Raw genomic sequence first — 133,077 nt, 5'->3', positions numbered from 1 at the left:
GGTGCTGCTGTCAATGAGCTGAGTTCAACGGCACACTGTAATGACATAACCATCTTTATCACCCCAGTCATCCTCCCTCCCTATCTGTAGACTTTATTCTACATTAAACAGATTTAACCAGGGCTTCAGTTGTGTAGAAAATGTTTGGATGATTCCATTGTTCTAAAACCCTCACTATCAGAATAACTGTATTTTATCTCATGTGTTGCAGAATATGATGATGAAAGTCATAAAACAACATTTACACAGCACAAGCTTCATTGGTCTTTTGCACTACACCTTCAAGCAGTATGCACATTTTATGAGCTGCATTACAAAGTTTGTGCTAACACACACATAAACAGGCAATAAAACAGGGGATATCATCCTTGGGGCAAACCTGGCTATTGGATTCCTGCTCTCCTCACGATGGACACATGCTTATTGAGCTAAACAACCCCCCCGCTCCTGTAACAACTACACGTTTCAGCATTTTTTCCCCTACTGCCTTTGGGAGGTGCGAGTGTGAGTGTGCAGGGAGGTGGTCTACATTTACCCCCACCTGTAGTTTTCATTTCACTCATGACGTGGGGTCAAGGAGGCGAGGTCTGCTGGGGTCTTTTAGGGTAGGTGCACAACTAGTGTCAGTGAAATGAGATGTAATATGCGGCCGAGTGGCATTTATCAAACCATGTGTCCTGGAGACGGACAGTGAGCAGGCAGCAGTGACAGGCAGGGAAATGAAGCTTTAGGCAGCCGCTGAGATGGAACAGTAGATGTCTCTATCAGATAGCTAGCAGCATGCTAAAAGCAGAGGTTCCTGCAGACACTGTCAGTGTAGCCCAATTCTAAGACAGGCACATTTGCAACATGCAAGCTTTACAATAAAGCAACTAAAGGCTTATATAGGTGGAGGTAGGCTGAAATTTTATCAGTGTAATCCAATTTAATAAGATTAAAGCACAATGAGTATATATATTTACATTGCTTGACCAGTGTCCTCACCTGCAGAGGACAAAGCTGTCACAATCTCATCTCCAATATACATCCCTTACCGTGTGGAATTATAATGGGACAGAGCCACTACAAGGGCAGAGCCAAACACTAACATGATTATGGTAATGACTGCCAACAGCTACTCCTCCAAGCAGTGGGGACGTGTGCTCTGAAAAGGCAATTCCTCATAATTAATCAAAGCACATAAATAGATATAATGTCATTGACTTTCACTTCTGGCAGACAAGCAATTGGTGAATGTTGTTGATACCTCTAAAGCTCTTCAATCACTGTGATGCATGGGGAGGGAGGCGGGGGGGGGGGGGGGGGGGGGGGGGTTTGGCAGACTACGATACATCATGCCAACATTTAGTTTACACTTTGTCAGCAAATGTAATTAGCCAGAAGCACGGTTTTATATGCGAGAGACCTGTAGAAGATATTTCTGACATCCATCTGTGTAATTGGGCCACAAAAAATTTGTGAAGTGGCAGTTTCATTACAGATTAAAAAGTCCCAAAGGTTTCCCATTGTGATGTCAAACCACATGGATTAAAACATATTGTTTCCCCCTGGCATGATGCAAAAAAAAAGTCGAAAGTAGAATTTTCAATTATATAATGTAGCACTAAGAATTGCATTAAAGAAGTCTGGCAGCCTGACAATAGTACATGGGCAGAGCTGTTTGTTGAGCTAAATGCAAATGTATGAACGCTAAACTTCTAGCAATGACTGTAGCCGTACCAAAATTAGAGGCTGTCTCCTCTGAAGGATGACTAATACGTCCCTATAATGCGACAAGGCTGTCTTTGTTTGGAGACGCTTTTGAATGAAGCAGAAAAATGTGTGCTTGTTGTGCAACTTATCCAGAGCTTCATTGCAGTTGGGGATATGAAACAACAAATTCAAACAAGATGGCCCAAGTAACTAAGGAATACAGGTTTAGTTTTGGTTTCAACTCAACTCCAGGTTTTCTTCACAGACACGTTACACAACATAGTTATGTTGGCTGGTGAGCCAGCTAGCTACCTATTGCTACTTCACGGGAACAGCGCTTTGTGACGCAAAGGGCGGGATCAGCTGGTGGCGCAAACAGGAAATCCTCCGGACTGACTCATTTCAGTTTGGTCTATGCGGCCGACGAGAAATGTTCCCTTCAATCCCTACACCCTTTGAAAGATGCAACCTCTGAATTGGGAAATCATGTTCCAAATTCCTAGTGGTTCCTTCTCCTAAGAAATGCTGTTGGGGAGGTGCAAAAACCTACAGTACCTTGAGTGTCCACTTGAGGCTGGCTGCATTAGTCAAGGAATCTTCATTGGGTCCCATGTTAAAGTGCCACATTTTACAACAAAATAAAGATGTTTGAAGTCTGGTTCAAAAACGACTTGGGGTATGTAGCTCATTCATTTATTCCTACACCAAGTTACTATCATGTCCACCATGTATCTCAGAACTAAATACACATGAAGTCATTGGACAACTGAAACTTTATCCCTCTGGTTTCTCTACTAATTTTTGTATATTTGTTAAATCCAAGAAATATGAATATGAAGGTGTCAAACTGAGTGACAAACTTAAATTGACACCTTCATATTCATGCTATTAATGTAGTGAAATCAAAAGTCAGTCTAGATGATATTCTGTCTCTCTAGCACCATAATGATAGTGAAAAATATTGACAACATACTCTTTTATCTTTGTATGTGGTTAGACTTTTACAGTATGAATGCGTTCCTTATATAAAGACAGTTGTATTGTAATCAGACCATAGTGGATGGATTGTAATTATATGATATGAATAGCGAGTGTGGTGTTTATAAGGGTTTTCTAACAATGCTCTATCTCTTTGACATCCTCCAGATTGGATCTTCTCCCTCTGAGGGAAACAGCAGTCGCCCAGACAAGGTGTTAATCCCAGCAGCTCCTGTGAGCCCCCAGCCTTTCACAAAACATCCCATCTCAGCGCACACGCCTGGTGATCCACTGTATGCATAATGAGTCAAGCATGTACTTAAATGCCAGAGTTTAACACCACTTGTCCACAGAGACAGATGGTTACCCCTACCTTCTCAATACCACCTTCAAAAATACACGTTCTACAGACTAGCGCTTTCCTCTTTTCCACTTTTCTTCTTCTAATTGATGCAGTTTTCTCCCTCACACATTTTCCTTTAACTGAGGAGGTGCTGCTTCTTTGTGAGGTTGGAATAGAGCTGTAGCTGTAGGCTTTGAATCAGGAGATAAAGCCAATCTTGTGTTAATCCACCTGAGGCTGGACCAACAGGAAGGACTGACTTCCCACCTGAGAGGCCTTTATACATGTTTCATATGAACTACCCCGGAAATCTTGTTTATGTTCCTGGTTTCAGGCAGTGTGAAGTTTTCAAAAGTACATTAAAACGCTGATCTTTTCCACTTTTTATCTCATTTATGTCTTTATTGCCTTGCCTATAGCATGTGGTGGGATTTTTCTAGTATCACCAAGGGAAGAATTTAGCCGAGACAAATATACAGCTCTTATCAAACTGGAGCTCAAGGGTGCCTGTATTTCAGCAGCGGCCTGCACTTACAGATATACCCTTTCATTATCACGTTATGAAAAATACTGCGTTGGAACACCTGCATTTATTTGATTTCTTAACATTTATCAGTGTGTTGTTCTTCTCATATGGTAGCAAAGGATGCATTAAACCCTTGACTGGAGTGAATTCAAGGTAGTTATATGGAGCAGATCATATCTGCGGGCGAGGAATCAAAAGATGGAAATATGTCTGGAGAGATTGGGAAAAACACAAGATGGGCAACTGTGATAAACACCCAAAGTAGATGAATCGCTTTCTTCCTGCTCAAATCCTTATCCTCTGGGTTCCAGTGTGTGTTGGATTTGGTTTGTCTGTGAACATCCTAAAGTGCTGAAAGTTGTGTGTTCTTATTAGCAGCAAGAGGACAGCTTAGCCTTAATTGAGTTGTATTGATTCTCCATCAATGCCTCCACATGCTTAATCCTCAACTTGACAACTGTGATTGAACCCTTCACAGACACTGCCCTGCGGGTTGTTCTTGGAGACGTACAAATTGTCAGTGATGTCTCTGATTTCAAAATAAAGACGCAATTTCCTCCCAAAATCCTACTTGCATGATTTGAACACATGACTGCCATGTGTTTCAGAAAGACAAGTTCAGAATTATAATATCTCTTAATCAAGTTCAGACACGCATAGTCGTGTGCACTGCAGCACAGATGCATCACGGTTAAAAAGATAGACAAGCTTGGTGCCAGAGCGATGAGCAACATTTTCTAATGGGTATTCTAGACTTAGAGATTTCCTTTTTAGCTTCTGCTGCCTTCAGATAGTGAAAATGGTGGATTTCCAAAGTTCAGTCTGAAATTGAATTGCCATCTTCTTAGGTAAAATACTTTCGTATATATATATATATATATATATATATATATATATAGCTTGATACTAATGATAATCATTCGCCTCCTGCTGTGCCAAAAGATTACTTTTTACCTTCTATTCTAGAAAGAGCAAAGTTGATCATCTGGAGAACTAAAATGCGTGAAATACAAATAGATGCTCCAACAAACCTGCCGTAGGCTGTTTACTAAGTGTTTGCTACATCACTGCAGTTGTCTGGTAAAAAGCTGCTAATTCTGTTCTACATACCTGTTTCCACACACAGGTTGTCATGGCAATGAGGAGAACACCTGGTCGGAGACTTTTACAGTCTTTGACTCATTATGCATGACATGGAATAGTGTTTGAAGGGTGCACATTACAATGCATGGACATATGTACAAAAAAAAATCTATTTGTATGTCTCATTGTCTAGTTTTTCTTGTAAGAGAAAAAATAATAATTTTTCTGATTCCTGTAAGAGCTTCGCTTTTTCTGCTTCTTTCCATTCCAAGAGGCAAATAACTGTAAAACCGACTTTGCACCTCAATAAAAAGTTTTCCAGCCCCCAGTGGTGGAAGATTTCAAGGTCTTCATATATAATCAAGCATTCTGGTGACTTTGTGCCAACAGTTATGATCACGAGCAGAATCATTATCTACTCCTACAGAGGGATATAAACTTAATGACTCAGCATAATCTCATTACCTACTTCATTATTAATCTGTTCCTCGGCAGCTGTTATGAGGAGGGAAAATCTGTTCAAAATGAATGGTTTTTATCATGTTTGCTTCAGTCACTGCAAGCTGTTCATTCTCCCTCTCAAGTCAATACTCAACAGACGTAGGAATGATTGCTATCATGAAAATGATATCTCTATCAGAAAACTAAAGAAAGGAATCTGTACTTTAATTTCAGATCTGTACCTTGGGTCTTATGATTAAAGACACAAAAATCCTAGAGGCGACACTCCAGGTTATAGTTTTAATAAGTTGGGTTGAGCGGTTTCTATCCCACATGCGCAGAAGTCAATATATCATCTGAGTGCAGCAGAATGGCAGAGTTTTGACTCGATGAGACGTCTGAAACTATCTCCCTTGACTCCGAATATTTGTCCTTACACAACCCCTGACCTCGAAAGCAGTGCAGGTTATGACTGCAGAGGGAGGCAAGCTGTTTTTGGCAAAGCTGCAAATCCCCACCAGATGAGGTGTAATGAGGGAGTGCTGGACTGTGATCCATGCAGGCTTAATGTACCTGCCCCCACACTGACCTAGCCGTCTGCTGCCAACACATCCAGGATTTACTCTCTTTGTTATCCTGGCAGAGCATTTAATTTCACAGGCATTTGTTTGGGTCAGTGGTACAATCAGGTGGATGTCAGGACTTGCAATCACTCAGGGTGATGCTGGGAGGCAGTAACATATGATGGAGACATCACTTCAGGTAAAGGGTAGAGAGTTCGAACAATTTAGTTAGGGTAATCCTTTGTTTGGTATGATAAGAACACATCTGGACTGAGTTTAGAAAGAAAAGGTGTTAAATATGAATGTGCGTGTGTGTGTGTGTGTGTGTGTGTGTGTGTGTTTCTCTGTGTTTCTGTGTGTAGTCGGTCATGTGATGCCATTAGTCCAGTGAGTGGCCCACAGGAGCTGATAAACACCACTTGGCCACCATCTTAATAAATAAGTTAGCACCTAAATTGTTTTTAATCAAGATCTCATTTTAGTTGTGCTCTAATGAATTAATTATGGTGGGTTGGGGAAAACACTGAGCTCAGTGCTGGCTGGCAAATTGCTTTCATCCACACAAGAGGATTCACTGTTATATCATCAAACAAAGCTAAATACGTAACAATGTAAGTATGAATGATATTTTTTGATGATTTAAGAATATCCAATTTTCTCCTCCTGATTTTAACCGGATATGTAAGTTTTCTTCATTTTTCATAGTTTTGACCATCTTCTGTAGTTATGACAACGCTGCTAGACAGAGAGCAACATATCTCAACAAAAACTGGTTCGGATAAACATTCAGACAGCTTTTTACAAACTGAGTGTGTTGAAAACAATGGAGCTGTTGTGCAGAGCTCTCATTCTGAGCCAGTCATGGTCAAAGCTGTGTATATTATCTCTTTCATTTTTCCTGTACATGTGAATGCAGTGTTTTCTGACAGAAATCTCATCTTGCTCTCTTCTAATTGGCAAATCTTTCCCTCACTGAGGCACTTTGCAGTGAAAACTCTAATTAAATGCAGTCGTCCACAGTGTGTTGTAAATCACCTTATTTGACACTGACCAGCTGGAAGTGGTGATGTTAAAGGGGACATATCACGCTTTTTTCATCAATATATATTGGTATAAGAGGTCCCCAAAACATGTCTTTAAAGTTTATGCTCAAAAAAACACTTTGAAATCAGATTTTGGCATGCCTGAAAAGTCCTCTTCTTCATTCCTCATCAGAACACTCTGTTTTCTCTCTGACCACGCCCCCTCCGGAAGTGGATGTGCCTCGGCTCTCCAGCACGTTGATCTAATGTTTACATGTTGGCTGAATATACACGGCTGCTCAGAGATCGCGTTACTTCAACCCTCTGAAGCTGATCCTGACGGAGAGGCGCCTGTAGCAGGACCTTTCTGAACGATTGGTCATAGATTTAGTGTTTCTTGTTGTTTTATTTATCAGTATGTAGACGTGTGTCTTGGTACACAGCTACAGCTACAGCTATGAACATGTAGCTATGTGGCTATGCTAATTAGCGCTAGCACTTATCCATGACAAAGATAAATCATCCACTAGATCTTCAAATCTGCAGACGTGGGGAGTAAAACCGACCTTTGTGTTTATTAAGACAGCCTACAACTAGCATGCCTCCCTCCTAAGCTCCTTGTTAGCACACATTTGTGCAGGTAATGAAAAACGGGGGAGGGATTCAGTATTATTTTATACAGTCTATGGGCTGAACAAGCTCCGAGCTCTGACTCCGTGACAGACCGGATATTGTTGTTACGTAACAAAAACACGGAAGTCTGAAACGGCTCGTTTCACACACATTTACAGAAAGGTGGAGAAATCAAAACAGGGGCAGAATGGATTTTTTTCATTCTCGGGGGGTTTGTAGACATGCCAGGGACACATATTTCAGGTAAAGAACCATTAAAAAGTCAATTTTGCATGATATGTCACCTTTAAGGGTGCTTTCACTCTTGGATTGTTAGGCGGGGGCGTTTCCCTTTTTGGCCCTGATCGTTTGTACACAGAAATCGCACTCTGATGCAAAACAATACAAGTGAGCCAAGATTGACTAAAAGAGGTTGTCTTGTCACTCTTCTAATCAATTCCTGGAGCAGTTCGCTTGCAGTCAACACAGCACCCGGAACAAATTACTGCTTCACTTCAGAAAGTGGTGAAATAGCAACTGTAGTAGTTGTAGTGATAGTAGTAGTATTAATAGCAGGCTAGTCGTAAGAGATGCGGTAATACAGCTTCTGGGCAGTTTTGATTACAACTGATAGTTGGCATGAAAATAGCGTTTGGTAAACATTATTCATCGTCTCCACTCAACATCAGCAGAGGAGCTGGTGCTAGGTATAGTAACATCTAACAGTTCAACAACAGGTTTGGCTCCTAAAATCTTGCCCTGCTTGTTGAATCAGGGCAATTTGTCATGCACTACTGAAACTTTCACTTTTGCTAAGCTAGTCTCATACATTTGCATATCGTTGTCGGAGTTTATTGGTCTTCATGCAAAGCACAACTTGCTCATGTGCTGATTCATGAGTTTGTAAAATATATATTGTATAATTTTGATGGTAGGCTAACATTATTTGGGGTCTTGGAGTGTGAAGCACCCTTAAATTACTTTATGTCAATCTTCCTCCTGATGACATTGTTTGCTTTTAGAGGTCATATAGAGGCTTTAGTGAGGATTTCTTTTTGTTTCATAACCAGCTAAAAACTTCCCACAGCGGCTTTAAATGAACAGGTTAAAACACCTGAAAGTCCCTAGTTCGTAGCAACCAGTAGATAAACAACTTTTAAATGTCTCATCCATTAGACAGGGATCAAAGTTAGTGTTGGTTTTATGTGTAGTTGTGTTTGCCTGTTCCAAGTTCAATATGTACAGTCCTTTTGGCTCTATTTTAGTCTCCTCCAGTTCCTATGAAATACATCTGGCTTTGCAGATAAATGCTTCACTGTCTTGATTTCCAAGTTAAAGCTGACAGGCCTTTTTGCCAGTAAATGAGAACTTTACCTGAAAACAGCTGAGGGATTCATAAGAGCTGCTACAATGAGCTGACAGATGCTAAAAGCAGCTGATGTGAGATTCCAGCTCTAATTCGAACTTTGTTGATAACATCTGCTTTTTAAAGTTGTTTACTCATCTCAGAGTTTAACTTGACAGGTCCTTTGCCTCCTTGTGTCTTTGATCACTTTGGACTGCTGTTTGGTGAAATCTCCACATTCTCACATCACCACAATAAACTTGGTGTAAACACTGCAATAATTATAATACACATTCTATTAATATTTTTTGTGTGAGAAATTATACAGGCTTAAGTGTCTCCTCTAGCCAGAGATGTTAACAAGCAAACCGTCACATCATAATGTGATTATGTTTATTTAATGTGGTGATAAAATGGTGATAAAATTCATGGATTAAATCATGACTCTTTACAATGCAGGCTGCACAGAGATAGGGCCACCATAAATATTAAAATAGAAGAAGAAAACACAAATGAATAATCTTATGATTCATTAATATGTGATGTGTCACCATGAGTAATACTCTGCATATTTTTCCTGCAGCTAACAACCTCTGCAGTATGATTATGGCCTGCCATTTTGTATAAAGAGAAGAAGATTTTCTTTTTCTCTTTTCATTATGTGAGATAGTCCATCTTTAAAAGCATTATGAATTCATATAAAAGTGACTCATTGTTTCAGTTTATGTTTGATCTGAATTTGGCTGAGCAGGAGAGAGCTACAATATTTCAAGGCTAAAACACACATATTACCACAAATTAAGTTGTTTTGACAGAAGATCATGTTTTCTTGTAGGTGTCACTTTTACAATGCAGATCTCACAGGCTATTTCCCTCCGAGGGCTGCGTGCTGCCAGGTGCAACGCTGTTTATTACTGTGGAGAGGAACAGTAAAAGATTTTGAGATATCTTGTCTCCTTGACTGTTTCATTAAAATCTTACTTGTAAACATCTGAGTCCGCTGACAATGGAGATGAAGTGTTGGTTGCTGGTGGTATCTGCAGTCCTATCACTGGTTCAGAGCCCTCCAGCCTCTCTCCTCAGTCATGGTCTCAGTGCAGAGGAAGGATATACCCCACTTCCTAAAGCTCCACCCTGCCCCCTGCTCTGCAGAGGAAAGAGGAGAACATAAAATGCAGGGCTCAGGGACCCCCACAGGGGTTAAACCTTGGGGTGGGAACAGCACTGACAGCTTCTCTATCATAGAGCATTGCTGTTTTTATGGTTTGAGAGAGTGTTGCACTTGTAGTGCAGTATACTAAGTGAGTTCTGATTTGATTTAGTTGCCTTTGATTAGTGGATTGAATGGATTTCATTAGGTTCAGGAAAGGGTGCTGTAAGTCAGTCATCAGTCAGATCGTAATAATTACCTCTGCCTGTTGTGTACTCGTTATACTTTCTGTATTACAAATAAGAATGACACGGGAGACCAGAGAGAGTAATACCAGAACATGTATTGTCTTTTGGCGCCATCATAACACTACACTCAGTGACACATCACATAAACACACAGGAGGGCCGGGAGGGACAAATTAAGATGTCAATACACAACATATCCCTTCCTCCTTACTTTTGACACTCCCTTAACAAAAAATTTAAATACTTCACAGTGTCCTTAGTCCTTAAAGTCTCTGTTTCAGATAATAATAAAATAAGCTTTTTCTTATGTCACAGCCCATAAGTAGTGAACATACTCAACAACAACTCTTCTCACAGTTAACATGTACAATATAAACATTCAGAACTTTTACCTGAACTAGGAAATAAGGGTAGACTGCCTCATTTTCCAGACGTAACCTTGGGGATTATTCTGCCCCAATGATGAGGGTTAGTCTCTAGGCTACAATGACAGTCTATCAGGGGGTCATCTGTCTCTTCTTGGGTAAATGCGACCTTTAGGAAAGTCAGTCACTTGGTCTCTTGGGGAGGACTGTGTAAGTCCTGACCCAGGAGATGAGATGTCAGGGGTAGGTACCTGAACAGGTCGGAGTGTCTCTGGAATAGGGTCCATTCCTGAAGGTTGTTTCCGAGGAGTTTCTGGTGTTGGATACTCTTCCTGGTTGGTCTCCAGCTCAGGAACAAAGAATGGTAGCTGGGGTGAATCATCACAGGAACCAGAAGCGTGAAGCAGTTGATCAATGAGTCTTCTCCAAATGAGGTGATCACTGGTTTCAACTGTATAGGACACAGGACCTGTTTTTGCAACCACTGTTGCAGGCACCCACTTTGAACCTTTGTGGCTAGAACACTATCTCCAGCAGTGAAGCTTCGAAACCTTGCCCTTGCTCGTCTCTCCACTTGAGCTCTTTGTTGATGGTGTACAATCTCTTTTGTCTTTTAAGGTCAAGTCGAATGCGGAGCTGTCTTTTGAACATAGCTGACGCTGGAGACACTTTGGTTGTGGCATGAGGCGTGTTTCGATAGGACAAGAGAAAAGTACTGAGACACCTGTTGAGAGACTGGGAACTATCAGATGATACTAGAGCTTGCCTCATGGTCTGAACAAATCTTTCAGCGAGCCCATTAGTCCCTGGGTGGTAGGGCGCAGACTTGATGTGTTGAATGCCATTCTCTTCCATGAACGTCTCAAACTCTTGGGACACCAGTTGTGGGCCATTATCACTTACAAGCTGCTGTAGCAGACCAAAGCGGCTGAAGATACACCTCAGCTCCTAGATGGTTCTCTCTGAGGAGATGCTCTTCATAACGACAACCTCAGGCCATTTACTGTGAGCATCCACTACAACTAGAAACATGCAGTTCTCTAGTGGGCAAGCAAAATCAATTTGGATTATTTTCCAGGGTTCCTCCGGCCAGTCCCATGTTTGTAGTGGAGCCATCTGTGGGAGATTTCTCAGTTTCTGACAGGCAGAACATGACTTTGCTTTTTCCTCTATGGTGGCTAGACCTTGCCACCAGAAGTAACTGTGTGCGATTTTTTCACTCACACAACACCACAATGTCCAGAGTGTAGCTCATTGAGCACTTTCTCTCTCCATGGAGGTGGAATAATGACACAATAGCCCCACAGTATAGGCATCCAGACTGGACTGAGAGCTTGTTTCTTCTCATGTGGTAAGGTTTTAAACTTTGTGTCATTTCCCCTCCCCTCCCACACGTGACAACGACCAAAACCTCAGACAGAACTGAGTCAGTGCGTCTGTTTTCTCACATGGGTCGAGGTTACTGGAGCAGCAATCACTTCCTTGAAGTAGAAGATCTCAGCTTGTAGCGGCTCGGCATGAGTGATGGGCAATGAGAGCCTCGAGAGTCCGTCAGCATTCCCGTGTTGTTCAGACTTCCTATACTTGATTTCATACTGGTGGGCAGACAACAGCAGAGCCCATTGTTGCATGCAACTAGCTGCAAGTGACTGGATACCAGTATGAGGACCAAAGATGGAGGTAAGAGGTCGATGATCAGTCAGTAGTGTGAATTTTCTGCCAAAAAGATACTGGTGGAATTTCTTCACTCCAAACACTATGGACAAGGCTTCACGCTCAATCTGTGCATAATTACATTCAGCTTTACTCAGCGTTCGTGATGCAAAGGCGATTGGCCTCTCTTCCCCTGACAGCACGGTGTACCATACCACTGCACCCACACCATAGGGTGAGGCATCACATGCCAGCTGCAGCGGCAATATGGGGTCAAAGTGTGTGAGAGCCTCAGACAGAGAGAGGGCTGTCTTCACTTCTTTGAAAGCTGCCTCACATTTTTCAGTCCATTTACATGTATTAGTTTTGCTAAGAAGCTCATGTAGCGGCTTCAGCTTGTTTGAGAAGTTAGGCACAAACCTTGCGCAGTATGTCAGCAAGCCCAGGAATGATCTCAACTGGCTCACATTCTTTGGAGATGGAGCCTCCACAATAGCCTTCACCTTTGATGGTGCTTTTTGGAGTCCAGAGCTGTCAATTATATGCCCCAAGTATTTAACAGACGGTCTGAAAAACTCACACTTGTCTTCTCTCCTTTCAGGGTTAGACAAGATCCCTCCGTTTCGCGTCAGGGTCTTACTCGTTCTGTCTGGATTCTTTTTTGCATAACCACCTGTTCACTATACACTATCCTGTTCTTATTAACAGCATTTTTATTGCATCAGACAACAAGCTCAATTGCTACATCCCAAAAAACTCTAATGTAAAGCATAAAATATGCTCAGGGATGATCAGGGAGTGTGTGCACAGAAACAGATGTGACCTCTGACATTTTCATTATAGCTAAATAATACACTGCTGTGACAGAAAAAAAAATTGAAACACTTTATTGAGTTTGGGAGCAATGCACACATATAAAAGGACATAAAATTTTAACCAGTGAACCACGCCTGAGTATCACAGAAAATAAGGAAAACACAAGCTGTAATCTTTGAAAAGCAGCTAGCTTTTGTAATGTACAATTCAAACCAGAGCATGATGGTCCAGTGGTTTGCACAACAAGATTGTTGCTGGTGTAAATCTTCCTTCCACAGTCTAAAGACACACTCATTAGGTCATATAAAGGCTTAAAGTTCTCAGTCGGTTTGACTTTGTGTCTGTATGTTTGTGTATGGCTGTTTGTTTCCATGCGTTAGCCCTGTGTACCTGGATGTAGCCTCTCAACAGATGTGCTGAAATGAGCTAAGCCGCCACCCCTGCAACTCTTAATTGGATAATTGTTTCAGAAAATGGATGGATTGATGGGTGACTCTAGAGACTTCCTACACCCATCAGTTTATGTAAATATGGGCACAAATAAAGAGGCTAGCAAAAAAATCTGAAGTAATGTTCTACTTTGTCACATTAAAATTTACTGTTTCAATTGATGGACAGGTATAGTGATATTGAATTTTGATGAATATTGAACTTTTTCTACAACGAGGAAGCCTGACTCATCTGATGTCACTGGATAAAACATTAAAAGAATAGATTTTGGGGAAAAGAAGCATCCTTTTCATATTTTCCTTCTCTGCCTGGTTCTGCATCCTGCTTTGAAGGAAAACCTAAACCTTGAAGTACTCTCCAGTATGTTCACTTCTGTGAGGAAATTCTTTGGTGACTGCTGACTGGCTGCGGGTTGTCCCCACAATGCACGGTATCTCCTTTTAACAAGAAATGGACAATGGTGATGAAGGAACAGAAGGAACGGCTGAGCAGGAAGCATGTTGAAGAGGACAGGAAATAGGAAGCACAAGCAGGAATAAACTCTGTTGAAATGGCTGGAGGGAAATTTCAGTTTCACTGTCTTAAGATTCTTCTGCTAGCATTCCTCTGCTGCTGTGTTGTCCTTGAAAGACATAGCGATCCAGCCACGAACAAAGACTGAGGATCTGAAAGAAGGAGTTATGTAAACCATAAATAAAAACTTTACACTGAAATGATTCAGAAGAATGATTGCCTTGTGACACTTTACCAACGTAGTCTCAGCGGCAATACTAAAAAACAAACATTTTTCAGACCTAAACTATGAACTCTTGTCTGTGCTCAGGTTTGTACTTGTGATGTTTGAGCCAGCTGGCATAAAGACTAAACAGGTGGATAACTGAACTAAACTGACTCCATCAAATAAAATAAAATGATCCATCTGAATTCATTTAAAAGCTCTCAGTTTTAACACTATTTATTTATTATTTGACATGATGATTGGAACAGAGGTACAAAAGAAACCATCAAGAAAGAGGACATCAAAAATGTCTAGATTTTTGTATAGAATATGATAGAAACTGAGATCCTGTTTTCTTTTAAGTCTTTTTACTGTATGCATTGTGGTTCAGATTTGGCATGTTGCTTGCACCCATATCTATCTCTCATTCTTCATACACCTGGAAACTATCATCAACTTGATTTGCAGTTTCATTTTGATCACTAGAATAACTTGCCATGTGTGTTTTTACAACATTTAATAAACAATCTTAATAGCACAAGTTTGACGTTAATTTTAGACAAGGCTGGCGTAATGTGTTTTGACTTGTAAACATCTGTAATTTTACAGTATAAAATAAACAATCAGGTGTTTACTTTGGTTTCAACTGGGATGATATGTTTTGGACAGACTTCAAAGTCAAATTTATATCATCTCAAAAGTTAAATTGTACGATGTTTTTTAAAGACTAAAAATGTATCAATGTAAAATTTGTGGTAAGGTTTAGTCAGGCATTAAACTTTGAGATACTCAATTAAATAAAGTGTCTGCATGTAATAGCCTAACGCAACAATTTTATCAATATCATCTGTTGTTTAACAGATTTTAGTCAAACCCTTAAGATGTGCCTGTATCTTAGCAATAACACTTTGTAACCAAACAGCGGGAAAAAACTATGTGGAGTAAGATTCTGGCAGATCTCCACCCCTCCAGGCAGGAAGCTCTGAGCACAAATCGTCTGTGGGGCTCTGCCCATCTGAAACAGGAAGAACAAAGTGCAAACCAGCAATGACACCACACCCCTCACACTAGGAAGATGAATTGTATTCCTGGACACCTCTGTGATGTACAACCTCATGTATCAGATCTGGTCCTGCATACCTCTTTACATTGGGACAGATAACACTGGTGGCATTCGAAGTGGGAACATAGCATCTGCTAAAGGGACCATGACACTCCTCTCTTCAAGGACAATGCATGTGCAGCAGAAAAAGGAATGTGAAAAAAAATGTACTTTTACAGATTTTAATCTTCACAAAGGAAAACAAAGCAACACAATGCTAGATTTTTGTCCAGTGCAAATGGTTGTTTTGACATAAAAAAAAAATCCAGTTAGATTGAATCCCAAAAGAGGCCAATACAAAACAAAAGCCCACAGCCCTGAACCATCAAACACAGAATAAATGCATTTTCACAATAAACAGAATCTATTCTATGGAGCTTCTTTGCAATAGCAAAATGAATGCACTCCAGGCAATTTCAGTTAAAGGTAAACACATCCATCACACACTAAATAATTTAATAAATACCTCATCTGCTACACATATCCTGTGCATATTTCCTGCTTTGATACAAAATGTGAACTTAGGGTTGTGTTTTACCTGATAATCTCTTCAGACAGACTTGAGCATCATTTTAATGCACAACTTCAGTATATAATATTATAATGTAGAAGATAACACACAAGGCTGCACAAGCACACACACACACATACACTGAGTTCATATAGCAAGACAACTGTGTTCTGTTGAGTGTATATGGAGAGTCTAATTACATTGTGAACAGTGGCAATAAATCACTGAGTCTTAATCAAAGCAATACGACAGAGAGAGTCATCAATCACTTATTACAGCACAACACAACATGGGCCTGTATAGCGTCTCCCTGTCTTCTGCTTGGCAGCTCTTCTCCTTGCCTAACATGGGACATATCGCTGTGACACATTATCATTAGCACAATCAACACCACTTTGGATGTCCTGACGGGGAGCCATCATGTGGCAAATGGATATGGAGATGTATGAGGCCATAAAGCTGACAAACCCTTATTCCCCTTGTCAATGCTGAAGAAGAGACATGCAGAGAAAACAGCATCCTCTTCTCTGTTTTCTGTTGAAGCAGAGAGTAAATATAAGCTGTTTCTCTGAGGTTTTGCTCCCTGGCAGGGTGTCACATACCTGCCTGCTATGATCAAGTATTTCAAGCAGTGGTCATTTCAGCTCAGGAATCTTCAATCTCTGAGTAGACACCTTAAGTGTAGTTGGCTGTGATGGATGGCTGAGAGCCAGGTCACCTCAAAGGCACGGTAGTGACATTCAGAATGTGGCTGCTTCAGGTGGAGAAATGACAGATGGTATTTCAATAGAATCTATAAAAACGTGTCACCACCCGAAGATGTTTTGACTTCTCGTCCTCTGCTGCCCTACTTTAGATCCAGTGTGCATTCAACATAACCCAGTGCTTAAAAGACCTTTAATACAATACTGGATGCAAAACCAATAGAGGAGACAAGGCTTTAAACCATATCCATTTAAATTATTGTCCAATACCCCCAGGGCAATGGTTCTCATTAATGACATCACCGTAAGTGTCTCGAGGGCCACCACTTTCTATATTTTATTTCTTTTCACCACATTTCCCTGCTGTTTAACATGAGAGCTCCACTGAGGTGAAATTAAAGAAGACAAGAGAGACAGAATAAATATAAAGAGGGAAAGGGAGAGGGAGAGGAGGGCTGGCATAGCGGGCAGTCAGCTATGAAGGACATGGCCGCAGCAATTATTCTAAGTTATCAGTTTTCAGAGGCTGTCAATCGGAACATCTCATTAGAAGTCAGAAAAAAAAAGTCTTGATGCTCCATCAAACCATTAAGATCACCACAGGACAGGACAGTCTGTCCATGCATTCTCCCTTCTCTTTCTCTCTCACACACATATCCCAAAAGTGTCCAATAATTTCTGTTTTTTGAGCTATCAGCACATACATTAGGTAGATCTTTGGTGACCTTGGCAAAACATATCTCCACCATATTTCCTGTGATATAAGAGGAGTGTCAGACAGGTGGATTAATTATGTTCATGTGCCCACAAGCATGTCTCTTAAAATGCAAAGAAGCCCGCCCTTAGGTTTATTAATCATTCTATAATGAGAGATTAAACACCAAGATTCATTATTACAATGTGGACACAGTAAATCAAATACTTGAGGGAGACATCCTCACCAGTCAAGTCATTAAACTTAATTACATGATCTCAGTTTTATGTCTTATTCATGGTAAGTGCCTCTTATAGTTATTGACAATGAGAGCAGCCATAAGCTATACATCTGTAATGTAATTTTTTAAGGTGTTAAAGCAGTAGTTTTTCCAAGTTTTTATTACAGGTAAGGACACTATTATAACTGTAGCACTGGAAAAATACAGTAAATAAGCTTGGAGATCCAGTTATTGAACCAATCATATTTTAATACAGCCAAAGAATATTTTCATCAATAATTGGTCTTGAAGTGTTTCTCTTAAGATGCACTTTCCCTTTGTTTTGTCCCTCATTGACTGTTGACTGGTTTGTATAGATAATTGCAAAAGTTTTAGGGCTAACCACAGACCAAAGCAATTATCAGGTAATTACTTGTGGAGTCAATTCAACTCACTTTGCCGTTGTTAAATTGTCTGCCCCAATATCTTGCATTTATTTTTAGAAAATCCAAACACAACTTGCAATAGAATTACAAACATTTGGATATCAGCGCTAAATACTCTCCTGGACAATTAAAACTGGGCCAGTCTTTTATATTAGAAGTAACCTGGTTACAAAAAGTTAAACATATTTACACGATGGAACATATGACTGCCCAGCTACGGCTGACACTGCCTGTGTTTCAAAGAAGATGGAGAACAGTTACTGATTTTTTTAATAAGGACATTTATAATTTATTATTCGGATGTCCATCTCTATAAATCTTTCTAGATGGGTTTTATTAAGGTCAATCTTCATGTGTGCATGTTAAGCCAGGTATATGGATGTATATGTGTATGTCTGTATGTATGTATTATTATGTGTCTTGTGAATGGTAGGTCTACCTGTGTGTACCTGTACATGTAAATGAAGATGATTGTGAGTGGCAATGTATGGCTGATGTGTGCATGTTCCACCCTGTGTGGGACTGCTTAGCTAATATCTTTCTGAGTCGGAAGGGGCCCGATCTCAAGGTGAAACTGTTTTTGTGTATTTGTAAATTGCCTGTTGTTTTGAAACTGTGGCAATAAAGTAAAAAAAAAAAAAAAAAAGAAGTAACCTGCACGGATATTTCTGTAGTGGCCATTTGTCATAAAAATCTCAAGAAAATCAAAATATTAAACTCAAACTTGAAATAAACTTAATCAAAGGGTTACTGATGCACCGTGGGGATGTGATGTACGCAGGCAAAAGAAGACCAATGTCCATGCAAAAGTTCAGCGGTTTCCAATGGTTTATTTTGATGGCAAGCAATCAAGCAAGCAAAAGGAACAAAGAAAATCACTGCTTCTGCTGCCTCTCTTGCGCTGGTAAAAAACCATAGGCCCACCAAGGTGCATGCTGGCCTTCTCTCACCTACCTACCTAAATAACCTCAGGTGCCCACAGTTCCTAATTACCAAACAAACAAAAACAAACAAAAGAAATACTAAATATACAATGAATCTAAATATACTGAACAAATGACTAGCAAAAAATATAACCCCAAACTACTTCAACATGTTTAAAAAAGAAAAGTTTAGATAATTCTAACAACTAATACTACTTATTATTTCTAAACTAAATAAAACAATTTAATACAAAAAACCCCAACAACAAATAGCTCCGACATTTTCAGTGCAGGGTGTTATTGAAGTTAATTAAAAATAAAGATAAAATGCTGCCATCTTTTGGATATATGGTGTACTTGCACATATTAAATGGCCTATTCACAATGCTGCGTTCAAGACTATTGGAAATACTTTAATTCAACTAAGCTAACCCGCTAACTATTATTTACCTTCTATAACTTAAGTCTTACTCAGACCTTATCTGGGAAAAAATAAAGCTTTATTGATATTGATTAAACAGCGCCTTAATATCCCCTAGTTCTTTGGCGCTTTTACTATTATTGTCTGGGACAGCTCACATTTACTACAGCCCACGTCGTCATTTAAAGGTGCATTAGTATCTAAACATGGCGGACGCGGATGAGCCGTAAGTAGCTGCCGAAGGAACAAGCAAGAAACAGTCATTATCTGCCGGAAAGATGCTTTCAAATCTCATTAATCTGAGAAAGCACAGCATGAATGAACCTTCTTTTATTCTCTCTTTTTAGGGGGAAGAAAAGAAGGAGAGTAGTGGAGCTGACTGAGAAGTTAGTGATGAATTGCTAGAATTGACGGAAGGTTTGAGGTTACAGGAGAGGAAGGTTAATGTTAGCTAACCTGTAGTGGCTATAAACTGCACAGAGAGAAGCTAGGGACACAAATCCTTGTAGTTATACGTGAGTGAGCACCAAGCCTGTTCACCAAATACCAAGCGGTGTCTTTAATGTCTTTGAGATCTTCATTAACTATACTTTTTCACGGTGAACATGCTAGCTGTCACTTAGCCTAGCCACCAGGTGCTATCCAGGCAAGAGAGAAAGGGTAGAGTAAAGCCTCGGGTCAGTAACGCCCACCTGTCAGAAATATGTAGATATACCATGTTGTCAAGGTATGATTAAACTACTAAGAGATAAAACATGTTGGGTTACACGTTGTTACAGTATGTAGAGCAGGACAGACATACAAATACCAATACATGTTTCATTCATAATATCTATGAAACTATTGCATGATCTGCTGCAAACTATGAATAGCATCTTCACGATGTTACAGTTAATCTATATAATTAAGATAATATGTTGTATATATATATATATTGTTGTTGTTGTTATGATTTCTGCAGATTTGCAAGGTTTTTTTGTGTTTTATCGAATTATTAAGTGGTGTGTGTGTGTGTGTGCCCTGAATACTTCAAGATGATCAGAGATGTTACTACTGACGCATTCTAAATGGACGTATTGTTGTCTTCAGGATGGTGGTTGATGGATGCAATGGACGAAGCTGTGAGTGGGAGGGACGATGGAACCATATCAAAAAGTTTCTGGAAAGGTCGGGGCCGTTCACACCTCCGGATTTTGAACCCAGCACAGAGGTAATAATAATAGTATAATAGTACATTGTATTTAAAAGCGCCTTTCTCAACACTCAAGGTCACTTTACAGAAAGATTAAAACACAATAAATAAAACAACAAGCAGAAAAAAACAAGCTAAAATGAAGCAGAGGAAATAGAAAGGGAATGCAGTTTGAAACAGATGGGTTTTGAGTTTTGATTTGAACAGGGGTAGTGAGTCAGAGTTTCAGATGTCAGGTGGGAGTGAGTTCCAGGGGTGGAGGAGCAGAGCGACTGAAAGCTCAGCTCCCCACGGTGCTGAGATGGGCAGGGGGCACAGAGAGGTGGAGGGAGGAGGAAGACCTGAGGGAGCGAAAGGGGGTGGCAGTGTGGAGGAGATCAGACAGATACAGGGGGGTGAGGTTGTGAATGGCCTTAAATGTATACAGGAGGATTTTGAAGGTGATTTTTAGTTTGACCGGGAGCCAGTGAAGCTACTGGAGAACGGGGGTGATGTGGTGAAAGGAGGGGGTTCTGGTAATGATGCGGGCTGCAGAGTTCTGGACCAGTTGAAGCTTATGGAGGGATTTGTGAGGGACACCGAAGAGGAGTGAGTTACAATAGTCGATGCGGGAGGTGACGAGGCTGTGGACCAGGATAGCAGTGGTGTGAGGGGTGAGAGAGGGGCGGAGATGGTTGATGTTGCAGAGATGGAACCGGGTTATGTTAATGATGTGAGAGTAGAAGGAAAGTGAGCTGTCGAGGATGACACTCAGACGCTTTACCTGAGGGGAGGGGGATACTGTTGAACTGTCTATGGTGAGAAACTGTCGGCTTTGGATAGGCCTTGGTAGGCGAAGTGAGTTTCACTGTTACAGCCCTTGGCAAATGATGAGGCGTAGAGTTTGACAGGTTTGTACTGCAGAAAAATACATTGCACATGTCGAACTCTACGCCTCATTATTTGCCAAGGGCTGTAACAGAATGATTCAAACCTTTATTTGTCATTCAATCTGTCATCTTCCTTTTCTCAAGTATAACACTACTCTTTCATCTGTTACCATAGTCAATGCAGTTCATGTTGGAAACCTGCAGGATTCTAGTCATTGGTGCTGGTGGTCTGGGGTGTGAGCTGCTGAAAGACCTGGTATGATCACTATTTCTCAGAATATTTGGAAGATATCATTTTGGCTTTACTAAATAACCCAAACTTGTGTGTTTTTTAACATTACCTTTATCAGGCTTTATCAGGCTTCCGAAACATTCATGTTGTAGACATGGATACTATTGATGTTTCAAACCTGAATCGTCAGTTCCTCTTCAGGTCAGTTGGATCAATACATTCTAAGTAAATTCAGACCTCTTTGATGATCAGTAAATGTAATGCTTAAGGCAAGCAAATGTTTTCCCTTGATGCATGTATGATGTTCAACAGGCCAAAAGATGTAGGTCGACCCAAGGCGGATGTTGCAGCTGATTTCATCAACAAGCGCATACCTGGATGCTGTGTTGTTCCGTATCCTTTTGAAGCAAACGGTTCTCATAGTTTTGGATGCACAAATGCTAAAATGAAAATGCTGAAACCACAGTAAACAGGATTCATAAATGCTGCAATCACTTTCCCAGAGCCCAGGTTGTGAAAACAAGTGAACATCGTGCTCAGACAGAATTTGTCCTTAATGGTTTGTACAGACATTTCAAGAAAATCCAAGACTTAGATGAAACATTCTACAGGCGTAAGTGTGGTTGGGACTGTTTATTTACAACTTTTTTGATGTCTGGTTGGAAAAGGTTGAGGATTTAGTCAGCTTAAGATCCAATTTGGTACACAGTAGGGTGCTTTTCAATGAAAATAAGCCTTACAAGCTTTACTTTAAAGTCAGTAATGTATTTTAAATTACATTGTGCTCCATTTTGCTGCTCTGTAATGCAAACAGTTATGTTTTTGCATGGTGGCATTTTTATAAACTCCTGCTGTTCTGATTGAATTGATTAATCTTTATGTGTTCTTCTAGAATTTCATATAATTGTCTGTGGACTGGACTCTGTAGTTGCCAGGAGGTGGATGAATGGCATGCTGGTAAGTTATCTTCACTGCAATCTTTGTTACTGTTGTTTTTTCTCCTTGACTCATTGCCTAATACTTGCATCAAAAAGTGGTGAAGTTGCAAGATGCTGTGGTAAAATGAAAATATTTCAGTCAGTCAAATGCAATCCTTGTGTCTTTCTGCGCAGCTGTCTTTGCTGGTGTACGAGGACGGTGTCTTGGACCCAGGTTCCATTATTCCTCTGATTGATGGTGGGACAGAGGGCTTTAAAGGCAACGCCAGAGTCATTCTTCCTGGCATGTCTGCCTGCATTGACTGTACCCTTGAGCTTTACCCTCCTCAGGTGAGGTGGCAAAGAAAATATTAAAACTTATGACTTGGTACTATCACAGAATCAGTCTTTGTTGTATGTTTAATGCTAAAATAAACCTGCCTTTGTAGGTCAACTTCCCCATGTGTACGATAGCTTCCATGCCCCGTTTGCCGGAACATTGCGTTGAGTATGCTCGAATGCTGCTATGGCCCAAAGAGAAACCATTTGGGGGTAAGCAGTCTCACTGAAGTTGTTATTAGTTGAATCATGTTTTTTAATGTTGTGATTTTTTATTTAACTTAATGGACCATCTTTAAAATACAACCTTAATTATTCCTTGTGTTTTTATTTGTATGGATCAGATGGTGTGGTCCTGGATGGGGATGACCCAGAACACATCCAGTGGGTGTATCAAAGATCTCTGGAGAGGGCTGCAGAGTTCAACATTACAGGAGTGACATACAGACTCACACAGGGTGAGCACACATAGCACACCTATCTGTCATCAAAACAACACAGCCTCTTTATTTGAGCTCAGCTGGGAGATGAGCCAGAGTACATAAGGCCGAGTGAACTTTTTCTATGCAAATCAACTCTTTTATTTTTTTTTAAGTTTAACACCCTAGACTGTGGCCTATATTTAGTTGTCCTAAGATTGCAAACACATATAGAATAGAAAAGAAAGTACTTTATTAATCCCTAAGGTATATTCAGTGTCAATGTCAATGTCTCACTAGTTGCCTTTAGCAGATTTACGATAGCATTTATTTCTGTGGCTGTCCATTTGTATAAGTAACAATCAACTACATTTGGAATGTTCTATTTATATGTTGCAGGTGTTGTTAAGAGAATAATTCCAGCTGTTGCATCGACAAATGCTGTCATAGCTGGTAAGTATCATAAACTGTAGAAAACTGAAGCTTCTCCTGTAACTACTTGTGGAACTGATGCCTTTTATGAGTGCTATTACGACCTGCCATAAAAGGTTTAATCATGTACCGACAGTACTGAGGATGTTAACTTCATGTAAACAGAGACGTCTTCCCGGATGTAACACTTTTTTCTGATTTATTTTACCAAGCTGCTTGTGCCACAGAGGTTTTCAAAATAGCATCAAGGTTAGTTTGCATGTTCTGCCACTAAGAACTAAGATAAGATCTTAGTCACACATGCCCCTGACTGTTTCCTTTCATGTAATCATTTACACTTGCAGTGCCTATATACCCCTAAATAACTACATGGTCTTCAACGATGTTGACGGCTTGTACACCTACACTTTTGAAGCAGAACGGAAGGTTTGGTTCCAAGCTTAATTTTCAAGTACATGTTTGCGACATTCATAAATTTGCTGTTTTGGTTTAAAAAAAGTATCTGTCTTTTGATCTGTGCTGCAGGAAAACTGTTCAGCCTGCAGCCAAGTACCCATGGACTTGAGCTTTTCTCCATCTTCCAAACTCCAAGAGGTTTTGGACTTCTTGACTGAGAGTGCCTCGCTGTATGTGTGTCTACATGTTTAGAATCTATTACCAGCAATTACACTGCACCAGCCTTTTTAAGGTCATATTCTCTTCATGTACTGTCTTTAACAACCAAATATGTATCTGTATTTTTTCTAGACAAATGAAATCCCCTGCTGTAACTGCAACAGTGGAAGGAAAGAACAAAACGTTATATTTACAGGTAAAATACCTCTGTGGTAACAATGTTTTTGATGACATATGGCAATCATGCAACTTTTGGTTTGAGCTGACTTCATCTGGTATTCTACAGTCTGTCGCTTCAATTGAACAGAGAACGCGGCCAAATCTGTCCAAAACCTTAAAAGGTGAGGTGCTTTATTTACTGTTATGCCTGCTTGAAATGGCAACACCTACACTCTGGATTTGTAGGATGAAAACATTTTGTGTTTTTCAATGTGCTTATTCACTTTTGGTATGATTCATGAACATCCTTTTTTTTCCAGAGCTCGGCCTGTCTGATGGACAAGAGCTAGCTGTTGCTGATGTCACCACACCTCAGACCATGTTGTTCAGACTATGCTTCACCTCATAGGATAAACTCAAGCACTCCCATAAACAGCTGATGTCATTGTGTTACTTGGCAAACTATGACTTGGTGCAGGATTTATAACAGCCTCATAAGTAGAACGTTTACAGTGTACCAGATCACAGTGTAAATGGATTTAGCTTTTTTGTTTGTTTTAATGTACTCATTGACTCAAATTAACTTAATGCACTGAAAAGCCAAATCATAGTTCATATTCTGCCATGTTTTGGTGATACGTTTTCTGTAAATGTTGCAGATTTCTGCATTAATGTTTATCTGCACTACATCCAAAGGTGTACTCTGGGCAAACAAGAAGACAAGTGTTTGTAACTTTGGAAAAAAAGGTTCTGTACTTGTTTTGGTTTTGGATATCTTGAATATTTATTTATTCTAACAGTTGTTTAGTTGCAGTAACCACTGAAGTGGTACCTCACAGACATCGATAATGTTTTGTGAACTGGAATAAAATGTTTTTCTTACATTTTTTTCTGTTTTCTTGATGTTCCTACATGTATTTGTGTGAGTGAGGTTATAATCACTCCAAGTTTAGAATTAAGGGTGAGGAGGATAGATATTTTAATCAGTTCAAACTGATCAGTGAATTTTCGGGGCTGTGTCTTCTGTGATTAAAATAAACAGGCTCAAATAAAAATGTTCGAGTAAATTAACTTCCGGTTTTTCAATCACTTTCAAATACATTAACTTCATTTGCCGGAATATAAATATAAAATGTAGGCCAGTGGAGGACTTCACACTGCTGACTGGGCTGTCCCAGGTCCCACTCACTCAGGTCCCACTCATAGGTCCCACTGCATTTCAGGCCCAGTCAGACCGGATCATGACGTCACGGTGCTACGTGGAAAGGAAGTAGCGAGCTGGCTAGTGCTAGCTGCTACAAGTTGAGAGCGACCAAAACAAACGATGACGGCCGAGCCGATGAGCCCAAAAAGCTTGGATTGACCATGGGAAATTGATTTGCTTGCAAACGCTAGATGCGGTATTGGATATACCCGTATTTCTACATGACTGACTTGTAGAAATGTTGAGGTTTTAAGTGCCAACTGGGAAGGTTTTCGAGCTGGAACTGTATCCAGGATTGATCCTGTAATTTACAGCCTTGTTAGACTGTAGCTAGCTATTAATAAGGAGCTTTTCTGGACTAAACATCTTTCTGAATTCACGGAATACAGTTTGCACCAGGGGACGTTAACGACGGAAAATGTAACGACAGTTAAATTGACTGTTTCATGTGGATACGCCGAGTTGCCTCTGAGATCCCTGTAACATTTTCCAGGACTTGGTGATAACTAGCTAGCTAGCTAGCTAGCTTGACAGGCAAAATGAGTTGGTTCAACACATCTCATTTGTCCAGTTTCGCTAAACAAGCTCTGACTTCAGCTCAGAAGTCAATCGACCGGGTTCTGGATATCAAAGAAGAGGACCAATGGGGTGACACGGTTGTTATGCCTTATGACGGTGAGTAAGGAAACACAATGTCAACATGTATTTTCTTCCTGTGTTGGATAACTTCTATAAGTGGTACAATCTCTTTCTTTCCAGATGTTACACTAACTGAGAAGTTGTCTTTAAGTGGAGGTTGGGGAATAACGCAATGGGAAGCACCACCTGAAGAAAAGACCACCACCCCTCCTCCCTCCTCTGAGGCCATCACTACTCCTGTAACCCGCACAGTTGTGGACGAATCTGAGAACTTTTTTAGTGCCTTTTTGCCACCAGGAGAAGGTCAAGGTGTCACTAATATCCAAGTAGTCTCTGTACCCCCTACCAAATCCCAAAGGCGGCTTCAGGAGAAGGAAAACAAAATTAACAAGACCGTGGTCCAAACAGACGTGGAGACTGAAGAGTCAGCATCTGCTGATGAGAGTAATGAAAATCTGGAAGCTGCCGAGAGCCTGCCAGATGAGCCGGACTCCTTACTGGCAGCACCTTACACAGACGCTATCCCCCCAGAACATGCTTCCCCTGCGTACTCTTCCAGTGATCTTTCTAGTAAAACTGACATAGATATGATCAATGTAGAAACAGATGCTAGTCCAGCAGTTCCTGAAGATTCAGAAACACAGCCCTCACAGACTCCCTCTGATCACAAGATTGAGCAGGATACCACAGATTCCTCTGAACCCTCTTCTGACTCCTCTGGGTCCAAAAGCTCTACTCCCTCTGAACAGTCACCCTCTCCTTCCTCTAAAGAAGTATCCATTGAGCTTAAAGACTCAAAGGTGGAGGATCGGCAAAGCGATACCCCCTCTCCTCCTGTCAGTGCTTTTTCTTCAGGAACATCCACCACTAGTGACATTGAAGTGCTTGATCATGAGTCTGTGCTGAGTGAAAGCTCGGCCAGCTCCAGACAAGAAACAGGTGAAGGCAAAGCTGGTCTTCACTTGATGCAGGGCTCCTTCCAGCTTCTCACTGCCTCTACCTGTGGAGACTTCCCCCGGTTGGAGGACTATTCCAAACTCACAGAGAGCTGCGGCTCCTCCTCTGATGCATTTGAGCGCATAGATTCATTCAGTGTGCAGTCACTGGATAGCCGGAGTGTCAGTGAGGTTAACTCAGATGATGAGATCCCTGGCAGTCGAACATTAGCATCTGTCACCGCAGGCCCTGCTCCTCTAACAGTGTCATCAGCTGTATGTGAAAAGCAAGAAGATGGAGTGGAAGAGAAGGCAGAAGAGGAGCAAGATGAGGAGGAGGAAGAGGAAGGCTTCACCGAATCAATGAGGGAGCAGTCCCTGGATGAGATGGAGGAGAGTGGACGGAGTGCGACGCCTGTTAACAGTGAGCAGCCTGAAGAGTTACCAGATCAGGAGTCTGAGGCTCAGGTCACACTTTCTGATGCTATGTGCACAGCTGAAGATAAGGTCACCCCACCAATCACAGAGGAAATGAAAGGCTTCTCAACAGTCCAGATTTTGGAGTTCCAAAAGGTAGCAACTTGTATTTTATACCTATTCAACTGTTCCTATCATAAGATTATTAATGCTAATTTGGTGCATTAGATGAAGTCTACAAATTCCATATAAGTGTGTGGATCACTCCAGCATTGAAGGGTGTTGCTGTCTATGCCACCCCACGTTGACAGGCAGATGTGAGCAGCACTTGTTAAAAATGTTTTGAGAACAATGTAGTGAAAAAGAGATGTCTATTTTTGCACAGTTAACACAACAATAGGTTATTAATCTCTACCTTACAATTAAGTAAAACGCCTACATTGAAAATAAACACTTTAACCTCTGCAATACGGAAGCCCTAAAAGGACATGATAAATACATTATATATTCTCTGATTTAATTTCCCTTGTTTTCTTGAGATCTTGACTTATTTTTCATTTGAAGATAACAAGCGTTGTTTTCTCGAGATAACAAGAAAAATATTTTGAGATCCCGAGAAACTGAGAAAATATAATTTTACTTAATCATGTCCTTTTAGGGCTTCCGTACTAAATATAAAAGGAACACATTTATACACATGGTAACCAAGTAACTTCAGATAATAAGAAAGGCCTGTTATCACTTTATTTAATTTTAATTTCAAATTTAAATTTTTTTTTACAAATATTGTTTAGTAAATTTAGCCTCAGTAGAGAATAAATAAATGTTTTTCATCTTTCGAGTTCTGGATAAAAGGAGATAAATTATCCCATTATCAAGAGAAAAATAAGTCGAGATCTTGAGATAACAAAGCTTGTTATCTTTTGAGAAAAGGAGAAAAATTTTTTTTTTATAATGTCCTTTTAGGGCCGTTGTACTTCAGTACTTTGCATAGCGTTCTCTAGATTGCAAATGTTGTACTGGGATGTCATGAGAGTAACATCCATGTGACCCATATCTGTGTTTTCATTTCATTTAAAAAACTTCTTCAAGCATGATGCATATAGCAACACTGGGCGTATGTCCTCTCAGTTTTAATTACAGCCTTGCAATGTGCTTGAAGATCATTGGGCACAAGTGTATAGAAAATATAATATAACGTTGTTTTTTGATTGTTTTCTTCCAAAACATTTAGTCAGATGTCAGTCTTTCCTTCCAAAGTCCCTCCAGTTGTTACACCAGATAGCAACTATACAACCTTAACATTATATATCTGCACAGCACCACATTTCTTCCCTGATGAGTTTTTCTTCAGTCCTTCTACATTTGTTAACACAGAATAATCCTGTGGACATTTTGTAGGTCATTGACGAGCTGTCGGGATGCCTTGAGAAGAGAGAATCTCAGCTTCTGGCAGTCAGCAAAGACAAGGCCAGGCTGGAGGAGGAGTGTGACAATCTCAAAGAGTGAGTTTATGGTTCACGGCATCGTTTGTTGTTTATTTATAAATAGAAATGCCTTACAAACATCAAACTCTGGATGAAGCTGCATTAATATACCTCAAAGTACTTCTAGACATGCTGCTGGAATGTCTAGCTGGTATTCATTAAGTCAGTAGTTGACGTGTAAAATAAGCTTCTTGTGCTGTCTTGGCCTCAAGACTGAAAAGATTTTGTCTTTGAGTTCTTCAACTAATGAGTCTGTTCTTCCTCCAGTGAAGTGGTGACCCTGAAGGAGGAGAGCTCCACTGTGCAGTCCTTAAAGGATGAGTTCACCCAGCGCATAGCAGATGCAGAGAGGAAGGCTCAGCTGGCCTGCAAAGAAAGAGACATAGCTAAGAAGGTAACTAGCGTGTTACTCATCCATGGTTACACTTGAAATAATATGTAAAAGTAACTCAGATGCATCTACTATGTAATCAAACAGCATCTTAAGTACCAGTGTTCAAAATTACGCTTTTCTTTGTCACAGGAAATCAAGGGCTTGCGAGAAGAGCTCTCTACGAGACTCAACCCTAGTGACACAATGGAGATAATCCGAGAAAAAGAAGAACAGATCAGAGGCCTGCTTGAAGAAGGTAGAACTTATTTATGTCCCAAAATGTTACTCTTCCCTACCAACAAACCTACTGATTTTGCACTAGACTGGCTGCACAGTCCAGAAACTTATGGCATGAAGCCAGATGTTGGCTAAGCCTTGCATCATAGTACAGGTGATGTAACACTTTCAGTCCCACACAAAGTTGATCAACTACTAAAATAATATTAAGTACATAAGGAATTATTCATTAGGTCACTAGAATTGTGTCTTGCTTCAGTGTTGAATAAGCCGTTTGTGGAGGATTTAAATTGCAGCAACCAACCATATACCTACATCTATGAAATAATGGATGTTCTCATTAAACTGTTGTTTTTTTATCAAATGCAAAAACCAAAAAGCATGATATCGACAATATATATCAGCCATTGGTCAACCTGATCTCTAATTATTGGCATCGGCCATTGAAAAATCCATATCAGTCGACCACTATTATTGACTTTATTGAAGTATGCTGAGGTGTTTATGCATTTATCATATGTAGGTGAAAAGCTGTCCAAGCAGCAGCTGCAGCACAGCAACATCATCAAGAAACTGCGTGTGAAGGAGAAGGACAGCGACTCAAGGATCATCAAGCAACAGAAAAAAATAAAGGAGCTGGATGAGGAGCTCAAGACGCTGCAGCAGGTGAGACTTTGTGCTGAACATGGTCAAAATGTAAGTTCAACAATAGGGATCATTTCTCCCTTGCAGTTTCCATCAACTGTGAGTCGCAGGTACTTTTCTCTGACTGAATTTACTAGTGTAAATGAGGTTTGATGTTAAGTTCTCATTTAAAAAGAATCAAATGTTGATGTTCAAACTATGATGAATTACGTTTGATCAAGGCATAGTTAATATTTGTTTAGGAGGTTAAAGGTGTTGGCCTAGCGGTATGGCCCTTTTCCACCGGCCCGTCTTAAGCCTACTCTGCTCGACTTCACTCGACTCTACTCGGTTTGTGTTCCGTTTCCACGGGCGCGGTACTTCGTGCAGATACCAGCTTTTTGTACCTGCTCTGCTCTGGTTCCAAGCGAGCTGAGCCGATACTAAAAGTTGACGTCGACGGACTGCCGGCCACTGATTGGTCAGAGAATGTCGTCACCAAAGAGTCATGAGTGCGGCGCCCAACACAGGGTTCAAACCCAAACCGCCATTTTTAAAAAACGGCATCAGTACTCTTTTGCTCTTCTTTTGCTTCCTCTCTCACTCAGCCTGCGACAAAAAAGCCACAGGCCGAGCAGCAAGTACACCGTTGCCTCTATGTCTTCCATTGTTTGTGATTGTTGTGTTTGTGTAGGGTTCAAAATGACGTGAACGCGGTTTCGCGCAGCTGTGTTATGACGACCCCGCCCACCGTGAGACGACACTCGGGCTGGTAGAGGAGGTACCCAAACCGAGTAGAGTAGAGTCGAGTCGAGTTGAGTCAAGTAGGGCTGGAACTGTATGGCCCTTTTCCACTATAAGCGCTATAAGCACTATAATGCTAGCACTATAAGCGCCCCACATACAGAGGCTGCAGTCCTTGTCGCAGGGGTCTCCGGTTCGATTCCCGGCTGGTCGACCATTTCCTGCACGCCTTCCCCCGCTCTCTACTCCCCACATTTCCTGTCTCTCTTCAGCTGTCCTATAAAAAAATAAAGGCAAAAAATATAACTTAAAAAAAAAAGAGGTTAAAGGTGGAGCTAACCAGTTGCATTTTAAAGGAAGAGTTATCAATGTATTACATTTGCAATGGCTAGCAGCATTTGTGTTTTGAAATCTTTTTTGTCAGGAGCAAAAGTTTTGTTGGATTCCAATAAATCTCTATACTCTTTAAAATGGCACTCTGTTCACTAGAAAAGTGGAAAATGTTATAACCAGACGGGAATGGATTTAAAAATGACTATAACCCTGACAAATGTTTTCACACTAGGTAAAATTTCCACCCACACCATCCTGTCTGGAATAATTGACCCACCTGTGCCATGCTCATGAGTCCTGGTAAAGGAACTCCAAGCACACCTTTGAACCATGATGCCTGTGTTGCTTATAGTCTTAAGGATTACAGTACACATGTGGGTTTGAGATGGTGATTGATGGAGTAGGCGGGGCCATGTCAAAGCAGTGTTGTGATTGTTATTGTTAAAGTGCAGAAGGCCTTGAGTGTGTCTGACTAAGTGTGTCACATAACATGACTCAACCTATAAATAGCATTTCTCAGGAATACCTTGCTAAAGCTAGGCAACATGTCCATGCAGTGACCTACATTTTCAAAGTTAATATAAGAATTTACGGTCTTTAAATGTTTGTGTCAGTGTATTTATGCTGTTTTGTCTTCCCATCATTTTTATTTTGATCTTATTTTCCAGCATTTAAGCTATTTCAGCATTTTTTTCATGAATCATTTTGTATGATGTTTATATGTTTTACATATGAGGCTACAATTCTGCACATGGTTTATGCTTTAAGGTTCTAGACGGAAAGGAGGAGGTGGAGAAGCAGCACAGGGAAAACATCAAGAAGCTGAATGCTGTGGTGGAGCGTCAGGAGAAGGAGCTGAACAGGGTGCAGGCAGACTCGGAGGAGCTGCAGGAGAAGAACAGAAGTATCCAGGCTGCTCTGGACAGCTCTTATAAGTAAACGACACGCCCTGCCGCCTGTATTAAATAGAAATATAAGGAGAGCTCTTTCTGTAATTCAAACCCTACTCGCACATTTAAAAAAAAAAAAAACATATTTCATATTTTATTAAATAGTGAGAGTTTACAGCTCAGGCTGAGTGTTTGGAGACATATTTGAGTAAAGATTACCCAGTTGATTGGACTTGAGATGGGCAGTCATACTGAGGTTGAAGTTTTGATTGCTACTTTTGTATTATGGTTATTTAAAATTTTAGCATGTCGGTTGAACAGTTAAGGACTCGGTCTCGGGTTAGGGTGTGATGAACTACAGAGCCAACAATTTAAAGTACTTGACCGTTATTGCATGCAGGAATGGCACCGTAATCCTGATGGTCTTTCTCTTGTTTCAGAGAGCTGGCAGAACTTCACAAAGCCAATGCCAGCAAAGCCAGTGAAGCTGAGGAAGCAGCTCTTAGCAGGCAAATTCAGGCAAAGGAGCAGCTGAGTCTGACTCTTGAGAAGGCCCAAGATGAGGCCCGGTTACAACAGGAAGCCCTGGCTGATCAGGTAACACAGGCTTGTGCTGTATTTACACCAAAGAGCAAGTTATTTGCTGTACATGTAATTAAAATGAGCTAACCTTGCATACATTAGTGTATCTGCACTATACTCCGAAGAAGGCTTTAGTGAAGTACCAGAAATCTGTAGCTGGGCTCTTTGCTTCATACATTTTTGCTATAAATTCTCACATACCCCACCAGGCAGGAATGTTTAATGCTCTGCTTTGTTCAGTTGCACTTGCTTTTAATCATCACACATAAATAATGCAGTGTAAACTAAAAGGGCTGTGCAATATTGTGAATGTTTGCAGCAAAAGCTGTTGATAATTTTGTTATAGGTGCTACATGAACCCAGTTGAAATTGTCTGCTAGGAATATCATAAAGCAATAACTATTTTTAAATTTATTTAATTGCACATATAAAAGAACAAAACAAAACATTACTGCACAATAACAAGAGCCAACTAAATAATGTTCAAGCACACTGTATGCACATATGGCTTTTTATTTAATTGTAAGTAAATGGGATCAGTGTTTGGTTTATTTTGCACCCTTATTTTTTTACACAAGACAGTTTGTAAAAAACTTGAACAAAAGATGCATTCTGAAGTCTTTCTAATGTTGTGTGCAGGTGGCTGACCTGAGAGTGGCTCTGCAGCGAGCTGAGCAGCAGCAAGCAAGGAAAGAAGATTATTTAAGGGAAGAGATCAGTGAGCTGCAGCAGGTAATCTAATATGTTGGCCAGAAGGTGTGCCAAGAAGCTGACAAAAAGCATTAAACCCAAAAGTATCACCACAGTGGAGTTTATCTTATGCACACAATTCTTTACCTTGTCCTTTCACAGAGGCTACAGGAGGCAGAGACCAGGAACCAAGAACTCAGTCAGAGTGTAACCTCTGCAACGCGGCCCCTTCTGCGACAGATCGAGAACCTCCAGGCCTCACTGGGCGGGCAGACAGCATCTTGGGAACAACTGGAGCAGAACATCTCTGACAGGCTCGGTGAGAGGCTGACACTTTACTCTTTTGTGTAAACCAAACTCTAAATACAGTACCGTACTAAGTGAGCGCAAAACTTGACATGTTTGTTGACATCTAAACAGTGGATGCCCAGGCACAGCTGGCAGTTGCTGTGCAGAAGGAGCGATCAGCAACAGAGGAGCTGATGTCCATCAAGTCTCAGCTTGCCTCTTTAGAGTCCCAGAATTCCCTGCTCCGCCAGGAGAAGGCAAGAACCCTGGCACAGCTGGATGGAGAGAGGAACAAAAGAGAGAAAATTGAGGATGAGAGCAGCAGGTAAACAGTCCCAACTTCAAACCCAAACTTGCCAGGTGGAGCGAGAAGGTACATCCAGCTGATATATGTCACTCACACAGTCTAGTCTCAGTATATTTAAAAAGCCTTTTAGTTGGATAGCTGATGTTTATGCATTATTAATGTGGTTGGCTTAGTTTGAATGATGACATGTCCTTGTATTGCTAATGGGGTCGCTACTATCACAGCTAGCTACAAATGTGTTGTATAAGAGAAAGAGGAGGAATGGAGTCCTCTTTAAGAAGGCTACGTTTTTTGGTGGTTGCGGTTTGTTACCTCCCTGGAATTTGTAGTGACACAATGCAGTGAATCTTCTGCTGCAATCACTTCTTCCCACTGATTTTTGAACACACGTTTGTCAAATCTCTAAACAGAGTTGTTCTAGCTATAATAAACCTTGTTGAAATATTCAACAAGGTTTGGTCACAGTATCTTCTCGAGTACTGCTTGTGCTTCCTGGAGGGTGCTCAAGTTTTACTACCAGCCCATTTGTGAGTCAGAGTGCAAAGTGTCGGCCGCGGGGGAGGGGATTCCCCCCTGGCGGAAGCAGTGATGCATGTGTGTGGCCTTTGTGCCGCATGTTTATCTTTTGTGAGAAGGCCATAGAGTTTTCAAGGGGCCAGTGGCGCAATGGATAACGCGTCTGACTACGGATCAGAAGATTCTAGGTTCGACTCCTGGCTGGCTCGAATGTTTTTCTCTATGCCTGCAACAGAACGTGTTTGTATATCGTACTGTAATACAGTCACTCTTCAGCCTCTCACCTACACATGGGGAATACTGATAAAACAGCCGTTCAAACTGGTTTGTTTTCAGCTCAAGGCTGTTCAAAAACATGCTGCTTCTTCTTTGGAGTATGCTTGCAGAGAGTTGTCATCATACTTTACACTATTTTACACATTTTACTCACATAATTTAATTGAATGGAAAAACCCATCAGTGTTTGATGTTTGTGACTCACTATTTTCTCTTCATAGGGAGCATGTTGAGCTGGAAAATCTGAGAGGAGAACACAGCCGTATGATGGAAGATGCCAAAAAAGAAAAGGTGCCGTGGTGCTCTCTCCTGCTGGTATTGTTATCCACTGTAAAACAACTGTCTTATTTACATATATTTGCCTCTCCCACCAGCTGCTGCTGACCAATCAACTCGAGATGGAGAAGATGAAAGTGGAGCAAGAGAAGAAGAAGAGCTATTTAGCACAAGAGGCACTCAAGGAAAAGGTTTAGAAGATACATGCACTCAAATGTTACACTCACTCTTCTTTGTTAAAACAACATCTCTCAATCAAGGCGTGTTAAGATGTTATGACTGTCCTGAAATAATTTTGAAATGTTTTTGCACATCAGGAGCGGAAGGCCATGACCCACTCGGTGGAGCCTCCTGCCTCCTCTACACCATCCCTGTCCCGCTCCAGCTCTATCAGTGGGGCAGATCATGCAGGCCTGCACACTTCAGTTCTTTCCCAGGTACTCAAAATGGGAAAATGTCCAAATCTTAAAATCAAAATTGGTTTGTAAATGCTTGTATTTATGCAGTTTGACTAATCCTACATTCTGTTGTATTCTTAACAGGACGACGCTTTGGACCACTCCTTGGGTACCATGACTATGTCGATGTCGATGAGTGGGACCAACCTATACGAGGCTGCCCGGCTGTCTGGAGGCTCCAGCATCATAGAGAACCTCCAGTCTCAGCTCAAACTCAGAGAAGGAGAAATTGCACAGCTGCAGGTAACGACTCAAAGCCACAAAAAGCTACCCAAGATTATTCATATTTTTGATTATTCCACAAGATCTCGACACCAGTCAGCAAAATTCAAGCCTTCTTTCGATTACTGAGAATCGCTCACTACATGTATCAACAGCAAAGTTAACATTTTAAAAGAGCAGTCCTGTGATGCATTAAAAGGCTGATAGGTTACCAATTGGTTTACCCCCTTTCCTCCTGCTGTTACAGCTTGAGATTTCAAGTCTTGAGAGGAGTCGTTCAGTGATGGCTGAAGAGCTGGTCCGACTCACCAATCAAAATGAAGAAATGGATGAGAAGATACAGGAGATCCCTAAGTTTAAAATTCAACTCAAGGTATGAGCTAATGAAGAACACAAATCTGCATGCCATAGAAAAAGCTCTGTCTTGACCGTTCCCTTGAGAGGTATTTGTTTGCTGAGGCTCCTCTAATTTGAATGTCTTTATATTTCAGGATCTTGAGCAGAGACACAACACAATCCTTCAGATGTATGGAGAAAAGGCTGAAGAGGCTGAGGAGCTGAGACTGGACCTTGAAGATGTGAAGAATATGTATAAAACCCAGATTGATGAACTGCTGAAAAACCAGAAATAAACAGTATATACTGTGTTACTTCCGGGATACGTACAAGTAACCTTGTTGACTATCTTAGACAGGAGTGAATTGGGAGGGAGAGATAGGGCAGTGAGTTTGAGTTGAATTAGTGTCAAATGAAAAATAGGTTTCCTCTACCTGATATCTTATTCTAACTCACTATCACATACAACATTTAAGTTGGGATCTAGGGATCTTGGGACTATTCATAGCATACAATGCTTTATTCCAGAATCAGTATGAAGGATAGTTACCATTTGTGATTCAGGTGTTCATTTGAAATCATTGGTACCTAGTACAAACATGCTTTTAGATATGATTTCTCATGGCTGACTCTTTCACATGTCTTTTGGATAGTTAACAAAGGTCAGAGACGGTGAAGGTTTTTTTGCACTATACAAATTTATCATTTTATTTCCTATTGCATTACCAGAATGTTTTAAAAATAATATAATTTTATTGTACAGAAAAAATGTATGTATTGTTCTTAACTCCTTACAAATCACAAAATGTGGCGTAGACCTGAAGAGTAGTCTGTGATTGAAATCCTGAATATTGGGTCTCAAACCTTTTAAATATGTAAATGAATAAACATTTATTTGGGTGGTGAAAGAAACATGATTCTAATTTTGAATTTTGTTGAATAAGACATTAAAGTGACAAAAATATACACTATCTCAATGCTACACAAAGCACTTTGAATAGATGTCCATGGTCTGAGCACAGTTGTGCAATCCATTTTAATCTTAAAACTAATCTTTTTGTAAATAAAAAAATATAATATCAATTAATAAAAGGTAAAGTGCTTGTTGTAAAGGCAAAATAAGGTAATCACACTTTCATAATAGTAAGATAAGATAAGATACTACTTTATTGATCCCCGGGGGGAAATTCAGTTGTTGCAGCAACCCAGACATAAGTACAATCAAGAAAAAGTTCCAATTAGTAAAATGAAATAAGTAAAAAAATAAAAATAGATAGATAAAGATAGAGTACAATTTAAACATACAATGATACAAATGGAATTTAGATAAATACAAATGTTTTTTAGTTTTTTCTAAAGTTATATTTTTGGCCTTTTTGCCTTTTTTTTGATAAGACAGCTGAAGAGAGCCAGGGACGAGGGGGAGGACATGCAGGAAATGGTCGACCGGCCGGGAATCGAACCGACGACCCCTGCGAAGAGGTCTGTAGCCTCTGTATGCGCGGCGCTTGGACCACCAGTGTCCCATACAAATGTTAAAAGTGGATTAAATACCTGCAATTACAGGCAGTATTAAAAATGTTTCAGTACTGGCAGGTTGACATGGTGTGATTATGGTTGGTAATGACAGATTAAGCAATATAATACATAAAATATGGGTGTATAATATGACCGTAAGTTGAAGTAAACAATAATAATGTAATATAACATAATATAATATAGCAACATAATTATTTATTATAACGTAATATGCATTATAATGTCATCAGTAGTAAGAGAGTCCGTACGAGATGAGATTAGGGTGAGCAAATTCTGGAATATTTATTCCAATGTGGCGAAAAACTTTATCTTTAAAATGTTATAAAGGATGATTTAAAAAACTTTTAACCACTGTTACTTTATTATACTCATCATGCTCAACCAAATATTCATAAACAGGTGTCCATACACATCATATTCATATTTTGTACTTTTGAATTCTGTTGATGTAATAACTGTATTTATATTAATTGTTAATTTTGTACATTCTTATGGTACTTTATTTTTAGTATCAACTATTGTCTTTATATCATATTTTTTAATTAATTTTTGATATTAGAACACTATTTGGGGTGGAGGGTTCAAATAAGCTCTCTGAGTTTTCTGCCTCTTCCTGCACAGTATATTCTTTATCTTTGCTCTTTTTTTGTGTGTATTTTCTTTTACTTGTGCAAATAAATAAACATAAAAAGAGGTTAGGTTGGAAAATACAACAAATGTTTTTAAACTTTATGATCAAGAATTTCAATTCAATGTCTGTTCAATGTCGACATTTATTGTAGAACAATGCTGAAACTGTGATCAGTGTATAAAGCGCCTTCACTCCTTGGGCGCGAGGAGAAAACGTGGTGCACATCGCCACCTCGTGTCTGCTCCTGATCATTACAAACCGGTATAAGGTTTCCGGTGTTATGGCGACCACCGGCAACATCTTCACTTCGGTCAGGAGGAGACGAGGCTGTGGTTTCAGGTAAACTCCCTCATCTGTAAACTCGTTCCAGCCGCTTGTAGATGAAACATTAGAGCACATTTCTATCCCACAATCTGTTTTTGTCACAAAACTGTGAAGTATTTTTCCTGTGCGGTTCTTTTGTTGCCACATTAGTGTTGTTTTAAATAACGTGGGTGGGTCTCGTAACGCTAATAAGATGTTAGCAACATAATTATTATTTCGGAAACCAGCCTGCAGTAAGAAGTATCGTCAAGTGGAAAATAATATTTATTCAGTATTGCCTTACAGACGATACTTAGCTCTCAGTCTGGAGCTTTATCTATGAGTGCTATTCTCGGTTTGCTGTGTTAACTGTGTCTCAGAGTGAAGTAGGAGATAGACGCCAGCTCAAAGTTTCAATCATAAATCTTGAAGCTTACTAGCCTGCTAAAGTTAAGTTCGCTTATTCTCTGTGTTTAAGCGTGACAGTAAAATGGGGATGTAATGTAAGAAGGCAATTGACTGAGCTCTTAAAAAACTCAAACGTAATTGGCTTACAGTTGCTCAGCATTAAGAAGGCAAGTACTGATAATGCAATCAAAAAGGCACCGGCAGCTCTCAGCGCAGAGGGTTCACGTGTAACGATTGTTTATACTCAGTGTTGGACAAAGTACACGTCTTCATTACTTAAGTCAAAGTAAAGATACTCCTGGTCAAACATTACTCCAATACAAGTGAAAGTTGTTCAGTCAGATTATTACTTGAGTTAAAGTACTGAAGTACTTACTTTAAAAATACATACGTATTCAAAGCACTTCTTAAAAAATCTCAAAACGTATTTTCACAATACATGAGTGCAGTCAAGAATACATAGGAGTACATTCTGTTACATTATGTTTATCTAGAAACCATTGCTTGAAATCTCTAAAACTACACCTAAAAACAGAAACTAAGTTACTCGTAGCACAGACACCTTAGTTTGAAATGTTCATCTGGAATGAAACAAATGTGATGTAGCTCAACACACTTTCTCAGGTTGGACTGTGAATGTTTGTATGTTTGGGCAGAGTGGGAAACAGGGAGAACATTTCAAATGATACGTATCATTCTTCATTTTAAAAACCTCTAACACGGGCTGAAGATATGGACATGGGTGCTCAGGTGGAGAATTATAGCCATCATTATCACCTCTACATGAATTGCATGATCTGAGTGAAATTTGCTCTGTGTTTGCTCCACGTTCAACCGTAGAGAACACGATATACAGGTATGACTAAACCACTGAGACAAACAGAACTACACAAACACAGTTTACTGACTTAGGGATCAGATTTCGGAAAAGAGAAGGAAATTCATGAACTGACTTTAAAGAAAAAGTAGTGAGTAACTAGAGCATTGATAGAAATGTAGTGGAGTAAAAAGTACAACAACTGTTGTCTAGATGTAGTGGAGTAAAAATAATAAGTATCCCCAAAAAATAATACTCAAGTAAAGTACAGATACTCAAAAAATTTACTTAAGTACAGTACTCAAGTAAATTTACTTTGTCACTGTCCACCACTGTTTATACTGATGTAACAATGTTTCAAATGGAGCTTCAGCTCTGCACAGTGGTTACTTTCAGGCATTGTCCTGCTACGCCCACAGAAAATAGGATTTTCAGTTTAAAAAAAACTCCTTTAGTACCTCTGTAATTAATCTGTAGTGACACACTAACGCCCTATAAGTTATAACACTCCTCTATAACACAATTTTACAATTTAGTTACAGGTCGTATCCATCATCACCCTTCCTTCTCATCATCTTTTTTTAATGGGCAAATAATTTGAACTCATTTTTTAATGGCACAGTGTGGTTAATGCCACATTAATAGAGTTTGATCATTATCTTGGGAGTGAGGACTGTCAGTGGTTATCGCTGTTCAGGCAAATCCATACTTACATTAGGGAAATGTCTCTGTAATGTGTGTGAGTGCTGGTTTGGCCATCTGTACCTTTATAGTACCAGTCTCATGAGTACCAGCCTGCAGGTTTGTGTTCATGTTCAGTTCATGTGCCGCCTTAGCCTCAGCTATGACTGCTTGGACAACAGTCGGAAAAAGGTTCAGCTATACTTCCTGCAACAGGACCTTTCCCTATGAGCTCCTCAGATCCGCCTGGGGCTGCGTTCACACACTTGTGCCCACATGCTTGTCTACTGCGGTGCAAGGATTTCCACTAAGATTACAGAGTGCAAGTCTGATTCTGTGTCTGTGTCTCCCCATCCTCAGGGTGCTGTGAAAAGTAGCAGCTGTCTCACATGTTTGTGTGACTCTGACTATGCTGCTCTTGGTAACGCTGGGCATCGTTTTTTCTTTCACTGTGGTCATCACTGAGAAGACTGAGAACATCAACCACAAACCACCAGCAGCACCGCTGCTCAACTACAGCAGGATCTCCCTACCGCCAGAGCACGTACCCTATTTCCTCTTCAACAACAAGAAGGTCGCCAAGCAATGCCGCCAGGATCCACTCTGCCCTTTTAAAGTAAGATATGCACTTTACAAACTTTGTACTTAGCCTTCTAGTTTTCATTTTGGAGTCATGGCAGATTATTTGTCTGTGTGGAAACACTATAAAAAGGCCATTTGGTACCAGATTGTTTTCAGTTATCATTTAATCAGGACTGATAACAACATTCATCTCCCTGAGTTGTACTATCTTAAAATGTATGTAGTATACTGACATTTTTATTTGTCTTGAATCATTAAGTCAAAGGTTGCTGTCCTCAGACATAGCCTTAAATGATGTGAGTTATCAGCATGGATGTGTGTGTATATGGATACTTGTTCTGTACAGAATGATTTAGAAATCAAATTAATATGTATTTCAACAATACAATGTTTTTTTGTCGCCAGATATTAGCATTTTTCTTCCTTCTTTAACAATTATGAAATTATTAAGTTATTTTTCTATTCTTATTCCCTAAAACTATTTTGTTTTTCATAGACAGGCAGCCTACCTCTTACACACTGGGTTGCCTCTCACACTGAATTACAATTTATCCTCTGTAGATTTTTAAATATTCAAATCCCAATTGTCTTATCCTAAAAAGATGAAATTTGATTTTAAACTTGAGTCACAACACCATGTGACACTTTTCTATGTCACACATTCTCTCTTAACTTAAACATCATGACTTGTTTTTATGACAGGATGCACTGCAGGATCTGTCTGCCTGTTGGGGTTATGAGAAGAAGTGTGATCCAGTAACACGCTTTGGCTATCCAGTCTGCACCAAGGCAGACACAGGATGGTACTGTTCTTCATCTCACATTCTAACACCTTCACACAGATATGAGCTGTTTCCTCAATTTACTTTCATTATGCTCCCAACATACATCTATAATGTATCAGGTGTTTAATAATCATAAGTATAACAAATAATAGTCATCTTTTATTCATGGGTGTTGAATTTACAGAACTGTAGTGTCTATTATTTATCCAAAGTTAAAGTGTGCTCATTTATACCATGCATCATTGATGACCTGATATGGTTTTGGTTTAGCTGAACTGCATAAATCTGTGATCTGTCAGGGCACGTTCACTGCAAGCTGCCGAGGAGCTCTTCTGGAAACAGGCTGACTTTGGCTACGTGAAGGAGCGCCTCTCTGAGCTCAAAACGCTGTGCAAGGCCAGCAAGCCAGTAAGTCCATTCATTTCCTTAGTTCCCACGGGCCTACTGAGTCAACAGGAAGAAACAACAGGTAGAAGCACACACAGTGTTGAACAAGGATTTCACACACAATGGGCTTGGTGGCATTATTTACAGCAGTGTAGACAGAAAAGTGTGAAAACAGTGTTCACAGTCTCAAAGGTTTGGCCTTTTTTTAACATCACTTAAATATTTAATACTTCTGCTATTATCCTTTTCCAGGGGGACTCCTCTTTAAAATGCAGCAGCAACACTCGCTTCTGTAAGGCCACTAACCTTTACCTTGACCTGCGTAAGCCACGCAGAGGTCATGAGAGGTCAGTGTATTTGACAATGTTGTGTTCATGAAGAAAAAGGCGTAACAAAAACAGAGATGAGAGTGTTTTCAAACCTAAACTGTTGCAGATACAAGGAGGACTTCATTCAGAAGGGCGAGATTGGTGGCAGCTGCAGACTGAACAGGCGAGCACTTGCTGCAGAGGGAGAGCACAAGAGCCCCTTACAATCTTGGTGAGTCATGACACGCACACATTTACACGCTCTTTCTGAGCTCATACCAACTAGACAGTCATTGTGGAGAAGAAATGTGCATTAATGGTTAAGAAAAAGAGCCAGTATCAAGTTCCCTGACCAGGGTGAGCTCCAAAACCTAAACACTACACCACTACACCACTATAACTGTGCAAGGTTGCTGGGCTGTACCTGAGTTCCACAGTTGTGGAGCCCAAACTGCAAATGTTTGGTCACATCTTGTTGCCAGTCCAGATTAGGAACCACGAGTACGGCTCTGCTAGAAGACCTCAAGCAGCGGACAGGCTCATAGGAAGTTAGCAGTTCACAGATATGGACTGGAGCGTGGTCATTGAAGGCTTTAGAAACAAGCAGTAAAATCTTAAAATCAGCTCTTAAACTCACAGGTAGCCAGTGAAGGGCAGCTTGGACTGGTGTGAAATAATTGCTCCTCTAAACCTGGCAGCAGCATTCTAAATGAACGAGAGTCTTTAGATGTTGTACTTGCTGGTGCCATAATAAAGTGCAGTAAAATAGTCGGGTCTGGAAGAAATAAATGCATGGATGACTTCTCAAAGTCTGCTGGAGAAAGGAAAGACCTGATTTGAGTTAACTGCCTCATCTGAGCAAAAAAGGACTGAATTACTTTGGTCATGACTTTGGTTACATGGATGTCAGAGGAAAGGTCAGAGTGGAAAATGACTCAGGCTGACAGGGCACCCAGGCTGGAGCACAGATCACTAATGTGACTAAAACTAGGGGCAGAGGTGTTAATAACAATTTGCAGTCATTCATCTGTAGACATTTTCAGACTTTCAATTCTTGATTTCAGTTGGACGCGACAGGCTTTAACGAGGCAGAGACGTTAGTGTTGTCTACATAATAGTGAAAGACCTTCATCTATGATTTACAGAGCATAGATTATTTATCCAATTGTAGTTGATTTGCGAATTGTTTCTCTAAAGGCTTAATTCAGACTATGGTTCTTTGGAAGGTTGGGATACATAGTTCCAAGGTAAAGGACCTTTTGGATGGTATGATTAAGTTGTGATATACAGTATATAATTATAGTGCATGCTCAAAGTAATTGTTTTAAAAAAATAAATGGACTACTTTTAGTTTGTAATAACTTCCATGGCTTGTGCAGTGTAGTTTCAAGAAGTGAAGTGTCATGGTCGAGGCGTGACTTTGGGACTCAGGTCCAGTGTGTTTTTTAAATAGTTCTCGATACCAGGAGATTAAAACAGGAGTTCCCTGACCGGGAATCGAACCCGGGCCGCGGCGGTGAGAGCGCCGAATCCTAACCACTAGACCACCAGGGACATGTTTAGCATTTGACAAGTGGATCACTCAAATCGACAACTGGCAGGATGGGTCTTCTTTACTGTAGCATCACAGGCGGCCACTAGGTGGCGCTTTTATCCTACCCTATCAAACAGTCAGCATAGGGCCCCTTAACTGCACATAACCTTCATATTTTTGCATAGCAAAACAAAGTGGGAGCAGCTAACACCCTACCGTGAGCGTTATTGTGTCACGACCCTAAAGAGAGGACATAAAGGGGGGAATCTGGCAGATGCAAAGCTTGGCAGACAGCTGTTTCTGACACAAAGGCATGCTAAGTGAACCAAAGTAACAACATGCTGTGAACAGAAGAAGCTACCCCCCGTGTCTGCCAGAGTGATTTGACCAAATGATAGAAAGAGAGCGGTGACCTTTTATTTAAGTGTAAGTCTGGGCTAAAGAAGTCGCTCTTCAACGAAGTAGTCTGAAGAAAATAAAAACCGTAGACCACGCCATAGATATTGGATCCCCTCAACTGATTCAGTTAAGTGGAATATTTTTAACCATGCTGCTTCCTCTCAGAGCAGTGTTGAAAGGGAGGGCAGGACAGGCAGGAATGCGAGGGTGGAGTCTGAGTGCCGCATGAATTCCTTTTGTCAGAGCCCCTCGCTGTTTCAAGGGGCCAGTGGCGCAATGGATAACGCGTCTGACTACGGATCAGAAGATTCTAGGTTCGACTCCTGGCTGGCTCGAATGTTTTCCCTTGAGTTGTGAGAGAGTTGTGCCCATGAGCAAGAGTGTATACGGGTATCTTCCACATATTACGGATGATATAGATCATGGTAATCAATTTATCAAACATGAATAGATTTTTTTCAGCTGTCAGCTGAAGACACAGCCCTAGTTTTTGGTACTGTTTGGACAAAGAACTGACATTAGACCTTTGTGAAAAGCGGACATGAGGGCTCTGTTAAATGGATTCCTCGCCCAAATTTTAAACCATCTTTGAATTTGAGTGATACACATTTATTGAAGTACTTAAACCGTTGTGACATGATGAAATACATCAGCCTTTTTGTTTTCAGAGGTGACTGGTGTGACCCAACCCTTCCTTCCTGAACTGTAGCGTTAAAGCAACAACGGGCTCGCCTGTTTAATGATCAGATCTGTCAGTATCAGACTTGATGAATAACCTTATCAAAAATAATTTGCTAACGACTATTCCTTTGCACTGGGCTAGGAGTACAAAGTCTGACTTCAGATCAGCTGGATTAGAGGTCATAGTCTAGGTCTAATGTCTAATCTCTGTAGTTTCTGCAAAGACTAATACATGATTAATAATGAAACATGTTGGTGCAGAATTCTTAGACTTCTTTTTGGTAAACAGCCTTGATGCTCTGCTTTTGAAGGTATGCTGAGCTGCAGACATACACAGAGCTGGGCTTTCAGTCCATAGAGCATGGACAGTGTGACATCATCATAGAGAAACCCACTGTTTTCATGAAACTGGATGCTGGTAAGTGATGAAAATACGAGTGAGTCAGTTTTAAGCCTTCTTAAAAAGTCACTAAAACCTCTCATCTTATTACACTTGGCTTTTTGCCACAATCACATTTGACATATTTAAGGTTAACCTTTGACAAAGATATTCATGCAGTATGAGTAAGGAACCTACCATATTCAAACTTCGCTTTTCAACCTTTTCATTTTCAGTTGTTACATGTTGACAAAAATAAAAATGATGTGTTTTCCTACCAGGAGTGAACATGTACCACCATTTCTGTGACTTTGTCAACCTCTACATCTCCCAGCACATTAACAACTCCTTCAGCTCAGACATCAACATAGTCATGTGGGACACGGTGGGTACCTTGCACTTGTTGAATTTGGCACACTCTATGTAATCATTACACTGTAACAAAAGAATATAATGGGTAAAAAATACTCATAAAACGTCGTTTATCTTTAAAGAGTTTGAAAGCTGAGATGGGATTGAGCACTACAACTTTGCCAGGAAGCCAAGCAGTAGCTTAAATGTATTGTACGACAGTCTTGTCTTTGCTTTTACAAGTCTCTAAAGTTATGTTTCTGGTTAAGACATCAAGGGGAAACACCGGTTGAAAAACAGAGTGCTTTACAGACAACCTCATCCGGCCCATTGTTCCCCTCAACTCTGCACAGAGTTACAGAGGAAAAGGAAAACAGAGAGAGACAAATGGGAGGGAGAGAAAACTGTCTAGGAGAAGAAAAGCAGTGACCTTTCAGCACAAACTGCACACTTCAGTGCAAACAGTGGCAGGCTGTCAGATAATAGTGTGATAATAGATTATGTATAAATCCTAAAATTCAGAAAAAACAGCCAGCAGAGTTTCAGAACAGGTGACTGAGTTCAGCACAGATACAGAGGTTAGCTTGTTTTATTTGTATGGGTTTGTTTTTCATTTCAGTACAACACTAATGAAATTAACACATGTTCACCTCTTTGTCTGTCTCTCCCAGAGCTTTTACAGCTATGGAGATCTGTTCAGTGACACGTGGAGGGCCTTCTCAGAGTATGACATCATCCACCTGAAGACCTATGACTCAAAAAGAGTAGGTGTAAAGTCAGCTCCAAGCGGTCATGGCACACTCTTAACTTCTTTGAACTCGTCACTCACAGGAGTGTTTCCTTGCTAGTTAATTAGGGCCTTCAGGGTGCAAGAGACCCCTTAAATGTGGCTGTTTTTTAACAGGAAAAAATACTTCAGCACAGCAGAAATATTTTGTACTGTATTTGGTATCATTACGAGCAACACAACAGTTAGCCTGCTAGCATGGAAGAGACTCAGCTCACGCTGTTTTAGATCGTGCTATATTTCATCACAGAAGGATTCACTGAATCAACACGTGAGAGGAGATAAGCGCAAGTAGCAAAGACATTTCAACATGGCTTTAAAATCCTTTTTAACTCAAAAAGCTGTGGCAGAGATCGGACAGTGTTTTGGTTTAAACGGCGACCTTGTTTACTGTCGACTTTCAGCCTGATGCATCCCTCATAATCGTCTTTAGACGATCATTAAATATCTGATGAGGATATTGAATCTTAAAACTCCTTCTGTGTTTCAACAGCTGTTTAAACTCCACAAACACTGACACATCAGCTGAAGGTCTCCAGTTTACAGGGTCACTTTTAAAACCGTAACACTGGGAGAGACGTATTCTCGGTGGGCTGAGAGAAGACTACTGTTACAAGCTGCTAAATCAAGGGAATCTAGGCGTCTTGTTTTGAAAAGTACACACACACACACACAAAAGATAGAACAAATGAAAGAAAGAGAAATCAAGTAAATCACACGTGTGGGATGTTATTGTGGACGACGGGCGGAATAAAAACACTGCAGTTAATCTACCAATCAGACACGTTCAACATTACAGGCCCTGCCCCCAAAAGCCTTGGGGCTTTTGAAAAGTACTACCCCCCTAGCAGGGGCTTTTCAGGGGGGGAGATTATCTACCCCTGAACTACTTTTGCGCCCTGGGTCCGTCGGTCGAAATGCACATAGTTCAGGGGTAAAGTCCCTAGTTCCGGGGTAAAGTTCCTCCAGTCGAAATGCCCCTAAACACAATTGGTGTATCCAAATGCAGCAACAGCCATGGTCATGATGAAATATATACATATATGAAAGAAAATACTGTAAAACTAGCACGACCAATCATATCTGAACAGAAGAAATTAGCACCTCCTACTTACACTCAAGTCCAGTGAAATCCAGTGAATAGGATATCCAAGCCCTCCTGGAATCTCTTACAGTAGAAGTTTAGGAATCAGACTTATTTGGCATAAAATCTTTATCTCATGTTTTGCAATTGTTCCTTATAACATGAGTTGTCATTTTGATATTTTTAAAAGCACTTAAAGATGTTTAATAAGTATGCATGTGTGCCAATGCTTCTGAGACACCAAGCTGTATTAAACAATTTGATAACTGTGCCATCCTGTTTGCTTCATTCTTGTTCATAGGTGTGTTTCAAAGATGCCTTCTTCTCCCTGCTCCCACGAATGAGATATGGCCTCTTTTACAACACCCCTCTTGTAAGTTATCCTTTCTGTTCATGTGTGTTATAATGCACTAACCAGATTAACACAATGTGTGTAGATGTTTCTAATTTGAACAAGTTGCAGTTTCTCATACACACAGTCCTGCCTTGCCCTGTCAGCATTTATCCGCCTCTTCTCCCCACAAACACTGTGATATCCGGTTTAGTCATCAACATGCATTACAGGTCAAATATTTATGTGATGCATTCAGATCTCAGCAAGTGCTTGTGTTATTTAAATGATAATTCCAAGGAGATTTCTATAAAGATGATATCATGTAAATATGGGATGTTCTGCCGTTCTAGCCTTGAGGTGTGAAATACTGATAGGTCAGCCTCAAGCTGATGCTGTTGATTGCCCCTGCAGTACATGTCATGTTTATATTCATGTTCTCACATTTACAGCCACAGTGCAGCAGCCATATGAAAGATTTTTAGAGCTCGGAAATGCATAGGCTCATATGATATTCATTCCAAGGACATTAAAAATATGCTTTCAATTGTCAGATTCCCGGTGTGTTACATGTCTTTCATCACAACACAGAGCAGTACACAAGTGTGGCCAGATCCAATAAGCAATCAGTCCTTCTGAACTAGGGGACCAGATATTCTAATACATATATACTGTTCATCCTGTTGCATGACTATAGAGAACCTTTCTTTGTATATGACATTTTGAATCAAATGAATATAAATAGATTGTGCATGTGGGTGAAAGTTTTCCTCTCTGTGCTGTTTTGATGGCAGATCTCAGACTGCTCCAGTGAAGGGATGTTCAGGGCCTTTTCCCAACACGTCCTCCATCGACTGCACATCCTGCAAGAAGGGCCAAAGGTAGGAAGAACTCCTCTTAGTAAACACCTTTCTCAGCTCTTAGTTTATTGAAACTCTTGAAAAATGCAATACATATAACATACATATATAATATACATACCTTGTTGCCGATCTTTCAATCAGCAGCGCTTCCTGTTCAAGGTTTAGCTTCTCATGATATTCCAAAAACACAAAGATGTGGTAGCAGGGAAGCAGCCACTGGTTTTGAGACAGACTGGGAATTAATCTGAGCTATTCCAAGGAGTGCTAAATACTAACCAGAAGAAAACATGGGAGCTTTAGATTATTGTTTGGTATTGTGTCCGTCAATACTAAGTCTGTCTCCTTTATAAATTAAGAGTTTCGAAAGATTGTTAGTAGGATCATATGAAGGCCTTGTCATCTATTTATGGAAGTATAGGACTGTTTGTGAAAATTATACTTTCTTTTGAATTTGAGTAACTGTGTCTTACGGGATAATGTGCAGCAAATAACAAAGGCTGCATTATCATGGTTGTTGTTATATGAACCTTTGCGATACACACATAGCAAAAGATTGCCTTGAAATGCAATGATAAGAAAACATTTAATTGACATTTGCCACACATGATAACCTTTGACCCATCACACCCAGCCCTGGCTGCATGGGTCTTGCACACTCATTATTTCACCCATAAGATGAAGCTGTCAGATAACCTCAGATGACTAAGTGTCTGTTTCAGCTAGCAAAATACCTGAACTAGAGAGGGGTAAGGCAAATGCAATAAATAAAGATCTAGTGGTCTTCTGATATTTGACAGTATTTTGGCTTCAGTAGAGATGGACCAAGGACTGTGTGATAATGTAGATCAGCAATAAGGCAGAGAAAGTGTGACCCTTAAATGCAGACTTTTCCGTTATTTATTGCATGATATTTGTTTCATTGTTCAACAATATTATTCCTTATTACCGATTGGCACAACTGAAAGCTACTTTCTCTACTTGTATGGTAATGCTTTGCTGCTTTCTAAAACTTGAATTTATAAGACATAACTAATGAAGAGTCATTTGTAGTAGAGAATCCAGCCCTGCCATATTTATCATGTCAGTGAAATACTTTCCTTTTTAATTTTCTCATTGGTGCACAAAGTGAAATCAAGAATAGAAAGAAAAAGTGCAAACTGGACTTCTGCATTTCAATTATATCTGAAAGTTTTAGTCAAGTAACTTAAAAAAGAAAACAAAATCACATTTTGAGTTTTCAGAACAGTGATAATGTTCAAACCTGTGTGTTGAAGTAAAAGACCATAATGCACTACAGTTCAAGTGAGGCCTGCTCAATGAATACCAAAGTGAAAGCCAAGGCTTGAATTCATTATTCTTATTATTGGTATTCTCTGAGGGGGAATCAGACCTGGGTCACAAATTCTAACCTCCAGACTGCAAAGGAGTCACTTTAACAGTCACAGAGCCAAAACTATTTACACAGACACAAAGACAATAGGCACTGTGTTATCTGGATCTACTGAGGGGGAACATGAGGATCAGAATCATGAAAGTCTTTAGTGTTCTTTCATTTATGATCTGTTAATATGTCTGTTGAAGGAAATAGCTTTCCTTGTGTGAGGGCTAGGAGGGTAAAATATCCCCTGAATAGCTTTGAATCATTTTCCTGTATATGAATATTTGTACAGTATTTCACAAGGATGTAGCTAGCAACTGTTAATATATCTTTACCGTCCTAAAAATGAACAGCCTCCATCCATAGGTCTTTTATTCACTCATATATAATGACTCCTGCTCTGACTGGTAGAGATTGTTCCTGCGTTTGTTAGGGAGAAGACAGCAGAAGTTGAGTTGAGATTCACAGTGTGCAACAGTAAAATTCAACTTATTGTCTTTGTTTTATTCCTCTTAAGTTTCTGTTGTCCATGTTTTTAGTTTGTGACAGACTTTCCAAGCTTAAAGAACTTCATTTGATAATCATACTTACATTATAACAAAAACACAGGTAATACATTTTATACACATCTAGACAAAAAGGTTCTTTCTCTGGTGTTTGAGAGATGTCCCACTCTTTGACACACGAGCTAAGTATAAACAACATAACTGACATGAACAGCTGATCATGTGATCCGTGCTAGACATTCCACTCCATACATTTGACACAGTTAAAGAATAGGTCCCTGGTGGTCTAGTGGTTAGGATTCGGCGCTCTCACCGCCGCGGCCCGGGTTCGATTCCCGGTCAGGGAACTGATGTTTGGTTGGTAGTCTGGTTTCCAGTCAACTTGGTCCTCACACACAAGTGCCTAAAAAAAGGATTTGTTTCTTTAAGATAATGTCTCTGCTTTCCATCTTTGCCCTTTATGCTTTAGAAATATAACTAAAATACAGATGTTAAATTTTTGTGTCAAGTTAAGGACTCACTTTGGCTGCCAAACTGAAAAATAGTAAAGAAAATCTCCCTGACCTTGTTTTTTTTTAGTGTCTGACCTTTGCAAGGGAAACTGTGAAACTGGGCTCTTTAGGTTTTGCTGTTGTGATTTGCATGTCAGTCCTCTAGATCAGGGGTCCCAAACTTTTCAGCCCAGGACCTCCAAAATAACGGTGCCAGAGACATGGGACCCACGCTGTTACTTAGGTTGGTTAGACATTGCTTAAAGCCATGGGCAAGCACTAATAGGCCAATCCAAAAACAGACATTAAAAAACTGAAAGCCAAAATACCATCATTTTATTTCGTAGTTATTTAAAAAAGGTTGAAAGCAGAATGAAAGTAATCTTCATGTATAGTCTGTAGCAGTGATAGGATATACAGATTCTGATTTGCATTAATTTTAACCAGTATCTTTATTTATATTTTTATAGTAATGGATAAAATATAAAATGTATGTATTCAGAAGAAAAAAAAAAGCTTTTGAAAGAACCACTTTTTTGGATGGGATCTCGTGACCCCCCCATCAGTGCGTGGCGACCCCCTAAGGGGTCCCGACCCCCACTTTGGGAACCCCCTTACCTAGATGATGACCTAGTTTTTTTTTTATGTAATATGGAGCTTTGGGTACTTATATTATTTTCATTTGATAACCTGTAAAACACGATCTGCATATATAAACTAGACAGAATAGGAGACTGTGCTGGACTTCCTTATTCATTGATCAGCCAACATTATGACCAACAGCCTAACAGGCCCCTCTCTCAGATCAGGCCAAAACAATCCTAACCTGATGAGACATGGACTCCACAAGACTTCTGAACTTGTGCCATGGTATGGTACCAAGGGAGGACAGAGATCAGCATGGACAATCTAACTGGTCTGCAAGTATGCAGCCCCACACACAACAAATTGTGCTGCACTGTTTGTCCTGACATCTTCCTAGCAGAACCTGCAGTACCTTTATCAGCAGTTTGAGCTTTAGGAGCTCTTCTGTTGGATCGAATCACTTCCTTCCTTGGACCACTTTTGGTAGGTACTGACCACTGCAGATGAATTTTTGAGATGCTCTGACCTGGTCATCTAGCTATCTCAATTTGGTCCTCGTCAAAGTCCTTCACATCCTTACACTCACACATGTATCAGTCTGTTAGTGTTGATAATGTGATGGCTGATTGGTGCACACATGTCAAGACCTTTACTTGTAACTGTCAGTACAGAGGCTGTTTTGAATCACAACTGTAAATGTGAAGAGATCCCTTTACTTTTATACAGTATACATGTGCATACATTTGTTGTATGTGTCCCTGGTGGTCTAGTGGTTAGGATTCGGCGCTCTCACCGCCGCGGCCCGGGTTCGATTCCCGGTCAGGGAACAGTTGTTTTCTTAGGTTTGAGTGGGGTTGCTTGTTGCCATCCTAGCTCATCCATACAATTAGAAAAAAATGAAAAATGAAGTTATCACATTACCACAAACTATTTCACATAGTAAAAATAATGATATCTGTAAACTCACTAAGACCCAGAGCACTGAATCAGCAGAGACTGCATGTTAGCTCATTTTAAAAAAGCTCCATGAAGAGTGACAGGAGCAACTGGCCCTGAATGATGACAGGACCCATGTCCAAGACTGGTGGTAGGTAAGTGTGTTAGCAGTCAAATCATACTCTGACTATGATGCCTAGAAATGTTAAATGGAAGTGCACTTAAGGATCCATTTGTTACAAATGTTTTACAAAAACCAACTCCACCACTTCTTACTGTTTTTATCTATTTTACTTAACAATATAATTCAAATGCTAAAGCCTAGTCTACAAGGTTATGTAAGGTTTAGGTTGCACTTTGGCTCACCATTGAAAAACAAAAAAAGGACATTTACTTTAGATGTGTAGTTTTAGAATTATGGCAATTCTGGTTGACTTTGTAACCCATGACATCAAAGATGTGAAATTTACAACAGCAAGAGATGTTTAGGTGCAAAGAGGAGAAAAGCATGAAAATATTTTCTCTTTTTAGTACTTTGGGGATTTGATGCCTGATAACTGAAAACGACAAGCATGAAACTTCATAATCATAATACAGATAGAAAGGTGTCTATTAAAACAGTACCTCAGCCAATTCAGATGATTCTTGTCAGCTGCTAATTGACTTTTAAAGATTTTTTTATACATTGAATTCTTTCTCTGCAAAAAACATTCTGTATTTCTGTGCTGACAGTGATCAAATCAGAAACAGAAAATACGTTTCCTCTTTCAGGCTTCAACAAGAAAAGGAACTGTATGGAAATCAGTTCAGAGTAAAAGATTTATGAAACTGAGGGCACGTATCACCTCGTGGAAAACGGAATAACACTGCATGAAATCTTGGGCTCTTAGGTCCAGTGGAAGCTGTTTTTTTTTTTGCATAATTAGTTAATCCCAGCTCAACCAAAGTCAAAGTGTGAGACCTGTGTTCTGACTTCTATCAGGGAAGACCATTTACATTTTGATTTGTATCTCAATCTGAAACGTGTGGACTAATAGAATCTACATGTTTGCTTTGAAGCAGTTTTTCCTGATAATGCTCAAACTATCTGCACAGTGAGTCTCTAAAGAACATACAAAGAAAAATCTGCATTTGTCTGTGTAAGAAAACATAATAGTGCTCGTTTGATAAAATCTGACTTTCAAAGGCTGAATGCAAAACCATTACTGAAGTTGTCTGAGACTTTAAGTTGAAGTGTTTTGGAACTTGTTCTCCTTAAATAATCAAGCTTACTTTGCCATTTCTAAGTAAAGATGACTGCACAACTTTCTTTAGAGAGCATACTTAGCAAACGTAAGTGATGGAGAGCCAAGTCACTACACTCACTACGGCAGCACTCATGAAGCGTTCCTGACTGTAGCTCCTAAAAGTAGTTCTCTAATTTCTGTAAGAGAACATGTATTTTACTTATCTTACCGTCACTGCTGTCTCCTCACCCTCTCATTCATCCTCTCTACCTGTTTAACTCTTTAGCACTCCTCACGGGTGTTTTATGCTCCCGGGTTTGAAGTTTGAAGTGCCTGACTGTATCTTTATGACCAGTGAAGCCCCATTACTTCTCTCTTCTTGTGGAGCAGCTCATTGTGTATTCATGACCTGCACTGGAAATATGCTAAGAGGCTTTTCAGCAAGACATGGGGCTGCTAGTGATAGCAGGCCAGCGACTGAATGAGAGGTCTTCTTGGCCCTGACCCTCTCCCCAGCTCCTCCTTTCATCCTCAGATTAATGGCACAGCCAGAGACTCACACTGCTGCTCTCTGCTATTGTGTCCTATTCATCCGCCCCAGTCACCCCTCTCATCCTATCTCCCCTCGTCTTAATTTGCTCTGGTCTTGCTCATAATGTCATCTTTTTCTATACCTTTCCAAGAAGAAGAGAAGGTATTCATTCTCCACATACAGATATTCACTGCTTGTGACAAGTAGCCTGCCTTTGGTTTAGCTTTAGCTTTAATTAAAAGTTACTGTTAGTGTCATTCCCTTTTAGTACAGGTTAAGCCATCCTTATTGCTTATTGCAGATGTTGCAAAAGTTGACACCTAAACGAAATCACAGTTTCTCTTTCAAAACACAAGATGGCAGCAGAAGACCGTAGAAAAGAAGCATCTGAGTCCAAACTGTAACTAATGAGAGAACATTATCAGAGAAACCTTTAGTTCCACTTTCTTATTCAAACCTGTGATTTAAAGTAATGTACTCCCCTGTCTGTGTGAAATAGAAGACCCATTTAAGTCTGTTTTTTTTTTTTAACTTAGTTTGAATGAGCATCATGTTTTCCCTGCCGCCTATCTTTTCTGTCCTTGGCTGATTGATTATTGGGTGCATTGCTGTTTTCAGGAGGGGCGTGTTCGTGTCACCCTGCTGGCTCGCAGCACAGAATACAGAAGGATATTAAACCAAGTTGAGGTGAGTCCAGCACCTCCCTTCCCTCCTTCTTTCTGTTTATTTCTTTCTTGTGATTATTCTTTTTATTGCATCCTTTTCTGCCACGAATCCTCCTATTCCTTTCCTCTTTTTCTCTTTTCTCACTCTATACAACCTTCCAGCATTGATTTACTGCCCACTTTTGTTAAATGCTTATTTAAAATGTTATTTTCTGTAAACAGTGCAAGTATGTGATTTATATGGTCACTGCACATATTTATTTGCTCTCTCACTGATCAGAGAACACGTTTCTGTGTTGTTGTTACAGCTGGTAAATGCCCTCAAGACCGTGCCTTTACTGGAGGTCAGTGTGGTGGACTACAAATACAAGTGAGTTATGGAGTACTGACATTACTGCAGGAGCCATTCACTGCTGCTCAGCATTAATCGACCATGTAGTAGTGCTGTATACGCTTATAAAGAAAGTGTAAGCTTTTGAAATTGTATAAGAGTGACAGCACTTACTTCAGGAAGGTGATTGATGTGCCACTCCCTGTCTGTCTTTCAGGGATGTCCCCTTCCTCAAGCAGCTGAGGATCACCCACAACTCTGACATTTTTATTGGGATGCACGGGGCGGGTCTCACACATCTCCTCTTCCTCCCTGACTGGGCTGTCATCTTTGAGCTGTGAGTGGCACTTTATGTCCGCCTGTGTGTGTTTGTGTTATGTGTGAATGACAGAAAAAGACGGAGCAGGGGGCAGGGAGAGTGATGGGTTTAGCAGCATGCTGTGCCTGAAGTACCCTTCAGACACTTAGTGTATGACGGTGAAATACTGTCTAATTAAGCAGGCATTTATCACACCTGGCTACCCTGGGCGGAGGAGTTGATTGAAATGTGGTTGAGTATCAGTGGAAGTGTTCTGTGCGCATTTTGGTTAGCTGACAGAGTGTGAGCCACCTTTTGTGTACAGAGAGAGAGAAGAGAGCGAGAGAGAGAGGAACATGGACCATGGAGCAAGAAAGAGTGAAAGAGAGGCAGAGTGATGAGAGCAAGAGATAAAGTGTCTGCATCTGTACCTCCCAGATATAATTGTCAGGATGAGAGCTGCTATCGAGATTTGGCTCGGCTGCGGGGCATTCGATACGTGACTTGGCAGAAAATGGACAAAGTGCTCCCACAGGACAAGGTAGGGGAAAGACCCATACCAGCTATTGGCTCCTAGCACCTCAATTCATCCCACATATTGCTCACATACACAGCCTATATATATTCAACTATAAAAACAAAAATATCCAGACGTGTATGTTGTGTATTCCTCCTTCAGTGTATAAACCGTCCTCTATCTCCTCTCTTAGGGTCACCATCCAACCCTCGGGGACCACCCGAAGTTTACCAACTACGCCTTCGATGTGGGCGAGTTCATGCGTCTTGTGCTGGAGGCAGCTGATTACGTCACACAGCATCCTAAATGGCCATGTCACACTCCTCATGATGAACTCTAAGAGCCTTTGTAGGTTTTGGACACAAACATCTGGCAGCTGAAGAACTTTGAACATGAACCTGCCATTTGATTTTAAAACAGTCACCTTTTCAGATGCTTTTAAAGTTACCTCCCCTGCCAGCGGACATCATGTATTTGGTCGAGTATTTGGCACTTCCTGCTTTGATTGGCTGATGAGTGGAAGCAGTTTGCCGGACAACTCAGCACTAAACAACCTCCACAAGCTCTATTTGCATCAAATCAGTCACAAGATGAGGCGTGTGCTATCAAAGCAGCTGGAGAGTGATAAGATATTTCCTATGTTTCTTCATTACCTCAACTGCATCTATCTCATTCCACGCCGGCAAAGTTAGTTAATGAGCAGCTGTTATGGCGTCTCTTCACATGCAACATCTTGTCATATTTGATCAGAGTCACCTTGATGTGATCCTCTTCAGAACCGTTGACAATCACGCCAGAGTTTCTGAGCACTCTCAGCTTTCTCCAGGCTAATATGATGCACTGTTGATGGAGCAGAGATATTGGGTGTTAAATTATGATAAAAAAAAACACTAACTGCCCTCAAAGATAAGAGACAGAGGTCAAGAGATACACTCCTATGGCCAAGAAGGATTTTTTTCATATCAGTATTAGTAAATATCTGTTTGATAGTACGATTATACTAAAAAACTACTTTTGTGTTAAGTACTGTTAAACTTGAATTCAAGTATTTGTTCACTAAATTCAACACATGTTTGTCTTTTAAATTGGTAACATTCTTATTTAAAGTGATGTTTTTGTTGTTAGAGCATGGTATTGAATTGATACTGATGTCTGTTTTAATTATTAACTCCTTTGTGTTTAACCAGAGGAGATGCATTGTCAGTTTGATGAAATGACATGGGTGCTGCTATTGTCTGTTACCTTTTCTGAAGCCCATTCAGCGCTGTTAGTTTCATAATTTAGTAGATTTTGGTTGAGTATTTTCACAGATCAGAAGATCATGTTCGTGTTTCTTGGCCTCTCCGTGAGCTTGATATTTTATTTATCATTGAAACCATGTTGAACTCGGTCAGACCTCTTTGGTCAGGGCCATGCTTGACTTGTAAGCAATTTTATATTCAGAAGTTGTGTAATATTTTGAAATAAATAATTTTTAAAAATGCTGAAGTTTGCTGTCCTGTCTGTTCCGGCTATGTTGGACATCAGAGATTTAATTTATCCTTATTAAATCAATCAGCTTTTGAAGTCTGACCTTGGAGGGGAAACTGAAGTCCCTGTGTTGCCAGTTTTTGCTGAAAGCAGACAGTTCTTTGCTGTGGGTTTCATTATTTTTGTGGGTTCAGGTCTAAGGAGGAGAAGGGCTCTTCACAAAAGGGCACTGGTTCACTTTTTACTGTCACCATAATAAATCTGAATGACCTCAAAAACTTCCCAGGATAACTATGACGCATCGCGGCCACACGGGGGCAGTATAACACCGCACATGAGGCCAAATCGTCTTCCAGCGCCTTGTGATCGTCCCTGATAGAGTTCTTTTCATCAGTTAAGAGGGTGAGAACACATTTTTCACCGACACGTCCAATGGGTCATAACAAGTGAATGTTTATCAGTATATTTGCTTCAGTATCGCATGTTTGATGTCAGCAGTCAACGCTCTTGCCGGCTCTTTGCGGATGTTGTGTCTGAACTTTCTGAGTATTGACAGACACCGGGCCTGTCTGGGATGGACACTATTTATGGCCCTGCTCAGGTTACTGCCAGTGACCTCGTAAAGAAATGAAGAATCTCTTTGCTGGAGGGGATCAAAAGCAGAGGAACCAAGATGTCTGTTCTCATTAACCTTCATGGCAGCTCCAAATCGATGACCAAGTCCCGGTTCTTAACACCAGGCCTGCCTGCTGGATGTCTCCAAGATGGATCGGATCACCCAGTCCTCCTTACGACTTCAACTACGACACATGAGGAAAACAGTGAACAAAGTCTAAGGTACATATCCTCTCCTGCTTGCGTGGCGTGGAGGACGTGCGCAAAACATAACCACAGCATTCACTGGTTGGAGCGCTGCATGTGTGCGTCTCATTGATGAGTTTTGTTTAGTTCAGATACAACAATCATACATTAAGGTGAAAAAAACAACTACCTGAATACGACAATGCTTTGCTCCATATAGGCCCTGGTTAAGGTGTTAAACAGCTTTTTAAGAAAAGAAAGAAAACACATGAAAAGTGAAGCATGCAGTTTCAATACACAATATAGTCGTGGAAAACAATAAAACGGAAGTAGTTGTAACATTTATGCGTATAATAATTCCGTTTATTTTAGCTTTGCTTTAATGCTACCAGGATCCATATTAAGTGTCTCAAGCTGAATTAAGTGTGCCACCCAGAATTCTTTCACAGCCAAGTTTGGTCTACCTTTTTTGACTATAACCATGTGTAGCTCAATCATGTTCCCCACCTGAAATGTAACATTTTATTTCTGTTTCCTCTTACACAGGGTGTGGACTGAAGAAGTGGGCCTCAGATGCACTAGGACCAGAGAGCTTGTCGAAAAGGCTGCTCCCTGAGGTGGAAGCTGTGAGTAAAGTCATTATATCTCGTTTGTGTGTAATCCACACTTCAAAATTTAGATCTTTTCACAAGTTTGATTTTCAAGCACGAGAACCCCACCAGCTGCTTTGTCTGAATGTTAGTGTCCCATTTCATTTTTGCTGAAATTTTAATTTGTAACAGTCGTGATTGTGGTCTATTTATGAACTTTATACCTCTTTAAACATGTATCTTGGCATTTATGGCAGTCATTTATCTTTTTGTTTTACAAAGTAAACATCAGCATAATCTTATGGATCTCTCCAGACAAACATTCACATTACTGAATTCATCAATCAGCGTATGTGCATTTTTGCCTTGACCACCTTGCCAAGCATGCCTCACACCAGGAGGACAGGTGTTTCACAGGGTACAGTGCAGGAAAATTGATTTGGGAGGAAATATACCTGATGTTAAGAGCAGATTGCTCCCATGCCCCTATCCCCTCAGGCTCTGATCATTGGAGGAATGGACCTAGAAAACATCCTATTACCCCCTTCCTCTGATACATGAAACCTCAACAGGACTTCTGCCTTTATCCACTTTTACCTTCACCGCATTATCGCAATGTACATGAATGATAATGCAAGCTTTAAGTTGCCATCCCTGCTTAAGATGTTAAGTCTGCCAGGGCTACATGCAGTGAAACATGCTGAGAAAACTGATGCCTCTGTAACAACACCCAGAAGTGTAATGGGAAGTAAATTAAATTTCACACCATTCAACCTCACCCTTTAAAGTCTGTGTTTACGTCACATGATGCGGTTTCCCCTGATACTGTCTGCCCCCTCTGAGGCAGGATAGATGAGATAAGTGCTGTGAACTGCTGCATCCATTAGCTGCCTCTCTTTAAGATAAAAGGCCTCCTATTCCTGACACTCAGGTTCACTACTGTGTGGATACAACTCTCCGCTGCAGGCAGGATATATCATGTTTTCTTCACTTACGTTGAACTTCTATTATCTATGTTGTCTGCAGTCTAGATTGGCTGCATGACACCAAAGTCACAGGTCAGTCGAGAGCTGTCCAACGGCCTCAAATCATTTTCTGCGTATCCGGCGCTGTCCATGGTGCTGAAACAAAGATTTTTACTCCAGTTGAATTAAACTTGCAGCTAAAGGGCTGCATGTTGCCGAGTCGTTGCGAGCGCACACCAATGACTAATCCGTTCTCAGTTCAAAGTCAGACAGATCGATTTGTAACAGATTGAAGCCTAAATTAACCGCTTAAAAATAACCCACTTCGCTTTCTGTCTCACTCGGGCACAGGTAGAAAATTGGACAGAAGACAGTGCCAGACAACCATGTTTGAGATTACTGTAAGATTAATGTCTGTGCTCCTGGTTTAACTACTAATACTTATCCCATTTCATGATGCATGGTTCTTTGATTTTGATCCCAAAGTTATTGTCTTAGTCCATACAGAGATGTCTCCCCTGACTCTTGGCTCGCAGCATGGCCCAACGAGGAAACAATGAAGACGTCTGAATGCTTCGGATCGCCCTCACCTTGGGTCGTTAGCAGACATCGACCTCCTCTAAGTCTTAACGACTGAATATACAGCGCAAAGCAATCAATCGCCATCAACACACTAGAATATTCCAGGGATGGAATAATTGATAGGCTGTCTCCTGGTGCGTAACGGAGAGGCGGTGGTGATTAAATTCTGTTTAACATCTCGGTTAGAGGTGGAGTGGGGGTGGGGGGTATCGATACTCAAACTCTATCTGTAACACGATCCAAGTGTTGAGGTGAGGTGGGCTACTGAGTGATGAGGGGTCACCCTCTCTTGCACAGGCGATCTATGACAGATCTTTCCTCCACACATACAATAAAAAACTCACAAATTAGATGCAAATAATGAAGTGGTGAAAGCCAGAAAATGTAAGGTACGACCTCCAGGCTGGGACCATTAGTACATCAACTTTTATCTAAACTTGAGGAACCATGTCCATGTAAGATTCATTACAATCTAAAAGGCGCATGAAGGTTTGAAACGCAACAATTCTTATTCTGTTGAATCCAAATCACTTATTTCTTTATTTAAATTTAGGAGAATTGATTCTTCACCATTGCAACTTATGTTTCTGTTCGTGTGTGTTTTGACTACACTGTTTGAGGAATCTGACAATTTAATGAAAAATGTAAAGTTGTAAGTGAAAGTATTTAAGCAGGACGTCAAATGACGACTTGTTGAAATTGACTCTTCACAGAGGAAGAATGTCTGACATGTTCCCCATCTCGCATCCCCTCCTCCGCTTCACCTCAGTCGTCCAGGCTACTTATAAACTGCATGACATCAGTGAGGAAAAAAGGGGGTGTACTTTGGAGCTGGTGAACTGGGCGGGCGCTGCTGCACGTGTTCTGAATTGGGAAGACGGGCTCGCATCGCATTTCTCATGTCCAATCGATCCTTGCTCGGGAGGAGCGACGGGAGCGCACAACTATCACTCCTGCATTACTACACCATCACTCTCATCAGCATCTCTCCGGCGACTTGAACGCCTCTGTGTGACTGTCGCGCGTGCAGGGGGGAATAAACTTATGTGGAGTGTTTGCCAAAAAACATCAGCCTGGTGTATCTTTGGGAGGATTACGCACTTTTTATGACTTTCTCCTGTGTGTAAGGCTCTGAGATGGGACACGGCGAGATCGTGGCAGTTTGGGCCACATCGCTGTTGCGCCAGGCGTGTTTTCTCAGCCGGCTCCGAAGGGCAGGTAGTCTGGCTTGGCAGTAGCCCTCTTCAGCACCGCTTCAGAGTGTTTGAACGCGGGCTTTGGAAACTGGACAAGAGCCTCTGAAGGATTGAATGGGGAACAAAATCAGTGGAGTTGGAGCAGAAAGTGGCAAAGCGCCCTGCTATCTCACCTGGACCCTTTACAATCTACTGTGATCATGCCATCGAGTTTATAGATTTGGGTAAGGATGTGTGTTTTTCTTTTCACATTCATAAAGTATAGACTCACATGCCACGCATGCTTTCATTTTAATTCTATGTTTCTGTTGCGCACGGTCAATAGACTAATGAAACGAGGATGGGGTCAGAGGGGGACTTTGGATGGAGATATGTGGGCAGCAGGGAGAGAAGGGGAAGTGACTGGCCGAATGACTCACGAGCTGAACGCAACTTTGATGTTCTTGGCTCAGAGCACTAGTGAGCATATTCTACTGAGGAACAAGCAGCGGAATTTCCACCGAAAACCTCCGTGGTTCCCCTGCGTATCCTCTCCCTCTCCGCGCGTGATTGCTATCTATGCGTAAAAATGGAAAGCATGACGAGCCGAATCTGCTGACCATGTGTAGCGCGTGCTGTCGGTCAGGGCAGAGGAGATTGAGGTGATATTGATGCAGTGTTTCGCCACTGTCAGGTTAAATAAGCGATTGGTTGGGGCTCACCGCTGCTTAGTAGCTATTGAGTAATCTGCGAGGCTGATCCGCTGACCGGGCTCTTTTCACGCGTCTGCTAATCGCTTTGCAAGGATCGTGATCGGAGGTGGAATAGATAGCAGAGCGCGCGGGGGCTCGGACATATGGGAGAGAATTGAGGTGCCGCCGGGTTCTCCGGACAGATTGCGCACAGAGTCAGGGAAGGTGTGTTGCAGACTCTATTAGACACACACTCTCTGTACGCACAGACACACACACCTCTCCCTCTCTCGCTGTGCGCACACACAAACTGAGAGGGGAAAATTACTTGCTGCATGTTAATGGGCGCAGTAATGAGACCCAACCCCTATCGTGTTGTAATTGTTAGTCATCCTTGTCTCCACCCCACCCTCTACCACCCCTCCTCCCCCTCCCTCTGCTCGTTGCTTTTTTACCTCTATGCTCTCCTGCTGCCCAGGTCTGCAATTTGTACTGTATTGAAAGAGTGTAATTATTTGCCCATTGTTTTAGCGCACACAGCATTGGCACTATACAGAAAGTGGTGTCATTAGTGTGACAGGCGAGAGAGAGAGAGAGAGAAAGAGGTGGTGGAGTTGAAGCTGTTGGAGAGGATTGGTCCAGGGACTTAATTCTCATTGACAGTCACATTAACACAGGAGCAGCACTCTTAATCCTGGGGAGATTACTCTCTCCAACCTGACCCGTCACCCAGCTGTCCTCCACACAAACACACACACACACACACACACACACACACACACACACACACACACACACACACACACACACACACACACACACACACACACACACACACACACCTGTAAGAGGGTGGTACTGACGTCTGCCTGTGCTGCTTTTTCCTGTCCGTAGTAGGTGACTTCTCCTCTGTCTTTGTCATCCTTTTCCATCTCATCACACCCTCCCTCTGTCCATTCCTCCCACTGCTCTTTTCAGTGATCCACACACACACATTCACACACTTGGCAATTACTCCTCTCCCAAGGCTTGCTCTCATCTGGACCCTTCCTCTTCTCCACTCTTCCTCCCAGCTGTGGGACATCCTACTATCCTCAGAGGGCCGATGGGCTCTGCATGTCTCAACATCCTCCTTTCTCTTTAACCCGGAGTGGGCTGTTTAGGATGACTGCCTGGGAATGAGGGGGAATAGATTGTGTGCATTTGTGATTGTGCATGAGGACGCGGCCAGGCGGAGAGGCAGCGGGCGGCGGCGGGTAGAAGGCAGAGCAAGGAAAGCAGGCGAGAGAAATGAGCTGGAGAGACAGAAAAAAATATTTGTGAGAGATGAGGCAAGGGAAGGAGTTAGTGTGTGTGTGTGTGTGTGTGTGTGTGTGTGTGTGTGTGTGTGAATTGGAAAAACTATATGTGAAATGACCTGCATGAGAGTCTTTGTGTTTAACTTGTAGAAAAAACTCTGCACAATGGGAATCTTGGGAATCTGTGTCTGCTTTGCTCATGTTCAAGGGTGATAAAACACAGCAAGATGATAATGAAGATGCATGTGTTTGTGTGGAAAGGATGATATGCTAGATGAATAAGCAGGGATCAGGCATGTACCTCTGGAGAGGTGACAGCAGCGCGACAGATATGAGAACAGCTCCGCACAAGCACACAAACACACACACTCACACACACACGCTGGCATTAACAGACTGACTGTGATGAATGGATACTTCCTGACTGAGAGGAGAAGGAAGAGGTAGAAGAAAAGAGGAGAAGCATTCTTTCATGTCATGGGTGGAGAGCAGGGAAAGACCTCTCATTTGTAGACCACAGCGTCCTGGACAGCTTTTCATCACAGGCTGTTCTGAGTCAGAGGACATGAAAAAGCGTTATGCAGAAACTGCGGACAATAAAGCCTCCACTTATTCTCATGAAACAGAGTCCAGAGGAAGAGCAAGAGATCCATGATTGTAATAGATCACAGGATGATATTAGATCGATGAACATGAGAGTGTTTCGTATCTGTTTCTTGTCTGAACCACAAACCACATCTGGACAGAGGTCATGACCCCACGTGAAATAAAAGGGTTAAAGTTCAGACGTTGCTGGCAGGCCAGTGGAAACATGTTCCCCCTTGTTACACTATGTGGTGGCTCAGAATGGATCCATTGACATCTGGTCTTCATTAGTAACATGTTTGATTAATTATTACAAAGATTGATTGATGATTTATCAGTTATCACTATTATTGATTATGTTCTTATGCTAATTGTAATTTTAATTTTGTTTCACTCTGCGAGTTATTTAGTCAATAGATTCCCTTTAAATCTTAAGCAAAATCATTTTGTGTGTGTTTACAAACTTAATTTGACAGCTTTAAAAGGAGCAAACCTTTATTTAAAAGGTAGACTGCAAATGTCAAGAACGAAATAATGGCTACTGTCAGTTTATTGTAGCAATATTGGTATTGGAATATTTGTCAGCTGATAAAGGAATACGAGATGAACGATAATTCAGCTTCATTGTTTATTTTATATTTTAAATTTAGCAGAGATCTTTGAAAGGTAGTTTTATGGTCTACCAAGTCCCCCTATATGAGTATTTTGTTCACATTTATGCAAGCAAAAATAAATCAAAGGGATCTTTAGAAAGAGTGATGACTTACATTATAAATTAATACAACAGTGGGGAGTATTTGTGGGAGCTTGTCCACTCCAAATCATTGATACTGGCCTCAAAAATCAAGTATTGGTTGAAGAAAAGCTGAAATTATTTTCTCAATTATTTTTTCTTTTAGACTGCTAAAAGTAAAATATCAACATGTGGACTTACTTTTCTTTTTTGATAAACCTCTGTAAAGTTGTGTCTTTTTGTCCAACGACATTTGAAACAATACTTTTACGATCACAATTAGAAGCAAAGAAAATGATCACTCCCATCAAATGGTAGATTGTAGTGGTTCTAGTTCAGATGTCGATTTGAAGGAATTAAAAACATACAATCCTCATCTGGAGTGTCCTGTAAGCAGAGCAAAAGGTTGACTGTCCTGTTAGGCTTTCCTCTCACACTGTGATCATTTTGTAAGGTAGGTACCGACTGCTCTTCACAGTAGAGGTCTCGTGTTGGAGGTCCATCGCTGTGTGTGATCCTTGTCTTCCATTTGTCCCTCTATAAATCAGTCAGTCAGTGACAGTGAGGCCTCGATCTCCTGTGTGGCGCCATCACACCATCCAGACTCTCTGTAGTTCCGTCTAACAGGTCCTGCTTTGACTGACAGCTCTCCCTGCCGCGCAGCCTCCCTCAGTCCCACCCACAGAACACGGTGAAAGGCGCAGCTGGCACTTTCAAACACACCGCTCTCACGGCTTTAATGTGTCTGACAGGTTGTGGGTTAGTGGATTATTGTTCTGAATGTGCCAAGTGCTTTTAAAGCATCAGTCATGCACTGTTGAAGGATTATTTTTTAAACATCTGTTTCATACTTTTTAGTAATTAATTTACGCTTAATTTTAGTCATTTTTAATTGGGGAGAGAATTTTGAGGATGTCGTAACTCTTTTGCGAAAGCTGAGAGTAACACAACTTCACAGACTTCAAGGTGCTTTCTCCACAGCTGCGACTCACTTTGACCATGACAAATCTCCCGAAGTGATAGTAATGATTGTAATTGAACAGGCACAGTTTCTTCCCACAGTGCTCTATCTATCACCTTGGATGCAATCTGCTGCTTCCACTTGTGTGTGTGTATGTGTGTAAGTGTGTGTTCTTCTGTGTGTGTGTATCTGCAAGAGGCAGTGCGTCCCTGTTCACTTCCCTCTGGCAGCTTGCAGATGTGCTGGTTACTTTGAGCGACAGTGTGAGTTTGTGGGAGTGCAAGTGTGTTTGTGGGATTATGAAAAGCTCCCAGCATGCTCTGCAGCGTGGGTCCGCTGTGAGATTGTGGCGAGGAAGCGGTGCAGTGGGGGTGGTGGTGGTGGTGGTGTGTTGCTGGAGCCTGGGGCAGTCGTAGCAGCAGCCCTCAAACAATCCACGACTCATGAAGTGGGGGGAAAGGGTTGAACCCAGTGGGACACAGAGCATGAAGGGGGGAGCAGTCAAAGGATGAGGAGGAGAGGAGGAGATGGAAAACAAATGAGTGGAAGAGAGAGGAAGCACACTGTGGGTGATATCTGACCACAGAGTTTGATTAAATGGATGTTTGAGGAAGAGGCTTCAACAGAGAAGATCATGGGTAGTCAGGACTGAGGGGGAAATCTGTCACATGAGTGAGTGGATGTGTGTAAAAGTGTCCACAGTATGTGTGTGTGAGTGTGTGTGAGTGAGAGCTGGAGGTGATGGCTTTGTAATGAAAACAGCAGGCAGACAGCAGTCCAGGGTCCCTCTTGGTGGCTGACTGATGTCAGTCACCAGCGGACAATAGCCTCCCATGAGGGCGGCTGCTTGGATGAGGATGAATCTTTATCGTCCATGGGTTAGAGTGTGTGTGTGTGTGTGTGTGTGTGTGTGTGTGTGTGTGTGTGTGTGTGTGTGTGTGCGTGTGCGTGCACGTGTGCGTGCGCGCGTGCGTTCTGCGTGTGTGTGTGCACCTAGCTGAAGGTAAATGACAATGACAGCTACTTTAATTAATCCATGAACTAGATGTCACATTCTAAAACATATCTGACAAATGATAAAGTAAAGTCAATGGTCATGTTGTCAACAGACCATGCCTTTCCTTTGATGTGAATTCAGTCTGTTGAGGGGGATGACATGCCTAAGTATATATTTGTTCTTGTATTGATTGCATTGTTACATCTTAATTCATCCAGATTTTTACATTATTAAGGATTGCACATGTTGTGTAGATAGAGAGTGGATGTCGCATTCTTCTTTCAAAATCAATGCACTGCTGTAGTGCCTTGAACCTGCATTCTGTTTAATGACTACCAGGGTGTGCCTGGTCTTAAGAAATGAAGCACACAGTAGCTGTTAACGAGGAGGCTAGACACCTGCCTCGACTCTGCCTCTTTGTCAAAGGCCTTCAAAACACCACTTCAGAAACCAATGGGTGACGTCATTGAGACTACATCCATGATTTTTACTGTCTCAATAAACTATGAAATCAGATTTGAAAGATGTCTTACTTCCTAGCTGCTTTGTAATCTCACTGGTTTCCAACTTAATTTCTAGTCTCAGTCACTAGTTTCAATTTATTGATTGATATCAGGTTGTGACTGATCCTGTCAGCATGTCCTGAAATTTAAATGATCAGTTAATATGCCGCTCTCTCTCTCTCTGTGGAGACACACTCATTGATTCTGCTGAGGTGGGATCACAGCAGGTGTCTTATAAATTGCATCAGCATTTGAACTAACCAACCATCGTGGACCCAGTGGTTGAGTCACTATAGTTGCTAACATTACAGTCCAATTAGGCTAACTTTAGCATCTCACTGACTTTCATTTTTTGCTGCATCCTGGACAGATGTCTTTTGAAGTTTAAGTTTGTGTGAATCTTCTCCTAAATGGTTCTTTCTTTTTACATCTTGCACATCTTGCAAAACTCTTGCTTGCATTTGCTGTAAAATCTTTGAGGAAAACACACGATTCGTGGCACCTCTTTGGCATCCTGGCAGGAATTTTTGCTCGTCTAGACCAGTGGTTCTCAACTGGTCTGGCTTCGGGACCCACCATCACCCCTTAGCGATAAGCCGCGACCCAAATCAAGGAACATTTTTCAATTTATCAAATTGATTTAATATAAAGATGGTGCAGTTTGAACCTGAGAAACAGAATATCAGATTATGCCAACACACAAAAAAAACAAGTGTACTGCTAAACCCAAAACGACCAGCAAGTGGCGATGCTAGAAGAAGAAATATGTCCTTTCACACTATTTTAGCTGCATTTTAATGTAAATCAAAAAGTGCACATTAGGGACACAAGGTTTCAAGAATATTTTGCACAAACATGAAACAAATAGTCCAACAATAGTCCAACTAGTGAGAACTACTTTCAAAGCGATCAAAAAATTTAATTGTAGTTTTGGCATAACATAACATATTATAACAAAAATGATGCTATTAAAAGAGAGAAGAGTGTTTTGTTTCCAAATGCCGCTTTAATTTTGACGGCTTCATACTTTCACTTGCCAACAACTCGGTGCACACAACACACTGAGGTTTTTGTTGTCCTTTTTTATCAATATAATATAGTCCATATTTAATGAAGCATAGTGAAAAAGCATGATGTAACAATTTTTATTTACAATTTTTTCCCCCAGCCGATGGCCCGCGACCCACTCAAAACGAGTCCGCGACCCACTTTTGGGTCACGACCCACCAGTTGAGAAACACTGGTCTAGACTGAACGTGAGCGTGCTTGCTGGTGAACACACGTGCTGGCTCTTGCTCCAGACTTATTACATCTTTGGGGCCTCATGCTGAAAAAAAACAGACAAAAACAATATAATAGTTTCTGTTAATGAAAAAGTCAGAATCCTAATGCTGTCAGTATGGGTCTAAGTCCGAGTCATCAATGTCCAAGTTGTGTCATGAGTCCTATACGTCATGACTGGCGACAGACTTAAATTTAAGACTTGAGTGCTAACACACTTCAGGACATAGATATGTAAGTAGTCATCTTACCTAACACTGGCACTTCTAACAAAACTAAAACAAGATAGTGTTAGTCCAAATACCAAACTAAAGGCTTCAAAACAATAGCGGACAAACCAGTGGGTGACATTGTGGTTAATTCAACTTCTTTATACAAAACCAGGTCCCCAAAAAGAAAAATCAATACATTTGTTTTTTGGTAAAGACTCGTATTTTTGATGTTAGGTTGGGTTTGACAAGAAAATCAGTTATGGCTCAGGTTTGGTTACGCCTCCAGGGAATAGATTCATGTCGCTGCAATGTCCTTGCAAATGGTAAAAACACAAAGGCTTGTGAGTGTGCTGAGAATGTCCACAAGCAACAGAACATTGGTATGAAAATGTTTTTCTGTCAGCATATCTGTTTCTGAAATCCGTGTGTTATCCTTGTATGAAATTGCGTTGTAAGAGTGTGTGAGTAAGTGTGACTATGTGTGTGCGTGTCTGTGCGTGTGTGTGTGTGAGTTAGCGCAAGAGAGTTAGAGGCCCTGCTTGTCCCCTGGGAGGAGTGTGATATGGTGTCATGCTCCAGAGACCCACAGACAAATTAATTCACTTATTGACACCGCTGACACGTCTCAGTGACTTTGTAAAATGAACAATTGATCAGGCTTCCTTTCTCTCCCCACTCTACGTCTTTGTCTCTCTCTCACTCCTGCTCTCACTCTATTTTTCCTGACCTCTCTCTTTCTCTTTTCCTCCTTCTTCTCTAGCACTTCACACTCTGACCCCTCTGCCTGGACTTCTCCTCTTCCCCTCTTTTTCCTCCTTTTCTTCTTGTTTTAGACTCTCCTCTTCCTCTGGCTGGCCCATTGACAGGCATGGCACGTCCGCTAATTAATATAATTACACGCAAGCTGGTCATTAGCAGCTGAGGGGACTGATATAATCAAGATGTCTGTTTTTCTGCCTATGTGTGTTTCTGTGTGTGGTTGGAGTGTGTGTCTGTGGGGTAGACTGTGAAGCTTCTCCATCTGTGTGTCCACAAAGCTAAAGCTATTGTGGGAAAGTGTCATGAGGCTAAGAGTTGAGTTCTAAGTGTTTGTCCAGCGCCTCGCTCTTTGCCAGACATGTAGCAACAGCTTCAGTGTGACTGAGGGTCATAGAAAATCAAAGCAGGCTCCACATCAAGGTTGTTTGTTTTCCATTAATCATAATTTGGGCACAAAGCTCAATGAAAGCCCGCTGCTCTCATGAGACACGCTGTCAGGGCATCAGCCTGCTTTTCTTTGGCTTTGGGCCCCTGGTCCACTCCACGAACACACACAGACATACCAGGATCAGTGAATGAGTTTGGAAAAACCATGCTTTACTGCTTAGCTAGGCTGTGTAACTATCCTCTTCTTTACTCCTCTCCTTCTTTTTCATAATTTGGGGTAGGAAAGGAGGAAAACATGGGAAAAAATGAGAAGACCCTGCAGTGGAAAAATCATTCAATAAGGAATAGAACAAAAAGTGAATGATAGACTATGGAATTGTAGGTTTACTTTTCCAGAGAGTTGTCCAAGCAGTGCTGTTCTGATAAAGAGTTACAGTAATATCCTAAAAACAAAGACTGAATCTTGTCTGGAAAAAAAACAAGATGCAAGAAGCAACTTCATATCTGCATTCGTGCATGAAAGTGTGAATAAAATACGTAAGTGTGTGTTCATGTGCTTGCATGCACAAGGGCGGGTATGAAATCACTGAAGCAGGGAGCATTGCAGTAGACCTTGCAGAGAGGAAAACAGCTCAGCGGCGGAGACAGAGATCTTACCGAGTGACTGGAAGAGTACATAAAGACTATGCTCCACCACTTTAAATCAGTGTTTACTTTTTTTCCATCACATAAGTGAGCTGCAGCCAGAAGGGATAAAAGAGGAGTTACACCAGGAGAAAGGCATCAATATTGTAGATACCTAGTTTGTCTGGAGTGTGGAGTGGAAGAAAACCTGTCAAATATGTGTGAGGGTTTTGGACAACCATCTTTAAGTGTCTCCTTTACTTTTCACATTTCCATCTATCTTCCCGGGCTGAGGGACATTGACTTTTAACGGCCTTTTATTGCTTTATTAAAGTGCAGAGGATTTACGGTCTGTCTGTCTGTCTGTCTGTCAGGAGGGCTGTCCTGATCTATGTCCAACCATGCTCACCGTCTGGATTTTAAACGACAAACTTGTAAAGAGGAAAACAGTGACTGCAGACTTGTTATGTTAGCAGGCTAATGTTATTAGCTAGTTAGTGCCAGTGCTATTTTCATCCCCAATAAAATAAGAAACAGTTTACACCTGCCTCACCTCCTTCTCTGCTTTAAAGTGAGAGGTTGTTAAAAGAACTTTAATAAGATTTGCTTTCAATGTGTGAATGTCACAGGTACGTACATCCTGAAAATCCTGACACCAAAACGTATTATTGTCTCTACGAGGAGTGATCTGCAAAGGAGTGTGTTTAAGAGAAAATGTGCATATATATAGTAGGGTTGCAAAGGGGGGGGGGGGGGGGGGGGGGGATTTCCAGTAAATTTCCATGGAAAGTTAAGCTGGGGAATTTTGGAAATATTCCAAATTGGAAACTTTCCATGGGACATGGGAATTATAGGAATGTACGGGAATTGAAGGTAATTTAATGGGTCTCATCAACATCCTCCATGTCCACTTCCTCAACATCCAACTCCAACACTTCCTCTTCCATTTCCATCCAGCCTTATTGAGGATGGCTCTGCATAGATATTCAACTGTATTTGCATGAAATCTGGTTGTTTTAGTCAGGATTATGCTAAAATATATTTTCCCCAACTATATTTAAGTTCCCTATTAAGACCCAACCTTTAATTTAGTAAATTCCTGGTTTATTCCCGTTAATTCCCGTAAATTCCCGTCAATTCCCATGGAAAGTTTCCACCTTTGAAAATTCCCGGAATTTTGCAATCCTAATATTTAGTCAATATAGGTAATTAAGCAGTGCAAGTGTGAGCAATGTGGGGATAATGGTATGTTTTGAAATAGATTATGAGTCTGTTCACTTGCATACAGCAGCTGGAAAGGTGGGTCCAGACTCATCGCTTGAACACTATGAAAAACACATCAGACATCCGGCCGTCTCACTATCCATGAAAGTGAGGGAGGGAAAAGGGAGAATCACAGACAAACAGGGGGACAGAGGAAGTGAGAGAAAGCGAGACCTTACAGAGAAAAGAAAAAGGGGTAAGGAGCAACCTTGGAAAACACACAGAGAGATAGAGATACTTTTTTTTTCATCAGAGCATTCATACATGCACACACACACATCAAGCCTCACAACTATGCACAAACAAACACATACTTTCCATGGTCACCGGATCCTGAGACGACGCCTTGTGCAACAAGGTGGGATTTGGACTTAAGTGCAGTCCGATCAATTGAGCTGTAATGGTACCTTAGTGCCAAGGCCATTCTCTGAACTCTGCAGTCAATACCAGAGGCAGGTAATGCTCCTGAATTCAGACTTTCACTCACAACTCCTCTCTTTTCCCACACCTTAACATTCAGCCAAGTAGAGAATCCTCCACCTAATTGCTTGTTGGTTTACTGCAGGAAACAGTGCGGTGAAGGAGGTGTGCAAGTACAGATGGATGGCTGTAAACATTGGCAATGCTGTGTGTTCCTCCAATGACCTTAAAACTGCAAATGAAATAACTACAAGAGGACACACATGTTGAACAATTACTGAAATGTACAGTTCCTGTGGACCCTCAGGACCTTGAGAGGGACACAGTGAAGAATATATCAAAAAAAAAACTGGACATTTTCACACAGATTCCAAACAAGGTTCCACCTAAATAATTGAAAATTAAGTTTAAGAGTACAGTTTTACTGCATGCATAAACAAACAAAAAAACAAACATAATGCAAAACACTGAAGAGAATAAGGAGCATTGTCAGCGAGGAAGTGATGAATAGCATTAACAACACATGGTATGATATTAGCAAAAACATGTTTTTTCTAAATAATGAATCACATAAAAAAAAGTGATTTATGCACACATATTTAATGCATAAAAGAGAACATACTTAACATTCCAAAGCTTACAAATCTTTTTAAAAATCATGAAATATCCTGCAGTATGAAATGTCAGTAAACTGGTGTTTTGTGTGTTTTTGACTCACAGGCAATATTTTTCACATTTCTACTTCAAGGTCTTGGCCTGATGCCACAGTAAAAGAACCTTTTCTGGACATTAAAAGGACAAACTCTCTTGGACGGTGCCAAACACAAACATGCCTGCCCGTGTATTCATTTTAAAAGGGAAGATGAAAAACTGCTGAATGTATCTGGAACCTGTAGTTTGGGAATGTTTAATTTGATTTCAGACGAAAGAAATCAGAGAGAGGAGCAGTAAACAATCTCATCTGGGGCTCTGGTTTCTGAACACATACTGCTGTGTTAATTTAAGTTTGTGTCAGTGTGTGTGAGGAAGGGGGCTATTTGTACACACCAGAGGAAATGGCAGAATGCTTTAAAGGTTTAAAGTCTGAGGCAGACAAATATATAGGTGCAGAACATCACGCACTCTAACTGAATGTTAATACACGGCATATCGGCTGAAATCTGAAACGCTCCACGTGACATTCCATTGGGCTTTTTGCTTTCACCCGTTTCATTTTCAATATCTGTCCGCCTTAAGGAGAGGCACTTTGTTTTACACTGATATGCTTTTTGTCTGCCTGGTCTGTGTCTGGGTGCAGAATATCATCTCACTGAGATGCTGGTGTGATGCTTGTCTTCACTCTCACTGCATCGCTGTTTCTAAGATATGCAAACTTCAGTTTAACCTTCTGTACCCGGGATCCATGCATTAATACAGGTTTCCATCATTTTGTATTAGATGTTAAGAGTTAAACAGTCCAGATTAGCCCAAAGAGGTAAAGACAATTTTTCCCAAAAGCTTTTAGAGAATCTTTGGATGTCAAAACTTTGACTCTAAAACTCAGATAACATTATTCTCACAAAGTTTGCTGCTTGAGGAGAGATGATTCACTACATGCTTCTTAATAAACAGACCTTACTTTAATGAACAATGTAGAAGCATAATGAAACAAAAATAAAAAAATGTATGAAGCCAATATACAGAGAGAATTACATTGTTTGTTGACTGGTCTTAGTATTTAATATTTTTATGTATTCAGATTTGGTCTTTTAAAGTGTTACTCTCAGCACATGACCAAAGTGTCATCATGTGCTTGTTTAATAGATCAAATATGAAATTAAAGTCCACCAGAAGTACACTGAATCAATACACTTAGTGTGTACACATCAAGGCAAGAACAACCATGTGCCGTATTAAAATTACTTAACTGCTTGACACAGCTGCCCAAAAGAAGGCTCCACATAAATCATCAATCTTTATCTAGATCTAAAACTAGAAGCTATGCACAGAGGAGAGACAAATGATTTACATTTGAATATGTGAGTATAAATTAGGGATGCACCGATCCTACTCTTTAGGTCCCGATACCGATATCGATACCTGGGCTTTGGGATCTGCCAATACCCATACTAGCCGATCCAATCCTAGTTTTGATTTAACAATCTCTATTCCTTAATGTGAGGATAGAATCATGTTTTGGCAACTTCAGGCTTTTCTGACTTGATGGTGAACTGTACCTGGGTTCCAAGTTCTAAACCAGAGGCTGGAATCCTTTTATTTCAAGGATCCGGAACAATTAAATCCAATAACCTTTCCGTTTTTTTCACACTTTGAATCCATTAATAGAAGGTGTCTTGCTTCTTTGCAGTAGGCTACAGCTCATGTAAACTTCTTCCTTTGGGCTTCTATTATATTTTTCAGCGTGACTGCCATCCATTGAAACATTACCGCTGCACATGTTGCGAGTTTCCGGCGGAGTTGTTAGCAAAAGAAGCATGCAGCTAAAGTTTCCTCTGTAGTTATCCTCCATCATGCTCCACCGGGCGAAAATGCACAGACCAGCCGGCGCTGATGAGGTAGGAGACGCACATGGCTGTTGTAAACACAGAAAAGCATAGAACTGAGATGAATAGATCTGCCATATGGATCGGCACTATATATTGGCTAGTCACCAATATCCGATCTAGCTTTTTGAGTCCGATCTAGCCGATATCCGATACCAGAATCGGATTGGTGCATCCCTAGTATAAATATGCTCAGATAACTCATTATTCCGTTCTGCTTGTATTGCGTTTGTTAAAAAAATCATGGGCTTTCATTTCTGACCCCTTCATGTTCTATGTAGAGGTCAAAGGTCACCAAAAGCATCATCCTGAAGAGCATGAATGATGTGAAACATGGTGCGTTGGCCAACAGTAGCAGCCTCTCCATCATACTACTTAATAGATCACCCGGATAACTTATACCAATAAGTCACCTTGTACTTATAAAAATGTAAATCTCATTCCTGTCTGATAAGCAGCACCAAAGCAAAGAATCCAATGAGGGATAAGCAAAAGTTAGGAAAGACGAATCTGAGATATTCATAAAAGCACGCTTCACCTAACAAGTGACTACGTGAGGAGTTTTTGTTCTTCACAGCCAAACTGGGAACCTCCTGCCCCATCCTGGCAAATTACGTAATCCTTGTAGTTGTTGGTAACATCCACATCATGCACAAAGTGTCTCATTGCTTCATGTTTGATGTTTAGCAGACATGTCACCTCATCTGAAGTGTCACAGGAGGTCACTGAGGGTTTGCATGTGTATCTCTGTGTGCTGGCAGATGATGCTGTTCAGATGCTGCTCACAGGATTATATTTGTGACCAAGGTGGGATTGTGCCACTGCATGTCAATGAGGCCCTGTGTCACGTCTGTGTGATACCAGTGAGAAATGACACAAATCAGCCCTTTAGTCCACAGAGACACAGACAGCGAGAGAGGGGTGCAGGGGTGATGTGGAAGGAGGGATAATTTTAGAGAGAGTGAGACTTGATGTTCTGAGATAATCTTGAGCATATTTCTGCTCCCCTTGGTAATATACGTGTGTGTGTGTGTGTGTGTGTGTGTGTGTGTGTGTGTCTGTGTGTGTCTGTGTGTGTGTGTGTGTGTGTGTGTGTGTGTGTGTGTGTGTGTGTGTGTGTGTGTGTGTGTGTGCGTGTGTGTGTCCTTACCTATGCCATGTACAACAATTCCTCAGAGCTTTGATGGCCAGCTGAGCCCCCCACACACGTCTTTGTGCCCTCAGGGACACTTGAGACCTGAGGAAACAGAAATGTCTTGTAAAAGAAGAGTGTGACACTGCGCCTTCATTCACAATCACACTGATTGTTTTGTATTTATTTTATATCCATGCTTGCTCCATTATTTGGCCACAATCTGCATGCAACCGTGAGACCCAGCGAAGGTGACAACATCGCTGTGACTAATATGACATTTTGTCCCTGAAGTCCTCAGAAGACTAGGCTGCAACTGTGGACCTCACAAACACTCTCTCACACACACACGCACACACACACACACACACACACACACACACACACACACACACACACACACACACACACACACACACACACACACAAACACGCACACAAACATGCACACTTTTGTGCTCTTTTAATGAGTGTATCAGAGAACAAAGCTGATAAAAATGCGTGCCACAGTCCGGCCTTTAAAAGAGAATAAGAAATGGGCTACTGTGCTGCCATGCAGCATGCTTAATGACACTACACACACAGCACGTACACCTCGCAGACTCTCACATATCTACTGGAAGGAAACACACTACACACACACACCCACCTACACACACCTACACACAAACACACACACACACACACAGACACACTCTCACACACACTCAGGTTCAATTATAAAACAACACACACATACACACACATACACACACACACACACACACACAAACTCCGTTATATACACACAAATGCAAAGTAAAACTGCACAAATGTATAATTGAAGTCCATGTCCATGGACGAATGCTTCACCCAGTGTACAGGATGTCTAGATTTATGTTTCATCTCTTTAGGTGTACACACAATGCACTGACTTAAACATACACTAATTCTTGCTGCAGCAGTGTTTGTGTTAAAATCATAGACTGTAAAAAATATGGACGTAGTATCCGTGACGTCACCCATCTGTTCCTGAGAGCTGTTTTGAAGCAAATCGACGGCAGCAGCCATATTGGTAATGCACAACTCAACTAGGCAGAGTGTGACGTAGTGTGAGTCTCTTAGCCAATGGCTGTGTGTTCCCGACCGGGAGTCACGTCAGTAATGTCCTTATTTGGGCAAAACTCATAATCTTAAAATCTTCTTAACCGTCATGTTAGAAAAAAATTCACCCCCTGTACAGTGTGTGCTGATAGAGAGATTAGCTTCATAGGGCCAAGCCGTTTTTTGAACCAGGCTGTAAACATGTTTATTAATGCTGCAAAGATGGTCTTTTTCCCATTCATATCTATGTGGTTTCCGGTGTTTCTGCAGCCAGCCTCAAGCGGATTTTCGATGTATTGCAGTTTATATCACCTCCGCATTGGCTTCATCGTTTGAGACCGGAGTGTGCCGCTTGGTTAAAATACTATACATTCTAGTCTATGTTGAAACTAACACTTATATTTGCTCTCTACCTCTTGGTTCTCGCTTTTCTTTTTTTCAACTTTTCTCAGTTTCCTCTTTATCCACACTAAATTTCATCCGTCTCATTACTTCACCTTCTCTTTTTGTGTACCCCTGATCTTATCTTCTCTACCCTGACCTGCATCATTCCCTGATATTCATCTGTGTTTTTTGTCACAGACAACAAGATATGATAAGATAAGAATTTCTGGTGACTGATTGCTACAAAATGACAGGATGGGTAAAGCTGAGTATCACAACAGAGAATGAAACAGTAGTGAAATATGAAATGTAAACAGTTTGAGGTTTAAATGCAAAGATACAGGCCTAATAAAAAAAAGAAGTATGTTTAATTTTGTGCTGACTGAGCAGAAAAAGTCACAAAGATGGCTGTTTGAATCAGACATGACAGGCAACAAAATGTGTCTTGCAATAGGAATTAATATAAAGATAACAGCTGATATGTAACAGAATTGTATACGTTTGCTGAAAAGGAAGTGTTGCCTCTGCTATTTAGTCTCTTCAGTAGAAGAAAGTGCTTGATCCTGAGGTACTGTATCGCTATCTTTGTATCCCTCTCGTTTGAAGCTGCTGCTATTATTTGGTTGACCACCAGGGGGCAGTGGCACTACACTGATGGCTGAGCAGAGGGACTCAGGCTGGTTGAAGCTTACACACTCCCAGGAAGTTCCTGAGCACAGCAGCGGCCGAGCTGCATATCAATGAGCGATGATGAATAATGAAGGTTCGAGGAGGGGAGAGCATTTTGGTATTAATGTGAATCTGTTGTCTTTCATTTAGATTGCAGAGTAAGTCCCTTTGTCAAGAGAGGAGTGTTGACACACTGTTTTGCTGGGGATGATAATTGACTGTGTGTGTGTGTGTGTGTGTGTGTGTGTGTGTGTGTGTGTGTGTGTGTGTGTGTGTGTGTGTGTGTGTGTGTGTGTGAAGAAGTGCACACGCATCAGAAGCTGTCACTCAGCTCATAAGGGAATCTTTCTGCTGTTGTCCGATACTGTTTAAGTTTACCTTGCAAACACAGCGTCAGTGTGTGAGTGTGTGAGTGTGTGTTTAAAGAGTGTGAACTTGTGTTTATAGCTTGTTTACTAATCAGATTTTCTTTCGGTGAAAGTTTTAAGAATGAAGCTTTTCTGCAGTTTTCTCAGGTCCAACTATTTTAGAATGACTTTAAGTTTGAATGTTTTGTACCTGGTGTTAGTGTGTCATCCCACGTGTGTGTGCCAATGATGTATGAGGGAGAGAGTGTGTGTGCAAGTGTAAGCAGGAAGGATAGAGATAGGGAAAGCTGTGTGTGATGTCTAGAGTGGGGATCACATTCAGCCTGGGGGTAGGTGAACCTATAGTAAACAATGGATCTGACAGAATGTAGGCCTTCACATCTCTACCCTGTGTGTGTGTGTGTGTGTGTGTGTGTGTGTGTGTGTGTGTGTGTGTGTGTGTGTGTGTGTGTGTGTTTGCGTGTGTGTACAGACCTTCATACAAGGCCATTGGAGGCCACTGAGGAACCCCAGGGCACAGAGTGGCCTCTCTGACTGACTGTCTTTGTACCCCCTCTCTCCAGGGGCTTCTTCTGTTTGAGGTGAGGGAGAGAAGGAGCAGGAGGAAGAGGAAGAAGAGGAGAGGGAGGAGGAGGAGAAGGAGGAGGAGGAGGGTTGAGGAGTGAGTGGATGCAGCCATGGCTTTTACACCCCGACCATAGAGGAGCTTCTGAGTGGAAGAGAGATCAGAGAAGACAGAGACGGCCAACAGGTGAGACCACATCCTGCGCAGAGTCACATGAAAGAAGACAGGAAAAACAACACAAATAAAACAGGAAGTGACATTATTTCTAAATGAACGAATGTATAATGATTGACAATTTTTGTGAATTCATTTCCTCATTTACTGGTAGTCTTTATAAAATGATTTATTTATGGAAAATTTTTAAAAGTGAAAATCATTCATAACATGACTTTGGTGTGATGGAATTCATAAATAAACTGGACACTGGACACAAAAGACTCAGGAGACTCTGACGGCTTACGTTGAAATAGTTTATGTAGAACTTGATCGAGGAGAAATAACATAACAGTACACAGGCAGGAGAGTGCAGTGCAATGCAAAGTCAGTTCTGTCAGACAAATCCTCAGGCATGTACCTTTATTCCCCCAAAGACGACACTACAGTTAGATAACGATATTTGGACAATAGGAAACAAAACAATGGGGAAGAAGAGCTGTGCTCTAGTCTGGAGACAGTAAGTTGGTCACAACACAGATAAAGACAGGAACAGGGGGAGAGACCTTGATTACTACACTAACCCTGTCTCGTCTATCCCCCAGTAGCCACAGCTGACATAGGAGAACTTACTCTGCCCCTGACACTTAGACTGGAAGAATGCAAGAGTTAAACATTCTTACATACATGCAGTTGTGCTCAAAAGTTTTACATACCCTGGCAGAATTTGTGATTTCTTTGGCCATTTTTCAGATAATATGAATGTTAGGAGAAATTTTTTTTTTCACTCATAGTTAGTGGTTGGGTGAAGCAAAATTTTTACCAAACAACTGTGATTACTCTTTTTATATCATAATGACAACAGAACCTACACAAGAAACCATACATTATGCCAGGGTATGTAAACTTATGAGCACAACTGTATATATAAGACTATGAAAATTCCATGACATTTGGCACCTGAAAAGTTAAAGCTCCTGTGAGGAAGTTTTAGTTTGGCTCTTCCAGCTAACAAAGTGGTACTTAGTACCTCTCTGCTGATTTTGTTCTGTACATATGTGTGTTGTGTTTACTGGCGAACATCTCATCCCGCTGTCTTTTAATTAATCATAAAACTCAACACAAATGTTTACCATTAATGTGAAAGAGTCTGTTTTGAAGGTGTGCTCTTCACAGTCTTTTCTTACATCTAACCTGTGGCAGTGTCTACAGGCATTAAATATAACTATATAGAAGTAATCAGTCTCTGTCAATCCTCTTTCACTTTTGTGGGTCATGTAGAGGCATCTGTATTAATTTCAGTGTGTTTCATAATCAGTTCAAAACTCCTCACAGTAGCTTCAGTGTCCTTTTTTTTTTTTAAACTTTATTTATTAAGTTTTGGGTTTATACAACATATAAACATGAACATACACATATCGACAAACTGGACTCGTACAGACAATACCCACATTAACCCCATCCATCCCCACGATCTGGAGCACATCCTAAATACAGAGCAACAAAGGAGATTCAGGAAGAGGAATAAACAGAAATAAACAAAATGACAAGACAACAGATGGTAACAAAAAAAAGAGATAAACAAACAAATAAATAAATAAATAAAGATCCAACACATAAGCATCATTAACAGCAGCAAACAGGCCAACCAAGTAGGCATCAGTCAGCAGGCATCAGAGTCAACTCCTTTACAAATTCAACAAATGGGGACCATACTTTGCTTCAGTTTCTTTTAAACATTTGTTTAATCCAACCAAAAGTGTGAAACCAGAAATAAGCAATAACAAATCAGTGATATATGACAAAACAAGAGATTTTAGCATTTTTGCTCACAAAATTAAAAGCTACCAATTTTTAATCGTCAAAATAGTTTGTGAACAGTTTGGTTTTCTGTGGATAATTTCAGCTCTAACTCAATTGAAATGTTATTATTGATGATTTCAATACATATTCAGGGCTTGTTATTATGAATCATAATAATCCTGGGCTCAGCCTGATACTTCTTTATTACCTGATAGGACTCATAAAGTGGATGTTTTTCTAATGACTGCTTAAACATTTAGAAGGGTTAGTCTAGAAGATCACTAGCACAGGTAAGGTTTGTTACACTGACAGAAGTTTCTGTGGAATATTTTCCTCAGTGCTTCTTTGTTCTCCCGCTCATCATTTTTTCCTTTGACCTCTGCCGTCTCACCTCTCAAATTGTTTCTGCTTGTTGAAAAAGCAATACTTTCTGTTTGCCTTGCTCCTTTTCCTCCTGTCTTTATTTGGACGTTTTCTCATGCCCTCTTCCTCCTCTTCTCCCCTTTCTGCTCCCTTTTTGCCCTCTCTCTCTCTGGCAGGATGAAACTGTGGGGGAGGTCAGCTTGGCCTTTGCAGGTGGCCTTCCTCGTTGCCGTGGTGATGCTCTGTGTTGACCCGTTGTCTGCTGGCAGCCGTAACCACCGGGGACCGACAGGTACACCAGGTCTTGCTCTGCACCCCCCCCTTTCAACACCATGAGAGGTTAATTACACTGTCACTGAGAGGGTGCAACACATGTTCCCTGAGCCTGTCGCTGACTGAGTCATCCCCGTCCTGCAGGAGGGGGGCCAAACGGGGACAATTCGCTCTGTCCCTCACTTTGACACAATGTAATCTAGACAGGGCCTCGTTTTGGGCTTGGATGCAAACACGCCCCAGTTTGACTGATCGAGCCCGTGCAGATACAAATGGCACTTAAGCTGTCAGGAGCTGTCAACACAAATAGATCAGTGTGGGTGTGATCTGATCTTTTCAAAGCGCTTTCGGGGATGGAGCTGTTGTTCTCAAGCGGCCTGATCTTAGCAGTGTTGCTATAAAATTGGGTGCATGTCTCATGTAGAAGAGAACATGAGGGCTCATGACTTCTAATCCCTTTGGCTTATAATTGCCAGTGCTTACAGTAATATGCATGGCTCTGCAGCAACCCCTTCAACCAAAGCACCATCGTACTTATTTCCAAGAAATTCGTGAAAAAAGAGAGAAAAGCATCACCAGTGCTCACTTAATTGAGGCCCGCAGGCTAAACTTACTCACTGTTGTTAAGTAATGTTCCATAAGTCATGAATACAAGCCTCTGAAGAATGACCAACACATTCTTGTTAACATTTCATCAGGGCTGTGTGGGGTCCACTGAGTCACAGCATTTTGTGCCTCGACTTGTTATCCACAACCTCCTGAGCCACCTCCTCCTCATACTTAATTATGACAATTTCCTTAATTATCTCTTGGTTTTTCTATGCTCTCACTGCTCCTGTTTTGCAAGGTGACCTTTACGTGCCACAGAAATGCTGCCAGCATTCAGCCTGTGCACTAAGTGATTGTATTAGTTTCCTTTTGACGGCAACGAGGCAGCCTGCTTACGGCAGGGACACTGCTAATTGCGGGCCCTGTGAAGGTCAGCACAGGAGCCCGCCCCTTTCTTATTTCGATCTAAAACAAGATGAGCCGCTCCCAAAATGACTACACTTCTTATTAGAGGCTTTACTCTAATTGGTGGAAGTTTAGGACCTGTTGGCTGTGAATACAAAACCATGAACACACAGTGGTTTGAAGGTGAAAAATAATTGGTGGTACGCTATGACTGCTGGATACATTTTCTATGTTTTCTCCTTAAGTGTTTTTACTGCTGCTTTGTTGGCAGGTCAGTGAGGCAATTGTTTGATCTATGGAGCTATGGAGATGATGATATACCATTTTCTGCCACATGATGGCTCTAGAGGTCAAAAAATCCTCCAAGTATGTATATTTTATTGAACCTACTGTCATTCTTTTTTGTTGTTTATCTCAGTATCAATCCATCATTTTACAGAAACTCACCTCGAATATGAATCTCTAATGAGACTAGGTGCATGAATGCAAGCTAACCATGCAGAAAAATCTTAACAGACAGCTGCCACTTTGGGTAAATATTGGTGAAAAATAACATCTCCTTTCTTTAAATTGTTTGGCAGCACTGTGAGTAAAATTAAAAAGGAAGAATGAGCCTCTTCTTGTACCCCTGCTCTCAGTTATGTCGTCTCACCTTGCAGGTGCTGTATGAAGTGTAAGAAAACTAGTTCATTTCCATTTTTGACGCATTTCTTCTGACCTGCAGATGGCAAGTACATACATATTCATCAAGAAAAACAATCATACTCACATTTCATGCCTTACTTGTTTATTGCCTGCTGACTAGTAAACAGCTGTGAGGTTTTCCTGTCACTTGTAGAACTTAAAAGAAGTAAAACAAACAATTTTTTACAGAAATAATGCAAGAGCCCTTTGTCCAGGACAAAACAACCTGTTGCTTACACTGCGTACAACTGTGTATAATTTAATGAGCATGGGAAATAACTTTTTCCTCTTGAGGTACATATCTGTACGCAGCACAAACTGAACCAAATAAACTATTCATTGCACTTAGAGCTATGTTCAGAGATGGCCCTCTCAGAAATAGAACTTGACTGTGTATAAAATGATGACAGCTATGCCAAACATGCAGTGAAAAATACTTTGGCTCACCTCTAAGATCGTTTATGCTCCTTCTATTTATTCATGTACAGCATTTCACAACAATTACACAGAGAAATTCATGAGCAGGTCACACAAGGAATTGCATTCTAGGAGCTGTCAAGGTAATCCTACACAAATAATTAGTGGCTTCAACTTTAAATGCTGTTTCTTATTCAATCAGCATTACTTGTAGCTAAAATGATTGATTGTGCTCTCATAGCTCCCAGCAACATTCCTCTGTGTTCAACAATTAAATATCAAGCAATGAATATCTCATGTGCTCTTCTACTTTTCTTCTGTAAATGCTTGAAATGAGATTATCTGAGGCCAGCAGTTCAGTGGCTTGCTGGCAGAAGTGATTTACTTCATTCTGGAAAATGTAATAGTGCGTATGGCAACTTTCCACCGCTCGTTAAAGCATGAGTAGCAAACCAAAACATTTTTTTATTCCCTGGCTTCCATGACAAACTGCTAATCCAATTCAAGTGATGTCTTCAATTCCCAGAGAGATACATTTCTGCATGAATTCATGGAGAGGTATCAGGACCTCATGTGCCCTCATTGTCTAATGTTCTGTCTGCATGACAATAGACCTGCCAAGGCTTCTCTCATACTTGTGCACTTAGAATTAAACAAGCTTTTTAAAGACACAACTGTTTGCATCTGTGCCTATTAATATTTCAGCATTAGATACAACAGTTTGTGTGTTCTCATCAAAGGCTGCTTTTAAGATGTCTCTTTAAGAATACAGCAGGGCATGGTCTGAGAGGGCAGGTTTTATTGGGGGTAGATTTGTTGCAAAGGAGTACTCAGCCGTACCAGCGACCTGTTAGGATAATTATCGTGAAGCCTCTGGGCCTGTTAAATGCTGATAATGTCAGGAAGACTGATGAGATGTGTAGGATCAAGGTGAGGAGGAGATAGGGTAAGTGAGGACAGTGGAAGAGGGAGAGGAAGGGCAAATGAAGGAAGAGAGGGATTCAGCAGCATGAATATGAATATGTTGATTTGTAGATTGAAGGATACAGTAACACATTTGCCATGTCTACCTACCTTGTTCCACACAGCTGATCAGTATAATCATGCTCTCCTGAAACTTACCAGTCTGTTCCTGCGGTGACTTACATTATGTCACCTCTACATCGACTTTGCTGTCCTCTGACAGATTTTGTGAGAGATCTGGCCTTTCACAGCAGCAGACATGCTTGTCAGGTATCGACAGGGGAAAGACACAGCTTTTTGATAAATTGCACAATGCTCCTGCTCACCCGTGTCTGTCAGACTACATCAATCGCCTGACTAACCCATCAGTTCAAGGTAGCTCGGTTTGTTGGCCGCCCAGCTACTGTTGCCACCCCCCACCACTACCACCATCCTACCTCCAACCCCACCTCCCCTTTTGCCTGCCGCGGGAATAGAAGCATTTAGCCATGCTCCAGAAGTCTTTTCATCTCAGCGTTTGCAGGGCTCTATTACATTGAGATGGCCATAACAGAATGGTTTAAAGGCAACACTGAGACATTAGATACACTCTTATTATGTGTTTATAGCTGGAGGCTGACTGCTCCACACATGAATCTTAAGCAGATGAGGGGCGAGAGGCAGAAGCTCTCTGAACTGAGGGCTGGAAGGAGGGAAAGACAAAGCTGAGAGGGCTCAGAGTTTAGCTGCAGTACTTCACTCTGCACTCCAGACCTTCTCTGATGTCCAGGACTTTGTGCTCCTTCAAATCAGAATTACTGACTCTGGCTAAAGATGACAATCAGCATAGGGTCACTCCTAACGTCCTGTGCTCCTCAAGGTCTTATGTTCTCTATGTAAGATACATAGGGAGGGATATCTTGAAATTACAGCAGAAAACAAAGCTGTATTTAATAAATCTCAACATACTGAGATCAGAATCATATTCACAATTTAGCTAGGGTAAAAATGTAGCTGATAGCACTTAGAACAACTGTATGATTCCTTTATAATGACAAATGTTGACTTCTTAGAGCTCAGTTTTGTCCAAATGTCCTCCTAATCAACATTTCACTGCAGAAAATGGTCTGCACTAGGTTGCACCAGTTATGTTTAAGTTCAAATGTAGCCTAGTTTAACACTCCTGTTGTGTTGCGGGTCAAATTGACCCTTTTTAAAGTCTATTTTAGGTAATATATGCCTTCCAAACCAGCTAAATGCAGCATAAAAATCTGGGCAGCATGTGACAGAAGAGGTGTCGTGTTAATTTATCAATATCACTTCATAAGAATAAAAAAAATCAAAATTTTAAATAAAAAAAAAAAATCTATGTCATGTAAAACTTTCGTATTTATATTTAGGTCTTTTCTAATAAAACAAGTTTTAACATGGACAAACGAGTGAGTTATCCTCTTTGAACCATGATCTGTGAGAACTAAAGAATACCAATGGACCAAATATTGATTTAAATGGTTAGTAATGGAGTAAAAAGTTAGATTAAAACAAATGGGTATTGGGATTTTTTGGGGTTCTGACACTTTTGGATAATTGAATATGCCCCGGGTCAAATTGATCCAGGAACTTTACCGCTGTTCCAGAGAAACAAACATAAGAGGAGGGTTAAGTAAGTTTGCGCACTACTAACATTTTAGGAGTTGCACCAGCTGACATAGTTCAAATGTAGGCATAAGTTGCATCCCAAATTGTCTATGAATTGGTGTAAAGTCCTGCATTAAAAAATAGCAGTTGTAATGGCACATCATTTTGAAAGATGGGATAAATTGGAAGATGAGCACAGGGGTTTATCAGCAGTTTTGTAACGGCAACGCATTCTCTGCAGTAGATGAAAACCCACAAGAAATGTGTGATTACTTTGATCCCACTTTTGTTTTTCACAAGCAAAAAATTATTTCATGTGTTCATAGAGTATGGTTAGATTAATGTAAGATATAGCTGTCGATTTCACCACTCAGTGTCACAGTTGCTAATGTACACCAGCTGTTGGTTAATTATCACGTCATCACAATGCTCCGTCATGTATTACAGTCCTTTTTGTTGCTGTTGGTTGATTAACAACAGTTAACAGAAGTTATTATTAGCCGTTAGCTTGCTCAGAGACAATTAGGCACAAGAGGCAAAACTGTAACTGACATCCAAGTGAGAAAACTGTTTTTCAATGATTGGCCATGGCCTTATTCTGATAAATGTGGACGTTATGTTACGTTGCTGCATTTAAGATTAACCCTCTATTTCCATTGTGCAACTAAATATATTATAATATAATATAACTAAAGCTAAAGACCCAGCTCTTTAGGAAGCACTATGCACTTAGCTAGACTGTTCTCCACTGTTGTCCCCAGTGGCAGATCGTGTCTACCAGCTACAGTTGACTCGCACTGTCCTGCTCTACTCTGGGAATCTGTGTTCAGCTCTGGAGTGACCCAGCACTTGGTACTTTGGTAATTATTGTGGTGATGACTAGTTAATTGTTGATGATGATAATGGAAGGTCTTAAATTGTTTGGTTGCTTCATTATAAATGTTCCTTATTTTACTAAAAAATGAATACATTTTAAAAATCCTCATTTACTTTTGTGCATTGCCTTTACACTGCTTGGCAGAACCTGGATCCAAATGGACTTGAAGCACTTTGTTACTCTTACTGATCTTGTTTCCTCTTGTCTAGACCTTTGCTTGTGTTGATCTTGTTCTCGTATGCACATCGCTTTGGATAAAAGCGTCTGCTAAATGACATTGTAACATTGTAACTTAAGTCACAAACCAGCTAGTTTGAGCAAACTAGCCGGTTTGTGACTTAAGTTAGGCAAAGTAAGGCTCAAGCTCATAGCAGTACCTTATCTACTGTATGTACAGGACCACATTCTCATTATTCATACTAAGCTAGCATGCCTGCTGACTGATATTGTTTTAGCATTAAGTGCTTCAGCCCCATGTGCGTTCTGTAAGACACTGAAAACTCAACATGTAAATAACGGGTGACCGTATGTCCTGGTTTGATTGTGACTGTGCCCTTTTCAAGCACAGAGTCCTGAGTACCAACAAATAGCTGTAAAACATCAATATGTCCTGATTTTGAAAAATCCCTGTTCCGGTTTTAACCAGATGAAACACAAAAACAATGATTGATTGTATAAATGTCAATCAGTGCCATTGCCAAGACTGTTTCTCAAGGTCCAATACTGATTTGTAAGTATGCTGTATGTGTCAATCTGTCTTGGTATGTAGCTATTGCTTCGCTGGCCAAACTTGCGGAATATCAAGTAGGCTAGCTTTCATTCTGCAAATGAAGACATTGTCAGTGTCTATTTTCAGCCTGCCACGTTGGGAATGCCAAATTAAAACAACCAAAGACAAATTGCAAGTACAGGCTGGAAGTGGCACTGTTGAGAACAACTTCAGTGAGGTTAGTGATAACCAACTTGAGTGGGCTGCTCAGGAGGGCACCTCTGCCTGCCACCTTGTGAAGCACAACCAAAGCTTTCGTTCAGTGGACTGTACGGCAGGCCTTGTTTGGAAGATTTTATGACAGGCGCTTGACATGTGCTCGCACTAAAGCCGAGGGAGTCGTGACCAACATCTTTGCCCTGATAAGTTGCTGAAGACAGATTGGTTGACATGATTTTTCATCTGCTAAGGCACTTTCACATGGTGTTGAAAGGTGCATTGATGTAAAGTCCAGTCGTACCATGAGCCCATAGATAGAAAGGTTTGCAAAGAAAATTGGTGTCCCTATTTGGAGGTTTGAAAATATGGTCACCCATATGTAAATAATGTTATTTAGCATTTGAAATACTCAACATAACATTATGAGACTCTTGGAGAAGCATTTGCTATCAAGACACACAATTGCTTTTAACTTTTTGTCAGTGGGCAACAAGAGTGGGTGGTTTGGAGTTCATCTCTCCCACATGATATAGATTTTGGCTAAACTCTGTATGTCTCTAACCTCTATCGAATGATTGCAGATCTCTGGTGCACAAGGGTGAAAATAATAGCTATGCCAGTTCTTCAAAAGTCTATATTTGTACTTTAAAAAGGCCCACACTTACTAACATATAATTTAGACATTGCACTGAATGTATGCACATGTTATGGAACCCACCTACTTCTGCTATATTTAAACAAATTAGTGGAGCATACCAGTCTTTTGAAGTGCATTATCGTTGGTCCTGATAGGGAACTAAACAAAGGCACCCTGGAATTATCTCATGCTTCAAACTTGAAAAGACTAAAAGTTAACCTTCAAGACTTTGTGCACAAAAAAAAACATAATTGAAGTTCAGGTTAGTTTACCTCACGCTGCACAAAACCCTCCAACCCTTAAAGATTCACAGATTTAAAATACATTCAGCCCAAGCCCAGGTCTAATGTAAGCAATAAAGAGTGGAGACCTGTGAACCTGCTGACCTCATTATGCCAGAAGGAGGCAAGACACTCTTTGTTCTATGTGCTGCCCGTAACACCACCTCTCCTCCTATATAACTCCCTCTTTCCCTCCCCTCTCTGTCTCTTTCCTTCTCACTAACAAGCTGCTTCGTTCTGAGATGAGGGCAGCAGATTGACCAGTCTTACCCAGACGCCGCTCTGCGCTAACAATAGAATTAATTCTCAGCCCAGAGTAATGATAATGAGAGAGGGCGCGGGTCTGATTAAAACAAAGGCAATTTGATTGTGTCTGAATTAGACTTTCATTAATTTACATTGTTACTGGGTGCTCTCTTTCTGATTATTTCTGTTATAACTGCGCCTGCACAGATGGTTCTGTGCTGTTTTACTGAATAGAAGGTTTTTATCAGCAGATATAAGTCATATGTGCTTGTGCATGCTTGCGTGTGTTTGTATGTGTGTGCAGGCGTAATACGGCAGCTGCTCCAGCCTCATGAGAGCTTGAGACAGAGGAGTGAGGGAAATGAAAGTGGAGGGATGATAGCGGAGGGGTGCCCTCAGAGAGCCTGGGATCATTGATGGGGCTCTCTGGAGAAGAGAACAAACAAACTTTAAATCAGAAAGGATGAGAGGGGGCATGGCCTGCAGAAATGGAACCCTCTCTCAGTGTCTGTGTGTGTGCGTTTGCGTGTGTACAGCTGTGTGTGTGCTTTGCTGTGTCTGCCTGCAAGTCTCATTCGGCTAAGCGTGAAAAGTTTTGGAGTCTGGGTAAAGTCACGTACATAAATGAAATCTGGGCTTATGGTACAGTATAACTGAGGTTTTTCCAGGGCTGTAAAGAGGCTTATAGGTAGTAATGTCACCAGCAGGGTTTGCTGCGCTCACAAAACGCTGCCAGAGACTTTCAGGAGTGCACGACAAGCTTTGGGAGTGAAAGATAAGGCAGCTGGAATCTGTTCAGAAGCTATAAGCAAAGATTAGATATACTAAACATTTTACCCAACATTTGTGCTCGGCAGGTTTTCCTTTAGATGGCTCTTCCTAAGAGGTTCATCGGTTTAATGTGCCGAGTGAAATGTAACATTAGCATAGGCATTATGCAGAACACACTGCATTACATTTACATAAGCCTATTCACACACTATCCTTGCAGCACCCACATACTGCTGTATTGTATATGAACAGACCGTACACCAACACATGCCTCAGAAGTCTGCACATACCTGTCCAGTGTTGGTGAAGCAGCATTCATCTTTCAGCTCAGAGGGACCAGTCAGAATACCAAAACACAATTCCCCAAGGAGTAATTAGGATAATCAAGGCAGAGATTTAAATCTATTACTTGAGCTGGAATAACTCTGATTAAAAGCATATTGTTTCAATAACAGCACACACATATAAAGCCGCGGTTGAAATTTGCTGTTAGTTAAACACATCTTTCTGTCTTATTACTGTCAAGACAATGTGATAATTAACCGGACTTAGGTCCCCCGGGAAGTGTGAAGATCATCAAAGAAAATTAAATGTTGTTTGTGTGTTGGAGATGACAGGTGAAAAGCAATTATCCTCATGAATATAACCATCACAAACACAAATACAGAAAAGCAGACACACACACATTCAAGTACAGAACAGAGATGTGTGAAAGAGAGTGCACAGGTTTCTGTACTGTAAATGTAATCACCCACACAAACACAAAGACACACAATCACTGTAATAAGCACCATCAGTGTGACATTCTCTCGCATTACTCCTTCACATAATGTACAGGTTTGTTCTTTCCTTACATAAAGAAGTTTATAACATCTTAAAAGAGACCAAAGAAACTATTATTTATTCAATAATTCTCACCTTGCTGGCCCCCCCCCCCCCCCCCCCATGCCCGTGATGATAGCAACAAAGCGGCTTCTGTCTCAAAGTTAATGAGGGCACTGGGCTGAGAATAAAAGCAAAGTATCGCTAAAGAGTGTTTACTTGTGAATCAGAGACTGTGAGAGTGGAATAAATTGAAGAGTTTATACAAAAGTAAATAATTCAGCAGATTTGTTTAATCCTCTGTGGAGCTGTTGTGGTGTATATTTGATTTGTTTTGCAGCAAAAGTAATTTGAATTTAAACTCGATTGTTTTGAAGTAAACACCAATAAACCAAATATGAGTCGAAGAACTTCTAGCTCTAAAGAAACAACCTCCTCTCTTCTCCATTTTCTTTCTCTCTCTGTCTCAGTCTCATACCAGGTGAAGCAGGGGACGTGTGAGGTGGTGGCCATCCATCGCTGCTGTAATAAGAACAAGATTGAGGAGCGCTCTCAAACCGTCAAGTGTTCCTGTTTTCCTGGGCAGGTCGCTGGCACCACCAACGCCAGACCTTCCTGTGTTGAAGGTAAAAAGCTCTATCATCTTGTGTGTTTGAATGCGTGTCATAATTTATCCTGGTGGAACCCGCAATCCAGATTATCTAAATTTGAAGAGTTTATTTGCAAAAACAGATAACTCTGTTTTTATACATTTACAAAAAATACATTTCTTTTTTATATAGAATCCTAATAAGGTTACATTTTTAAGATATCTCTGATTAGTAAAGTCACTTTGACTTAGTCAAAGCCACCCAATCTCAGTTGATTGCAGTGTTAATTTTAGCGGCTATGATAGATTTATTCTTAGTCTTAGTCTGTAGACGAAAATGCCAGTTAGTTTTAGTCACAGTTTAGTCTTTTCAGCCCCTTATAGTCTTAGTCTAGTTTTAGTCGACGGAAACTCAAAACATTTTAGTCTAGTTTTAGTCGGCGGAGACTCAAAAAGTTTTAGTCTTTGGTTTTTGCCAAAACATCTTCACTCATTAAATAATTAATGTAGTTGATCAGATATCAGTATCAGGGTTGTACCAAGTGTTAAAATCGTCAACATTTCACTCCTTTAACACTTTTGCTTGTGTAATGTTGTAAGTTAAATGATTCGGCCTGCTAAAAAGCCAAAAGAAAACATTCTTGATGTGACCACTTGATTCTCTTGATTCACAGAAAAATGCCATGAAAGGGCTGTATTGCACATTTACGACGGTCCTTGAATGCACCTGCAGTGACAGGCGAACTCTACATTGTTCATACCGAAAGCTAGTATTAGAAAAAATAGTTTTTTTGAAACATTTTTTTAATTTTTGCAAGAGTGAGTTAACTTTTTTTGCAAACAAACTCTTAATTTATTTGAAGAGGCAGTCAACATGCATTATTTCTTTCTCAAACATGCATATTTTTCTGAAAAGTTTTCTTATTTAGTGACTTAACTACAATCTATGTACTGTATCTTTTGAACAAAGCTGCTGCAACACTTCGGCAAAGCTATATGACATCCAACACAAGGTCATTATTCTGTCCCAAAAGACTACATTATCAAAACAAAGACTATATTCAACAGTTTCTCTGGATTCTGTCATACAAGTTTCCCCACATATCTTCAGCAGCTCTTCACTGCACAACATGTTTATGTTATGAATCACACTGTGCTGAATCTGACAGGGTCACAGATTCTGTTTTTATCTTTCTGCATCATTAAGAGTGTTACATTCAGCCTATCACCTAACACAAATCTTTCCTGATTCATTTGGTAACCTAGATAAATGAGTCAGTTGCAGGAAAGATTAATGGGTTGCTCTTTATTTAAGATTGCTGCAAGGCTAGATCATGTATGAAAATTGATTTTCTTTTTTATAGCGCAAAAAGGAAGACACTAGTCTCCGTCTCTACTTCTAACAGAGCCAAACCTTTTAAAGGAGGTTGAGGAGATGAAATACAATGTAAAAATTCACGGTGCCTTCGATGCTTTTTAGCAAAGCAATCTAATCACACAGATCTTTTTTGTCAATGTAACAGGTACAACAGGTCAAGGTGTGAGACAGGGAGAGGGTGAACACATTAAAAGAATGAAATATTGAACTATCGCCTCAGCTTTTAGAACTTGAGACAATAAAAATGTCCCTTTTGGTCTCCTTTTTATTTATACCAAAACACATCCACACATAAAAGTTAATGATAGAATAAAACTGAATATCAGTTTAGTTTAGTTCTAAAATTTGTTGCTCATTTCCAGGATGTTCACCAGACATGAAAGGTTAAAGCTAATAGTGCTAGCAATAGAAGCCCAGTCCCCAGTGTCTCTGCTTGCCTTCGTATTCCCTACTCGCTATATGATAGAGGAAGCAAACATACAACAGCTGCTGGCCAAGACTGCCTCTGCCTCTAATTGGATATTTAACCTGCAGTTTTCAAGGCCTGGTTTTATTTTGGGCAGCTTTCAATTTAATGTCAAGACACCACTAGAGTATAAGACAGATGGTGATGAAGAAAGTATCTTCTGAATTTCTCTTTTAGAGTTCAAAACAGGTACCCCATGAGGATAAGTTACCACCCTGCTAAAACTAATCACCATCCAAATGAAGTAAAATGAAGTGTTTTTAACCCAGCCCATCAGTTACAAGCCAAGCATTTCAAAAAGTGAAGTTTTTTGGGGGAAAAGGTGAGATTGAATCATCCGAAATGTAGAGCAATTTGCACTCATACACAGCATGTACTTCTTAGTGTGTTGTGCCTGTAAATGCGTGCTGTGTGGGAGTGTATTGATGATAGACGGATGAAAGCTGCGGGTCGTTTTCATAGACTTTCATTCCAGCCGCTTGTCTGCTCTGCAAGCTCCTGCCCAGCGAGAAACAAGCCGTGTCGCTGACCCCTATCATCCACTGACGCTCTGCTGAGATCACAAACACACAAACAGTGTCAGCCAAGTCGATCCAATCACGCTGTATTAGCCCCCGACCAGAGCAAAATACATAGTGTTCTCATACGTGAGCAGAGAGAGTGAATCCCCTCTAGAGCACAAAGGTTAGTCAAACTGTTAAGGTCAGTAAATGGAAGTGGTGGGTGACTGTATTCACTCACACAGACTTGAATGAGACATAGAGAATAGAGTATTGAGTTATATTTTCTCAGATTGCAGATTTGTTGTTTTTGATTTTTGTTTCATTTTAGTTTCAACAAGTTCTACCATCACCCTGATGCAGAAAATCAAATAAAACAAGGAGGAAAAAACTAAGAGAAACCATCTCATCTCTCACTCCTTATTTCTTCTTTTTCAAAAAAATGTAGAATAGCACACACACAGATGGACGGCTTCAAACGTATTCATTCCATTGTTTGTTTTACATGGCCGATGCATGTACATACAGCATATGGAGATAATCACGTTGTAGGTCAAACATTCACACACAAAAAACGTTAATGTCCTGTTATCCTTTTAGACGTCAAACATGTAAATCTTCAACTTCTTATTCTTGAGTTAGAGTTCTAACAAACAACTTTAATAACAGATATCCAAAAAGGCTTATTTGGGATTTGGGAAAAACTGCTGAACATAAAAAAAGTACCAAAAGCAGATAGTGAGGACTGCAAATCGATTGTGCTGAGTGTATGAGTTATCAGCATTTTTTTTGGCAGACATCTGACTCATTCGAAATCATATTTATAACCATATCCTTTTAACCTAAAAGAAGTCACAAAGTAGAAATCAGATTATATAAGATAATAAATATGTCTGTACTGTTAAAAAGTTCCCAGAACCCTTAATGCAACATTTGTTTTAATTAACTAAAATGATCCTTGTTCTTTATTTGAGCCCTGATTTGCTCTCTTATATTTTCACTTACATCTTAGCTTTATAAATAAGTCATGTTATCCTTTTTTAAATGAAACAAGAAAGTCTAATGAGTTTTCACTTCATTGCTTTTGACTCTGTGATTCAGGCATGATCTTAAACCTTCCATATTTTATCACAACCATCCATCCAGCTCACCCCCCCCCCCTCCGTCCAGCTGCTGTTGCTGAATGTGGCCAGTAGACGGTGCTTTTCCCATTCAAATGGCTCCGTCACAAACATACCTGGGAGTTCATCTCAGCACTATTTTCACCCAATAAAAAAGTAGAGTTGTTGTTTAACCTCTTGATGAGTTCCTGGGAGGGAACAATTGCTTTATAATGATAAAATCAGGCAACCATAGCAGAGATGATTGGCTTTGTAATGGAAGTAGGGATAAATAAAGGATCATGTGAAACTTTGCTAACCTTTTAGAAGAGGTTTATTCTAAAAGATGTTTTTCTTTTGTTTGCCTCAACTCCAGGAATAGTGTGCTAATCATAAGGAATTACACTGATGCAGAGATAAGAGACTGACAGATTTTTACTCAAAGTCAGACAACGATCCACTCTTTTGTTGTTCCTAATCACTTTTTCTATCTCATAAACCCACACACACATGCACACTCAGCTTAGTTCCCCCATCACACCAGTCATGAGGTTTTCTAATTTCCTTTGCAGATCTCTCCTCCAACTCTCACACCTCTCACTTCCGAATCCAGTGCTCAGCAGCACTTACCTCATGAGTCATGCTTGACCTCTGATTCACAGTTACAAAATATCTCACCTCACCCAACACTGTACTCAGCAATCACACACACTAACACTCACACAGTAACGCACACATATGCTTCTCTCACCTTTTAGGCTTGAGCACTGATGGAAAGAGACAAACTCCTCTCAGTAGCTGCCTTTGTAGAGCAGCCATAGAGTAAATGGAGTTGCATTATTGATGCAGACTGAAAGAGGAGTAAATGGCAGCAGGCCCATTACTGGCTGCTCTATGCTGGGACACATTACTGTGAGACTGACTTTTCAACTGAACTCCATTCATCATAATATTAGTATCCTTCATTTTTCCATTAATAATGAAACTCAATTTTTGTCCCTAATCTATGTGTGAGTGAAAGTGGAGATTGTTACTTATGTAAATGTCATTATCAATACAACTTAAACTATGTTTGACATGGCTGGTTACATAGTTTGGTTTATATTTTATGTGGATAATATGTAAGAATCAATACATCATAGAGTATTAAATGTAAATGCTTGTATTACGATTGTCCAATTATTGATGCTGCATCATTTTGAGGGCATTACATGTCCTTTGAATGCATTGGGTTTTTCAGCCATTTTTTAACAATGTTAATATGAAAAGGTACTTCAGCCACTTGAAAAAGCAATTTGGAGTAAAATGTACAAGATATGTCTCTTTTATGTTGTATTATACAGGTATTACACATTGTATTAAAGTGCCCTTATAGTGCTGGACTTAAAGTAACCAGCCAACAAGTTTAGTGAGTTTACCAGAAAAAACAGACTTTGGATCTGCCAACAGCAGCCGTTCAGGTGCGTGTTGGAGAAAGACAGGGTGAATGGAGAATGGAGAATGGACTTATACTTATATAGCGCATTTCTAGTCTGTCTGACTACTCAAAGCGCTTTTACACACTACTTGTCACGTTCACCCATTCATACCCATTCACTGACTGATGGTAGAGGCTGCTATTTAGTGAGGGACCATCAGTATTAGCTAATTTCAATCGTACACAATCACACACTGCTGAACAACAGAGTGGGCAATTTAGGGTTCAGTGTCTTGCTCAGGGACTATTAGGCATGTGACTGGGATTGAACCGCCAACTTTTTGATTGATAGATGACCGACTGTACCCACTGAGCCACAGCCGCCCCAGGGTGTAAAAACCTGATAAACAAACTGTGGATTTGGTCTGGTGTGTGACTTGCAGAACTCTGTGACAGATAAAGTTGTGGTCCATTACTGGGCAGAGAATTGAGTCAAGTGTTTCTGAACACATCTACCTCCTTTTTATTGTAACAGACTCCCCATAATGTCACGCTTCTGTCCTTTTATCAGCCTGTTTCTCTTTATGTGTGTAACCTTTCACTGTGTATAATCTTTTTTTAGTTTGTCATACACACCTGGGTGTGCTGGCATGACCGTGTGAGCCGTGCCAACAGATACACAGTGTGAGTAAATTACTGTAGAAAGAGATAGATGCCTCTGTCCAACTGGCTTTGCTCTGCAGGATCACTGAGAGGAACAGTTACAACGCCTTAGGGTTGGTCTTGGTCCATCCTCAACTTCTTCCTTGTGTGCTTATGATTGCGTGTGTGTGTGTGTGTGTGTGTGTGTGTGTGTGTGTGTGTGTGTGTGTGTGTGTGTGTGTGTGTCTGTGTCTGTGTCTGTGTCTGTGTATATGTGAAGGTGCATCATATTCCCTTTAAATATTAATGACCTGGGAGCAAGACCACAGGATGGCCTGTGATTTCGCTTTCATGCCTGACACTCACTGCACAGTGGGGATTGCATACATCTACACACAAAGGAACACAAAGGTCTCCATATGAGCACAACAACAGGCCCTACACGCATCTAAATGTGCATACACACAAGTGCAAGTTAAAGTAATTCCCCCTTGCACTTTGTGCTGCTCCATAGAGTGAGTGCCTTTGTGAAGTATTAATGGGTAATACTCTCGCAGTCGTACGCCTGAGTGCCCAGACTGTATTAGCATGCCCTGCTGTACATCAAACAGGCTACATTTCAATGATACAATTTGAGATGCAGAGATTGGGTTTATTATATCAAAAGATAATCTGTTATTCTTTTACATGGCCTAAATGACTTGGGATGAAAGAGTTAGAGGTGATGGATGACTGCTTGAATATTTGTGACGTATTGAATTTCAGTATGAGAAATGAAACCTCTGTTTCCATTGTTGGATAGCAGAGGAAGTTGGTTGATCTGATGCCACACATTCTCACTTGGAGTATCCTTGAAACAAATCATGTGTATTTACAGATAACATGTCATGTGACATATACCAGAAGAGAGTGGGCGCTCAGGTGGGAACTCCATTGTTGGGTTTGTTGAGTCGTGAAAGTAAGTTTTTTTTCCCTCACATGAAGAGGGATCAAGATTCTGCAAAAGTATGGGAATCTTGTTTGCCAAGTGTTACTCAAATACTTGTGGAGTTTGAGCCTTCATATGTGTTAAACATACATCAATTACACACGCAGACCTGTGATAATGCTACAACTTACAGGATTGTATTTTGCAGCAGATTTTTTTAGCAGCAAACATCCTGTGTGACCACGTAAAGTCAGAGAACAACACCTGCAGTTTCAGTTTTGTCCACTTGATGTCACAAACATTACAATGACAATGCACACAGTATTGCAGGAGGAAATAAATAACAGCTGTGCAGGCTCATATAAGCTGAGGCACTCGCTCACATACACAAACAAAAATAAAAAGCTGGATCCACAACTTTCCTAACAATGAGTGACATTTATAATGCCTGTCTTAGATTGACGTGCAGTGATCAGTAGGAGGAGAGACAGAGCTGTAGGCAGCCTTGTAGCGTGAAACCTCCGCAGATCTTATTTAGAGAACCCCAGAGAGTAGGCGACAACCTGGGGAATAACATTGCCCCCAGTCCCTTGTGTTGCTTAATCACCTGCACCTAAAGTAAAGCTCTGTCTAGACGTTCGCCCTCAGCTGTGCCTGCGCTGAAAGTTTGAGAGAACTTAAAAGGGAGCCATTTTGAGCGCAGATTCTATCGTAATGAGCTGAGAATAACTGTGATGAAATGTATGCCTGAGCTGTAAACCTCTTTAATTAGCATATTCACCTTCTGAATATGTAGACTCTTAATAAGGCTGATGTAATTAGAGTAGTTACGCACAGAGGTACTCCCCGTGTTGTTCACGTTTCCTATATTATATTCATCCTGTTCTATTTTAAGAATGTTTTAGTAATTCTTTTTTTTATCTACTTCAAAGTGATATTTTTAAAAGCAGGTGAATGAATAGAGAGACAGCCACAAAGTGTGATATTAAATGAATCATTCTGAAAGCTTGTGAGCTGGTCTTTTATGCTCTTCATGGATTTACCCGTGTCATTGTGAATAATGACAAATGTTTGTATTAAGGTCATGGGAAAGTGTTGGTGAGATCAAGCTTTCAAGTCACAACCTAATGGTTCAACATTTTATGAATTCTGCTTATTTGATGTCTCTCTTGCTGTTTGATAAGAAGTCTGCTACCACTAATATGACTGTACAATAAATGTGAAGCATATGATTAGCTATGTGTGATGTAAAGACTGGGAACTCTGGGTAATGGGTTGTCTGACTCAGGCTGAAATATGAATTAATTTCACCCACAGCTACATTAAAGATTACTGCTTAGCATACCTAGGTAGCTCATATCCCACAAAAACTAAGTGTAAAAGTTTGTGGTATGGCAATGTGGTATGTGTTGAGTGCAATTCAACATTTGTATTTGTTAAACTTTTTAAACACTTCGTCAATTTACTCTCAGTGCATTGTTTAACAGATAATGTATAGTGAGCGGGTGTTTCGCTGAATTAAAATCCTGACAGGGTGAGCAGGGCAGAAAACACAAGGGAGTGGTGTTGTCTCACCACCGGAAAGACTGATTTGCATAACCGACTGCTCACTATACATTATTCCACTTACTACCTGGCTACCTACTGAGGATATTACAAGTTGACATAAAATTCTGATTTAAAGTTGATTTAGTTGATTTAAAAAATGATTTATTTAAACAACTAAGAAATATAGTTCCTACAATTTCACAGTCGATAATGGCTCCATAACAATTGATTCTTATCAGCCCTCTTGCAGGACGAATTAACAATAAATTAACATTTTGATTCACGGTCAAGTAACAAAACTCACCTGCTTAATTGTTTTAATGCCTATTAAACTGAACATTTCCATCGAAAATAATGCCAGACAAGACTTTCGTAGGAATATTTATGTTGACATTTATCTCCTTGTTCAGCTCTCCTCCTTTTGCAGGATTTGAAGTTGACACTCTTTTAAATATAAATGAGGCAAATGTCACAGCTTTTAACATTGTCGCTATTATCACTACTGCTAAGGGTGTTAGCTACTTTTTTTTCAGCATCAGCATCTCAGAGATAGTCTCACCAGCTGCTGTTACCTGGATGGCAGAACAGGACCTTGCTCCACATCAGAGATAGTTGGGGCCAGGTAGCTCTATGGATTGCTCTCAACTGTCATGATGTCTTGTCTCTTAAGACCAGCGTGAGATGAAAACTAATGTATTTGCCACAGTGTCAACAGGAAAATGTGAAAGTGACTTCTCCCTGCAGATTGATTTTATATGACGTGTGTGATCAGCTTGTCTGTAGCTGCAGGGGAATCACCCTTGTATGGGGTCTTGACTAATCAGAATCAAGTATTTAACACAGCTGGGCAATAAAACTAATTCAACACCATGTAACGTGAGCTTTGGGCCGTAAAATACAGCAGAACAGTCCAGATGGAGATGTTTTAAAGTTGGCAGTTAACAATGACAAGCACCTGGAAAAGGACGTCTTGGCCCAGATACCATGAAGGGGAGATTGCTGGAACACGATTTGCTTCAGCACCTGTAACTCTGTAATTTTATACAAAGTACCCACATTTTCTTTCTACAAATGAAACAAATTCAAACCTCGGCAGGAATATTGTAGACCTCATGAGTTGATGTCAAACCCCACCCCTGTCAACCAGTGTTTGCCAACTGTATTAGCATAGTGGTTCAAAAGTAGCATGACTTTATCTGCACTAGTATAAGTACTCAACAATAATTTCCCTGTAGAAACTAGATTGACCTGTTCCTGCCTTGCATGACACCATGGGAAATCGGGGGGGGGGGGGGGTTACACACTGAAATGACCATATGATTCTGAGGACTCTTTTGTTGGTGGGAATGGTGGTGTTGCAACTCTCCCCACATTACGACCATACTCGGCGTCCCCTATTATTTATCCAGATATGTGTAGATATGTGTAGAAACAAATAACCATTGTGCGAAGCTAAGCTAATTAGCTTTTGGTGGTAGCTCTATATTAACTTTACAGAATGGTAACAATCTTGTCATGTTACTTTCAACAGGGAAGCAAACATAAGCACACAAAATGTTGAGTTATACTCTTAAGTTCAATATAATATCAACTGTTCTTACTTTAGAAATGTTAAGCAAATAAGACTTTTGTTACTGATGGCTTTAAGATCAGCTATTATTATTTGTACTATCTGAACAACAGCTGATCTTAGTGACATTACAGGAGTAGAGTGAATCCATCTAAGACCCACCGCCCACCTCTGCATTTACTGTAAGTAGTGTGTAGAAAAAAATGTATTCCCAGAGGTGATGATCTCAGAATTAACTACTACAGAAACACTTAGTACCTCTGTAATCTCTTTATCATTGAGCTGTGGAGACCTGTCTGTCTGTAAGTGCTGTCTGACATCTGAACTATGCATGATATCACAGGTCTCTCACCGGCTCTGGTTAATGTCTGACTAGACAGGCAGGTGCTTATGTGTCACTCCTGACCCGCCCCCCAAATACAGCATGAGATAAGCTGCAGTGAACGCTAACTCCATAATAGCATTCATAGGCCATGCCCATTAGCTCTGAATAACACCCTCTCAGTGTAAAGCACTGTCGTCGACATCATAATGGCCACATTAACGAGCATTACACAGCCATTGGTTTTTAGAACCACTTGCTGCCACTGAGCCCATGCATCATAACAGTGTGTTAAGCAGGACGCCCAGTGATTGCTGTTGTTTTTGTGGTGACTTGGCATCTTCGTGTTGGCTTTCCTCTTTTCTCTGCATGTCTTCCTGCCTCCGTCATTGGATTTGTACTGCCTATTTTCCACTCTACCTCAGTCTCGTTACTCACCTTCTCTCTGTTCTCTCCTCTGTAAGACCTGGTAGCAGTCATCCTCAAAGAGCCTCTCTCTTCCGTACCCATCTCTCTTTCTGCCTCTCTCAGTTCCTAACACCACTCATTTCCCCACTTCAAAGATGTTTTTCTGTGAACACCTATTATTTAGCCATATTCCCTCCCTCGTACTTCTTACACGATGCTTGAGAGGATTTTTCCATGTTCTTTCTCATTATTCCGTAGAAAGCCTTTTTCCCCCTGCCAACACCACCTCATCTCCTCCCTTTGTTGGAAACAATAGTCACTAGAGATAAAAAATTCTTTCAAAACACCATCAATCCAGCAGTTTAATGAAGTTGGAGAAATGGGTGCACTCTTTTATCCCTCCCCGCGCCCACACTTGAGACAGAGGGGTGGATGGATGATGAGTTAGGAGAGAGAGAATTGAGTTATTCTCAGCTGTCGGGCTGTCGGCTGTCTAGACAGTGGGTCAGATCATCTAGAAGATTTGAGTGTCAGCTGTTGAGACATGAGAAAACTTTGGGTTTTAACACTGGATTAGATGTGGAACCGGCCAAGTTCTGAAGTTGTGTTTTACCCATTTTCTTGCACACAGACAGATACAAAGAAGATAATTTAGTTGCAATTTCTTTTTTTTAAAAAAAGGAGCCACTTGAATTATGCTTTTCACTTTATGTTATGTATGCAGAAGTAAAGAAGAGTATTAGGGGCTGGGATGAGACAAAAATATCAAGAGGAGGATTTTTTTTTTCATCATGCACTTCAAAAATATAAGTCAAAATGTCAAGAATAAAGTGGAAATTTAAGGGTAAAATAAACGGTTGCTTAGTGGTGACGTCACACTTTCGCATGAAACTGTTTGCAGGTTAAAGGGCTCCTAAACTCGTCAGTGAATGTTTACTCTCCCCTGCTGTTCATTTTGATTTACTTGTAAATAAAAGCCAATCCATTATCAAAGCACATGGTGAGCATGTAGAAATGCAACATGTCATCTGCTCATCTGTGCAGTTTGTCATCAAACACTGTTAAAGTTTAGACTAACACAAAGAACTAGCTCGGCTAATACCATGTGGGCTACACTAGTCATTTGCAAACAAGTTAAGCAAAAGTTGCTGTAAAAGTCTCCCCTTTTGGCTTCATTTTCCACTGATCTTAAAATTCAGCACATTTGTATAATCGGAGCAGCTGGCTGAGATCTAACAGCCCATCCTCCACTGAGGGTACCTGCATGCAGTGAGTCACATCAGCAGAGGAGAAGAACTGGGCACAGATTGTGTGAGATCTGTAATCATTTATCTGACGATAGTGCTTCTTACTGTCGCTATTTGTACTATTATATTTAAATGTCTAACCTATTATTATTGTTTACATCTTCAAAAACACTTATATCAGTGAATGATGCATCGGCATCTACGTTTTTTACTGGTTAACTGGTAGCGTCATGCTCACTTAAGGGAGCATTTATAGCTTTATAAAGGATTCCTCTGTCGTTTCAGAATGTAACTGCGGAAACCAACTTCAGTCATCTCTTCTTCTCTTTCCCATCACATGGAGAAATAAATAACAGAAGGTCTTTTTTAGACTCTGATCTGTTGAAAACAAGATGAACACAGCACTTCGGCGCATGAAAAACAGGATAGTGGCTCAAACCTGGAAACAGTTTTATGCAGCAGTGTGACATCACCTCTTGACAATCATCAACTTTATTCACAACATTTTATTTCAACTTTGCTTTTTTAACTTAATTCTCAAAGTGTATAATGAAATAAAATCTTCCTACCCTCATATTTTTATGAGGGGAGGAAGATATTAGAGGTCCTAATACTCTGTTGTGGCCGCAAAAATTATACAATAGATCAAAAACACAAGTGTCTTGTCTCAGACACACAAGCGTATGTCTGCTTCAATAGATAGCATTGCTTTATCATAATCCTGTTCTTGCTCTCTTTGTTATGTAACAGGAGTAATACTCATTAACTGATTGTATAAATGTAATTTTTTTCCCTCATTATATCAGAAATGATTGGGACACAAAGCAATGTACACTTATTTTGCTTAAATTACAGGAAGGTACTTACACATCTGCAAAAATAATAACACTGGAGAGATCAGTAAAATTACAGTTTACTAAACAGAAACCTCTGTTGTGTGAGAACCTCAGCAGCATTGAAGAATAGTCACATCTCACTAGTTGTACACTTGAAAGAGTCGCATTAGTCATTGCTGCCTCAGTAGGAAATCTTTGTAGTCACATTTTTTTATTAATAATTTTTCCCTTGCGGGTGTCAGATCTTCCTGCTCTGCACAGGCTTTAAGATTCCCCATGTTGAGGGGATTACATTAATCTGATTAAAATTAAAAGGTAACTGCCATATACATAAAATCATGAAAATCACAGTAATCATGTTACAGATGGAAAAATGACATCAAAGATACTGGAACAGTGTACAACATAACCTTAGCTCATGGTGTTCATTGTACGCCTCCTGCAGTAGGATCAGCACCATGGACAGCGCCAAAGACGTTTACACAAGGGGAGCTGCCATTTGAATAAAGAAGTTAATTCTGGCTCTGGGTATAGTGTAGATTATAACTGTACAGAACCTCTGAGTTATTGTGTTGCTTATGGTGTGTTCAAGATTATTTCAAGTGCTGTGTTTTTTGCCTCTTACAATCCTTTGTTATCACTACAACACTCTTCATCTTTATTTACCATTATTTACTTACCTGCTGTCTTTGTTTTTCCTCCATGCTGCTCCAGCTTCAATTGTAGCCCAGAAGTGGTGGTGCCAGATGCATCCGTGTATGGATGGAGAAGAATGTAAGGTCCTACCTGATCTGACTGGCTGGTCCTGCAGCACTGGCAACAAAGTCAAAACCACCAAGGTGAGATGCATCCCTGTGTTGTTTTCTTTCATTTCTCACCTGTGCTTTTATCTGAGGTCACACAGCTTCACCTACGTGTTTTCTTGCCAAATCCAATTTAATGTAGTGTGTTTGATAGCTTTTAATTTGTAAGCAACAACAAAGCATGTAACCTTAAAGTCCCCTGAGAAACACACAGTGTTCAGAACGAATAAGTATTTCTAAGCATCTTCCAGCTTCACTCACATTTGATGGAGCCAGAATCGAACAGAATCTTCAATGAAATTGATTTTTTTTTTTTCCTCTGTGAAAATCTTTGCTCAATTTGTGTCTGGTAAACAAACTTTCAGCTGAATGACTCTTATTGTGATTTCTCATAATCTATTTGACAGTAAAAAGAAAGAGCTCTGTGATGCTTACCAAACAAATTGAAATTAATCCTGTGAACAAAGTTGCTTGTATCATCAAAATGCCTGCAAATCATAGCGTGGTTTGATTCAAGCTTTAATTTCAAGTATAACAATCCCTGGGAAATACAGAGCTAATGTACAATCAGGCCCCCACAGGGAGTACTACTTTTTTATTTACTATAACTGTATTTATTCAGCTAAGATTTACAAAAGCAAACAAACAAAAAGACTGATGGAAGAAGCTCAAGACCTCTGCACACTCTAAACAACCGTTGTGTTACGACATGTTAACTGACTCTATTCAGATGAGATGAATTGATTTAAATGAGGGTCCTTCATGGCCCTTTGTAAGCTGCTGAGGTGTGAAAGTTAATTTGCGGGACTGACAACAGCGGGTTGTGTATATACGTTCCACAGTGTGTGTGTCGAGAGATGGAGCAGGTGCAGTTTATTTACAGGTGAAACATAAAACAGTGGAACAGTAGTGAGGAAAGGGGCGCAGGCGCCATAAGAGTAATTGCTTGAGAGATGGCATAACAGCACAACATCTGTCGCATTCATTAGAATGCATTATAGCGGGGGCCTTCCACTGAGGCACTACAATTAAGAGTCATAATTAAATTGGTGAGTGGGATAGACTGAGGAACAGAGGACCTGCTGGGCTCGGTCACAGGCAGAGGAAATTAATGACCCTGGGCCTAACACCAACCCTGGGACCTATAGGTGCAATTATCCTCATTCTGTTACACGTTGCCATCTCTGCTTCTTCTCGTCTCTCCTTTCTTCTACCCTGTCTGACTAGCAGATCAGCTGAGGGAGTGATGAGGAGCCAATGGCTGACTGCATCAGTGGACATTAATTGTGCATTTCCAAGGTGCTTTGGGACCAGGGAGCAGTTACTTGGAGACTTGGTGGCAGATGTCACCGAAGGAAGTTGCAATGAGACATCGATTCCCTGGCAACCGCTTGAACGGCCCTGCTCTCTCTCTCCCTCCGTTTCTTTCATTTCTTTATCCTGCATCTCTCTTTCTACCCATGACCTCCTTTCACCACCTCAGCGTCTCATTCACCATGATGATCTGTATATGTCCATCTGTTTTCACTCCCACACAGCGTAGGTGTGCTGAAGAAAGATGCAAAGATTGCCTGACCGAGGCACCGGAACGCTGTTTAACAAGGAAAAGCATAGATGCCGCAGAATAGATACACATTTTCACATGTCCCATTTCAGAAGTCTTTCTCTATGGTCAAACATTTACAGCATATGCGGGACAAAACATAAATTTAAAAAAATATGCAAGTATTTCTTTTCTTTATAAATGCATGTTGGATGAGGTTTGTTGATGGAAAACAAGCTCTATACATCTCCAATTATACGCCTTCAACTTACTGCCCAATTGTAAACAAACCATTACAGCTCGGAGACATGTGAAATCCAGCTTTAGCAGTTGGTCCACGCAATCAGTCAGCCTGCCAGGCTGCAAAACAAACATTTGCAATTGAAAGAAAAAAAGACATGGAGCCAGAAATATAGGGCAAATGGTCTTATTTGGAATGCTCTACTCTCTCCTCTGATTGGTTCTTTTAAATGGAAACTGTTAAGGGGGACAGAGTCCCTCCCTGTAATTACATGTCTCTGTGACACTGATTCTTTTCCTCTTATCTGTTGTATTCTTTTTTTTTAGGTCACACGATAGCAAGAGAGCCACCGCGCCACAAGGAAACCTGAAACTCTCCCCACGGAAGAGATGGATGACTCACACATACTTACTGTAGGATGGGAAAAATATCAAGGAAAAGGACTGCTGCCAGGCCATCCATCACAAAAAAATGGGATAAAAAGTACTCAACACAAACTATGAACACTTGGCTAAATGGAGCCAAACATAAAGCAGTTACAGGATGCTGCTTTTTGAGACCAATGGCCTACAATCATGGACACCCAGGGTACATCTGGACACTAATGGACTCTTATTTATAAATGACAGACAAAGCGTGGACTCGTAAAAAAAATGGTCTGTTTCAAACACTGAATAAGCATATATATTTCAACAAGTGTGAGCTGCAGGACAAAGTCCAAACCTCTCGATTATGTAGAGCTTCTACTGAGATAGTTAGGGTTGATCTGGGAGAAATGAAAGCGATAGCAGCTGATAACTAGCAAATAGAAAATTAGCATCCAATCGCTCTTGTGGGTCAAGTCACAAACATAAAGACTCTTTTGTGGGAGTCATTTTGCAGTTCTAATTAGGAATTGCAGTGTAGGAACATAACATCATATTAAAAATTCATGTAAGATATTTGCACTAGTTGAAACCATTTGGGAATGTTTTGTTTTTCTAGATTTCTCCCATCCTTTGCTGTGGATGTCACATGAAATTGAAGAAGAGCATTTTGTAAAATGTCTGACAGTTGAAGTAGATAAATATATAAATACCACTCCCCCTTATCCCTGAGTAGTTATTGGATAAAAAGGCTCATACAATCGAGCCGTGCTTACATATAGCTTGGAACAATATAAAGTAGCAAAGTGTGATTCATCCGTCTCTATTTTTTTGTTGCCCAGAGAACTTTTTCAAGCTCAGCCTTCAAAGTTAGATATCTTTGATCTCTCTTCTATTCAAACTGACATCTCTTATGCTAACTGTTAAAAGGAGGCCCATAAAATGTTCAAACAAGGAGGACAAGTTGTCTGTATGTTGTTCTTTCAATCTATTGTGAATTTTTCTTTTTCTTTCCCCACATTCAGGATGTTTTCCTTTAAAAGCTGAAGTTGAAGACAGCTGTATAAAGGGGGTTTTCAGGTTCCTTTCCATGAAGATGCAGTATATATTGGCACCCTCAATATAAATACTTTAGTTGAATACAATGAAATAATTGCCACAGATGGTTTAACCAGTTCAACTCTCTCTGTTTTTCACACAGTTCAGCCCTTGAGAAACAGAGTTTTTTTTGTTTTTTCATTTTGGACTGAACAATTATTTACTGAGTACAATGGCCAAACTCCCCAAACAGCCACTCTGTATCTCTCAAGTTCAGATTTACTCAGACTCCCTCTGTTTGTCTCCCTTTTCTGCCACATTGCATATTATACAGAAGATGGCACAGTTAAAACTTCATTTCTTAGCTGTGTGTACGAGTGTGCTACTTTTTTGCCCTCATGCTTTCAAAATCCAATTTTCTTTCGCAGACACACATCCAAGTGCAAGTCTTTCTCAAACTGTTTCTGTCTGCCTCTCTGATATGTGAATGTGTCGGGTCAGTGTGCCCAGGGGTTAGCCCGCCGGGAGGCTGCTCCTCTGCGAATGAGAGCCTCTGCTTTCAGACATGCTGCTTTGTGAGCTATGATAAATCTGTGGGAGCTGAGCTGCTGCCTCTCCAGCGCCAGCACCAGAGCTGAGCTCTGAGCCGGAGGGAGCTCGGGGACAGCAGGGCTACCAGTGGCAGGCAGCTCCACTCTCTCATTACTGAGAGGCCTGGATAGCACTGGGCTCCTCTCGGGACCACTGACATGGAATATTTTTAGGCCTACAGTCACACCACAATGCCCTCTTTCCTTGAGCAGTGTCTCAGCAACAATGGTCCATTTAGAGTAGGAATACAATGACTCTCTGCATTCGCACCCAAGCAAATACAACTATATTCCCACAAACTGAACTTTCAGCAGCTTCCCATCCTGCAGCTCAAATCGGTGCACAGATACTTCAGCAGGAGAACAGTGACAAGCCTTAATTACATCTGAGACAAAAGAAAATTTTCCCCAAAGCTTTTCAAAATCAAACCAAGTGAGGGCTCTGTTTCCTCTCCCCATTCTCTCTCCTTCCCTCATTTCCTACCTCTCTGCCTATCTCTTCTCATCCTCTCTCTCCTCTGAGCTTTGCTGTTCTGCAGATGAGCCTGGCGCCTTGTCTCCATCCTCACAAGGCTCTCTGCAGCAGAATCAATATTTGAGGACAATTTGCGCTGCGCAGCTCCCTCGTGGCTCAGGTTTGACGCTGTAAGTCCAACTTTAGTTCCAACCTCGCTATGACTTGTGCAGGGACAGATTCACATCTCATCTCAGGTCACTGCTATTTAACAACAAAAATTGCAAAGAGCATAGTAGGTATATTTGCAGCTATTGTGCGGACTGGACGACTTTGCAGTATGGCAGACACTCACTCCTCTGCTTCCTCAGATGTATGAGGAGGAAATGACTGAACTCTCTAAGAGGCCTGAAAGTGTCTTGGAGGGATTTTGTATTTGCATATTCACCTTTAATGAGATGTTATATGGCATGCAAATTAAGCAGGTATCTTGGCCTATGTACAGGTCTATACAGTTTCTGGTCTTTGCAGGAGAAACTCTTCAAAACCACTTCCAACATTTGTTTTACTAGCTGGCTTAAAAATAATGACAGACATTTACACACTGTAAGAATTGTGCTAACAGAGACATTATTCGGTTAAAAAGCTCTTGTTTTTAAACTGTGTCTGAAGTTTGACGACAGGGGTCTAACCTACCAAATGTCCCATTGAGACTGGTTGCTTTCATCTCCATGGGTAAGCAACTGTTTGGACCCAGAGGGCAGGACCCACAGAAGCAAACAAACAGCATGCAGGCTATAAATGCAGAAAAACATGCTAATGAGAGTCAGATAGGCAGTTTGAGTGGATATGGAAAACAGAAGACCGATGAGCTGCCTGAAAGAAAAACAGAGATAAAGAAGTATGGCTATGGCATCTGAGAGAGAGAGAGGGAAAGTGTGAAGAGTATTTTAAGTATGTATTTGTTTATGCACAAAGCCCTGGTGTTTCCCAAGAGGCCACTTGCATCGTCAAACCAAACGCCTCCAATAGTCCATCATCACACTCGTCGGCAATTCACACAATCGGTACCAAGAGAGGGAGAAATAAAGGGATGAAACAGCATTGTCTTGGCTTATGCATCATCTTTTGTCAAGTCCAATTTGTATTAGCCTCCAGCCATATCCAGGAAATATGGCTTGAGATTCATGTTCAGCGAGAATGGTAGTCTTCAGATGAAGTGAGTTTGTCAGAGGCAGAGATTTGTGACAACTCGAGTTGACTCAGGGAAAAGAGAGCTTTGCCATTGTAGAGGAAACAGCATCTGAGCCCTGCTGTCTAAAATCTGACATTGATTTAATATAAGTCAGAGGAAGATTAGCTGATGAAGAAGATCTGATCGGCGTTATCAGTGCGGGATGGCAGTCGCTGCTCTTGTTGCTGTCACTTCAGGGGGAACGAGTCAACTCAAGCCAAAATGTTTCCTTCAAGAGATCAAATCTTTAACATCACCGCCATGACATATAATTACTCCAATGGGCTAAGACGTGCACAACGCTTTCAAAAATACATTGTTCAGACTCTTTCTAGCAGCTTTCAGGCCTTTTTTCATCACTCAGCTCACTTTAGAAACACAAGGCTGTCTGTCCCCTTCATTCAGTATTCCAGTGCAGCATGTGGGATTAGTGCAGTGTGGTCATGTGACTTCACTGGCTACCACAGCTGGTTAGCCATCAGGTGAAGGCGTGGGGATTAATTGCATTAGCTCCACTCTCTTACCCAGCATAGAAAATGTGACAAAAACAGCACAAAACAACCCATTAAATATTCAGTGAAACCACACACACAAAATACTGCAAACAATCAAAAGTGTCTTTAATATTCATTTTGCGGCAGGCCTGCAACGGGCCGATATTGACGGTGGAGTGAACTGGGGATTCATTAACATCTTCTCCCTCACTGCTCCCTTTTCACTGAGCCGTTCCTTGCTGCGTCGTCAAACTCACTTATCTCACTGAAGCAATTAGCCACTGGAGGCTCCATTGACCTGAGCCTTTGTTAGACTAACGGGCTACATTAGCATGGCTGTAGCCTGGTAGCCTTGGCAATGCATGTGTCAGTGCCAATGTGAGCAGCACTGATAAAGAAGGCGCCCTGGGGTGTGCATCTGTGTGTACGTGTGAGTGTTTGGGCGGCTGCAGGAAACATACACTTGCAAATTAACTGACCGCGACAATTGTGCCATTTGTATTGTACGCTTATATATTATTATATATTTATTCACACTCTCTGAGTGTGTATGCTATAGCTCTGTTTGCACAACAGTGGTGTGAATAACCAAACAGCCAATTTAAGCACTTTGTATCTGTATGCAAATTGAATTTTCTCTCTTTATGCTACAGGATGCAGAAAAGTATAGGATAATGTCCACAGCAGCTTACTGACACCAGGGATGTACAATTTGATGCACTATAGCTCCATCTGTTCTGTGATATGTGGTGCACATGCACAGCAGAAAGTGACTTGTCCAGTTTAGCCCCCTGAAGCTATACGGTTACATACATACTGTAACTACATGACAATATGATGAGTGGTAGGGCTTGAAGCATTGCATCTGTCACCACTGAATCAAATGGCCTCTGGCACCGAGATAGCAAAAGTGGCCGAGCAAAAATGCTATTTAAAGCCTATTTCTTATTAGAAGCATTTGCTTAGCTGTCACACTTCTGCCAACCATGTAGTGAGCACCCTGACTTGAGAGAACACAACAACTGAGAGAAACATCAGTTTGACACAAAATACAAACTCTCAGACAAACAGCCTACATGTGCGGTACAAGGAGAAATACTCTTCCAGTAAGTGTTTCTGTTTTTACACCAATGATAACAACAGCTAAGAATGCATTATTCATAATTAATTATCCAAATGTGCTATTCCTTCCTTATTTACCAAATTAATGGTTTGTTTGCCTGAGAAATCTCTCCTGTCTGGTTTGTTGGGTGGAGGCGCAGCGTCCTCATAAATTTCCCTGGCAGGTGAGGTATGGAGAGAGTGATGAGACAGAACAAGGGAGGATCAAACACACAGAAACAATTAGTTCCGCTGCCTCTGTGGCCCCACAGCTTCAAATTTAAAATCACTGCAAGCAGAGACCTTACAGGTTTCACAACAGTGCTGGTAAATGTAGTGTTATAAAGCCAAGCTCCACCTACTTTGATACAGTAGCTATGCTCTGTTCTTACTAAGGACCCGATCTACTAAAGTTTTGCGTGTATAAAAACACGTGCAAACTTGATTGCGCACGCAAAGCAGATGTACTAACTGGGTGCACCGAGGATTGCGTCTCTCAAATGAGCAAAATAGCACTCGCTATCCATTTAGCGTGTTTGCCTTCATGAATATGCAGAATACATGTAGATCATCAGAACGCGCAAAATACTGGGAGGAGGAGATGCAAATGTAATCATTTAGTACACGCAATGTGATTTATCAAACCTGAAGCAGATAGCGAGCGCTGTTTTTGCAACTATATTTATCACATTTAAAAGGCAGGTGCAAACTGACACAGCGTTACGCACACATGGCTGCGGTCACTGCAAAGCTCATCATAACATTGCTTTACAACATGCCCTCAACCAAGACCCAAACCAAGAGAACAAAAAAAATAATAATAATAAAACAACACAAATTCAAAGCAGTTCAGCACCACGGATAGCGAACGCATCATTCTGACACCAACTTTAACTTTTTCAACTAATGAGAGCACACAGGCCACTGTATCAACAGATATAAAGTTTAGTCAAATTGGCACAGCGGCCCACATGTTCACATACAAACAAAAAATCAATATGAAGTACTCAGCCTACTCACCACTGTTTGAAGGAGCCTTAAGCTCTGCGGACTTGTCCACGATGCGCTGTATGTCTATTTTCTTTGATCTGTCATTCTCAATAGATAACATGACATGTCCACTCAGTCTATTCTGTCCCATTGTGCTCATCAAGGGGTTTTTAGTTAGTTTTAACTTGGAGAATGAGCGCTCACTAAGCCACCAGGCAGCTGGGTGTAACTTCTCATCTCATGCTTGCAGCAGTGTGTTGGGGTGAATTGCCTCAAACATGTTCCCAGTTCCATTTAAGCTGGTGAATCTTTGGTACAGTTGCTGGATGATGATATCAGGCATTAAAAACGTTCACTCGAAGGTTGCTCTCTGCGTCAGTGAGGCGACTGTCTTCATCAAAGTGACGCCTAACTTTTCTGGCCCTGGTTGTTTCAAACCAAGATTGACTTCCCAGTTAAGTAGCTAGAGCAAGAGTGGCAGACTTAGCCTCATCAAATTGCTCTCTAAACTCCATCAGAACACTGATTGCGTTTTGGAGAAGAGTAGATGTGTTTATTTCATCGGCAGATCTTCTGTTTTTTCTCACATCATTCACCTTTTCACAGATGGCCCCCCACATCGCGTTTCTAACGCTGAGATGCCTCTGCTGGAGTTCACCGATGTGTTTATTTCCCTCCTCCACAAGGATCTCCAACTCCATGGCTTCAAACTTCATTTATCACTTAAGACCACTCTGTTCTCTCAAACTCTTCATGGGGACAGCTGATAGCACATGCAAAATCCTCGTAAAATAGGGCGGTCCTCACCACATTTGCACTTGTTATCATTTGCGAATGCAGTCATAGTAGATCACTCGCAACACGGCAAGAAATAGCACGTGCAAAATTATTATTTGTACACGCAAATTAGCGCTCGTTATTTGGGATCTTAGTAGATCAGGCCCTAAGACTTGTAGCCTGTAATTTATTTTTCAAACTCGAACATGTTCCTAAAATGGAATATAAATCCCTTATACATGGCATGAATGGCTTGTCAGTTTGAAATCAAATGACCTGTTATGGTTTTTATACTACAATGGCTACAAGCAGATGCTCGTTGAATTGCAGTTTATAACACTTCCACATGGGCTTTATATTTTGAGACCAGAGGTTGCCGCTTGGGTAAAGGTCAAACCTGACATTCAAAAAATCAACCCTAGAACTCAAGTATCTTAGTGCTAGATCATTAATTTGACATAATTTGTGGACCACACTGTATAAACTAAGTCAAATGCATGATGTGGCACATTAGGAATTAATGGACAGAAAAGCAATCCTGAGTGAAGCTTCAAATGAGTTATTTGACGCTAAAAGGAGGGAGTGATTGACAGCTCAGTTAACAAACGCAGGCTCCTAATTAGCACAGTAGAGGAGGAATGTTAAGAGAAAATCTAACAATCACTACCACAGGAGCCATTGAACTTTCAATAACCACAACTGTCTGCTTCAATCTGATCTACTGTAAACTATACTGATCTAAGGGATCAACTTATCTATAAGTTGGCGTGCTGTCCGTCTAAATAACAGTCAATATTAAAGACAGAGAAAACACAAAAAGTGAAATGTTAAAATACAGTATCTGTATTAGAAGACATTTTACCAACAGACTGTGAGAACAAACTGGGCCAAGGCTAAATAATTCCAAGACCAGCCACCCCAAGAGCCCCAGGTGTACTGTAATTCAGAAAATGTATCACTTTAGTAAAAACACAACAGTTTATTAAAAGATGTGTTCACCTTGGGCCAAAATCTTGTTTAGATTGCACGAAAGGGTATTTTCTGAAATCAATTTGAGTTGTGTTAAGTTACCACTAGCATACAGAAACCCTGAGGCTACCTCGAGTGTATAGGTGTACTCACTTGTTTAGAGGTGTCTGTGCAAAATATAATGACATTGCCCTCTACAGTTTAATTTAGTAGTGAGAAATGAAGTGAAAATAAAAACAGAAAAAAATAAATGAAAACAGAAAAAAGGAGTATGGATGCTAGATAAGGACACTGATAAGAAACAAGTTTCTCCTGGAGATTTTTCATGGAAGCTGCAGTTTTTTAAAGCTAAAAATGATTGTAACCATACTGAACAGAGATAGTTCTAATAACATGTAGTGTGCAGTAGATTCTAATTTATCAGGGAAAAGATAAGCGCTTACTCTAAAAGCAGATAAAGAAACCCTTATACGTAGTAGACTGCATGACACATCCATCACAGAGGGAAGTGGAACAACAGCTGGCATGAATATCACATCAGGCCTTCAGCCTCATGTTAGGTATCTGTAGAGTGTAACCATGTGGGATAGGTTGAGAACAAAGGAATAAGTTAACTTTGAAAGCAATAGGAGCTCAAAGCATACTATCCAGAAATGCAGAAGTGACTTTTTACTTCTGAATACGGACAGAGAAACAAACATGTTGCAACTTTATAGAAACTGAGCGAAAAGTTCAATGAGATTCAGAGGCTGTACGGTCCTAGGATTGCTTGAGGATGCTGTAGAGCAGGGCTATTCAATTAAATATTTGGTCGGGACAGATTTTCAGACAAAGGACATGAGCTGGGCCGAACATTTTTAGCAGACAGTGAGTAAAGTTAACCTTTGAAAAGAAAAACAAATTGATAAGGTAACAAATACACTGGATGTTTATTAATGTATAGCCACATCCAGATGGGCATAAACATAATAAAAGAGCAGCCTTTTCCACGCAGGATTAAATTGACGATTTTCCTCGCCAGATTTTCTTGTTTTTTCGGGTAGATAAAGACATGCTATTTTCACCTGTACAGAACTGCTAATGTTAACTTTTTGAACGCCCCTCCTCAACAACACAATGCATTATGGGTTAGTTGCTAGTTTACATAAGTGTTGCATTCAATGTTTGTAATAATGTTGGAATTTTTGTAAGAACTTTTCAGTGTTAGTAAAAGATGTTTTTCCTGCTGGACCCAAGTCACAATCACTCAGCAGTTGCTTTCGGCCCGAGTGGCCTGCGGGCCGCTAATTGAATAGGGCTGCTGTAGAGTAATACTTATCTCAACATTTAAGGCTTGAAAAAGGGACTTTAATATTTTGTTTAAAAAAAAGTTTTTGTTTTTGTAACACCAGCTATCCTGTTGTGAGGCAGCTATCCTGCTTCTGTAATAGACAGGCATTAACACACATTCTTTCAAAGCCTCCTGAGCGATGCTGCACATCTGCCGGGACCAGCAGCCAGATGCCGTGCCCTCAGCCAGACCTCAGCCCAGACAACAAGCTTTACAGGCATGTGACTGGCGTCTCTCACCCTGCTGTACCCTGTTTGCCCTCACAGCTCGGGGCTATCTGCCTCCATGGCTGCCTCTGTGCCAGCCTGACAGATGTCCCGTCAGCGCAGATGTGAGTGGTGTTGGGGGGGGTTCGGGGAAACGGCAGAATCAAGCTAAATCACTGTGTAATCAACGTGTGTGGCTGGGAGGTGATGGGGGCTCAGCGGGCACACAAACATTTACAATTGGCCAGGCAGTCCTTGTAAACAGGAGTGGTTGTACAAAAGAGGCAGGTTGAATAATTGATAGGATGTAAGAGGATCTGGCTTTGGGGGATTTTGGAGCATTGATTCTGGCTGAGAGGGGATGAGGTGGGGTGGGGTGAGGCTTTCCTGGTGCTAACCTTTATAAATGCCTTTTCCTTTCCTTTAGCCCTTAATTCACAGTGTTCTGGTGTTTCTACACACGCCCAGGATAGTTTTTCTTCCATTCACTTTCAGCCTCACCCTATGTTTCCCATCTGTAGTGCTTTTTTGTGTGATATGGCAGGTAAGCTATCATGCCAGTGCATGACAACAACATAGCCAGGGAGGAACAAAAGAGCAGATGGCTGCTAAGAACACGGTAGAGAAATAAAAGAAAGAAGTGATGAAGGATGCAGGGTGGAAGAGGAAAAAGAAAGGCAGAAATAAAACAGGAAAATGATGGAGAGACAGAGAAAAAACGATAGTGTGTCAGTAAAAGGGTAGAAAGAAGAGCACTGTCATATCAAAACATTTCATTCTGTGAGCCTCTGGCACAAAATGTCAGAAAAACAACAAATGTGGAGTTTGAGATTTTCTCACTTTACCTGGATGAAAGTCATTAATAATCCGCTCCCACACAAACGCTGAAACCTACATACTACACGCACACACCGACGGTAACCCTTTCATCTTGCAGGCTGCAGGGCTCATAAAACAAGCTGATATAAATAAATTAATCAGCCTGGATTCAAGCTTTAGCTAGTTACTCTCTCACACACACATGTGCAGATACACACATGCAGCCAAATACAGACACAAGCACACACTGTTTCACAGCCTCTTTTGACTTGCACACTCCACATTCACATCATGTCCGCAGACAGAGAAACAAGCTTATCTGTGCTTGTTTCACTTGAGCTGTACTTTGCAGGAGTGGGAGAAAATGTCTTGAAGTCTCATTCTTGTCTTATCTAACACAATAGGTATCAAGATGTGACATTCCTCTTCGCTGGTCACTGGTAAAACGCACACTGCCTTGTTATTGTCATGAAAGTGATGGGCACTTGCTCTATTCAAATGTAAATTTCTCTTTGAAGGAAGTTGTACAGCTGCACCATCAGATGCTTTCACTGTATATTTCTTGTTTTTATTAGAAAACATCACAAACATTGCGCTGCCATGTTGTGTATTTTGACATCAGAGTAATTTCTACTTCAAAGACTTACACATTTACAGTTTTATTCATACCCAACTGAATGCAGAGTCTGCAGTAAATAAAGGCCCAGTCCTGTCTCACCGTAACACTATGCAATTAGATATGATGGCTATGCTAATGCTTTCCCTCCTCCTGGCATCCTACGGAGCCCGTGTGTCTGGGGAAAGTGAATAAAGATGAGGTCTTTTTTTGGACTTTGTCTTGCTTTGGGATTTGCTTTATCTTTACTTCCAATGAAGCCCATTTTATGCGTGAAGTAAGTGAGAACAGTGGGTGGATTCTGCCAGACAAGAGACATGTGTTTGTTTGGCATTGGGTGGGTGGGTTACATCATCTAGCTGTCGGCCTCATGGCCATGCGCTCCTCTGTGCCGACACAAAGACAACGCGCTAAGACCATCATCAGAGGAAATTAGCTCAGTAGCGTTGAAAGCGCTCGCTTCTCACAATAGCCAGTGGCCATGCTAAATCATTAGCCTGTCACTTCGCTGGGGTTGAGTCCAATTATTCTCTCAATCTGCCTCCGAACCAAATTGCATTATTGCAATTATATCCATTGCATGACATATTGTCGCGTCGAGGGGCAGAGGATAGGAGGAGAAGGGACAAAAAAAGGAGACAGAGGGGGGAAATAATTTTGGCGACATTATCAAGCACAGTGGACCGTCTCAGTGTTTGTTAGCTGGAAGTATGAAATGGCACATTGATTTTATTTCCCTCAATAATGCCATTTATATTCACGGAATAAACATCCCTCCCATCACTCCTTCACTTTTTAAAAATCATTATTATTAGTTTTTGTTTCCCTGTCAGACCTTGTATCAAGAACAACTTGTTTCTTCATACAGACTTTTTGCACTTGCTCTCTCCCTCCCTCACCACTCTCTCTGCCTCTCCCCATCTCTTCCCCTCTTCCACCACAGCTTTTGCTGTCAAAGCACTCTCGTCATCAGGCTGTCAGTGCTAATCATGGTGCCGCTGATCATTGCACATCAGATCATTATCTCGACCTTCCACACTGATGAAGTGCGAGGTCTAATAGGAGCGAGGTCCTGTCAAACCTGCCTGCCGGACCTGTTGGCGTCACCTGCTTGAACTGTAGATCAGGGTTTCTGCCAGGAGAGTCAGCACTGCCACTGAAATGTAAGGCATCACACTGAGGTATTCAGCAGTTACAGTGAGTGACTTCTTACCACTGCACTCTAATCTCTAGCTTGATATGCATGTTGGCTTAGAGTTTGAGCAGTGGACTCCAAAATGATGTTAGAAAATAGTCTCCTTGCTTACTAAAGCCCTATAGGATCAGAATTCCAAGAAAATGTAATATTTATAGCAACAGCTTCACTCTCATTTTCCAATATGACTATAGCCATTTTTTAAGGTCTGCCCTTTTTAACCTTTTTAAGGTGTTAGCACTATATTTATGGATGTCCTGACCATAGACTGTATAAATAATGGATGTAGTATCCATGACGTCACCCATCTGTTCCTGAGCTCCGTTTTAAAGCCAATTGACGGCGGCAGCCATATTGAAAATGCGAAACTCAACCAAGGCAGAGAGTGACGTAAAGAGGCGGGGTTTGAGCCTCTTAGCCAACAGCTATGTGTTCCAAGTCAGTCGTGTCCTTATTTGGGCAAAAACTCGTAATGTTAATATCTTCTGAACTGTCGCGTTAGAAAAAAATTCGCCCCCGTACAGTGTGTGCCGATAGATAAATTAGCTATGTAGAGCCAAGCTGTTTTTTGAACCAGGCTGTAAACATGTTAATTAATGCTGCAAAGATCGTCTTTTCTGAATTGGTGTGTATATGGTTTCCGGTGTTTCTGCAGCCAGCCTCAAGAGGATTCTCAATGAATTGCAGTTTATAACACTTCTGCATGGGCTTCATAGTTTAAGACCGGAGGTTGCTGCTTGGTCCTGACCTGTTTATTGGACTGTACAGCTGTGTCTTTCCATGATTTATGTATGGCTTGAACAATCCGGCTAGGGTATTTTAAGCAGTATTATCCTGAACATGTTTATCACTAAGCTTTTAAGTCACATAACTCAAAGAAATACAGAACAAAAGCTAGTGTGCCTGAAGACAGCCTCCGTGGCCTTCTTCAGCAGAACAGTGCTTAAGTGGGTAAGAAATTTCTATTTCTCATCATCTGGGTCTTGAACTCTAGTTAAAAAGTTTAAATATTGTTTGTTTTCAATGGATTGAAATCATTCGCAAGAGGATGAAATCAAAATTATGTAAATATTAGTTTTTTTGGACATACATTTATAATATTTGTAACACTTAATCCACCATGACATCCAAAATGTCAGTTTATTTTAAAAAGATTTTAAGGTGAGACATTGTTGCAGTAAAAATTGATCACCTATGGAGGACAATTTGAAGATGACGTGTAGCAAGTTTGGTGTACTAAGCACTAAGCAACAACTACTAGTGGAGACAGTTTTAATAAATTATTATGAACAAATTCATGCAATAGTGACTGAATTATAACATGTCCGCTTTTCTTTTGCAGAGAGGAGCAATGAAAGGAGGTGGGGGGGAAGATATGAAGTGTGAACTATTACATTAGTGTTGTATTGGTCACGGGCAACTTGCCTCTAAGTGCCAGCTCTTGTAGGTGAACGATATGAGCTGGCTCCAGTTTGAGAGCTAGGGGTGTTGTCAGATGGTTATGGATAAGAAAGGAAAAACTATATAAGAAATTAAATGAAATATTTTTGACTGGGTATAATGTTATTTATTACATTGCATTGCCTGTTGTAGTGACATAGTTTGTTTTAATGCTGTTTCAGACTGGCAACATGTTAGTTGTGTGATAACACATGATGATGACGCAAGGTCGTGACCACCTACGATATTCCTCTTTGGGGTTGTGACCCAAAAGGTTGAGAATAATGCTTCAGAGGAGAAATAAGGGGGGGGGGGGGGGCAGGTCGATAGGTTGTTTTCTGTAAGGAATACGGTTTCATATCAGTGAAGATATCATCAGAATGACACAGATGAATAACTGCAATGAGTATGTGCAAAGAAGACAGATTACAAGAATGGAGGAAAAAATGGGTATGAGAAAACAATGAAATAAGAGAGGAGAGGATGTGGAAGAAGGCGTGTGAATTTTAAATAATAAAATTTTAACGGTAAATGTTCTCGAATGTCTTTAACATTAGTAATGTTTTGTCAATTATTGATCTTTAGTATTTATTATCATTATTTTTGTAATGCTTCTCTACTTCTTCAGTCATTTGAGTAAGAGGGCAATGTGTGTAAGAGGAGAAAGAAGAAACAAATCACAAGAAAATATGATTTGAGGAGATGAGAATAACAGTAGGAGAACATGAAAAAGAAGGCAGGAGAAAATCAAACAACAACAGAAGAATATAAGGAATGAGAAGATATTGTACGGAGAAGGGCGTTGCGCTGGTTTGAGAAAGTAAGGAGGATAACGATTGATCTTTTGGCGCCCATGTTGCTTCTGCTTGTGTTCCCATTCCATTACCACTTGACTGCCACACCTTTCATACACACGCCTTCACCACATGACTTCATGACTTAACGAGTTCCATTTGAAGGCAGCATGTGATTCGCTGTGCCTGAGGCTCATGGCTATATTAAGTGTTCAGTGAGTTTGAGAAGTGATATACTGTGAGAAACCTGGCATTCAAAGCAGCCTGCAGACTGAGCTCTGAAGATGGGAATACGTAACTATATACTGTCTGAGAATGTGGAGGTGCATCATAACCCTTCTTTAATGTCTTATCCTCCTGTTAAATTTGCAGAGGGCACTGTGGAATATTTTCTCAAAATAAACAAGAACTGGGCCATTGGTTTGGCCTAGTGGTTAAAGTTGTACAGCCCAGTACAGAGGCTGTATTCCTCAAGCAGACTGCCAGGCCTTGATTTTAATCTATGGCCCACTCCCTGCATGTCACTCCCCACTCTCTCTCCTGGTCTTCTCTATCCACTGTCCTATAAGACACTGTGTGTGTAGCTCAGTGAAAAATATAACTTAATATTGCTTGAAAGCTCTAAAAGCTATTACTCCAAGTTACTCCAAGCACAGACAACTTAGTTTGAAAAGTTAATCTGGAATGAAAGAAACGTTTACGTAGCTCAACACGTTTTCTCAGGTTGGATTGTGAATGTTTGTATGTTTGGGCAGAGTGGGAAACAAGGTGAACATTTAAAATGATACGTATCATTCTTCATTTCAAAAACCTCTAACACGGGCTGAAGATGTGGCCATGGGTGCTCAGGTGGAGAATTATAGCCATCATTTCCACCTCTAAATAAACTGCCTGATCTGAGTGAAATCTGCTCTGTGTTTGCTCCACATTCAACTGTGGAGATGCATGACATACAGGTATGGCTAAACCGCTGAGACAAACAGAACTACACAAACACAGTTTACTGTCTTAGGGATCAGATTTCAGAAAAGAGAAGGACATTCATGAACTGACTTAAAAGCTAAAGTAGTGAGCAACTAGAGCACTGATAGAAACGTAGTGGAGTCAAAAGCACAACAATTGTCTTCTGAATGTAGTGGAGTAAAAGTAATAAGTTCCTCCAAAAAATAATACTCAAGTAAAGTACAGATACTCCAAAAATGTACTTAAGTACTGTAATCAAGTAAATTTACTTTGTTACTGTCCACCACTAATAACAAAGGGTTTTAAAAAAGTGTGGTTAACAAAACACAACAATTTTTTGTAGTAAAATATGTGTTGTAAATTTTAAAATTCATATCAAATTCATAAAGTACTTAAAATTATTTCAGGTATTTTCTTCTCTTTGTCTGAAAGCTTTAAACCCTTTCAGAGGTGGGGCTATCTTACCAGAGAAGTGAAGTGTACCTGGTCACAGACGCACTTTGCGTTAATTGGCTCACGTGATGTACGCACGGAGACGTCATCACAAGACCACAGGATATGCGACAGTTTAATGGTTTTTCCGAGGTTTTCAACAGAGTTGGTTTATAAACTTTTATCTTTGCATTATTAGCAAAAAAAAACGTCAAGAGCACACTTCATGTGAGCAACAGCAGGACGACTACACAGAGTTTTGACGCACTGTAACACTTAATTGGCTGCACGCTAAACAAGCTTGTGATGAGTGTGAAAAGTAGATGAACTGTTTGATGTTAGCAAACCCAGCACGACCTCAGAGCTTCAGCTGATCGTTTTTTGACCAGGAAGTCAGAGACAACAACCAGATTGGGATATGAGCTATACCTGGGAATGCTCAGAGAGGTCCTCTAGCAACATTGGATAACCACTGGACGTATGGCTGTGCTACCATCTTGCCCATTTAAGAGGCCTGCAGGCTGCTGATCTTCTAAGGACCACACATCTGCAAAAATGTACGAGCCTAAGCTATTATTTTGTTTTGCTTGGTTTGAATGAAGTGACCACTTAACAAATACAAGCAGCGAAATGTGCCTGCAACAGGGTTTTATTTTACAATATTCTACTTTGCTTGGTCAATATAGGAATGTTATTGTTCTGTGTAAAGTGTGTTTTTGGTAGGCTAATTGTTGTTTCTAAAGAAATAAAACAAACAGGTAAGCGATTGAATTTGGATTAAAACTGAGAAACTCATACCTGCCAACATTGGACTATGAAAAATAGGGAGATTTTCTGGAGTATCGTAAAATCAGCCTATACCCAGCAACCCAGTCCATATATAATAATAATAACCCTGAACTGCAGATTAATACATTTAATAAACGGATATGTAAGTCAAATACTTTAAATGTCTCTTAATTTCAAGGTTTGCCGTAAAATATAGCAATTAAAACATACAAAATAAAAAAAATTGTTGTCTTACAAATATGACAAAATTCATACACATGTTGAAGATTGAAAGTAGAGTGAGCCACTGCAGTGAGGAGTAACACACACATATTCCAGGTAGAGTGGTTTACGTTGACACCATATTTTGATGTTAATACCATTATAGTATTATTTTAATAAAGTTTTGAATGAAGGAGTCTCTGTAACATGAATCTACATCTCTAAGTGCTTTTTAAAGTCATTTATCTGGGTCCTTTAAATCATATCTATTACCTACAGCTCAATGTTATCTGACCTACAGTGACCTCTGCATCCTCAGCCTCTGCTGCTTTCTGCTCTATATTTAAAGACAGAAGAGATTTCCAGTGCATTTCCACCTGAGGTTATCAGGTAGAGTTTAGTGATTTAATAACTTCACCTGTGATATTGTGATAGTGACACTGTCAGCACTCTGTCATCAGATACACACAGTGCTAAACTCTCCTTATGAACTTTAAAGAGGATGCTGAGTTATTGCATGTGACAACTTAAGATAGCTAGCAAGAACAGGGCTAAACCACTTCAATGAGGGATGGATACAATCTTTAAACAGTGCAGAAGTTTGTTGAACTCATGACAATTCATCTAATAAACTCAGCTACCGGTGTCACAGATCTACCTGTCGCTCGGTGTCTGTATGTCTGTGTTTACTGTGTGTCAGAAACGTCTTGCAGCGTCTTTTGGATCAAACCATGACAGGGAGAGGAGGAGTGGATGTTTTTTGGGGTTTGAATATAAGGTTCAAGTAGAGAAGGGACACTCATTTCATTGACATCAACATGAAATAGGGAGATTGTCGGGAGAAATAACAACTCGGGAGTACAGCGGGAGAATAAGTTAAAAAGCGTTAAACTCCCGCCTAAATCGGGAGTGTTGGCAGGTCTGGAAACTGAGGAAAATAAGTATTTTTGGTGTAAAGGTGTCAGTGTGATTTAAAATGAAACATTTGTTGTCATCAGAAATTGAAGAAGAACTGAAGCATCCTTTCTGTTATATTTCATATCGATCATTACTATCTCCTCACAAAGCCAGTTAAAGAAGTTTGGTGTAGCTTTTTACCTTGCTGCAAAGTTTGGTTTATTTTCATTTGCATGAAGACAGATTTTCTGGTATGGAGAAAAAGCAGCACTGAGCTGCCCGGCCCCTTATCAGACTTGGTACTGATGTGGCCTGTTTACAGCTTAAGCCCTCAGCTCATGATGAATGCACTTGACATACATAGTCCACACTGCTCTCCAAAGAGAGAGTGCTGGACAAGCTCCATGTCAGTTAGTCAGCCAGCAGTAATGTATCATTCATTTGCATCCCGGACATCATGTACAGAGACTCTGAGATATTTTGGACTGACCACAGTTTTGACAGTTGACTAATCACTGTTGAATTATTGAAACAGCTCAGAACCCAACATGTAGTGAGGAATCTTTTCCAGATGATACAGATTAACAGATGTGTTTACAGCTGTTGCCTCTTGTTGCTCTGTTTATCAAAGTGAAATGTGTTTGCTGTGGTCATTGTGGAAGCAAGGCTCAATGTTGTTGTAAAATGTAATAAGCATTTTCTTTTGGTCATGTATGTCACTGGAATATGCATTTAAATCAGGCAGAAAGCCATGAACTTGAAATTCTGAAAGAGCAAGAGAACTATAGGAAGCATGACCACCTGCTCTGCCACCAGGCTCATCATCCTGCCCAGGGGTCAGTGAGGACACACTCAGCAGACCTCCACTTAAACTCCTCTGATTCTGACTTAAATGCATGCTCACACTCATTAATCCACTCAACATGTGTGTGCGGCAATGTGCGGCATTTACATGTTACTGTGTTTAGCCAGTAGTGCATGTGTTGTCCCGTGTGTCCTTGTGTTTGTGTGTGCTGGCCAGGCCCCAGAGGGGGTGAGACGGTGGGATTGGAGGGGACTCGGAGTGTGGTGATGTGACAGCACTGGGGCAGAGCAGGGCCAGGCGGTGCAGCTCCATCTGTGGCCCTTCTGTTCCTGCACTGCCTGACCTTTGACTGTCTTTAGGTGTTACATGACAAGGAGACCTGAGCCTGGGGCCTTAGGGCTGCTAGCACTGCAAACTCAGTATACACAGAGGTTAGCCTAGTTGTACGAATGTGCATGAAGTGGCTCCAGAATAAATCACACCTCCTGATGAAGGTCAAATGATGGTTGGATTCAGGGGGCTATGTGTATGTGGATTCCTGGATAAAAGCAAAAGGAAATTTTGTAGAAGCTTTGATTCGCACTTGACACTGTGCTAATGAGAGAAAAAACTGTCACTTCAGTGGCTAATTTGGGTGTAATATCCCAAAGTCAGCCAATCCACTGAGGAGAGGAGAAAGGGAAAATTAAGCATCTGCTACATTTCCCTAACTGGCCGTAGCCAGACTCATTAACAAGAACTATGCTCATACAGAGGAGCTCCATCCAAGAAACATGAACACAGCCAGTTAAAGCACATAGACTATGAAATCTACACCACAGCTTACAGAGGCGCAGAATCAGAATGTCACAGAGAGATCACACTGCAGCAGGGTATAAGTGACAACCAATGACATTATCTTGAAGGAACTCTTCATAATATCAAAGGAGCTGATGTAATAGACATTGCTGCTGACTTATGTTTCCATTAAGTGTGAACTTCCTTCATTAACCTTTGTGTTTATGATGGAGAGCTGCAAGGTCGGCTTAAACAAAGCTGCCTGTCAGGCTGCTGAGCCGCCTGGAAACATTTCTGGGTCAATGAAAGTGAGAGCTGAGCTCATACCAAAATGGAGGCTGCTTTCACTGCGGTGCAACAAAACAGATGGGGTGCAGGGAACGTTTATAGCGACGGCAATGGCAGCAATTTGCAGTTTGAGCAGTTAGAGACAGTCAGAAGAATCCATTATCTTTGTACGGGGCAAAAGTTCTTAAAATTCATTAGTTACAGCGTAATTATAGAGGAACAATACACTGATAATTATAGCTACAATAATTAATACATTTATTGTAACAAAAGGAGCTTTGAGAACACAATCATCAGCTAATAGCTTATTATGAAGTTGATAGAATCTACAATTCTGTAACAAGAGATGACAGCTGGAAAACGTGGGTCCTGGGTTTGTTTTCAAAGAAGTGTGAAAAGAATGAGTCTGAAAGTTGTCAGTGAAACTGGGTTATTGTAGCAGATTACATTTCCTCCACAACAACACTCTACATTATCTCATTTTTTACATGGCTACTCACTCGAGAAATCAATTCTTTCACACCAGGCATTGATAAGAAGTGATTTCATTGATTAAAAAACATCAAATATGTTGCGGTTAAGAATAGTTTTATTACTTCTGTTGAAAACAGTCTGTCACTCACAGTCTTGGATGAACCCAAAGTGACAACTTACTCTGTAGCTTTCTAAGAATGACCTACCTTATCTGCTCTTAGGGCAGGGATACATGGCCTAAAAATTAAGTCTCAGATTTTTTTCACACGAAACTTGATTTACAATTTAAATCGATTTTTCTTTTCCTTCTTAAAAAAAAAAAGATCAAAATAATGGCACAAAACAAGATTTTTATTTTGGGGTCATAGAATTGATTTTCTAATTTAAGTATCATCTCTGTTTTTTGTGTAACATTTAAGTTATTTAATATCCTCTTTTCTGTTGTGAACATTATTTCCTACCTGTCATTGTTTCAGGAGGGACGGGTATGGCTGTGACGGTGTACAGTGACTCGTCCAGCTATAGCAAGCGGGAGTTGATGAGGGAGTTAAGCGCCATGCTTTACTGTTTTGCTATGTTGGTGTTGATTATAGTCACATGAAGAAGACAACTTATGCAGGAGATACTGTAGCATGTGTATGGCCCACAGCCAGAAGAATGGGGGAGGTTATTAACCAATGGATGTGAAGGTACACTTTGTCTTAAGTGTTTCGGTAAGGCACTTTCAACTCAGTGCATATGAGTACCTTGAGTCTGTTGTGTGGAACAAGTGACTTTCTCATCAAATCCCCCCAAAACACACTGAGCTCTAATCCATTTTTTACCTATGTACAGTTTTGTGCTGGGAACTCAAACAGTGGTTACCTGTGATAACCCTTTCTTGTTGGCAGTACAATGGGAAAATGATTCTGCAAATGTTGTCTGCTTTTTAGCAGGTGTTTGTGGGATATAGTTGTTTTGTGCATCTTGTATTGAGACACAGTTTTCCCATTCGGCTGCCTCTGTTTATTACTGATTGTTGAATTAAATTGGTCGTGCTGCTGAAACAGCCTTTGAACAAACTTTGCAGTGGACTGTGGTTTGTTTGAGAGCTGACGCTGCATATAGCCAAACCAGTTCTAAACAATGGTGTCCCCAACGACTCATCCACTTTTTAATTCATCTGTGACTGATTTTGTCGTCAATTTTGGTCGACTATGACAACAAATCCTTGCACTCCTACCTGCCTGTCAGTCAGTCAACTAGCCAACCGCATTATTCATATCAAACTCATAGTCTTAATACCTCCAAAACAAATGACTTATGGAAAAAATTGCCCCTGGAAAGTGCAGATGAATAACAAAGTGAGCTATTCAGTCCAGAACCATATTTTTTTTTTACCTTGCTGTAAAAATAGCATTTTAATGTGGCTATTAATGAGGCTTCCTGGGCTTTTGCAGCCAGTCTCTAATGGAAACTTCAGGAGGTTTTTTTTTTTTTGCAGTATCCCATTGGCTTAAGTTTTGACACGAATGGTGAGCATTGATTATTACTCTTTTAAACTGAACATTTCCACTAATGATGAAGTGAAACAAGATGAAATGGACTAAATAAATCAGAGCTACCAATGGTTGAATTTTACTGCTTTGTCACTGTCAGAGTCTGACATTTTCTTTTCAATTATGAGTCTTAAAACACTGTAATATACCATGCCATGTTCTGTTACGTGTTAACTTCATGAGCCTAGAGCTGAGCAATATTAAAAAAGATGTTGTCACGATAAAATGTTTCATATCAGTCGATATCGATAATTATCACCATAAGATAAGAGATTCCTTTATTCGTCCCACAATGGGGAAATTCAAGTATCACAGAGTAGACAGTGCAAAAGAAATATATAAAGCAAACAAGAGCCTGTAAAGTAACAATTATTAAAAAGTTATTAGCAATTCAAATTCAAATTTATATGAAAGAGGTAAAGAATAAGCATGAATATTTGATGAATATGAAATCATTATTTCATTTAAATTTACAGCCATATTTTTGGTCCTGAGTGAAAGTTGAAGAAACCAGACAGTTTTTTTAGCTTGTATCTGGATTTAGTTAGAAGTAATTTGCATGATTTGATTTAAATTTAAAACATTCCCCTTTAAGATTACTAAGGGTTACGGGCAGAGTGATGTTGTTTCCCATGGTACAGTAATTGCATCATGGTTTTGTGTTTTTTCAGCGTCACATCTCGCTCATTTCAGCTGTGTTTACATGATCGGCTGTTCAATGTCATCTTCTTTTGTCTAATGTTGGATGGCAACTAGCGTTTAAGGCATATTAGTGCCCCACTCCTTTTCGCAGTGGTTGGGGGGTGTAATTACGATAATTATCGTTAATCGAATAAACGCCCAGCCCTACATGAGCCATATTCAATTTGTCAAAATTTTTAGTTGGAGCCTCCTGTTTTTGAGTCCTTAAAGCTGGGTTTGGTAGTCTTGGAAAACTAGCATGAATTTGAAAGTAGCATTTCCTCATGACTCCGTCTAACCCCTCCCCTCCTCCCTCGGAGCTCCTTCAAAACGACTTTGAGATGATTACTTACTGATCAGTCATTTCATTTCAAATCACATCTGATAATCTTTACATGGCATAAAATATTCCATCCATCCATTATCTTGACCGCTTATCCCGTTAGGGGTCACGTGGGGGCTGGAGCCTATCCCAGCTGGCTTTGGGCGGAAGGCAGGGTACCGATGGACAGGTTGCCAACCTATCACAGGGCGGCATAAAATATTGAAAGTGCAAATTAAATTGCGGTTCCAAGAGAAAAATATATAAATATTCACCAAAAAAATTGAATAGTTCACCATTATCACTCTAATACCCCACAGGGGCCTCTGTGCTGACGCCTGAACCCAAGTGTATCATACAAGAGTCAGGCAGGAGACAAGGTCATCCTTGACCACAGGTCAGTCTTTTTTCTGTTGTCTTTTCGGCTGAAAAACGAAGATGATCCCATTTGTAGGTGTGACAGATGTTTACACAGCTTAGACAGGGTCTGGATTTTGTGGGTTTGTACTGATTGGCCAGACATGTACACGTTCATTTCAGTGGATTGCAGCAAAGTAAAGAGTGGGTGAGCTTGTAGAGTAAAGAAGGAGGAAGCCTGTGGGAAATAGAACTTTGATCACAAGGTTTCACTGGTTCAAGCCGTTGAATATGTGATTACTCCGTCTATCCGTTTGGTAGTAAAGGAACAGCCAATAGGATGAAAGTACCATTTGCTTTTGCATTGGTGGCACACTTTTTTCTGCTCTGCCTTGAAAGTCAGATGAGGATATTCTCTCACACTAAGGAAGATTAGCAGTCTTGGTTCTTGTGGATATAGTGCATGCAGTTAAGTCCAGTTTTGCCTGTGTAGTTTTTGTTACATAAGCAGTTTATTTTGGGCTGAGTGTGTAAGATATAGATATTGAACAACTAAGAAGGGTGGCTACACTGAGGAGTAATTTTACTGCGTTTTTATTTGGTTATGTGGTTTATTTATCTGCTTCATACACCTGTTAAGCATTATTGGAGTTAAATCATTTTATCAGTAAAGAACTTCATAAGAACACATTATTTTGCTTTGAAAATGTTAATGCAGTCCCAACTGTTTGTTCTTTTGTATTATCTGGTCTACAAGAAGTACTGATACATACAGGATTCCAAGGGTACATACATCCTTGAGATAACACTTTACAAGGGACCAACAGGCCAGAGACACTCTATGAATGACCTCAGAATAAACACTGATGAGAAACAATCTCTGTGTCCTGTTAAATCTCAGTGCTGCTTTCAGTACTGAAAACAGCATTTTTCTAAACTGGTAGACAATATTTTTTGACCATGGCTGTAAGGATACATTTAACTGTGATTAAATCTTTCATGCATCAACTTGATTAACTTGACTGATTGATTGATGAACTCTCATTAGATAGAATTGACCTGACGTGGGGTCCTGCGGGGCTCTGTATGAGGCCTGCTTCTTTTCAGTCTGTATATGTCCCCACTTAGAAGTATTATTAGAATTAGCTAAATCTATTTTCATAATTACACAGATGAAACAGCTATGCGTTCCTTTACGGTCAAATGGCTACAATTCTATCAAGCACATAATTACATACATTTCTGATATATCTCCATGCATGACTCATATCTTCCTATATAAGCTGAGACACCATCAGAGAGCCTGCTTTCATTTTCACCGAACAATGAGAAACAAAAAGAAAACCGTCAAGTTCTAATTGAGTCAGACGTAAATCTTGTAATTATGGTAGAAATGTGACTAAAATGTGCCCCTCTAATTTAAAAAAGGTTGGCAGATTAACTCTCTGCTTGTGTGTTGGAGTTTTCCCTGGTGGTCAAAAGGGTTGTTTCCCTGCGCCTTCGGGTCGGGGAACAGGTCCTGACTGTTGTTTGTGCTAATGCACAAAACAGAAGTTCAGAGAACCCACCCTTTTTGGAGTCTTTGGGACGGGTGCTGGAAGGCGCCCCGACTTGGGACTCCATTGTCCTACTGGGGGACTTCAATGCCCACGTAGGCGATGACAGCGTTACCTGGAGGGGTGTGATTGGGAGGAATGGCCTGCCTGATCTGAACGTGAGCGGTGTTCAGTTACTGGACTTCTGTGCTAGTCACAGTTTGTCCATAACGAATACCATGTTCAAACATGAGGGTGTTCATAAGTGCACGTGGCACCAGGACACCCTAGGTCGCAGATCACTGATCGACTTTGTAGTTGTATCAGCCGATCTGCAGCCATAGTTTCTGGACACTCGGGTGAAGAGAGGAGCAGAGCTGTCAACTGATCAACACCTGGTGGTGAGTTGGATCAGGTGGTGGGGGAGGATGCCAGACAGACCTTGCAGACCTAAATAGACAGTGAGGGTTTGCTGGGAATGTCTAGCGGAGGACTCAGTCAGGCTGGTTTTCAACTCCCACCTCCGGCACAGCTTTGATCGTGTTCGGAGGTTGGCGGGGGACATGTAGTTGGAATGGGCCCGGTTCAACGTCGCCATTGCTGAGGCGGCTGTCTGGAGCTGCAGAAGCAGCCCCCATCAGTCCCAAATCTCCCCTGTTCTTGCTTCACTCATTTGATCTCCTGTTGACTTCAGAATTACTTTTAAGATCCTGTTGATTACATGCTGTACACTCTGCCTTTAGTCAGCCTGTAACTCCCAATTTTAGTTCTATGGGTTTTGATTGCTTTGTTTGTTTGAAGTACTATCATTTAATTTTGATTTCATGTAGTTGTTTTTTATTTCTGGCCAGTGATCGCCTTCTGGCCTTCCCTGAAAGATTTCTAGGAAGGAAACCAATGATGGTTTTGGACTATTTTTTTTAACTGAAATTTCATAGTGAAAATTGAAAAATAAACTTAGGATGAATTTGTGGACATCGTGTGATCATACGCGGTCTATGCTAGAGCACAAGCTGGAGATGAGTAAAATTGTTGTTACAAAATGAGCAGCAGAAGTAAACAGGTGATAACCCTGGCACTCCTCTTTGATCATGACAGTGAAAGAGAGGAGGTTGTGTCTGAAGATGAAGACCATCTTGTGGTCAATTCTGAGTCTGATGATTCTGATTATGAACCAAATGAGGAAACAGATATTCATATTCCTCCAAGCAGACATGCACATCAAAAATGGGGAAATACAGCAATCTTCATCCCAAATATACGTCAGGCATACCTGTCTACAGAAAACATCATAAAGACAGAGCCACTAGGATAGCAGTGACTCGTGTAACAGACATCAAGTCAGCTTTTGAGCAGGTCATGGTAAATAGTAAATGGTAAATGGACTTGTACTAATATTTATCTTTTCCAGTCTTCTGACCACTCAAAGCTCTTTTACATTACTTACTACACTTCGGCATTTGACTGCAGGAGCTGAGAGGAGCAGTGGAGGAACTTCCACTACTCTATAACCCAGGCCCTAGTGTCACAGTGGATGAAAGGCTATAGGCATTCAGAGGTTCCTTCCATTTTAGGCAATATATGCCTTCCAAGCCAGCTTAATACAGCATCAACATCTGGGCAGCATGTGACAGAAGAGCTGTCTCCTGTTATTTTTTTGAGTTCTGACACTTCTGGATAATCAAACATGCCCCGGGTCAAGTTGACCCATGAACATTATTGCTGTCCCTAAGAAACAAACATAACAGGAGGGTTAAGTACTGACCTCAGTCTTAAGTCAGCTTGCTTCCCAACTTGCTATCATTTAATACCATGTGACCAAGTGTGAGTCCACACTGTTACAAATTGACTCTAGAATTTACAGTAACTACCTTGAAGAAACAATGCC

General features: G+C 40.7%; 4 protein-coding genes, 1 long non-coding RNA gene and 5 other non-coding genes across 17 annotated transcripts; 9 read left to right on the top strand and 1 right to left on the bottom strand.

Annotated features, from left to right (window-relative positions):
- The first annotated feature begins 2,275 nt into the window (after positions 1 to 2,275).
- LOC117822825 lies at positions 2,276 to 3,393 on the top strand. The gene is made up of 2 exons (XR_004633257.1): positions 2,276 to 2,368; positions 2,839 to 3,393. It is a non-coding gene; the product is annotated as an uncharacterized LOC117822825 (long non-coding RNA).
- A 15,741-nt stretch (positions 3,394 to 19,134) lies between these two features.
- On the top strand, positions 19,135 to 25,084 carry uba3 (ubiquitin-like modifier activating enzyme 3). Of its 5 annotated transcripts, XM_034693887.1 has the most exons (18): positions 19,198 to 19,252; positions 19,374 to 19,412; positions 20,116 to 20,236; positions 21,263 to 21,343; positions 21,438 to 21,520; positions 21,632 to 21,712; positions 21,889 to 21,932; positions 22,212 to 22,276; positions 22,432 to 22,587; positions 22,686 to 22,788; positions 22,920 to 23,033; positions 23,394 to 23,447; positions 23,639 to 23,675; positions 23,771 to 23,852; positions 23,952 to 24,052; positions 24,174 to 24,237; positions 24,328 to 24,382; positions 24,521 to 25,084. In XM_034693887.1, exons 1-18 carry the CDS (start codon positions 19,233 to 19,235, stop codon positions 24,607 to 24,609), a joined length of 1,389 nt encoding a protein of 462 aa, XP_034549778.1. In that variant the 5' UTR covers positions 19,198 to 19,232; the 3' UTR covers positions 24,610 to 25,084. The 5 variants fall into 5 exon arrangements, with proteins under 5 accessions (XP_034549787.1, XP_034549778.1, XP_034549800.1 ...); XM_034693896.1 differs by lacking the exon at positions 19,374 to 19,412 and having other exon boundaries at positions 19,135 to 19,252; XM_034693909.1 differs by lacking the exon at positions 19,198 to 19,252 and having other exon boundaries at positions 19,253 to 19,703.
- A 366-nt stretch (positions 25,085 to 25,450) lies between these two features.
- tmf1 (TATA element modulatory factor 1) lies at positions 25,451 to 36,946 on the top strand. The gene is made up of 17 exons (XM_034688267.1): positions 25,451 to 26,079; positions 26,164 to 27,551; positions 28,797 to 28,900; positions 29,150 to 29,276; positions 29,406 to 29,511; positions 30,016 to 30,158; positions 31,962 to 32,128; positions 32,524 to 32,680; positions 33,305 to 33,397; positions 33,518 to 33,674; positions 33,776 to 33,968; positions 34,964 to 35,033; positions 35,117 to 35,209; positions 35,336 to 35,455; positions 35,561 to 35,719; positions 35,946 to 36,071; positions 36,190 to 36,946. Exons 1-17 carry the CDS (start codon positions 25,944 to 25,946, stop codon positions 36,328 to 36,330), a joined length of 3,480 nt encoding a protein of 1,159 aa, XP_034544158.1. The 5' UTR covers positions 25,451 to 25,943; the 3' UTR covers positions 36,331 to 36,946.
- On the top strand, positions 34,603 to 34,675 carry trnar-acg. The gene has a single exon. It is a non-coding gene; the product is annotated as a tRNA-Arg (tRNA).
- Positions 36,947 to 38,411: 1,465 nt separating the features above from the next.
- On the top strand, positions 38,412 to 57,832 carry eogt (EGF domain-specific O-linked N-acetylglucosamine (GlcNAc) transferase). 2 transcript variants are annotated; one of them, XM_034687795.1, is made up of 16 exons: positions 38,412 to 38,543; positions 40,774 to 41,029; positions 41,698 to 41,798; positions 42,080 to 42,188; positions 42,420 to 42,514; positions 42,603 to 42,707; positions 45,401 to 45,507; positions 45,750 to 45,853; positions 46,491 to 46,583; positions 47,992 to 48,063; positions 48,816 to 48,902; positions 55,157 to 55,225; positions 55,512 to 55,573; positions 55,752 to 55,871; positions 56,271 to 56,373; positions 56,543 to 57,832. In XM_034687795.1, exons 2-16 carry the CDS (start codon positions 40,823 to 40,825, stop codon positions 56,687 to 56,689), a joined length of 1,581 nt encoding a protein of 526 aa, XP_034543686.1. In that variant the 5' UTR covers positions 38,412 to 38,543; positions 40,774 to 40,822; the 3' UTR covers positions 56,690 to 57,832. The 2 variants fall into 2 exon arrangements, with proteins under 2 accessions (XP_034543686.1, XP_034543774.1); XM_034687883.1 differs by lacking the exons at positions 56,271 to 56,373; positions 56,543 to 57,832 and adding an exon at positions 56,158 to 56,270 and having other exon boundaries at positions 38,436 to 38,543.
- Positions 43,958 to 44,029, bottom strand: trnae-cuc. Its single transcript has one exon. It is a non-coding gene; the product is annotated as a tRNA-Glu (tRNA).
- On the top strand, positions 44,671 to 44,743 carry trnar-acg. The gene has a single exon. It is a non-coding gene; the product is annotated as a tRNA-Arg (tRNA).
- On the top strand, positions 51,044 to 51,115 carry trnae-cuc. Its single transcript has one exon. It is a non-coding gene; the product is annotated as a tRNA-Glu (tRNA).
- On the top strand, positions 52,600 to 52,671 carry trnae-cuc. The gene has a single exon. It is a non-coding gene; the product is annotated as a tRNA-Glu (tRNA).
- Positions 57,833 to 58,185: 353 nt separating the features above from the next.
- tafa4b (TAFA chemokine like family member 4b) lies at positions 58,186 to 108,250 on the top strand. Of its 3 annotated transcripts, XM_034673364.1 has the most exons (7): positions 58,186 to 58,656; positions 59,167 to 59,246; positions 79,390 to 79,577; positions 81,887 to 82,002; positions 91,651 to 91,806; positions 104,846 to 104,970; positions 107,045 to 108,250. In XM_034673364.1, the coding sequence occupies exons 4-7, from the start codon at positions 81,888 to 81,890 to the stop codon at positions 107,054 to 107,056; spliced, it is 408 nt and encodes a 135-aa protein (XP_034529255.1). In that variant the 5' UTR covers positions 58,186 to 58,656; positions 59,167 to 59,246; positions 79,390 to 79,577; position 81,887; the 3' UTR covers positions 107,057 to 108,250. The 3 variants fall into 3 exon arrangements, with proteins under 3 accessions (XP_034529255.1, XP_034529412.1, XP_034529330.1); XM_034673521.1 differs by lacking the exons at positions 58,186 to 58,656; positions 59,167 to 59,246 and adding an exon at positions 61,649 to 62,177 and having other exon boundaries at positions 106,165 to 108,250; XM_034673439.1 differs by lacking the exons at positions 58,186 to 58,656; positions 59,167 to 59,246 and adding an exon at positions 72,389 to 72,423.
- Positions 108,251 to 133,077: the final 24,827 nt, after the last annotated feature.

This window comes from Notolabrus celidotus, chromosome 1 (genome assembly GCF_009762535.1).
Source record: "Notolabrus celidotus isolate fNotCel1 chromosome 1, fNotCel1.pri, whole genome shotgun sequence".
NCBI classification, from domain to species: domain Eukaryota; kingdom Metazoa; phylum Chordata; class Actinopteri; order Labriformes; family Labridae; genus Notolabrus; species Notolabrus celidotus.
The sequence above is the reverse complement of the archived record's forward strand: the minus strand, read 5'-3'. Positions and strand labels throughout refer to the sequence as shown.

What these genes read in the sequence shown, in the direction of transcription:
- uba3 (XM_034693877.1), top strand. Translation starts at nt 19,345, where the DNA reads ATGAACCTTCTTTTATTCTCTCTTTTTAGGGGGAAGAAAAGAAGGAGA. An exon ending in GTGAGCTGCTGAAAGACCTG is followed by an intron (nt 21,344 to 21,437) that starts GTATGATCACTA and finishes TACCTTTATCAG; the next exon opens with GCTTTATCAGGCTTCCGAAA. An exon ending in GTTTTCAAAATAGCATCAAG is followed by an intron (nt 23,676 to 23,770) that starts GTTAGTTTGCAT and finishes TTACACTTGCAG; the next exon opens with TGCCTATATACCCCTAAATA.
- tmf1 (XM_034688267.1), top strand. Translation starts at nt 25,944, where the DNA reads ATGAGTTGGTTCAACACATCTCATTTGTCCAGTTTCGCTAAACAAGCT. An exon ending in AAGATGCCAAAAAAGAAAAG is followed by an intron (nt 35,034 to 35,116) that starts GTGCCGTGGTGC and finishes CTCTCCCACCAG; the next exon opens with CTGCTGCTGACCAATCAACT. An exon ending in AAGAGGCACTCAAGGAAAAG is followed by an intron (nt 35,210 to 35,335) that starts GTTTAGAAGATA and finishes TTTGCACATCAG; the next exon opens with GAGCGGAAGGCCATGACCCA.
- eogt (XM_034687795.1), top strand. Translation starts at nt 40,823, where the DNA reads ATGCTGCTCTTGGTAACGCTGGGCATCGTTTTTTCTTTCACTGTGGTC. An exon ending in TGTGCAAGGCCAGCAAGCCA is followed by an intron (nt 42,189 to 42,419) that starts GTAAGTCCATTC and finishes ATCCTTTTCCAG; the next exon opens with GGGGACTCCTCTTTAAAATG. An exon ending in ACATAGTCATGTGGGACACG is followed by an intron (nt 45,854 to 46,490) that starts GTGGGTACCTTG and finishes TGTCTCTCCCAG; the next exon opens with AGCTTTTACAGCTATGGAGA.
- tafa4b (XM_034673364.1), top strand. Translation starts at nt 81,888, where the DNA reads ATGAAACTGTGGGGGAGGTCAGCTTGGCCTTTGCAGGTGGCCTTCCTC. An exon ending in TAACCACCGGGGACCGACAG is followed by an intron (nt 82,003 to 91,650) that starts GTACACCAGGTC and finishes TCTCTGTCTCAG; the next exon opens with TCTCATACCAGGTGAAGCAG. An exon ending in CAGACCTTCCTGTGTTGAAG is followed by an intron (nt 91,807 to 104,845) that starts GTAAAAAGCTCT and finishes ATGCTGCTCCAG; the next exon opens with CTTCAATTGTAGCCCAGAAG.